The sequence below is a fragment of the Emys orbicularis genome, chromosome 5 (assembly GCF_028017835.1).
Source record: "Emys orbicularis isolate rEmyOrb1 chromosome 5, rEmyOrb1.hap1, whole genome shotgun sequence".
Lineage (NCBI taxonomy): Eukaryota > Metazoa > Chordata > Testudines > Emydidae > Emys > Emys orbicularis.
The window spans coordinates 35,211,249-35,338,669 of NC_088687.1; the positions used below are offsets into that span (position 1 = coordinate 35,211,249).

The 127,421-nt window shown below is 43.8% G+C and overlaps 1 protein-coding gene across 1 annotated transcript; it reads left to right on the forward strand.

Moving 5' to 3' along the window:
* Positions 1 to 14,636: 14,636 nt before the first annotated feature.
* SLC39A8 (solute carrier family 39 member 8) lies at positions 14,637 to 57,550 on the forward strand. The gene is made up of 8 exons (XM_065405367.1): positions 14,637 to 14,888; positions 32,716 to 32,884; positions 46,719 to 46,888; positions 48,761 to 48,883; positions 50,047 to 50,214; positions 51,593 to 51,800; positions 51,974 to 52,158; positions 57,401 to 57,550. The coding sequence occupies exons 1-8, from the start codon at positions 14,637 to 14,639 to the stop codon at positions 57,548 to 57,550; spliced, it is 1,425 nt and encodes a 474-aa protein (XP_065261439.1).
* The last annotated feature ends 69,871 nt before the right edge of the window (positions 57,551 to 127,421 follow it).

The following is a 127,421-nucleotide window of genomic DNA, read 5'->3' on the forward strand; positions in this document are numbered from 1 at the left end:
CTGTTAGCAATTGCTTGCAGATTTCAATTTGTCAGCTCTTTTTATTCACTCCATTTAGACCAGAGGTGGGCAAACTACGGCCCGCGGGTCCCTCCTGCCCAGCTCCTGCCCTGGGAGGCTAGCCCCCGGCCCCTCCCCTGCTGTTCCCCCTCCCCCGCAGCCTCAGCTCGCCCCGCCGCCAGCACAATGCTCTGGAGCCTCTGGGCCATGAACGCTTGCCGGGCAGCGCAGCTGCAGAGCCAGGGCCTGACCTGGTGCTCTGTGCTGCACGGTGGCATGGCTGGCTCCAGCTGGGCGGCGCGGCTGCCTGTCCTGGTGCTCTGGGCGGCGCGTCTGTAGCGCTGCCAGCCACCGGTGCTCCAGGCAGCGCGGTAAGGGAGCAAGAGGGGTTGGATAGAGGGCAGGGAAGTTCGGGGTGGTGGTCAGGAGGCAGGGGTGTGAATGGGGGCGGTGCGGTCAGAGGGCGGGGAACAGGGGGGTTGAATGGGGGCAGGGATCCTGGGGGGCAGTCAGGAAGGAGAGCAGGGGTTGGATGGGGCGGCGGGACGCAGTGAGGGGCAGAGGTTCCGAGGGTGGTCAGGGAACAGGGAGGAAGGGGTGGTTGGATGGGGCAGAGGTCCCGGGGGAGGGCAGTCAGGAAGGAGAGGGGGGTTGGATGGGGTGGCGATGGGCAGTCAGGGGTGGGGGTTTCAGGGGCTGTCAGGGGACAGGGAATGGGGGGGGCGGGTTGGATGGGGCAGGAGTCCCGGGTGGGGCTGTCAGGGGGCAAGAAGCAGGGGGGGGGGTCGAATAGGGGGTGGGGCTGGACCACGCCTGGCTGTTTGGGGAGGCACAGCCTCCCCTAACCATCTCTCCATACAATTTCAGAAATCCGATGCGGCCCTCAGGTCAAAAAGTTTACCCGCCCCTGATTTAGACAGTCTTTGTTCAGTTTCTCTACCAGTTTTATACCTGCCACTGTTGCAAGATGTACGAGCAAGGTGACACAAAATCCACTGTCGGCAATGGTACTGTGGAGACTTTGGCAGAATGAAGCAGTGCATGATTACTGCTGGGAGCTTCATATCAGCAGGTCACATGGCGGTTACCAGCAGGTTTGATTGGACCTGATCAAGTAATGTTATTATCCCAACAGTGGGCATTAATGCAACAAATGCGTTGTTCTCACTGCCCTGAAGATAGCTGTCTCTGAGAAGTCTTCTGATGTTACCACTCTGAGCAAGGTTCTTTTCTTTTTCTGTCCTTTTTAAAGACCATCCGAGCATATTGAAAATTGCTTTGAGCAGTGTAAGGATATTAGTGCTGACTCAGTGCACTATATATTCACAGAGAATGCAGAGAAGTCATTAGGATTCTCCGTATATATTTCCAGAATGTTGACTGAAATTGTAGTTAGACTCAGTGTTAGTGTTGCTTCCAAGCTTCTGTGACATAATCAGATCAACCAGCCTCAACCCCATCTTTGAGCAATTCCATTGGCATTCCATTTATTTCCGGATCCAGAGTAAAGTTGTCCTCCATGTATCTGAAAACCTTGGTGTACTTATTCCAGTCCACCTCACAAACCTTATTTCTTCATACACCATCTCCCTGTTTCCTTTACTTGTCTACCACTAGGCTTGCCTTTGTCCCCTTATATAGTGTCACCTCTGCTGGGATACGGTTTGTAGGTGTCACAGGGTCACCGACTCCAGAATGTGCCTTCATGGCCAGGGTGGCTCTGCAGCAGGCCTATCTCAGTTTCTCTCTGAGGCATCCAGAAATAATCCACACAGGCTTTCTCCTTGCTAATAACACCCCTGCTTGGGGCTGGTTTAATAACATAGGTAGTTCAAAAGAGTCCTCAAAGTCCCAAAATAAAGCACATCACCACAACACAAGAGTTCATACTCAGCTCTGGCATCTTCTGCAAGCCTTGGGGCTTGTCTTAAATCCCAGATGGCTCATCAGATGACAACCATTCCCAGCCCTTTCTAGCCAGAGTTCCCCTCTTCAAGCAGCCACTCCCAGGCCTTCCACCCTAGAGTCCTTTCCTGCAGAAGAGGATTCAAAATTCTCCCTGAGTTATTTTCTCTCTGGCTCAGAGAGGCCAGCAGGTAAACCCCCTCTGCTGCTCTGCTGGCATCTTAGTATCTCCTACAAGAGCCTTACTGCTTTCAGCAACCTTCTCCGAGTCTCAGATGAACTTTCTTTCCCTGTTGGCCTCTCCCTTATTTATCCAGAGGCCTGATTGAATTACATGACATGTCTTCATTTTCCTCACCTGGGTGGGTGAGTTAACTGTGACACAGGTGGGACTGAGACCCATCTCCTTAAAGGACCAGCCATCGTGTGACAGTATTAAGACACTTAACAAAATCAGGGAAAGGATGGTTTGTGGTTAAATGCAGAAGAGGTAGATTCTATTCTTGGTGCCTCACACAGACTTCCCATATGAATTTGGGCAAGTGATTTAACTACTTTGTGCTGCAGTTTCTCCATCTGTAAAACTAGATGAATATTCCCCCAGCTCTCACAGTTGTTGTAAGATTAGTTCATTAATATCTGTAAAGCACTTTGAGGTCTCAGATGGAGGGCACTTTAGAGCTGCTTATTATTATTAAAATTTATTAAGCTACATAGTTACTTTGATTGTCTTTATAACCATCTGTTTTCAGGCATCTGATCAAGCACCTTTCCCAACTGTGTAAGAAATCAGAATTGAGTGGTAGTGGTCATTCAGTCTTTTCTTAGTTCTTTTAGAACCCTTGCTTTGTGTCTGACCCAATGAATTAGAAACTATATACTTCTTATAATGAATCTTTCTTTCAGTTGCTTATTTATCCATTGTTCTTTGTTATATTGTTTTCATTTCCTTTAATCACTAAAATGCCTCAATTTAAAAAAAGGGAAATAGTTGCTCTTCTCTAGTCATTCTTTTAATTCTGCATTCTGAGTTCCCCTCTTCGTTTAACACCATTTGCTCTTCAGTTTTCCCCTGAAATTAAAAAAAAAAGTTATTTCCTTTGAGTCCCTTTGGATGGTGCAGCCTGCTCCTGCCAGTATAGCCGGACAGTTCTACATATCACTCTGAAGGTGGGATGATGGCATGACCCCATCTCCTTTATGCTCCTCTCCACCGTTTTTGCTGTGGATTACATCAGTGGATGTATTTTCGTTAGGTAAGCCCTTCGGGAGAAAGGATGAAGGGAAAGCTCCTTGTGACAGAGCACATAAACTCTGCTTTGTCCACTATCACAGAAGCCATGAATAATCTGGCCCTTGATTTTTTTTTTCTGGTGTGAAGATCCTCTGACTGCTGGGCCTACATGACTCATTGAAGAAGTTTCCTTTAAATTGTGGTCCAAATCATGTTCTCAGTTACATAGAAATCAGTGGAAATTTTAGCCTGGGTTTACACTGTAACTGTTGTGCATAATTTGATCCATACCACTTTTACAGTGTTTCTCATCTTCAAAGAGTTTTACAAACATTAATTAATTCACAGTAAATACTTTATGGCCTTTTAGATTAAAGTGAAAAGGAACCACTGTGTGTGTCTTTAAATAAAGTAACATAATCACCAACGTTTTCTGTAATCACAGTTTCTCTGAGTTTATGGTATTGAATCAGTTTCCTGTCTTTATCCATGTCTTCTTTTGTTTGCATTATTTGTAACATCCTTTAGACATATTAACACCTTCTCTCCCAACAGTGGCTACAAACTTTTATTGAAAGAAATTTGCATTATTAGGAGTCATCTCATCCATTCCCTCCTAGCTTTGTGGTCAACTAGGCAAACTGTGTTTTTGTGTTTTACCTTGTTTTGTTTTTAGCAGATCATGTACTTTATAATGACACTAAGATTTTGTTACTATCTGATCACAGGGTCAGAAAATTCCACTCAAAATGCATTCATATAGGTGATGTTTTTCTTTTAGTATAATTTATTTTGCTCTGGATTCTTCTCATTTAAGGACAGATTTGCAAAAAAAACCTTCCATTTTTTGGTTTGTGTACACTACTGGCATGATTGCACACATGCAAATGCGTGCACACACACACACACACACACACGCCTTGCTAAGGTTAGGCTAAGAAGGTATGGTGAAATCCTGTCCTTACTGAAGCCAATGGCAAAACTCCCATTCACTTCAGTGGAGGTTTGCGCCAGTCATTTCACTCTTGGCAACAGTCATTTCAGAAAAAGTATACATATACATGTGCCCAAGAATCTCACCGTTGAGTTGGCTATTGTTCTGGCTTAATGAACTGAGGTGGGTGTAACCTAAAAGGAACTATAAAATTCCAAATGAAAAAGCAATTGAATACTGATGGAATGGTAGATACGCTGGAGGGTAGGGATAGGGTCCAGAGTGACCTAGACAAATTGGAGGATTGGGCCAAAAGAAATCTGATGAGGTTCAACAAGGACAAGTGCAGAGTCCTGCACTTTAGGATGGAAGAATCCCATGCACTGCTACAGGCTGGAGACCGACTAGCCAAGCGGCAGTTCTGCAGAAAAGGACCTGGGGATTACAGTGGATGAGAAGCTGGATATAAGTCAACAGTGTGCCCTTGTTGCCAAGAAGGCTAACGGCATATTGGTCTGCATTAGCAGAAGCATTGCCAGCAGATCGAGGGACGTGATTATTCCCCTCTATTCGGCACTGGTGAGGTCAGATCTGGAGTATTGTGTCCAGTTTTAGGCCCCCCACTACAGAAAGGATGTGGACAAATTGGAGAGAGTCCAGTGGAGAGCAACAACAATGATTAGGCGGCTGGGGCACATGACTTATGAGGAGAGGCTGAGGGAACTGGGTTTATTTAGTCTGCAGAAGAAAAGAGTGAGAGGGGATTTGATAGCAGCCTTCAACTACTTGAAGGGGAGTTCCAAAGAGGATGGAGCTAGGCTGTTCTCAGTGGTAACAGATGACAGAACAAGAAGCAATGGTCTCAAGTTGCAGTGGGGGAGGTCTAGACTGGATATTAGGAAAAAACTATTTCACTAGGAGGGTGGTGAAGCACTGGAATGGGTTACCTAGGGAGGTGGTGGAATCTCCATCTTTAGAGGTTTTTAAGGCCCGGCCTGACAAAGCCTTGGCTGGGATGATTTAGTTGGTGTTGGTCCTGCGTTGAGCAAGGGATTGGACTAGATGACCTCCTGAGGTCTCTTCCAACCCTAATCTTCTATAATTCTAATTTAGGGTCTGACTGTAAACTCTTTACTCGAGAAAAGGTCACACAAGCAAAGGTACCATTGTAACTGGAGCACCAAGTGAAATTCACAAAACAAATGTGCCCAAATATATATTTTTTGCTGCTATTCTACCATAGCGACAATTCATGGGAAACATGAGTCAAAACAGTAATTTCTCACTAAAATTCCTCATATTTATGCCAATAAAAATATGCACAATTTGAAAATAACTATCCAGCAACTATAGAAATTGTACAATACATAAAGACCTTTCAGTAAGTACCAGAAAAATCATTCCATACTTATTTTTAATAGTCATAAAAGTAGTAAAAGCTAAGTGAAGCAAATTTACATTTCATACCAACAACTGATAGTGCCTCCCAGTTACCATACAAGACAAGTCATTCAAAAAACAATGAAACACCTTGGCACAAGTATGCAGCTTATCATCTATTAAAACTACATTAAATGAGATTTTCAGGGAAGCATAAGAACTTCATATCTCATATTTTCCCTTAGTCTTTGCTGAGAGAGAAATATCTTGTAATACTGAGGCACAATGGGGGTGGGAGAGCACTGCATGATGCAGTGATTGCATCTAATGGTAGAACTTAGATGGGAGGATGAATGTCAGAAAGAAACCACCACCCTAGCTGTGAATATGGCAGTGTACAAACGTGTCTGGAAATATTACTATATTCAACATATTAGGAGCCTGATGACAGTCTTCCCAGTAACTTCAGAGGGCTTTGGATCAGGCCGTTAGTGTACACACACAGCACCCAAAAGGTTAAGTCTTTTACAGTTTCATTGAACTGTACCTGTTTCCCTCTTTCATTAATTTGGAAAGAACCTTGAGAAATTAATAACAAGGTGCTTCACGTGGTGAAAAAGGATATAAGTCAATGAAACTTAAATTCATAAGTTACATTCAGTGGCATTGTAAATGGAATATTCTCTTTAACTTTCTTTACTATTGAAAATAATGGAGTCTTTTCATAGCAGTTTTCAAGAACTGTACATAGCCAATGAATCTACACGTGCATTTGACTGCATATATTAAATAATTTTGTTGTAAATTATTTACAGGTAGAGAAGTATTTAGAGTGCTCTTGTTTTTGCTTGTGCACAAGTGCAAGTGTTTCAGTGAAAAAGAAATGGAAACTTATGCTAGTTCACAATGAGTGAAGCCTATAGTTTTTTTTTTAAAACCAGTTGCGATTTAAATTTAAATAAATCTTACTGGAGGACGGGAATCACCTTACAGGATCACATCAGTGGTCCATTTAGTCCAGTATCGTGTCTTCAACTGTGGGCAGCACTAGATGCTTCAGTGAAAGGTGCAAGAAGCCCCAAAGTGGGAAATTATTGAATCATCTGCCCATAGGCAAGTTTTTGACTAACCCCTGTCATTTAGGCATGAAGGTTCATATCCCTTCCAATTTTATTTTTTAAAATCCCATCTAATATAACTGTATTTTCATTATCCATATAAATGTCCAATCTGGCCTCAAAGACAGTTTGTGGCAGTGAATTCCACAAGCTAATTATGCACTGTGTGGAAAAAGAATTTTTTCTTGTTTTACATGAGAGACAGAGGGAAAGAACAGGAGTACTTGTGGCACCTTAGAGACTAACAAATTTATTTGAGCATAAGCTTTCGTGGGCTACAGCCTACTTCATCGGATGCCGAATACTAGCCAATGGTGCAGTTAGGAAGCCACAAATGTTCAAGTAATGTGAAAGCTCTCATCATGTGCTCACATGGTAATTCTGCATCACATGACCACCTCTCAGATCCATAGGACTCCACAACCATCCCTTAGATCAAATTATCTTATCTCTTGACTCAGGCTGTTTAGCACCCTGCCAGTGATATGAGCAAAATGCTTTGAAAACAAACAAGTGTGCTGTTAAAGTTATTGTGGTGGTTTTAGTGCAGTTTTGCTTTTTTTACTCAGAAAACACCAAAAATGGCTGAATTTTTAAATTGGAAAGTTGGTATGCTGTTAGTACTAACTGAGGAGTTCATACGTGGCTGGATTTTTTCTGGTAATTAGTCTGAAATTAAAATACCAAGTACTGTGTATGTGCAGCAGATATTTGTCTTAAGGCAGACAGTTTGCACTTTTAGGCCTTGGCTACACTTGGGAATTCACAGCGCTGCCGTGGCAGCGCTGTGAAGCGCGAGTGTAGTCGTGCCGCCAGCGCTGCGAGAGAGCTGTATGTACTCCACCTCTCCGAGGGGAGTAGCTTGCAGCGCTGCGAGCGAGCGTGCAGCGCTGCAGGCGCTGATTACACTGGCGCTTTACAGCGCTGCACTCGCTGCGCTCGGGGGGGGGGCGTTTTCACACCCCTGAGCGCAGCAAGTTGCAGCGCTGTACAGCGCCAGTGTAGCCAAGGCCTTAGAGATATAGGATCTGAGTCTCTACTCTACTATACCAGTTTTATGCCAGAGTATCCGAAGGTGATGGAAGTGTAGCTCTGTAACCCTGGTGCAACAAGAATCAGGTCAACAGTCAAAGTCTATAAGTAGCATTTTTCAGAAATACACTCTCCCCCCTCCCCCCATGTATGTAAATTGGCACCAGACACTTAAAATTTAACCTGGGTTCTCCTGTTCCCAGGTTATACCATTATATCACCAATGCAGATTTCCCAGTCCCTCAAGCCCTAGGGTGAACTCCCATTGACTTCAGTGGAGTCAGGATTTCACCCTTGGGGCTCCAGTAGTTAGTGGCTCACTCAAGCATGATTAGCAGGTCATTAAAACAGAAATGTGTCCAAAAAAACAATGTCTCACACAGTGCTGTAATATGAACTGGACACAGTGTTCTCACCAGCCTAACAACCTGTATCACCCAATCCTTTCAGTTTACTCCACCTTACTGAACTGTGAGTAACAAAGCATCATGCCCCCAGCTCTGCTGGTGGGTTAGTATTGCTGTTTCACAACGGTCATCTGCACCTTTACAGAATCAAGCCCATAAAACACAATGCAAACACGTTGTCCATCAAACAAACCTTCTGAGACTAACATACCTAGCTAGTCAGACTAATATTGACGTGTCAGTGCTCCTTTCTTTCTGTTTCTCTCATAACCAACAGATAAATCCAATTTAACAGGAGCTTTTAGTTGTCACAGTCTAGTTACTGCTTCTCAGAACTCTCTCTTCCGCTACATGTTTACACAGTTCCTGCTAACTTAAAGCAGTCACTGAGGGTATGTCTGCAATGTAAGCCCAGGGTTAGTGGGACTCGAGTCAGCTGACCCATGTTAGGGAACCCTGGGCTTGAGCATCTGCATTGAATTTTAACTCTGTTACGAGTTTTCTAACCCATGCTCAAACCTAGGGCTCTGGTGTCCACACTGCAGTGCATAGATCTGTGTCAAAGGAATCATATCCCAGAGTTCCTAGTGCTCCCCCACCCCAAAATGTGGCTGCTCTAGTCCTAGGACGATGGGGCACTGTGGGGAAACTTTGCTGCCCACCCTACACACGTGATAGGAAATTTGAAGCAGCTCACTTTGCAAAAGGCTTGATCAGTTCACTCTCCATTGCAAACCCAGGAGGTTCTCTGATAGTATGCTGGCAGAAGAGAATGGGTTAACACTGAACTGAGCTGCTGCTGTTCTCAAAGGGGGGTGGGGTGTAGCTTCCATTTGCAGTAGAGCAGATTGCAGATTGTTGGGATAGAAAGGACTAAGGAAGTTGTTCCATGGAATTGTGGGATACTTCCAGGTGACTCCTAGGACCCCAGTCAAGCTGGGCAGTATCTACACTGCAAAGCAATAGGGCTCAGACTCTGGGTCCCAGCTTAACTTGAGCTTGGACCCTCCAGCCCTGCAGGGTCCTAGGACCCTGAATCTGAGCCCTGAGTTAGCGCAAATCAGTGCAGAGACAAGAGGGGTTAGGCTTTAGCCCAGGCTCAAACATAGGCTTATGTTGCAGTATGTTGGTCGTTGGGGCACCATCATCGATGAGCAATCAATCGTCTCCACTCCTGACAACTGTGTGACAGTGCTTGAGTCTCCCCGAAGTCCATTCCTATTCACTCTTTTATGTTGTCAATCCATCTCTTCCCCTGTACTATGACAGGTTTCAGAGTAGTACCCGTGTTAGTCTGTATCCGCAAAAAGAATAGGAGTACTTGTGGCACCTTAGAGACTAACAAATTTATTGTAGCATAAGCTTTTTTTAATGCTACAATAAATTTGTTCGTCTCTAAGGTGCCACAAGTACTCCTATTCTTTTCCCCCAGTACTGTCCCTTGGAGGATGATCTTGGATAGGCCAGATGATCTTGTTAAATGGCCACACCACTTCAGCTTGTGCTTCTTCATGGTCATAAGGAGGTCTTCAGATGACCCAGCGCATTGGGTGATGATGTTGCAGACCTCTTCATTAGTGACGTGGTCAAAGTAGGAGATGCCCAGGATTTTACGGAACTTGAACGGAAAATACAGGTAGTAGAGATGAGATGCTTCTGTAAAATCCTGGGCAATAAATTATAGATACCTTTTAAAGCCTTCTGCTTTTTGACTCTTTAGAGTACACTTGGGTCATATTTTCCAGCTTTTCTAGGCAACTATGAGGGCTTCAAACGTACTTTAAAATATAAAAATAAAACCTGGTATTGTCACCTAATTACATGCTCCAAGAGCCAGCGATTTAAGAAAATCACCAAATAATGCAAGATTCAAGATTTGGCAACACTGAATTGAAGTCAATTTACACCAGCTGAGGATCTGGGCTGGTATATTGTTTCTCTCTTTGAATGTTATGATTACCAGGCAGTGGAGCCTAGAACAATCATGAACGTGTTTCCAAAAAATGCCAGAATCCCTCAAAGTAACTTTAAAAAAAAATCTGTGGGAAGTCCAGTAGTAACAACTGAGTAGATCGATTTGGAAAATAAAAATTAAGGGAAGATGCAATAGATGTTTGCCCAATATTTCCACTGCAATATCCAACTGCATTTATATGGGATTGCTTTATTCTTGGGTGGTTAACTACAGGTTATAGTTTTTAAGAGGAAAGTAATTTACACTAACTACCACCTAAATACTTTTTCACATCTCATTTAAGAATAAATTACTTGAATGAAGTATCCTGGAAAAAATGTTGGTGTGAGGGATATATGCATCTTATCCACCAAACTATAGAATGTACAATAATTTTCGTTCAATCAGATTCTTTATTTCATTCATACTAACCTGAATTTGAGATCTAATTAATAATAAAAAACAGTACAAGCCAATCCCCCTTTGGTGTAAGTGGGTGCCAGTAAGATTCACCCACTCACACCAAGGCTGGGTTTGGTGCTCTATGAAGAACTGAATTGCTAGTTACAGGCATGATTTTCCATTATCTTGCCCGATGTGCCCTCACATTGTACAGGTGAAAATAACTCAAGAAGATGCAAGAAAGTGCTGAATCGGACCATGGAATACAAAAGAGTAATGTTGTATGTTGTTCTTTCACCTCAGTGGCTCTACAAGATTTGGTTAGATTCATTGCCAGACTTGACTGCAAGGGAAACTGCTTCCTTGATTCGTTATCTAAGGAACAAAAACTATATTTGGCCTATATTAATTTTACACACACACACACACAATCTTAATTAACCCTTCAGTTCTACAAATAGTTCTAAACATATATGACCTGTTTGATCTTACTTAATACTACTTTCTAGCTCTTTGACGGTCTTTTCATAACATTCAGCTTAGAAGCTCTTTTAACCAAAAGAATAAGAATGTATCACTCCAAGAGGGGAAAAAAAAACTTTGGCTATCCTCCAAGCAGAGGAGGATTTTCATTCTGTAGAGGATTGGTAACAGAAAATAATTCCCACTGGAATTGCCCAGGAATTCCTTGAACTCTGCAGCATTACACAAATATGGGCTGAATCTCTAATGCAAATAAGAGTTTGTTTATTTAATTATACTGTTTTTATTATCATTTACATACAGTTGCTGAGAAAATGGGGGACTTTAAAGTAATCAATTCTGCAATTTAAAACAAAGACAGCACAACTTTGAGAGTGTCTATGTCTCAATCAATGTATGGTTTTGATAAAAATGTACTAATAGTCTGTAGTTATCTAGCACCGTTCATCCACTCATCTGAAAGCATTTGCAAATCTTAAATTCCAAAGCACCTGCAACACCTAACTAGACATTACTACAGCCATCTTACAGATGGATACATTGAAGCAGAAGGCATCTTAGGCCCCAGTTCTGCCTCCTGTTTGCTGCCTCAGCAGTGCATAGCAGATGGCAAGTACCCTAAAGAAAGAGGGAGCCAAGGTTTTCTTCTGCCACAGTAGAAACCTTGTGTTGCAAAAAGCCAGTGTAGTCAGCTCTCTGTCACCTACACCTTTCACTTCAGTGTAGACTGCAGGGAAGAATGGGAAAAGGACATCTAATCACGGGAGTGGCAGGGTAGAGTAGAACTTGTATAAATATAGTTCTCATTGTGTATTTTTATAGAATTTATATTAAGAAGTTTTATTTGTGAATAAAGTGTCTTTGACCACATTTCCATCACAGTTCTATTATCCAGGCTACAAGGCCCTCATAATGTAAAACTTTGGTTTCAAGCCACTGGAAGCTTTGGGCCAAACTTATAGCTAGGGCCAGATTATCAGTTCAGCTAAAGCGACATAGCTCCAGGGAGCTACAATGATTTACTTCTGTTGTTGGTGATGTGCCCCCTTAATACCTACATCTTGTTGATACACAGGTTTTATTGCCACATAGGAATTGTCATACCAAATCAGACCAGTGAACCATCTAGACCCGTATCCTGCCTCTGATTGTGGTAAATACCAAATGATTTAAAGGAATGTGCAGGAAACCTCATAATACACAATTATAGAATAACTTACTTATAGGAGAAATTTCTTCCTAACCTGAGGCACTTAGTGGTTGGTGGATGTCCTGAAGCATGAGAGTTTATATCCTTAAGAGTTTTTTTTTTTTTTTTAAACACCTCTGATCTAAATAATGAATGTGACAGTTTGGGGGAATATATCTGTGTCCAATTATGATTTCCATTTGGTTTTGTGAACACTATTTGTAATTGCACCCATCATTGTGGATTAAATCACCCATGTCGTGGCAGGAACTTGACATGTACTTTGTAGTGGAGAGACTATATCTGGAAAGCTGTGTCAGCAGACTCAAGTGCTATCAACATTGAAGGACTCTCTCCTGCTTGAAAAAGGGGGATGCCACATGGGTTAAGCTAAATAGGAACAAGACACTTTTATTCCAAAATAAGAGTGACCACACATGGAGTTATCCTGCAGTAACTCCATGAGCAGACAAACCCTAATTTACAGTGCTGTGCTACTTAAGAAAAATCTGCTGGGAAATGGCTTCCTTCCCTCGTCCCGCCTCCTCAGACCTCAAGACAGGTATGTGGGGAGTGGACGGAGGGTGGAACAGGGAACAGAGTCAGTTCAGAACCCACAACATGCCAGCCAGCAGAGCTGAGTCAGTATGAAGTGGGGAGGAGGAAGAGGTGTAGTAATTTCTCTTAGCAGAGCCAAGTAGCAAATTATTATCCTCTGGAGCAGTGGCTTTCAACCTTTCCAGACTACTGTACCCCTTTCAGGAGTCTGATTTGTCTTGCATACTCCCAAATTTCACCTCACTTAAAAACTACTTGTTTACAAAATGAGACATAAAAACACAAAAGTGTCACAGCACACTATTAATGAAAAATTGCTTACCTTCTCATTTTTACCATATAATTATAAAATACATCAATTGAATATAAATATTGTATTTACATTTCAGTGTATAATATATAGAGCAGTATAAACAGGTCAGTGTCTGTATGACATTTTAGTTTGTACTGACTTTGCTGGTACTTTTTATGTAGCCTGTTGTAAAACTAGGCAAATATTTAGATGAGTTGATGTACCCTCTGGGAGACCTCTGTGTACCCCAAGGGATACCCGTACCCCTGGTTGAGAACCACTACTCTGGAGCAAGGAAGGGGGAATCAAAGGAGTTGTGGCTCCCTGCATTCCCTATGGCTTCTTGAGTCATATTTTTCCTTGGAGTGTTCCTGTGGTGGCATAACAATCAGACCCCTTTTATGGGTTGAGTGGTTCTGACACAATCTAGCCCTTTGCTATATTGTGAGGATAGCACCTTACAATAATACTGGTTTTTGTCATGAGCTTCACAGCTCCATTAATAAATAAATTACCGCTTAAAGCAAGAGTAATTGAAGGGCAAGGAATTCCCTCGAATTAAAAACCAGCTGTGAAGCGCTGATAGATATTAATACATTAACAACATATTAGAAGGGGAGAATTTTTCGGTAGGGCTAATGCAAGGCAGCTGGCACTCTGTGTACGGAGCACTCGCACAGAATTCATGCCCTGCACAATCATCCCTCAACATTCCATTGGCTTTATCAGCTGTGGTGTTCCCTCTTTTATCTCTAACTTCAACCCTAGCTGGAAAGCGACACAGTCAGTCGTGTGGGAGAGAGACACACCTCTGAGGAGCGAAGGGGAGGGAATTTTTTGGTCTCGGGTGGGAGAACTAGCTCCACTTCTACTTGCCTGCCAAGCCTGACTGATAAATCAGTTATTTCCCAACCGAGGCTAAGGTTCAGCCACATGTTGCTAGGTAGTATGCGGGGCGGCTACATAGGGAACAGAAGTTATTGTCTAACCCAGCTCACCTCGGCGGCTCTCTGGCTGGAGGAAGCAAGAGGCCAAAGCTACTGAGCTGCACGACCGATCTTTAACCCCGGAGCCAGTGCAAGGGCCGGACGACGTACCCGTGCGGGGCGGTGGAATTGCAACACGTGCCCCTCCTCTAGCCTTTATCTGGGCAGAGGCAGGGCAATAAAGGAGGCAGAGAGCAGGTGAGGACGGTGTCACACTGTGTGTGACAGAGGGAATGCAAGACGGGGGAGGGGGGGCTGTGAATGGGGAGCGAGTTTTTAAGGAGGCTAAAAATATTCCTCCTCGGAGCAGTTTTGGGGAGAAGCGGCTTCCCGCTGAGCGCGCTGGACATTCCAGGACGCCGTGCGCTCCTGCTTGGTTTGCAGCGGAGCCTCGCCTGGGTCTGGCTCCTTGGGGCGAAAAACACCGCACGGGGGGTGCCCGCGGGGAACTACGCGCAGGCTGCCCTGGGCTCCGCGCTGCCTTATCGCCCCGTCTCTTGTGCTCTCTTATCAGGCGCGCCGAGGCGTTGCTGGGCTGCAGCATCGCTTCTTCCTTCCCGCGGCGCGGAGGCTGCAGCCGGCCCCTACCCGCCTCCCGCCGGGCCTGAGAGAGACGCCGCGAGGGTGTTGGCGAGCGTGGGGAAGCTGCGGGAGCAGAGCCGGGACGGAGCGCGTGGGAAGCGGCGCGGAGCCCGGGGGCCAGCGCCGAGCAGCTCCCCGCGCTCGGTGCCGGCGGCTGGAGGAGCGCCAGGCGGCGCCGAGATGCCCCGGGTGGCGGTGGCGGCCCTAGCGCTGGCAGCTGCCGCGGCATTCAGCCCGCTGGCCGCGGGTGCGCGGGCCCCGCAGCTGGGCGGTCCCGCGGCAGCGGGGGGCTTCGCCGAGGACGTGCTGAGCCTGTTCGGGGAGAACCGCAGCCTCTCGGCCGCCCAGCTCACTCACCTGCTGCAGACGCTGGGAGCCGCGCGGGGGCAGGGGGCGGCGCTGCCGGGACAGCACCACCTGCACCACAACGAGGTACTGCGCGCCAGCGCCGCGCCAGCGGAACTTCCCCTGGCAGGGCTTCTCCGCCTGCGACCCCCTGGCACAGCCGGGCAGGAGCAAACCCTCCCTCCCATCGCTGCTCTCCAAGTTCAGCCTAGTCGCAGGCGCTGCGGAGAGCTCAGGTTTGCTTCAGGGGGAGCCTAGGCACCACGGTGATGGGGGAGACCTGAAACAGGCCCCGTGAGAATTCACGCTGATGGGGCCGCTGACGCCCGCGGCTGATCTCCCACCCATTTTATTTCTTTGCCATTGCAGGTACATATAGGCAGGTTAGGTGGAAATAAAATAAAACCACATCAAAATCTCGGTTCTGTGATCCGCATAACGGTGCAGTTCTTCTTGCTAGGGGAATTCAAGGCAGGAAAGTTTTAACCATGCGTGGCAAATGGTACTTCTAGCTAAGTGCTGAAAGACAGGTGAGTTAGGGTAAGATACAGATGTAAATATAGAGAGGTGGAAATATTGATGTAAATATCTAGATGGTTTATAAAGTGCTTTGTGAGCAATTAATGGAAAAGTATCCCAAATGTGTACATGTTCCATATCACAGGTGTGCATAAGATGCCATCCAAAAGGATCCATTTAATTTGGAAAATATTTTACTTTTCTTTTTAATTTTTGTAATAAGCTAATAAAAACAGACCCTTAAAATCAACCTGTATAGCTACATCTTTCAAACTAATTGCCACAAGTTCTTCCATAGTAAGTGACATTAAGTTTTATTTGTCTGAAGCTCATTGCAGCTGTATTTTCCCACGACATTGTGTCTGGTTATATCCTCTGCCCAGGTGTGGGGGGTAGACAGACCAAAGGTCTGTTGCAATATTGGACACTTACTTCATGCAGTGTACTTACAAAAGTTATTCATACAGTGGAACCAGATTAAAGTGAAACTGTTTATAGTGAAGGACGGAAACCATGACTATTACCGGTGAATTTTTGTGTGCAAGTTGTGATATTCTGTATATAGGATCAAATCCTGAGATTGCTTACTCGGTCCTGAAGCAGGAAAGTTTCCTGGATAATAGCAGCCGTGCTACAGACAAAAGTCAATGGGCGTTTTTAGGGTCAAATCCTACCAAACTGAGTAAGCAGAACCTTAGGATTTGGCCTACAGTGAAGTTGTCCTGTGTGTGCGGGGGAAATTACTTGATTTTAAAAGATCCACTGTATAGAGATCCTTTTTCAGAATTCGTCATATCTTTTCTTCTTACAGTGTGGAACTTTTGTTTACATCAGATAATAAATCTGTTAATATTCTGGCAAGATGCCATAGGGATATATGTGGTGGTCTAGGAAAATAACTTTTTTCCCCTCTAAGTCCAGCTATACACAACTCAGATCTCTTCCTCCTTAGACTCAGTATTGCCTTTAAAGTCACCTTAGTTTCAGTTTTCTATAAACTTTCATGGTTAATATCTCAGAATAGTATGTTTAATTGAGGTGGTGAAGGGGAATCTTGAGGGCTGGCAAGAACCCCTTGTTATAAAACTGCCACCAATTTGAAGGTTGGGTTACAATAACTTTACTGTATAACCCCTCTCTGGATACAGTTGAGCCATCCCTGCCAGGGATGACTTATAAGTATACTTCTGAAGAGCAGATCTTTTGCTTATTGTATGTACCTGACTGAGTTAAGTGTGTGTGTGTGTAAAAATAAAAATTAAAAAAGCCCCAGGGTGTATACTTCCCATATCTCCTTATAAAGGCTGCAGTTCTGCCATCCGTACTCATGTTGAGTAGATGCTTACTCTGCAATTAGCCTAACTGAAAACAAGGTAGTACTCATCGTAAGAGGGATAGAATTGGGCCCAAGGTCTTCACTTCTCCCAACCTATTTCAAATTTCACAAGGTGAACACTGTACCAGTATGCTTGGTATATTTTTAAAGGAAGAAAGTGTGAATGTTTCCAGTTAAGTGCACTAAATGGAAGTCTGCAGTTTTGGTTATGGTTGTGAAAATGCTTTTCTTTAAAAAAGAAAAGAAATGACTGGATTCCCCATTCCTCCAGCCTTTTCCTCCGCAGGCACAGGGTACTAGGGGAAAAATTTGTGTTGTCCCTTTTTAAAATATCTGCACTCCTGCACATCTATCATAAGTCAAAGCTTAGCTGGAAAGACTAATGCTGCTTCTACCTTCTGTTTGGTGCAAGTCCGTTTTAGTGAGAGGAAGCCATGTTGCATAGGTTGGGTTCTGTATTTGATTTAGATGAGAAAATTCTGGACATACTTTGGAGTGTATTTATTAGTCTGTTGAGCAGTTAGCAGTATCTGTTCTTTGTATTACAGTTTTTCCAATCCAATAGACCCCCTCAGTATATGTGCATTCAGTTGTTGTCTCACACCAGTCTACAGAAGCCTGTTGTCAGGTGTCCTCACAAATATGTACTTATGCTTGACAACTCAGGCATTTGTACAAAGTGTGCTGATTGCATGTATGACTGAAGAACCACGGGATGGCAACTCGCAGAGGTTGCTGGGGTATAGAGGTATCCCCTGGGTTCGCGAAAATAATGTTATGTAACGTCTCTATTGAAAGCCTGTGTCACATTAGACATAATAACCATTGTGAGATGTCTATGGAGAATGTGAGAGGAGTTGTTTTTATTTATTATATATAAACACACAACTCCACACATTCTTCTTACACACACACACACACACACACACACACACACACACACACACACACACACACACACACACACACACACACACACACACACACACACACTCTGCCTGTCATTAAAAAACAGGCACTCAAAGGTACCTAGTCTTGAGTCAAACTCTTCCAGACAGGGGATGGGAGACACTTATCTCTAAGGGGGGTGATAGTGCATTGTATGTCATACAGTAGGAGTTTATTGTATGCAGTGTAGTTGTCGCCACCTGGGTTCCAGGATGTTAAAGAGACAGGTAGGTGAGAATATCTTTTATTGGACCAACTTCTTGGTGAGAGACCATATTTTTCAGACCTGAAGAAAAACTCTGTGTGGTTTGAAAAGTCTCTCTCACCAAAAGAAATTGGTCCAATAAAAGTTATTACCTCATGCAGCTTGTCTCTCTAATAGAAGTCTATTAGCATTCTAAGTAAAATGCTAACAAAGAGCTGATGAGACCTGAGTGTGAAATTAATAGGAAGAGGTAAACAGAGGGGAACCCTATCTTGAGGTGAACATCAGAGGTCTGTTCTTGTATATTTAGGGGTGCAAAGACACCCTGGCATCTTTCTCCTAGGGAGTAAAGGACAGCAAATCCGCTTCAGGAAAAAGGGATCTCAGCCAGGCTTGGTTGAAAACAGTGAAGAGAAGTTTGGGTGAGAAACCCTTTTAGATAGGAGGATAACTTGTGAGTGAAATTTAGACTTTAGAATGCATGTGGTTGTTTTATATGTAATCATTTGTTCCCATCTCTCTCGCTGGCTTTTATTTGAATCTCTATTCTGTCTTAAATGAATTTCTTTTTGTTTTATAATTGAACTCAAGTGCTGTGCATAATACAGGAGCTCTGAGCCGGCCTTAGGGGAAATGGCACCCTGGGCGAACTTGCATTTTGGTGCCCCTAGCCTCCGTGGGTGTGGCACCCCCCCTTTGCCCCTGGTCCTCCATGGGCTCCCCAGGCTCTCCACCCTGTCTTCCCCCCTAACCCCTGCACTGTGCCCCCTTTGCCCCTAATGCCTGCTCCTCCTGCTGTACCCCGAATCCCTACACCCCTTTCACTCTCAACCTCTGCCCCCTTCTGCACCCCAACACCTGCACTCCCCTCCTATGCCCCAATCCCTGTACCCCTTCACTCCTACCCCCTGCACCTCCCTCCTGTGCCCCAACCCCTGCACTTGCATGCCTCCTCACCCCAACACCTGCCCCCTCCTGTGCCCCAACCCCTGCACAGTGCATACCCGTGCACCCCAACACCTGCCCCCTGTACTGTGCCCCCTTCACTCCTACCTCTTGCACCTCCCTCCTGAGCCCCTAACCCCTGCACTGTGCCCCTAACCCTTTCATCCCCCTCCTGGACCCACGTTGGGAAACTGACCTGGATGCATAAAGCAGCTGGCATTGCTGCTTGCTCCCCCACTGGACTGCTGCTCCTCTGCCCCCCGTGAAGCCCTAGGGGGCTGTGAGGGGGGGAGTAAGGAGCGATGTCCGGGCTTCCTGCAGCCAGGTCACTTTCCCTGCGGGCTGTGTAAGGGGAGGGCAGGAGAGCAGCAGCTGCTGATGCCTCAGCACAGCCCAGGTGGGGAAGTGACCTGGCTGCAGGGAGCCCTGGTGTGTGTTGGGGGGACTGTGAAGGGGTGTGTGTGCATGTTGAGGGGAGTGTGTGACCGTGTGTTGTGTTGAGGGGAGTGTGTCTGTGCCTGAGTGAGTGAGTGTGCTGTCTCCTTAAGAAAGCACTCAGGGTCAGGAGCCTGAACTAGGCTTGTTCAGACACTAGCAGTTCTCGGACCCAGAGAGGCAGCTGCACACACAGATTTCCCCCTGTGCTGTAACCCCAGCTTAGTGGAAATCAGGTACATGGGTGGGAGGAGAGGGACACCCCACCATAAGCCCCATGGCTCCCTCCACAGAGCAGACAGGAGGACACTCCCAGTGTGGAGTGGCCAGGGATGAAGGGAGGGTGGGGTGGGGGACAGGAACAGCATTGGTTGCACACGTGGAGCAGGGTGGAGGAGTCACCTGGCTCCGATGGCTAGCTGTCTCTTCCCCTGCCCCACGCTGCTGCTCTCCTGTCTGCCTTGCTGCCTCCATCAGCCCAGCTGGCCTCTCGGTAGGGTGACCAGACGTCCTGATAAAATCGGGACCGTCCCAATTTTTAAGTGTGGTGGTGTGGTTTTTTTTTTTTTTTTTTGCTCCACCCGCGGTCCCCCCCGTGTCCCGATATTTTCTTCCTCTCATCTGGTCAACCTACCTCTTGGCAGCAGGTCAGGTGGGAATCCAAACCCTGCGCATGACGCCCCCTTGGGTGGGCCGCCATGGGCTGGGGCCTGTACGGCCCACCCCAAAAGCTGGCCCTGATAGCGGTTTATGGTGAAATGGGTAAACTGAGACACACTGTTCCTTTGGGAACACATTATGTGGGTATTTCCAATGCATATCCAGTGATCAGGGGTTGGATGCCACAAGAAGACACATTAAAGGGACTTGAAAGCTGGGTTACATCTGTTGTCAATCTGCAACGCACAGACGGGACTGGTATCGCCCAGAGGAGAGTGATTTGAATGGGTCACAGGCTGCTCCTGTTACGGAGTTAACACTCAGCTAGTACAGGCAAGATTCCCTCATGCTGGAGGCAGGTGGTAACAAGGTGACTCTTTTATTTTTTCATTTGACTGATCTTTAGATATTAATACAAAATAACATTTTCAGTATAACATACAAAGTACACGTGCAACTATCTTTTACACTATAACAAAATTAAACCACACCTAATCTTATCTCGTAAGGTTCATAGTAATATGATTGTTCAGATATAAGTGTTGGAGGACTAAAATAAGGCTCTCTTTACAAGCCTTTATAGCAGTGGTCTCCAGCCTTTTTACGCACAAGATCACTTCTTGAATTTAAGTGCAACCCAAATTACCCTGCCCCTTCCCCGAGGCCCCGCCCTGCTCACTCCATCCCCCCTCCCTCTGTAGCTCACTCTCTCCCACCCTCACTCACTTTCACCAGGGTGGGGCAGGGGATTGGGGTGAAGGGGGGGTGAGGGGTGCAAGCTCTGGGAGGGAGTTTGGGTGCAGGAGGGGGGCTCCCAGCTGGGACAGAGTGTTGAGGTGCAGGAGGGGGTATGAGGTGCTGGCTCCAGGAGGGGGCTCAGGGCTGGGGCAGGGAGTTGGGGTGCAGGAGGGGGTTCAGGGTGCTGGCTCTGGGAGGGGGCTGGGGGTTGGGGTGCAGGAGAGGTGCGGGCTCCGGCTGGCACTTACCTCAGGTGGCTCCTGGTCAGCAGCACAGCGGGGCTAAGACAGGCTCTCTGCCTGCCCTGGCCCCATGCCGCTCCTGGAAGCGGCTATCATGCCCCTGTGGCCAGGGCCAGCTTTAGGCCAATTCAGCCGATTTGGCTGAATTGGGCCCCGCGCCTAAGAGGGCCCCGCAGCTGTCCACCCCGCCCCCAGCTCACTTCCTCATCCTCCCCTCCCCTGAACGCTCTGCCCCCCTGCTCCTCCCCCTCCCCTGCTTCCCGCGAATCAGATGTTTGCGGGAAGTCTGAAAAGAAGCAGGGGCAGGCGGGCAGCAGCAGGTAAGCTGGGGCCAGGGGGGGGCGCGAGGAGGGCTCCAGGGAGGCGTGGCGCGGCCCAGTCTGGCCCCGGCCGAGCACCCCCAGCCCCGGCCCGAGCGGCGAGTGGCTCTGGCTCCGGCCCGGCTTGGGTCCCAGGGCACCAGCCCCGGTTCCGCCCAAGCACCCCCGGCCCAGCCCTGCGGCTCCGGCCCCGGCTGAGCACCCCTGGCCCGAGCGGCTCCAGCCCCGGCGGCTCTGGCTCGGGCCCCGGGGCGCTGTCCCCATCCCCGGCCGAGCGACTCTGGCCCGGCCCTGGCTGAGCGGTGCCGGCCAAGCACCCCCGGCCCCGGCCCAGACCCAAACCCCGCGACCCCGGCCGGAGCGGGGCCCGATTCCTGGGGGCGGGGCTTGCCAACAGCAAGCCCCGCCCCCAGGAATCGGGCCCCGCTCTTGCTAAGGCCGGCCCTGCCTGTGGCCCCTGGAGGGGGGGCATGTGACTCTGCGCACTGCCCCTCTCTTCAGGCACTGCCCCTGAAACTCCCATTGGCTGCAGTTCCCCGTTCCCGGCCAATGGGAGCTGCGGGGGCAGTACTTGCAGGCAGGAGCAGCGCGTGGCGGCGACTCTGCCTCAGGGACACGTTGGTCGCTTCCTGGAGTGGCGCGGGGCCAGGGCAGGCAGGGAGCCTACCTTAGCCCTGCTGCACCACCAGACTTCTAGTGCCCAGAGATCGCGATCAACTGTCAGAGGCTCCAGGATCGAGCAGTCGATTGCGAACTACCAGTTGGTGACCACTGCTTTGTATTAACAAGAGTGCTTGCAATGCAAAGAAGTTGGACAGTGGGCGAAGAAAACTTGGTAACATCATCCCTTAAAATTACAGGTGGGAAAATCAGTAGATGTGAGAATTGTATTTCAAATGCTGGGTCTGGTTTTATAGATTGACTCTATCATAGCTAAATGTTTTATAAAGAAAAAGAACATAGTAAAACCAGATGAAGCATTTGAAGATTGTAACAATATGATATGTTCAAAGTCTTTAAATAATAATGTCAGGTTTCTTTAGGAACAAGTAGTTTCTAACTAGAGATGGGCCACAATAGGAACCTACTATTCGGATTCACTCAAATTTCAGTGGTTTGGATTAAAAGGAAGCTGGATATGAACTCATCTAATTTTGGGGGGGGGGCAGGGGTGGTAACACTAAAACCTAATTTTTGTAGTCTGTCTTTACTTGTAAACTTTTGCTTCCTGTAAGATATAGCCAGGGTGAACATCTGTATCCTCTAAGGCAGAACGATGCCTGTTGCCTCAGCCTTCTGACCATCCCTTCAGGTTATCTTGGCAGTGTAGGGAGGGGCAGCATGCATACAACTTAGATATGCAGTTGCATCCTGCATCTTACGGTTCATGTTTTCTGTATGTCTCAGGCCTTGGTGAATGTGGGCACTGATGGGCTCTTCCCCTCTGCAGGCCAGCAATTTACACACCCCACTGTGTTCCACTTAAGCATATAGTGTGTTATGTAGGAGGTCAGACTAGATGATCACAGGCTCTGGCCTTAGAATATAGGAATCTGAGTACTGAATCCCTTGTCTTCTCTACACCTGCAATTTACTCAATCCACAGCCTCTGTAGGAGACGTGTGCCCCAATTTACCACCATCACCTCAGAGCAATGCTCTCCTTAGATGTCTATAGTAAAACCAAATTGAAGTTTATTCAACTAAGCTTGAATTAAAGATTAAATAAAAGCAAGTAAAAGGATTGGAAACACCAGGTTGCAGATATAAGACAAATATAAAAGGCAACCTAGAGGCTATGCTTATTAACAACTTACTTCACTGTCTAGTAAGGTATTTTTCACCCAAAGGTTAGTCCTTACAGCACTTGTCCAGTCCAGAGAGCTGGGATCCACTTTTCATGAGACACTCCTGCTGGCAGACTGTTGCCTCTGTAATGGATGACACTTGTGCACTCTTCCTTTCTCTTATACAGTCCTTGACATTTGTGTTTGTCATCACTCAAGTCTGCAACTACTTCGGACTGTAAACACAGTGCTGGCTGAACTGACAGATGTCAGCTGTTTTCAGTGTTGAGTGAGTCAGGGCTGAGACCAACACCACTTCAAGTGACAAGTTTTACCTCCTCCAGTTCTGGAAACCCATACTTACCATGATGCTCAGCTACGTTTTTAGCTTTTGATAGAGACCAAACGTGACCCTCTGTGGTGAAATATCAAGGAGATGGTTGGACACAGATGTAATATACTTCCAGGACATGCCTGGGCATATCTTGGCATGTCTTTGTCACACCCCACTCCAGCATCCAATTCTCCTTTTTGCATGGGAACTAGGCTGGTTCCACTGTCTGGGGAAAACACTTCACCTATGGAGGAGAAAACTCAATTTATCCCTAAGTTAGTTGCTGGGGAAAAATGTTAATTTGCCTTTGTGTGTTTCTTCTATCCCAAATCTTAGGCGAAGTTAAAAAGGATATCAGATGGCCATGTAGTACATGCGTCCTTTGCAGCCCCTAGTGCACTACCCATTTCTCTGTTCAGCATTCATTTGGGTTGACAGCTGAAGTTAGCATTTCAAGTGAGAACATCTGTAAAGCCCGGTGCTACCACAAGTGATGGTACTACCACTTATTACTACTGCTAAAACACTGACTCAGCTTAGTGATTTACATAGGAGATGCACACCAAACATAACAAAGGTGTAAGAACCAATCTTTGTGGAGGGAGAGGAGCAGAGAGAGAAAGGTGAAAGTTGCTGTTAATATGTTATGAAATGCTGTTAGTCAGAAATGTAGCAACTGTTTTTTTGTTTTGTTTTTTAAATCCTTTTGGAAATATCCACCTAATATTAGACTTATTTTTTTTTTTTTTTTTTTTTTTTACTGGCATGAATGATAGAATGTGGTTAGATGCCATCTTACTTTTAACTTATTAAGATATAAGATCATGATGTAAGGAGAGCCTCTGTAGAAGCATACCAACTTCATTTTGTGTACAAACATTAGGGGTTTTTCCTCTTGAATTTTCATGGTTCATAACCAGGTCCCTGAAACATGGGACGTTCAGGGGGGCCGATTCAGATTTTGGTAGGGAGGGCAACTTTAACCATGATTCCAGGGCTACTTATGCACCTGAAAACTCTAGTTTTATTATCGGGGGGGAGGACCTTAGATATTAGCTGACAGGAGCACGGTGTCTAATTCCTATATAAAGAAAACATTTAAATATTAGACCCATTCAGCTCTAATACTAGCATGTTCTGACATCTTGTGTCAAGTTACTTAAGGGACATTAGTTAGGTTTAAAATTTTAAACCTATATTCTTGCTTTTGAATATAACAATTGTAGAAAAATCCAGATTACTTTCTGTCATTTAGGCTACTTACTTTTTGCAGTTCACCAAGCTTGGAATAGATCATTTAACTTTTGCAAACATCCTACCAAGGCAAGGCCCCATGAGTTTATACTGCACCTAGCTGGGGCTCTAGGGCTGTTGCCATACTACAAATAATTAGGGTTACCATATTTAAAAAATAAAAAAAGAGGACACTCCACGGGCCCTGGCCCCGCCCCTTTCCCACCCCTTCCCCGCCCCAACTCCGCCCCTTCCCCGAAGTCCCCACCCTAACTCCCCCTCCTCCCTCCCAGCCACGCGAAAAGGGCTGCCCGAGCGCTACCGGCTTCACGGTTTGCCGGGCAGCCTCCAGATCCTGCGCCCCCGGCCAGTGCTTCCCCAGCGCAGCTGGAGCCCGGGAGGGGAAGCGCCCAGCCGGGGGTGCAAGGTCTGGAGGCTGCCTGGCAAACCGTGAAGCCGGTAGCGCTCGGGCTTCGGGCAGCCCCCATGCCTCCAGACCCTGCGCCCCCGGCCGGGCACTTCCCCTCCCGGGCGCCAGCTGCTCTGCTCCTCCCTTGACTCTTCGGCTCTGTTTAAGAGCCGAGCTGTCCGAGCGCTACCGGCTTCGGGCAGCCCCCTTGCCTCCGGACCCTGTGCCGCCGGAGCAGAGCAGCTGGAGCCCGGGAGGGGAAGTGCCCGGCCGGCGGCGCAGGGTCCGGAGGCAAGGGGGCTGCCCGAAGCCGGAGCGCTCGGGCAGCTCGGCTCTTAAGCCGAAGAGTCAGGGGAGGAGCAGAGCAGCTAGAGCCCGGGAGGGGAAGTGCCCAGCCGGTATTTTTCCCGGACATGTTCGGCTTTTTCGCAATTCCCCCCGGACGGGGGTTTGATTACCAAAAAGCCAGATGTGTCCAGGAAAAACCGGATGTATGGTAACCCTACAAATAACGGACTAGAAACTGACTTTCAAGTCACTTTCACAGTATTGCCAACCCAAAATGTTCAAAAATCTTGAGTCAGGCTTACCAAAAATCATGAGATTATGTAAAAATAAGAGACTTGGTATTATTTTTATTTGCCTTCTGCTTTTTGAGCCTTTAGGGTGCACTGGGGTCACATTTTGAAGCTTTCGCCGCAGCCACAAGGACTAGAAACTTTTTTTTTTTTTTTTTAAAAGAATGAAGGCTGAAATAGTCACATATCCACTTGACTCTAAGAGCTGGGGCTTTAAGGAAAACTAATTATCATGAGACTCATGACAAAATCATGAGAGTTGGCAACACTGCCCACTTGTGTTTAAAGGCTAGTTACTTTCCAGAAGGCTCTTAAACACAACACTATAGTGATTGAGAGTTGCAGTTCTCACAGGAGAATATTTAAAACCAAACACCAAGAAAATTCCACATTTTAAAGTTGAGGAAAAAAAATTGAGTCTTCTGAGGTATATCAGGGCCACTGCAAGCAGGAAAGAAAAAGAAAGAGGCATAGGAGCTCTTGAAAAAGGGTTGGAGGATCAAATCTTCCAGTCTTTAGTCAAGTAAAACTTCTATTGCCATCAGCGCGTCCACGCATAGAATCATAGAATATCAGGGTTGGAAGGGACCTCAGGAGATCATCTAGTCCAACCCCCTGCTCAAAGCAGGGCAAATCCCCAGACTTTTTTTTTCAATCCTAGTTCCCTAAATGGCCCCCACAAGGATTGAACTCCCAATCCTGGGTTTAGCAGGCCAATGCTCAAACCACTGAGCTATCCCTCAATAACTATATATTTCATACTTAAATATCTGAGCCGTCTTATCCAGGGCTACACATTTTATATGCATTGGCTCAGGGACTACATTTTCTGGCATATTTTGAACAGTGTTGAGCATAGAGATAGTGCCCAGTGAGTAATACAAATCATGATAATAATAGTCAACTTTATGGATTCTGTGGATGCAATTTCTTTTCTTTGTTCTGAAATTGGCCTGGATACAGCTGAAACTCTTCAGAATTTGAGGCATAAACACAACTGATACTCATACAACACTTTCTCATTCCTTCCTATTTTCAAACTCAGGAAAAAAAGACAAAACAAAATGTTTTTCAGTTACAATGTAAAATTGCACAGCAGCCATTGCTCTATAACCCAGCATGGGGTAGAACCTGCCACCCCTTGGGAGTGAAGTGATCTCTCATTCTCTCTTTTTATCCTTCCCGACCTCTGTGCTGCTTTTCATGCTGTCAATTACAAGCTCCTTCCCAATCTCCTGGGACCATTTGCTGGAGTCTCAGAGAACTGGCCTTCTTGGTTTTGCTCCATCTATCAGACTCCTCCTTTTTTGCCACATGCAGCAGTGAGATAGCCTTCAGACACCAGGGACTTCCTGTATTGCCTCAGGCCAGTGCCTTAGGGACAGAGTTTCAAAGGTTTTTAGGCACCCAAAATGCAGCTAGTGGAGTTTACAAAGCACCTAACCTTCTAAGCGCTTTTGAAAAATCTCACTAGGTGCCTGAATACCTTTCAAAATCCAGCCCTTAGTCTCTCTCTGCCTCAGTGCCCCATCTGTACAATGGGGATAACAGCACTGCTCTATCTCACTGAGGGGCTGTGAGGAGAAATAGATTAAACATATTGAGGCAGTCAGATGCAACAGTGATGGGGCTACATACTATCCCTTCCCTTGGTTTTGGCTCCTTCTTTTCACTTATCCCTTTCACATCTCCCTCTTTTCTGAATGTAACCTTGGCTGTACTTGTTCGGAGTCCCCTACATTCTGTCTTCAATCCCCCGCCCACCCCCACAGAGGGATTCCTGTTTTCCAGGCTCATCTAAGGACATCCAGATCCTTATTTTAATTACCATCCCTTTCTTATCTTAATCATCCTGCCTCTGTTTAGAAACAAAATACTGACTCCCTGCCCCAGGGGCATAAGCTGGGAGCAGTGCCTCTCCTCTGCAGAACTCACATTCCACACTCAGGCTGTGCTGCAGTTAAGAGCTTCATCTGGGGGTAGGATGTGTGCCAGGAGCAAACTTCCTGTATGAAACTCGGGGGGCAAAGGGGAGAAGCCCCCCCAACCCCCTAAGTGGTGCCCCTGGGGATGTTCAGTTATTAGTCTTCAGAGCTAACAGCTTATGGAAGTGAATGGGGGCAGTTCTCTTTAGAGCTGTTGTTTCAGCCTGTCTGACAGCAGATTCAGAAAGCCAACACTGCATTTGAAATGTTTTCTTTGCAATCAAAAAGGCTAGATGCTTAGGCCATTTCTCCCCCTCAAAGATGTCTCTTTCTGTTAGCAGAAAAACAGACACGTTACAGTTCCAGGATTAGGTAAAACAGGAACATGTTTATTCAAGTTTAATACACAGGTGTAGGCTTCCTGCTCACAGTACTTTATAGCTGCCCAGAAGGAACTGCTTTAATTTCAAAGTGGGTATGTGGGAAAGTCAGGGAAGGGTCATCCTCGAAGAGACATATGCCCTAAAGAATACACACACTGAGACTTTAATAAGAGTAGGTTAGTAATTTTCCATTTAAGTGAATTTTAATGTTGAACTGAGTTGAAAAGAAACATTTTTGCTTTGGTTCAACAAACCTCAACAAAACACTTTGCTTCAGGAATGTCATTATGTTTCAACATTTAAAAAAAGTTGATTTGGAACTTTCTGTCTTGTGAAAAATGTAAATATATTGACTTTTTAATCCCTATTCGGGACGGAAACAAAATTTCAAAATATCAGAATTTCCTGAAGAATGGAAGTTTTGATTGTTAGCTCAGCTGTAACTCTCATTTCAGTCCCTGCTCTTGGCTGCTCAGTTTAAGAGAACTTGATTTTCAGAGGTGCTGGGTGTACAAGCACCCCCGTCTGACAATTTCTTTAAATGGTATTCTTTTGATCCCATCACCAAGATTTAAGAGTTTGGGAGTTACATCGTTGTTATTTTCACTAGTGGAGAGATATCTTCAGTCCATTGATAAGGCTACGACATCTTTTTAATGACTTACAGAATATCACTAGGGCTGAGACATTTGCTCAGCAAGAAGCATTTGGAATCCTTGATAAATTCTTTCATGTTTTCAAAATTATTGCATTTTATTTATGATGTCCCTGCTTGAATTATTTCTAATTACAATAGAACCTCAGAGTTACGAACACCTTGGGAATGGACGTTGCTTGTAACTCTGAAATGTTTGTAACTCTGAACAAAATGTTATGGTTGTTCTTTCAAAAGTTTACAAGTGAACATTGACTTAATACAGCTTTGAAACTTTACTATGCAGAAGAAAAATGCTTTATTTTTTTAATAGTTTACATTTAACATAGTACAGTACTGTATTTGCTTTTTTGTTTTGTCTCTGCTACTGTCTGATTGCGTACTTCTGGTTCCAAATGAGGTGTGTGGTTGACTGGTCAGTTTGTAACTCTGATGTTCATAATTCTGAGGTTCTACAGTAATAAATAATAATACTTTGCACTTATACGGAGATCTTACCCAAGCCCTTGGAGCAAATCAATGGCAGAATCAAGAACTCTGGTGTCCTGACTCAGTCCCATGCTCCTAGCACTAGACTAAAGTACCCTTTTTTTTTTTTTTTTTTTTTAGAAATCTGTTTTCAAGGATGTTACTCATACAAAATTCAACAGCTTACATTTATGCAATGACTTGGTTGTCTCAGCATATTTATCCACCCAAGACAAATCTGGAGTCTCGCAGTGTGCAAATAAGGGTGGTCCCATTTCAAGGTTTCCAAAAGGTTTAATCCTTTTTTATTATGTAAATGAACTCGTATAAGTTGTGTTAGATCATTGATGTCTGTAGGAATTATTGACAAGAATGAAGTGGATGCATAGGGCACCAAACAGGATGGATGGGGATAGAGCAATCATGAGCAACTATACTGCGTATTTGTTTCTCTCTTTAAAAAAACAAATAAAAACTCTCCTACTTATGTCTCCCCCTTGCATTTAAATTAGCCACTGGCCAAAGGCATTGTTTGCTTTTTTTTAATCACATGTAACCAGAGTTCCAAGCCTTAATCTTACTAACTTATAATGAGGCTTGGCAGAACTTGACTTTTTTTTTTTATGATTTCAACAGATAATATCAATGTTTAATTTTAAAGCATTTTTTTCCATTTTTATCAATTTAAATTTTCATTGTTGTGGGAAATTGTGGAGGAGGGTGAGACAATAATAATTAAATGACAGTAGATGTTGAAATTCAAAAAGTTAGAGCTTTATAACTGATAAAATACAAATTGTCAACATCATGTCAAAATACACAAAGTAAATATTCTTGCATCAAACTTTGAGTTCTTAAGCAATAAGAAAAATGTTGCTTATCTATAAATTTCAATGATCAATGGACATTTTTAAATCTGTTTTTGCGTATGTGGTGAAATCGATGTTTACCAAAAATTTAATCCTTCCTATTTACAGCATCTCCTTAATAATGTCCCTAGGTACTGTGTCACTGTGACAAAAACAGTATGCTTCAATTAGCAACTTTCCCTTGAAGGGAAATCTGAAAGCTTTCATTTCGTTAGGGAAACTTCCTGGTAAAATTCATGACCTCATAATGGATATTAAGTAGTTTAGTTTCACTATTACTATAAGGATGACCTTAAAGCAGTTTGTAGAGCTAGAAAGATTCACCTGTTTCAGTCTTGCTGTTCTAAGTAACATGACATGATGTGCTTTCTGTGGAGATCACTATAATACTTCAAGCCAGTGGTTATCCATCATTTTAGTTCTGTGTTCCTCTTAATGGAACCTACTCTCCCAAACCCGAGTGCTCTCCTGCTTGGTTCTCCAAATGCTCCATGCTGCAGACCTCCAGAAAGGGCTTTGTAGTCCATTGGTGGGCGTAGACCATAGTTTGAGAACCACTACACTTTACACCGAAACTCTCCTCTCTCTGCCACGTTGTAGATACCTGTCATATATTTTGCACTCTTTTAGCCTGCGGAGTGCACACTAGAAACATGGAACCAGTGCAGACTACACAATAGAGAGATTCACTCTAAAAAGATTGAACCATAGGGGACATCTAAACAGCAAGCCTGGTTTTATAGACTTGGGATCATGCTACAGCAGTACAAACAGTTGTATGGACGTTCAGGCTCGGGCTGGAATGTGTGCTCTGAAGCCTGAGGATGGAGATGGGTTTCAAAGCCCAAACTGCAACATCTACCCAGATGTTTTTAGCACTGGAGCAGGAGCCCAAGTCTGTTGACCTAAGCTCTGAGACTCGCTGCTGTGGGCTGTGTAGATGTACTGTGAATGACCACATACAATATTGTCTGATCATGTACAATAATTCCATTGAGATGAGTGAGAACATCAAAAGTAACACCAGGCATTAAAATGCTAAGGCAGAACTCTTTAATGTCACTGAATTGTGGTTATTATAATCATGGGAACTAGGATGTTAACACTGACTGAGAAGAAAACTTGCTGTCCTACAACAACCCAGTCAAACCTGACAAACTTGTTTCCAAGGCTAATTCCCTGACATAATTATGATTAAAACTATGAATAGTTTTAAGTACAGTTTGTGTTTAGTTTATTTTTTTCCATGGGGCAATACTTGATTGATTTATGTTATAATAATGTCTGCACAACCAGCAAACTTTGTTTTACTTTCTTAAAATACAGTCTGTTAAATGCATTGGCAGAAAGTCATTTTAGAAGACTAATTTTAGGCCCCAATTCAAGAAAGTTCTTACGCATGTCCTTAAGTCACCTCCCCCCCCGCCCCCCATCCCATTAAGGAGAACACTTAAAGCATTTGTTTAAGATTGTGCTTCAGCCTCAGTGACTTCAATAAGATTTGTGCTTAAGTGCTGTCCTCAGTAAGGATGCTTTCCTTAACTGGGTTATTAGGTGTGATGGGCAAAAATATTGTGGATGTACTTCTGCTGAAGTATGAGACTTTCACCAGGACTGAATTGGGTCTGAGGGTTTCATTGCTGCAAGTTTAATCAGAAATAGTCACATTCCAGTTGTGTGTACAAGTCTTTCACCTTTTGAATACTATTGGCCAAATGCCTTGCAAGTGTAAATGAATGCAGCATTACTGAAGTAAATGATTAGGATCAGCTCCAATTTACCCCAGCAGAAAATCTGGCCCATTATCTTAAGTTATTCTAGCAATGCCATGTTAACCTGAAGACTCATTATTTCATTCTGTAGTTGTTGTGGTTTGAGCAGAGAATTAAACAAAATTATTTGACAGGAGCAAAGGAATGACCCTTAATATATATTTCCTAAAATGCCCCTAAGCCCCAACACTGAGACATTCTAGGTTGACTATTATTCAAAGCTTGTATGGAAAGAACACTTGACTTCACCTGTTGTCTCACGACTTGTCCTTGGTATGTGAAAAGTTTTTGTTTCATGTGTATACTCAAGTGAAGAACTACTTCCCATATTGGTCATTATAGAAAAATGTGTGAATAAAAAGGGATTATAAATTATTTGTGTACTGTCAAACAATTCATTACACATCTGTGCAACTTAAATCAAGATTTCTGTCTATTAGCTGTATGTTGAAAAGAATTCATGGCTTGACATACTAAAGCAAAATATATGCATGCTAGCACAGGAGCTACTGGCTTGTCCTAAGCTAAGGGGCTAATGAGCAAGAGGTACCTGTCTTAATGGAATTTTTTTTTCTTACAGAACAAATCAGAATACATTTACTTTAACAGTCAGTGCTATGAAATGGATAAAAAACATTGGATACAACATACAGTAGGACCACTTAGGACAGTCTAATTCAAGTTTATCGAAACAAATAAAACAGCATGTGATTGAAATATTTATTTACGTGAATAACAGTTGCTGAAGTAACTATCATTTGTTGATATGTTGTCATTGAGATTTTAATGGTATCCTAAATATTTTTAGATTTAATTATTTAGTTGTTAGACTAGTTTTATATACTGTGAGCCAGTATTTTCAATGTTATTTTAAGCTATGAGCTAACTGGTCATAAATACACAGACGTCAAGATTTTCAAAAGCACCTAGGTGAATTAGAAACAAGTTCCATTGATTTATAATGTGAATTGTGGTCCCAAGTGTCACAGCGTGTGTTTTCATGCACAAATTAGGAATGTGCAAAGTATGCTACTTGGAAAATCCCGCCCTGTATTTCACTGCATAACACTAATGTTTTTAGTGTAGCATTTATTTGTCATCTGTCACCTCTTAATTTCATGTCATCTTAATCATCTTTATTCATTTTTTTTCAGTGCATGTCTGGTGAGGACATCTTTTCACTTCATGGTTTTCCAAACAACAGCCAGATAACAAATTCCAGCTTCTCTGCAATATGTCCGGCTGTCTTACAACAGCTGATTTTTCACCCTTGTGATAGTTCATCAAAGCACAAGAACAAATCTAAACCGACTCCTTCAGAAGGTAGCTAATATTCTTTCATTCATAATGGAACAGGAGTAGGATTTGCTGAGATGAATTGTGTCCATTTGTTTCCGCTTAATTTATGGATACTTTCAGAGGAAACTGCAAGAAACCCTCCTGTAGGCAATTATGAAATAGCCTGCACATAGAGGGAAGTTTCTTCTTCCTAATCATCTCTGTTAGAGAGTGGCTTATGCACTAAAGCATAAGAGCCGCTTCACTGATAATAACTCTCTGAAGCAGAAGATGGCCTTGGTGACTGCAGGGAGAAATCCTACTTTACAGGGTGAATATTAAAATGTGTTGCATTTTAGATGGGCAGCTCCCATTAAGATTTACAGGAGTCGATATTTGAATTGTCATTTGCAGATAGGGGTCAGGGAAACAAAGCTATTTTAGGGGAGTCAGTGGGTATCCTTCCCAGGGAAATTTTCTGTATCTGTCCCTTTCCTATTCCTGCTTTTGTGCCTTCTTCCATGCTGCCCACTGTGCATGGAATGTCTCCTCAAGCCTGTTCTTAAATCCCTCTTTTTCTGATTCTGAAATTAATAATTATAATACATAGAAATGTAAGGGGGAAGGAAATAAGTGCAAAACCAGCTATCATAATGGAATCAACTGTGGCCTCTGATCCTGACATAGCAAAATCAATGTGATGTTTCCAGAATACTTAATGGCCTCTCTTTAAAAAGGGCTGAGCACCTGCAACTCCAAATGAGTGAGCAGGAGCTCTGGGTGTGCATTAGCTTTGAAAAGCAGAACATCTGTGTCTGCAGAATTGAGGCCGAGATGTGTAAATGTCTTACCTAGTAAGGGTGTGATCTTAGTGTTATCCTTATCTTTCCTCTTCCCTTCCTCCTCCTTTTGTGTCTGTTGATAACCCTCATTGTTGTATTCAGACTGTAAGGTCTTCAGGGTAAGAGCCTATATCCTGTTTTGTGAGGCACCTAGCACACTTTCCATCTCTTAAAAATAACCAACACTGATTGAGAGAGAGAAGCCAGAACATTTTCACAATAGTTTCTGTGGCAGCGCCTGTGTTGCACTTCTATGGAAGAAAATTCCATCTTCTCTTAAGCAGCCAATGAACTTACAACTAGTCCTAGGCGTTACCATGATGTTAGTGCAAAATAATGTGTAGTGCTATGCAGTAATTTGTTGTTCTTGTAGGCTTTTGTGCTGTGCTGAACACTAGTATCACTGCTGATGGTAATTTTGATGGCATTAGTAGCTATTTAATAAACAGAATTTAGAATGAGGAGGTTTTCCCAATCAAATCATCATAATTTATGAGTCCAAGGCAGAAGCAGGTATGCTGTTAACCACAGAGCTCATTGTTAGTTTCTTTCTTTGGCTCAGATTGCTTGTGAGTTGAAACAAAAGCCAAACCAACAAAGGTCAATCCTTTTAAAGTTGCATGCCTAAATCCATATGAAAGCACCTAAATGAATTCTCTATTTTTCAGTGGTGCTGATCACCCACAATTCCCGTTACCCTTGTGACCTCTGAAAATCAGGCCACTTATTCTGGTGCTTAAGTGCCGACGTAGGCACCCAAGTTAGAAAGAGTTTACAAAGTGTCCATACTTTGCTTAGATGAGGTCCACACTGACAACTTGCCAGGAGTCCCAAATCTGGTCCTAATTTATATGAGGTAGAATGGATTGCAGCCTTAGGGTAGGAAACTGCATGTCCTAACATGCATGCTGGTCGTCTTGGTTCAAGATGGAGCATTGCATGCTGAGGCCAGCAGATTCCGTGTGCCATGCCTCCATACTAAACCTGAGGTCAGTTATGAGAGACCTATAACAATGGGAGTTTCATTTGGCCCCTGAGTCATGCTTTAGCTAACCCTGGTATATGGATCTTATTGCTGTCACTGTTTGTTTCTAGGTTTTAAAAGAATGAGTAGAAGAGCCCCAACTTTTTTGTTTTTGTTATATTTCTTATTTTGTAACTTTTGTTATTGGCTTACCACAACTGTTGCCATTGGGTGTAACATCCATTACTCTGACCCAATAGAATGCTGCCCATTTTATGAGACGTTTCCATTTGAGTGGCCCTTTAAGGGAGAACCTTCCCTTTACTTCTCTTCTTAAAATCATGTGAACTAACCATACGAGTTCAATTCTGGCCATTCAGACTGCTGTGGCTCGCCATCTTAAAAGCTGCTATTATTCAATGCTGTCTACTAAAACATGGCAGGAACATCTGTGCAGATTTGCAGTAGAACTTGCAAATTTAATGGTGGGAGAATTCAAAAAGACTTTTCCATAAGCATTTGCTAGATTTCAGTCTCTTCTTTCTACCTGTGGGAATATATTTGATTACTTTGCTATTTTTTTTTTTATACCAATGGCTCACGCTGACAGTGTTCCTTTGGGTTCTGTTGCTAACTTTCATCTTACTCTTTTCATTTATTTTTCTTACTGCATGAAATAGTGAACAATAATGCAATGGGATATTTTTGTGCCCACTTAACCTCTTCTAATCTGTCTACACCGAAAACTAATTGCTTTAGAAAGAACATTTACTTTTGCAGAATTGTACACATTTTGAGATTTTCATTACCTTTTGCACAAAATTCTGCATTTTGGCTTTCCTGAAATTCATCAGTTATTTTTTTTTTTTCCAGCTGTTCTTTTGTAAACCCCATATCAAGTCTGTTCTGGCATTCCTTGCATACCCAAAACAACCAGTGAGCTCAATGGGAGTTCTGAGCGTGCAAGTAATGCTGGATCAGGCCAATGATAGTGTTTATCAATAGGCCCATAACAGTATTTATTAATGTTGTTAATATATACTATTAAATATATGTAATTCTGAATTACAGGTGCTTTGTAGGGGTGCTATAAAAGAAAATAAATAAAATGAACATTGACTAATGCTGCTTAGGACTTCATTAAATCCATAATCTCCATTTACCATGACTTTTCGTCTTAGTTATAATGCAATTAACAAAACAAGTTTAATTTTTCATATGGAAAGGATAATAATTTTTTTAACACTTACTTAAAAAGTAAACCCATTGCATCTTATAATCCTAGGCCTGGTCTATACTAGGCGTTTATGTCTAATTTAGCGCCGTTACATCGAATTAACCCTGCACCCGTCCACACCACGAGGCTATTTAGTTCGACATAGAGGTCTCTTAAATTCGAATTCTGTACTCCTCCCCAACGAGGGGAGTAGCGCTAAATTCGACTTGGCCATGTCGAATTAGGCTAGGTGTGGATGGAAATCGACGGTAATAGCTCCGGGCGCTATCCCACAGTGCACCACTCTGTTGACGCTCTGGACAGCAGTCCGAGCTCGGATGCTCTGACCAGCCACACAGGAAAAGCCCCGGGAAAATTTGAATTCCTTTTCCTGTCTGGGCAGTTTGAATCTCATTTCCTGTTTGGACATCGTGGCGAGCTCAGCAGCACTGGCAACGATGCAGAGCTCTCCAGCAGAGATGGCCGTGCAATCTAATAGAAAGAGGGCCCCAGCATGGACTGATTGGGAAGTCTTGGATCTGATCGCTGTGTGGGGCGATGAGTCCGTGCTTTCCGAGCTGCGCTCCAAAAGACGGAATGCAAAGATCTACGAGAAGATCTCTAAAGCCATGGCAGAGAGAGGATACAGCCGGGATGCAACGCAGTGCCGCGTGAAAATCAAGGAGCTGAGACAAGGCTACCAGAAGACGAAAGAGGCAAACGGACGCTCCGGATCCCAGCCCCAGACATCCCGTTTCTACGAGGCACTGCATTCCATCCTAGGTGCGGCCGCCACCACTACCCCACCACTGACCGTGGACTCGGAGGATGGGATATTGTCCACGGCCGGTTCCTCGGACATGTTAGTGGACGGGGAAGATGAGGAAGGAGATGAGGAGGACGAGGCAGTCGACAGCGCTTACAACGCTGATTTCCCCGACAGCCAGGATCTCTTCATCACCCTTACAGAGATCCCCTACCAACCGTCCCCAGCCGTTAACCCGGACACAGAATCAGGGGAAGGATCAGCCAGTAAGTGTTTCAAACATCTAAACATTTATTTTTAACAGAACAGGAATATTAACAATAACAACAATGGGTTTCTCATGATTAGTTTGCCCTAGGCGCTTAACGTTTCAGTCCTGGGCAGTGCAACTATTCAAAAAAAATCTAACAATGTCCGGTTTTGCATGATTGTTCTGCCCAAGCCGCTCTACTGTTTAGTCCCTGCCAGTGCAGCTACAGTAAAATGCGGTCTATATGTCCGGGGATAGAGCAGAAATCCTCCTGGGACATCTCGACGAAGCTCTCCTGGAGGTAATTGGAAAGCCTTTGCATCAGGTTCCTGGGGAGAGCGGCCTTATTGGGTCCTCCGTGGTATGAAACGTTTCCGCGCCAGGAGACAATCAAGTACTCCGGGATCATTGCCCTGCAGAGCATGGCGGCATACGGCCCTGGTCTTTGCAGGCTTTCCCGAAGCATTCTTTCTTTATCACTGTCTGAGATCCTCATGAGGGTGATGTCGCTCATGGTGACCTGCTTTGAATTAGGTAGGGGAATGTTAGTATTGGGACTGCTTGCCCGTTCCTTTACAGAACTGTAACCGCCGGTTTACAGCCACGCGGTGGAGGCGGGAGAGGGGCGGCATACAGGGATCTTTCCCTGGGACAGCCGTGAGGGGGTGGGACAGGGGCAGAGTTCATGCTTGCCGGATTGCTGGCAGCAGGGACTGGCATTGCTTTCAATGTGAAAGGAGGCCATTGCTACTATTAAAGTTTTAAGCAGCCACAAGTCTACGGCTTACCATGTCTGCCTGCTACACAAATTCCGGTGTCCTGCCCCGCTTCTCAGATCTGCAGTGCAAGACCCCAGGCACTGAATGCGAGGGCCGAAAATTCGACCTTGTCCTGAGTGCGCATGTGATAGGTGCTGTGCATGGTCTTGTTCACAGAGAAAGACTATGTTCTTTGTTCACAACTACATTTATCTTTCTGAGGAATTCACTCCCTTTTTCCCATTCCCACAGCCACAGCTGCGACTGTCTCACAACCCAGCCTGGCATCACACTCCCAGAGGCTAGCACAGATTAGGCGTAGGAAGAAGAGGACACGGGAAGACATGTTCTCGGAACTTATGGGCTGCTCCCGAGCCCAGGCAGCACAGCAGACCCAGTGGAGGGAGAACTTGTCCAAAATGCACCGATCACACATGGAACGGGAGGAGAGGTGGCGGCAGGAAGACCAGCAGGCGACTCAAACGCTGCTTGGACTAATGTGGGAGCAAACAGACACGCTCCGGCGCCTTGTGGATGTTCTGCAGGAACGGAGGCAGGAGGACAGAGCCCCGCTGCAGTCTATCTGTAACCGCCCTCCCCCGCCACCAAGTCCCATACCCCCCCTCACCCAAAGTCCAAAGAAGGAGGGGCGGCAGAGTCCGTGAAAACTCTCACTCCACCCCTGCAGACTGCTCTAGTACTAGAAGGCTCTCATTCCCCAAAATTTGACAAGTCCCTTCCTTCCCGCCTCACACAAGCCCCCGTCCAAGTTTCACCCCCCAGTTTCATGTGTAGTTGCTAAAAAATACGTTTCTGTTAATTACTGTTTCCATCATGTTCTTTTGGAGGAGAGTCTGTCTGAAGGGTGGGAAGGGGGTTGGTAATTGGACAGGCTCCGTTGCAACAACCAGTCCACCACTGCAGAGCCTGTCATTCCTGGAGTTTAGAAGCGTCATTTGCATCACTACACTACACCCGCTCCCCACCACAGTCTGCGTCCCAGGTTTAAAACATTCCCGCGAAAACAGTAATAAAGACAACGGTGTTCATTAACAAAATAGAAGTGATTTTATTTTTTTGGAAGGGGGTGAAGGGGGTATGTAACTGGAGAGGATAGTCAACATTAACTGGGTAAAGAAACGGGGGCAGGTTCAGCTTCTCTCTACACAAACTTAAAAGTCACAGGTTACCTTGATCACTCAGGAACCTAGCTTTCAAAGCCTCTCGGATGCACAGCGCGTCCCGCTGGGCTCTTCTAATCGCCCGGCTGTCTGGCTGGGCGTAATCAGAAGCCAGGCTATTTGCCTCAACCTCCCACCCTGCCATAAAGGTCTCCCCCTTGCTCTCACAGAGATTGTGGAGCACACAGCAAGCTGCTATAACAATGGGGATATTGGTTTCGCTGAGATCATAGCGAGTCAGTAAGCTTCTCCATCTCCCCTTGAGACGTCCAAAAGCACACTCCACCACCATTCTGCACTTGCTCAGCCGGTAGTTGAAGAGTTCTTTTTCACTGTCCAGGGCGCCAGTATAGGGCTTCATGAGCCAGGGCATTAGCGGGTAGGCTGGGTCCCCGAGGATGACTATAGGCATCTCCACATCCCCAAGAGTTATTTTGTGGTCCGGGAAGTAAATACCTTCCTGCAGCCGTCTAAACAGACCAGAGTTCCTGAAAACGCGAGCGTCATGAACCTTGCCCGGCCATCCGACGTTGATGTTGGTAAAACGTCCCCTATGGTCCACCAGTGCTTGCAGCACCATTGAAAAGTAGCCCTTTCGGTTGATGTACTGGCTGGCCTGGTGGTCCAGTCCCAGGATAGGGATGTGAGTTCCATCTATAGCCCCACCGCAGTTTGGGAATCCCATCGCGGTGAAGCCATCCATGATGGCCTGCGCGTTTCCCAGGGTCACTACCTTTGAGAGCAGTACCTCAACGATTGCGTTGGCTACTTGCATCACAACAACCCCCACGGTAGATTTGCCCACGCCAAAGTGGTTCGCGACTGACCGGTAGCTGTCTGGCATTGCAAGCTTCCAGAGGGCTATGGCCACTCGCTTCTGGACACTCAGGGCTGCTCGCATCCGGGTGTCCTTGTGCTTCAGGGCAGGGGACAGCAACTCACAAAGTTCAAGGAAAGTCCCCTTCCGCATGTGAAAGTTTCGCAGCCACTGGGATTCATCCCAGACCTGCAGCACTATGCGGTCCCACCAGTCCGTGCTTGTTTCCCGGGCCCAGAATCGCCGTTCCACAACATCCACATGACCCATTGCCACCGTGATGTCCTCGGCGCTGGGTCCCGTGCTTTCAGACAGGTCTGTGCTACTCTCAGACTTCAGGCCCTCACCGCGGTGCCGTAGCCTCCTCGCCTGATTTATCTGCATCTGCCTCTGGGAAAGGTGGATGATAAGCTGCGAGGCATTGACAACGGCCACAACTGCAGCGATGGTCGCAGCGGGCTCCATGCTCGCAGTGCTATGGCGTCCGCGCTGTCACTGACCAGAAAAGTGCGCGAACTGATTTCCCGCCGGCGCTTTCAGGGAGGGAGGGCGGGAGTGACGGACGGATGACGACAGTTACCCAAAAGCACCCTCGACACATTTTTTTACCCAGAAGGCATTGGCGGCTCGACCCGGAATTCCAATGGGCAGCGGGGACTGCGGGAACTGTGGGATAGCTGCCCACAGTGCACCGCTTCCAATGTCGACGCTTTCCCCGTTAGTGTGGACTCACAAAGTCGAATTACTGTCCTTAGTGTGGACACACACGTTCGACTTTGCAATATCGATTCCACATATTCGATTTAAGTGAAATCGAACTACTCTCGTAGTGTAGACATACCCCTAGATTGTGAGCACTGTGAGGCTGTGACTATCTTTGTGATATTTTCCGTACTACGACTAGCACAATGGGGCCCTGATCAGGTCTTCTAGATGCTTCCATAATATAAATAATAATAAACACACACAAAGCTGGAGCAAAGAATAATTCAAATCAACAAAATATTTACATAAAATAGTGGCATTATTGAAATAACCAAATCATTTTTTCTCCTACCGTGACCAAGGGCAGAGGTAAATGTAAATATTTAGTCAAAGTTATATTGGATTTTCTACTTGTCAGAGTCTGAGGACAGGCTTTTTTGTGTACTTGGAAAATGTTGCCTCTTTTTCTGGCTGTTAGACAATGTTACTGAACTGCATTATTTAATAATAATAATAATAATAATAAATAAAAACTATATTCCATACACAGTAGGATCTCAGATATCCTGATAAGGGCCATTAAGTATCTAGACAGACAGCAGAGGAAGTATATTATTTTTCGGTGTGGGTTAAGTAGCCTGTACATTTAAAGCGTGACTCATAATTGACCTCTATGCTGTTGTGACTATCTCGCTCTTTTTTTTTTTTTTGTCTGTCAACTCATCAACAGTGTCCAGTGACAAGATAAGAGAGGCCCCTGAGAACTACAGAAAATCTTCAGGGGCCTCCTACCCTACCCTGTGTTACAGGGGTCTGAAATACAGAACATTTTAGAAGCCCAAATATTTTTTTAAATTCCAAAATTCATTACAAAGCCCGTAACTCAGTAATTACTAAGAATGAAAATGCTGCTTTGGAAACAGAGAAAATGCTAAAAGGCAGCATGTAACACATCTATTTTCCATATGGATTGTATGCTTAATAAATAGTACTGCACATATAGCTATTTGATAATACACTATGGGCAAAATCATGTTCTTGCCTCTTTGAGGAGTAATGGGGGGGGAGAGCTGCAGAACTACAGCAGCCAACTGGTGATGCTCTGAGGCATTCTGCCTGTCCAAGCAGGGCCGGCGCTTCCATTTAGGCGACAGGGCACCAGGATTTGGGGGGGACGCCATTTTGCCACCCTTGGCGGCAATTCGGCGGTGGGGAGGTCCTTCCGCGCTCCGGGTCTTCGGCAGCAATTCTGCAGTGGGTCCTTCACTCGCTCCGGGACCCGCCGCCGAAGTGCCCCGAAGACCGGGAGCGCGGAAGGACCCCCGCCTTGGGCGCCAAAAACCCTGGCGCCGCTCCTGTGTCCAAGGCATCATATGCAGCCCCCTCCCTTGCTTCTTCAGAGCAGATCTGCACACTCTGCACCAGCTGATAACCACAGATAACCATTTGCCTTTTCAGATATGCAGATAGTCCATTAAATACATTCCTAGAATCTGCTTGTTAGAGGGAGAAGAGTCCCTTCTTAACTTACTAAAGTCAGGTGGTGAAGTATAAAAGAGCTAGGGTCCTAAGATTTTAGTTGCTGTCTTCCCTAGCTCAGTGGTTCTCAATCTGTGGTCTGCAGACCCCTGGGAGGCCGCAAAGCATAGCTAAGATTTCCAAAGGGGTCCCCACCAGCATTTGAAATTTTTTAGGGGTGCGCAAATGAAAAAAGGTTGAGAATCACTGCTCTCGCTGACTGGTTGGATCATGTTTTCAGGCAGGGAGCTCAGGATATTCTAGCTGTTGCCCTTTGTCTCCCATGATGCCATTGAGAAGTTTGCAGCCAACAGATGGCATAAACTTCTCTCCTTGACTGACTTCAGTTATACATTGGTTAGCCATGGAGGGAGCCAGGCCTACAGAAGATTAAAAAATTGGTGACTGGAAAAGGCCTAATCCTATCCAGGCTGCCACCCACAATCATATAAGACAGAATCAGAACAACTCATGCACTGTTACTATAACTGGAGTGTTGAAGGACCTGAGAATTGGGAGTTAGAAAATGGGGGAAAGATTATTGTGTGAATTCTCTACCTTTGCCTTCCACAGCATGCTGAAGTTTGGTGCTGTAGGGCTGTTTGTTTGGGGGCTCTCCTGGTAGACTGACTTCCTCTATATAGGATGGCCTACTACAGTATAAAACCAGAACTGGCAATTTTCCAGGGCTTGAGTAGCATAAAAGGCCAAGGATAGTTTAAGCTAGATCAAGTTCTAGTAATAAATATACTTTTACATATATGGCTCTGTAAAATACAATGAAAACAAAATATTTTCAGCAGTGTTGCTAAATCTTGCAATTTTATCATGAGTTTTGTAGTAATTGGTATTCTTCTTGGAAGCACCAGCTCTTGATATCATGTGATTATGTGAGAAACTCAGTTCTTTCTTTCTTTCTTTCCTTCTTTCCCTCCCTCGTAAGTTTCTAGCTCTCATGGTTGTAGAGAAAAACTTGAAAATGTGACACAAGTGAACCCTAAACATCCAGATTACAAAAAGTCAATAAAAACACCCTTTTCTTTTTTTTTTTTTTAAATCTCATGTTTTTTTCAGCTTCTCATGAATGTTTGGCAGTATTTCTTATGTTCATGATGCTTTTATTAAATCAGTGATGGACATAATTTCATCTCCTGTATTAAGTTTCCTAATAAAGAACAATTAACTATCCACTGAACACTCACCTTGTTTGAGCAGAGCAAACATAAGATAATAAATAAAATCATGAAACAATACTTCATTCCAGTATCAAAGGATTAGGCCATAGAAATGCGGGCCCAGAATTTCAAAAAAGGTCATCCCATCTCGTTAAATTCTAGAGAAAAGGTGGGCTTTTATTGGACAAACTTCTGTTGTTGAAAGAGACAAGATTTCAAGCTCTTCCTCTGGGAAACTAACTCAGAGTGTCACAGCTAAATACAAAGTGGAACAGACTGTCTAGTATAAATAATTAACGCATTTCAAGGGACCATTCTCTCTCACCAACAGAGGTTAGTGCAATAAAATATTACCTCGTCCACCTTCTCTTTCTAATACCCTGGGACCAACACGGCTACTACAACAACATTGTTTACACCAATATATTCGGTTATTCTGAGAGAGTATGAGTGCCATTATGAATGCATGATCATTCTTACTAGAGAATCTTCTACAGTCAGCACTGTAGCAATCTGGCATCAACCTAATTCTCTTATCATATTTTCTGACCTCAGTTTTTCTGCTGTCTTTCTACATTGACTTGTAGATATTAATATGTATCCTGTTTTTTGCTGTCAAAATGGATAGTATTAAATTAAAAACAATCATAATTTTAAAATGTTTGTCCTAATTTAATGTGTCTTGATCAGTGTTCTTGACCCAGTTTCTTTGAGACCTGACAATGGGTTTAATTTATTTTTTAAAAATTTGCTTTAAAATATTTGTAGTGCACAGGCTAATGGAGAGGAGCTGACAATATACAAAATAAAAAGGCAGTTTTATAATGATCCTAAATAGTAAAAGCAAAAGTTTTGTGTGGATTGTGGTAATTACAGAACCCAAATGTTTGTTTGTTTGTTTTATTTTTAGTACAGATAAAAATCAAAGCTTTAGTTAATATTGATTTAGGCTTTTAAATTGTTTGCATAAGGTTTCACTTTCCTCTCATAACATCATGTACATTCCTTTCCCTTTGACAATCCGGACCCTGACACCACACAGGCAAAATAAACTCAATTCAGCCTGGTGCAAGTCTAGTGCAGTGAGGGATTTGGCTCCGTATTAGGGCTGACAATTAATCACATTGGCCGGGAACGGCAAACCGCCTGTGGACTGTCAACGTAAACAAAATGTCTCGTGGCCCGCCAGTGGATTACCCTGATGGGCTGAGTGCCGAAGGTCGCCGACCCCTGGCCTACGCTAAGTCATCTTTGCATCACTCCAGCAGTGCAAAGAAGAACTCAAAGCAGCTTTTATACTGTACAGTTTTCTGGATTATCCAGCTGCTCTCATATAGTCCAACATAATGTTGACTGTCATTATTGTTTGTGGATGATTTTATGGTAGAATTAGCAGTTTATATGGAAAACTATCAGGGGGGTAGCCATGTTAGTTGGATCTGTAAAAAGCAAGAGAGAGTCCTGTGGCACCTTATAGACTAACAGATGTATTGGAGCATAAGCTTTCGTGGGTGAATACCCACTTCGTCAGACGTATTCACCCACGAAAGCTTATGCTCCAATACATCTATTAGTCTGTAAGGTGCCACAGGACTCTGTTGCCCTTTATATAGAAAATTGATTGCGGTTATACCGGAGAACTTCTTTAAAGGTGAGGTAAGAGGCAAGTTTGTGTACAGGCAAAACTTTTTGATACGCATGGACAATAAACTTCTTGACAATTTCACATTGCATATAACAAAATCTGCAGTGCAGATTCTGGAACATTTATGGCACTGCTTTTTGTCACCTGAAATTATGCTCATGGGACTAAGCTTTTCCGAGCCTCATTCTACCCTTATCTGTCTTTAAAAGAGGCTCTTCTCACTTTACTCATGCACAATTTTTGCATTATTCAAGAGTCTAGTACTACTTTCTGAACTATTTGAAATTCTCTCTCTCTGTCATTAATGATCCATCTTCTTTTCCACCTGCTAGTGTCACTTTCTTATGTTCTGAGATTTGTCTGGCTTTTCATTTTCACGTGAGTTGTTGCACTTCTGTTTAGGGAGCCCCATTAGCTTTCAGCTACATAGCACTCAGGGTGTCAGAGAAGCAGAATCTCTGTCAGAGAAATCCCTTCCCACAAAATAGCTGATGGGAGGGAGCAAAGTCCACCTGAAAATATCTCGCCTCTTTCTGAATGCACAGATGCCTCTCCACACAAACACTGCATGTTAGAGGCCTCAATGGGTTTCAGGATTGGTATCAGGCCAAAGAGTCGTACTGTGGAGGCAGCTGCTATACGTGGTACTATCTCCTGTTGCTTAGGGTGGTTAGCTCATGGCCATAAGTGTCCTGTGCTATTGTAGAGGAGAAGAGACGGGCTGGCTCTCTGCATGAATTCCTCAGAGATTCATAGATTTCTTCCCTTCTGTAAGTCAAATTGCCTTTTAGGAGGGAATAATGCATTGGAAGCTTCACACCATGAACCACATGGTGTTTTCTATGTAAATTTCCCTCATGGGTGTGGCATAGGTTTATAGGGCCAAAGTGCTTCACACACAGACAATATGTTAATATTTGATTAAACTTATTTTAGGAGTAGTTTAAACCTTCTCTGTGTAAATATGCTGTTCACTAAAACTTGCTCCAGTTGTACAAGGCCTTAGCACAAGATTATTTTTGTAAATTATAAATATTCAATACTTTCAGGGCCAGATTCCCAAAATGGTGTAAATTAGCATAGCTCATTAATTTAAACAAATAATACTGATTTACCCAAGCTGAGAATCTGCACCTTCCTTGATTTATTTCATTATTACACCACTGGATGTCTACAGAGAATGGCATCAACCACAGAGACATGGTTACTCACAAAAATTAAAAAAAAAAAAAAATTGTCCACCTCACTCTCCCTCATGGCCCGGTTCCATTCTCTGTTTGTGGTGGATAGGACAGAGAGATACAAATGTTCATACATATGCTCCATTCTCAGATATTTACATACTACTTCCAGGTAGGACTTGACATGCAGAAACCATTTCAGAGAAGCTTATTGTATCCCTCCCATAGAGGTACTTGGGAGAATCGAGGGAGGAAGGGAGCTGCAAGTCCCCACTACTGGGGATTTCCTACAAATCTTTCCCTCAAAGGGAAAGGATTAGGGGATAAAGAATCAAGCAGTGCAGCCTTCCAACCCTAGAGATCTGTGAGGAAGGGACCTACAAGTGTTCTGGCTGCTGCTCAGCTCTCCAACGGTAAATGATATTCAAATGGAGCCATGGTGGCTAGCAAGATAGTCTTAGTCCTATGTCCTGACTATACTGGCCTCTGGTTTAGCTTTTAAGCATTAGTCCCAGATTAAATATAGCAGGGCTAGAGTCTCTATTTACTTCAGAATAAGCTGATTTGCATCAGCTGACAATCTGGGCCACCAAATCCTGAACTTCAGACCCCAGTGTGTTTTCAATCCTTGATGTGACTGGTTCCAGCATTTTGGTTTCCTTGTTTTTGTGGGTTCAGGTCAGCTCCTTTAAAGTTACACGGTACTTTTTATGATTTCTCTATTTGTAAATTCTAACATCAAATGCAGTTCAAAACTGATTTGTGAACAATTTTTTTTATACTCATGTCAATTCATCTGGTAAAAATACATTGTATATGATATTAAAACTCTTGGTATTTCTGCTGTGCTCTCATTCACAGTTTGGGGGTTTGGGTTCCTTGCCGTGACTATCATCAACCTGGCATCACTCCTTGGATTGGTTTTAACTCCTCTCTTGAAGAAGCCATATTTCCCCAAGATTTTAACCTATTTTGTGGGCTTGGCCATTGGGACACTCTTTTCCAATGCGATTTTCCAGCTAATTCCAGAGGTAAGGAAGGGTATTCATTCTCTGGCTGTGGCACTTATCCATTTCCAAAGTGTTGTCATTTTTGAAGTGCACTATAGCCTGGGTCCTCAACATGTGGGTCATGACCCCTAGGGGAATTGTGAACACATTTCAGGGGGGCCTGACTACCATCTGTCTTTATGGCTAGATGGGTGGGGAACCCCCCGACTTTATTGTAACATGAGGGTGTGGCCTGGAAGAGATTGAGGACCACTGCACTACACTATGCTTCCATCACTGGAGAAAGGGGAAAATACATTACAATACATCTGAAGTTAACAAAATTACAACAGTCATCAATTTGTTCAGGTTCTGTATTGTATTGTGGCTATACTGGTAGAAGGCTTAGGAATGTCTGTTGTAGTTCACTGTGTAGTAATATTGTTGCAAGAAGTAACAATAATGGAACCTTGTCTTACAAACTGTTAATAATGCAATCAGTCCCACAGACAGAAATGGGTCTACTCAAGTTAGTGTTTGCAGGCTCAGATCCAAGAGGTATCCACCAGGAAAACAGGCAACTTTTACTGTCACTTATCAAAGTGCTTGCAGTTCTTATTTCAGTTCATTGAATAAATATTAGTGGAAAGTTAATCTGCATCAGGGGATTTTATACAATAGTTTAAAAAATGCAGTGTCAACCATTGGGTTTTTTAAATATTGGACCTACATTTTCCAATAGATATTTTGCTGACTGTACAGATACTTTTGTGTATGCCTGGTTTAGATATCTACGTGCACATGCCAGCACAGTAAGTTTTGTGCATCTAAATCAGGCACATGGAAAAGTTCATATGCACTTAGGAGTGAAACTCAGACTTTGGGCCTTATTTTCCTAGGCACTTGATTCAATTTTTGACAATAGTAATTTAGGTATTAAAGTCAGCATGGTAATTTTTACTTCATTGCATTTACTTCAGATCCCTTGGGCAAGCTAAAGTGTTATAACTGAATTCGGTCCTCAGAATGCATGCTATTATTACTGGTGGCAATGAGAGCTGCACATGCGTCTTTGAGGGTTAAATTAGGCCCTTATAGCCAAATTCTGCTTATTCTGTCCTTACACAGGTAAAATTCCCCTTCAAGTCTGTATCCTGACAGGTCCTCATGCAAGCAGATTTGTGCCCTCCCCACTCCCCCATTAAAATAACCATTAAAATAACAGAAGTTTCTTCCTGTCTCAGGTTTAGTGGGGATTTTAGCTGTCTGGGAAATACCTGTTTCTTCCTCAAATACTATCATGGGTCAAGAGACTCAACTTAGATCAAATAATGGCAAACCAATATCAAAATTGCACATGTAGAGAAATACATTTAAATTACCTGTTGTGGAAAAAGGTTATAGAAACAGACACGTTTATATATAATTTTCCACACATTTGGATTCATTGTGTTTGGGATTTTTGTTCTTGCAACATTCCACCATCTAGTAATTAAAATGACTTGTCATTATTTCATTTTAACCTATGACTATCGTGTACCTAAATTACTATTTGGAAGGGGAGGATTTATTTTCTATGCATACAGCATCCAAAACAATAGTTGCCAAATATATAATGGTTCTAAGACAGTAAATATTGCTTACTGGGAACAAAGCCTATTGAAGTAAATGGAGAGACTTTTGTGAGTGACTTCTATACTCTGTCTGTAAATTGTACCATTTTAATACGTCAGCCCAACTATTGATGGCCTAACTTAAAAGTTTAGGTTTGAGTAATAACTTAGGACCCATTAAAGCCAATGGGTGGTAGGAGACACTCAGTCCTTCACAGGATCCAGTCCAACTAGTGTATTTTTTTCCCCTGAAAATGTGTTAAGATTGATTAACCTGAATTGCTGTTACATTCTCTTCTAGGCATTTGGATTTGATCCTAAAACTGACAACTATGTAGAGAAAGCAGTAGCTGTGTTCGGTGGATTCTATATTCTCTTCTTTGTGGAAAGGATTCTTAAAATGATACTGAAGACCTATGGCCAGGTAGCTAACTGGACCAATGTATTTTGGTATATTTCAGCAAGTTCTATTACCAGTAGGCTTTTTTATATTACAAAATTGAGCCTTGGTTTTAAACAGCTGTTACATTTTTATTAGATAGTTGGTAGTTTGATGATATACAATATTTTACACGGATCTCAGTCTTACAACACCCCTCTGAGATACTTGGTTAAACAGAGGCTCAGAGAGGCTCAGTAACTGAACCTAGCTCATGCAGAGAATTACAAGCAGAGCTGGGAATAGAACCCAGAAACTGAGTTCCCATCTCCTGTTCTAATCACTAGGTCACACTCTATTCACCCTCAAGGACCAAATCCTGTGAGCAAAGCCTGAATGAATGGGTTTTGCCTGGTGGAAAAACATAAAGGGCATTCTACCCTGGAGCCCTCCCTTGGGCACTTATGCAGATATTGTAGGGTGTAAGGAGGAGAAGTGGATACAGCCAGACACTCCCATCCATGAAGGTTTTGGCCTAGTGATTCCACACTGACTGTGCTTTCACCTCACTGCCAATATCCCCACATCCCCTCCATGTTCCAGTGCAGAAACCTTAACAGGAATTGTGGGTTCTGCACAAGCTTTCAGTTTTGTCCCCCTATCACACTGTATTTGTTGTCTTGTGTGCTCACGTACTGTCTACAGGATGTCTCTCAGAGCAGGGCATCTCAAACTTGTTCAGAGTTTAAATCACACCTCAACTGTCTGGTGTGCCTCCTCTTCTCCCTGGGAGATCCCTCAGCCCCATCTCCCCTGCTGTTGAAGATTACAACAGGGAGATGGTCCATACAATTGCATAACTTCCCTGTGGCAATTTATACTGATTACATACATGGAACAGGAACATTCAGTACTTGCTAATATATTTTTAGTTGTCTTTAGTGCAACTTAACAGCTGGAATTGAGAAGGAAAAATCACCACCTTGTGAAGAGCAAGCTTTCCATTAGTGATCAGCAAATTCTCTGTGGACCACCAGTGGTCCTCTGACCAGTTTGGGAAGTTCTGCCTAACAGTATAATAAACACAAACATATATGTCCATCCAAATGGACAAGCTGATTTTTCTTGCACAGTGTGTTTAGACACATTCCTATTCTGCAGTCTGTATTTTTATGGTTTTTTGTTTTGTTTTTTCTCCCCCCATTTAGACTGGCCACACTCACTTTGAAAAACATGAACAGAATCCTCCTCAGGCTAAGGGTAATCCACCCACACCATTGAAATCTAATAATGGGATGACATGCTACGCAAATCCAGCCGTAATAGAGCCGAATGGAAATCTCAGTTTTGACACAGTCAGTGTGGTCTCTGCTCAGGTATGAACATTGTTTTATTTAATGTATTGTTTGTCAGTTGGTTGTATAAGCTTATCTAGGAAGAAGAGATAACAAGCTTTTATAAACTGCCAGCTCACGACTCACTTGAGCAATATGAAAAAGTTATTTTGGCAAGGTTGCAGAGTCAGTGATGCTCTCTTTGTTAGCTGCCAAGTCAACACTACTGTAGAGCAATGTCAGCACAGGTAAGATCTGAATCCGTATTTTATATTCTCATTTACTAACATCAAATTTTAATTGTTCAGTAGCTTCTATCTTTCACATAGCAACCCCCCCCCCTTTTTTTAATAGTTTATAATTAAACACTTCCTACAACTATTTTTGTAGTTCTCTTGTAATCAGAGGAATATGGTATTACATTGATGTATACAGCGTTTGCTAAAGAGAAAGGGCGCTGTTTCCGTAACTTCAGTATATATTTAACTATCCCTTTCAAGTGCTAGCACTAGTTAATTGATTTCCAAGAGCCGTTATGTACAAATGTTTTTGTATTTACAAATGTAGTAGGACAATTACTGTAAATTGTAGGTGCAAACATCTAGGAAACCACAAATTTTTCAAAGGAGACAGTTCATTTTGTGCTTTATCTGCCTGAAGGGGTTCATTACTACATGGTGCCAGACTTCTGTTTCTACCTCTGGGATACTGAAGTGAGTCCTGAATGTTCATACGCAGCAGCTCTGCACTAAGCTGTGTTTTTTTAAAACTTAGACCCATTCAGCAGCACAGTGAAAATTACTTCCTGGCAATGATATTGAACATACACTCCTTAGAAACTGATTTTAACCCCAGGACGTGACTTGCAGGGCCCAAACTTACAAGTGAAACAATGGATGATGCTCCTGGATGGCTATCTAGGGCTTTATAGAGGTGCCCATCAGCAGGGTATCCGAGTGCTCAAGTAAGAATGACAGGGACTGGTAATATGATAGCCCCCTTTAATTTCTAATTAAGTGGTTGGGGTGGAGGGTGAGTGATGGCTTTTTAGTACCCTATGTTTGTATTCTGTCTAATTTTTCATGGATTAGCGTGTGAATTGTAAAATCCACTACCCCAGTTCTCACCCTTGGTGTTTGTCTCAGCAGATGAACCAAGGGCTAAATGGGCATTGAGATGCCATTTCACAGTCAGAGTGGTGATCCCTCCACATTTGGGCCAAAGTATATTCACTCAGTGATGTGGGAAAGTGTGTGCAGCACCTACCTCTTCAGTGTCACCTCTGGGGACAAAGAACTTTGGTCTTCATAACAATTAGTACTTTACCTTTTAGCAGCTCTACATTAAAAAAAGGAAATAAATCCATTGGCTTCTTTGCAGCTGTTTAATGCTTCACATAATTGCTATGTTCTTTCTGCAGGAAGAGAAAACCCAAAGCTGCTTATGTAAATGTTTAAAGGGACCCACATTGTCAGAGATTGGAACAATTGCCTGGATGATCACGCTGAGTGATGCCTTGCACAACTTCATTGATGGTCTGGCTATTGGTGCGTCCTTCACCCTGTCTCTGCTGCAGGGACTTAGTACATCTATAGCAATCTTATGTGAGGAGTTTCCTCATGAACTGGGTAAGATGTTTCCATTAACTCACCTGTCAGTCATGTTAATGCTGACTGAAAATGTTCTTCAGTATTTATACAAAAGAGGGCTGGGTTATAACTTTCATACAAGTTATAAATCTCCTTTCAAACCTTCAGAAAATAATCACTTAACGTCCTCTCCCACCCTTTTTTTTCCGCAGGGGATTTTGTCATTTTGCTAAATGCAGGAATGAGCACCTACCAGGCTCTGTTTTTCAACTTTATTTCGGCATGTTCCTGCTACATTGGTCTGGCTTTTGGTATATTAGTGGGCAGCAACTTTGCTCCTAACATTATCTTTGCAATAGCTGGCGGTATGTTCCTGTACATTTCTCTGGCAGATATGGTGAGATACAATTTCATTTTATTTATTTATGCATGCATAGGAATATAGGCATTTCCACAGGGGAACTGAATAATGGTTCATTCACTACACTTTGGTATTCTCCCCTCTGATCCCGATAGGGGATGTGACTGACTTCCCTGGGGTGCAACCGGGAAGTGGGGTACTGCTGAGCTCTGTCTCACTAACCTGGCCCCCCTCTCAAGCTGTGAGGTTGTTACAAGCTGCAGTTCTCTCCAGGTCTTGCACTTACACAGCCCTAGACAAGCAGAGACATACCCAGCTGCAGTTATATGAATGCTTCTCCTAGCCCCTCATGAACTAACAATAGAGAGGCTTCGACCAGTCCCTCCCCCGCCCCCGCAAGCGTAGGAGCCCAGAGCTGTACTGTCTTGCCCTGGTCAAAAGCCTGACCAGTATAAGTTTATTTCCCAGTCCACCCCTCCCTCAACGTGGAGAGGACAATGCACCAGCCCCCGTTCCTGAGCAGATTTCCCCTTACATGTCAAACACATTGTTTTTAGGTAAAAAAATATAAAACAGATTTATTAAGTACAGAAAGATTGATTTCAAGGGATTATAAGTAAGAATGTACAGATCAAAGTTTGTTACCCAAGAAATAAAACAAAATCACAGTCTAAGCTCTATCCACTAGACAGGATTTGAATCAAGCAGTGTCTCACCCTGATGGTGCAAACAGTTCACGAATCTTCCATACACAGGCTAGAAATCCCTTCAGCCTGGGACGATATCCCTGGTTTAGTCTTTGTTCCTAAGGGGTTTCCAGGTGTTCAGTTGTAAGGGGAGTGAGGCCAAGTGATGTCACTTCCTCCTTTTATAGCTTCCTTCATGTGGAGGGAACTTTTGTTCCAAGCAAAGTCCCCAGCCCACTTTATGGAAAAGTACAAGCATAAGATGGAGTCCCTTGCATGCTTCAATGACTCATAGAAGCCATTACCCCCATACTGGCTGAAGCATCCACATGAAAGCCCATCAGGTGAAGATAAGCTTTTTTTATGGCCTATTGTGTTTCTTAATGGGCAATTACCTTGGATGGTTCATCCACCATGTGCTGGCTACTCTGGATATAAACTGCCTTATGGGTGTCATTCCAGGAGCAAACACATTTGAAATATTGGTACATAGTCAATATTAATAGCTTCAGATACAATGACAGCACATACAATCCAACAGGATATTAATGTTTAACAGATCAAGACTTTTAGAATGATACCTTACAAGGCATACTTTGCACAAAACATATCAATTATATCACCATGGTAAAAATATGGGGGTGTCAGGATATTGCTTTGGGGTGCAGAATGTCACAGCCAATATATCAAAGTGAAAACCTTCTTAGTGCACCTAGCCAACTGTGCAACACTATATGACTGGAGAAAAATTCTCTTACCCCAGCAGCAATCTGTATTAAGAAAAAATCCTCTTGTAAGGTTGGAAACAGTCACAAATCCACCCAAATTTATACATATTCAGACAGAATTATTGTCACTTGTAATTTGATCAAATTTATGCCAGACAAACAACAGATAAGGTGGAATAGGTAGGGGCCCAAGTTACTGAGTTCCAGGGTACTGGGAGGCTCTTCTGCATTTCATGATGGTTGTCTCAAGCCTCTGGTCTGGTATTTCTGAGCCTTGAGCCTTGATCACTTGGTACCTTTTCACATTACATATTCATTAGCTTTCCTTCACTCAACATTAAGCATTGTCTTATGTAACTTTTACAATATGCACATGCAAGCTTCAATTTACATAACTTTTGCTCTCTATACTGTTTTCATATCTTCGTTATCTTACTCATGTTTTTCCAATATAGGGACTTAGCATTATATTGTGTGTATCAGAGAAGAGGAAGTTAATTAGCATAAGTCCTCCAACACAACACCATCTTTGTCATTATATTTAGAGTAGCTCAACTTAAAACAATTGTTATTAAACACATTATATGGAGAACACCCTGTCTCCATATCCATTGCTCTTCTGTTTTTAGGTTATCCATTACAATTGTATCTGAAAAAAAATTATTCGAGTGCTCTATACAGAGGTCTGATTTTCCACTTCTCTCCTGATTTTCACACTCCTCTGTCTAGAAGCAGGTAGGATTAATTAGAACTTCATTTCTCTTCTTGTTCTTCTCTCCCCTGTTCTGAGAGCAGGCAGAGCAGAGCTTTTGTTAATGACTTGCACATGTGGGTGAGAGAGAGAGAGAGAGAGTGTGTGTGTGGGGAAGGACTTGCACAGTGATGGGCTTACTTCTGAGAAGACTGTCTTCTGCTCCCACTAGTCTTAACCTGTTTGAGGGGATTGCACATGCCTTGGGAGGTCATGAAGGGAGAGGCAGTTTGAGCTGACTTAATATCACCCCACTGAGAGCTTTGCAGAAAACAAACTAACAACACAACCAACCAAGACTAGAACTTTAAACTTGATTCAACAGTCGACAGTAGCCAGTTCCATGATTTGAGGATGGGGATGAGAAGCAGCAGCTGCTGGGCTGTCTTTGTCAGCAAGTGAACTGCATTCTGCACCACTGAAGTTTAGTGGTTTTGGATTTATTCCCAACTACCCAGGTTACAATAAGTGAGCCTGGTGGTCACAAATGAATGGATCACTGCATTTTAGAGGTTTGTGTCTGATAGAAGGTCATCTGGACACACAGGATAGGGCATCGTCTCCTGGCATATTGCAGGTTGAAATAAGCTTCTCAGTTATTTTGTATCAATTCCATGCGGAGTTCTAGGTTGCACGCTTTTGTCCATGGTGGGGTAGGCACCATGTATTGATGGTGTTGTCTAGTTCTGAGAAGTCTCTCTCTCTGTACCCCACTAGCATTAGTCCTGGGTTTTTCCCTGGGTTCAGCTTCAGCCAGCTGCTCCTCATCTAAGATCTGATGTTGTTCAGGTGCAGGATAGCTGGAGGTGGTATAGTTTATAGGGGAGGGGAAAGGGATAAATAGCCCAGTGTCATCCACATACTCCTGGCAATTAAAGCAATAGCATCTGATAATCTTCCCCATGGGATTTAATGTAGACATTCCATAAGGTTGAAAGGAGCATGGTGGAACTTTAGAGACTAGGCCCTTGGTTGCAGAAGTGCTGTTAATGATTGCTGTCCTCTGGGTGTGGTCTGTTAGGAAGGATGAAAACATTTGGGGGGTACTGCCACTAAGTCAGTCCAGCAGTATCTCATGATGTAGCTTTCAATTGCTGCAGAGAGAGAGAGAGAGAGAGAAAGTTTGACTGGCAGTGCCAGGAGAGAGACATTCATTGGGACAGCCAGTATCATTTCCATGTCATACCCTCAGCTGAAGCCTGATTGGGAAATTGGCTCTTGTTAGGTGATATGAGGCTGCCTTTGATCAGCTTATAAATAATCCATCCCAAGGAAAGGGAAGTTAGAGATTATTTGCCTGTAGTTTGCCAGGTCAGTGCATTTGGGAGTGGTTCTAGAACAACATTTTTCAAGGTAGGTGGTAGCCTACTTTTCAAAGAGGGAGTTAATAGCCTGTGTTATTAGAGAGCCTAAATGTTCACTGCTGTGAAGTATGATTCAGAATTATAGGGAGTGGCTCATAGGGAAGGAACTATGTCCAGGATCTCCTGCTGTTTGAATGGTCCTTACGGGAGGCATGGCATTATCTGGAGCAGCGAACCGCGGCCACTGGGAGCCGCGATTGGCCGAACCTGCAGACGCCGAAGGTACACAAACCGGCCTGGCCCGCCAGGGGCTTTCCCTGCACAAGCGGCGGAACAAGTTTGGGAACCACTGATCTATTCCATGCTTGTTTGTTTCTTCCTTCCACACAAGTGCAACTTGGTCAGAGAAGGCGGATCATTCTTCAACAGTTTGTGGAGGAGCTGGGGGAATACACTACAGGTTTAATTAAGCAATATACACTCCAGCTCAGCTGGACATAGACTTTGCATTAACTATGGCTGATGAGAAAGTGGCTGTCTCTATAGGACACTGGAGCAAGTCTGAAGGAATTTCTTGTTCCAGAGACCTTGATCTTCAGGTGTGTTTTAGCTAGTGGCTGCTTGGTCTCATTCCTTCAACAGTTCCTGTATTATTTGGCCTAAGAACCTGGGAGATCAGTAGAGGCAGTGTGCTGGAAGGGAGGTGCTGATTAGAAGCCAATATCACTAGCAGTGGATATTTTGTGATTATAGCATCTCATTAGGTCATCAGTGCCTTGACTATCTGGCCGCGTAAGAGTGCAGTGGAAACGTACTAAGAAAGCTTGGCCTTGTTACGTAAGAGGAAGTGTTTTGATAACCATTAGCAATAAATGGTGGTCCATCCATGGTAGCAATATAATTTTGTGCTGGCTTTATACATATCCACATTGAATATAAGGTTCCATGTGTGGCTACAGTTGGGTGGAACCTGAGAGCAGCCTATAGTTGATAACGTGGATGTGAGGAGCTCTAGGTTAAAGGGAGTGTTGACATGGGTGTTAAGGTCTCCTGTCACCTTTGATGACTGTCTTCATTGACTGCTAGGAAACTCAACTAATTCTATAGTATGTTGCTTCAGTCTTCTGGTCCAGTGTGTTGAATTATCATACTTCCTTATTGTTACATGAAACTGTTTGATTAAAAATACATCAATCTTCCTTTATTAGAGCCTGTCCCTTTAGTGCATTTGTACCTTAGGTGAAGGGATATATCTCACCACAGAGTCATTGCCCTTTCTGCCCTGATTTACCATCAGCTCATCAACGCACCTAAGAGCTCACTTAGGTGTTCCAGTTCTGACTGGATGTATGCATTTTCAGTTCCACTGTGTTAGTTTGTAGTTGTGCCCCAGAATCCTTATTTTGCATTCCCCGAAAGAGCCTAGAGAGGTCTGACTGCAGCAGTGCTTCAAATGACAGACCACAACATCCTTTTTATTATAATTGTGTAACTTGGCAAGATGGCAGCAGCTGCTTGTATTAACATCTGGCCTAGTAGATGGACCCCCATCGATTCCTGATGTCATATGGTTCAGATCTGGATGACATCTCTAGATTACAGTACAGGAGAATAGACCACTATTTCAGTTTTCCCATCATTGGTGAAATGGGCCCTTTGACCTATCCCTACCACTACCTCTCCTTTCTATTAGGTTTAAGATCGAAACACAGCTATAAAGTACAAAATAAAAATCACCATCAAGATGCTAAATTACATATTCTACCACAAGATGGCAACAGTTACCTAAAAAATAAACCTCTCTTCTAGTTCCCAGAGTTGAGCGACATGCTGAGAGAGGAAGTGACTGGAAGGAGAACAGATTTAACCTTCTTCCTCATTCAGAACGCTGGTTTACTAACAGGATTTGCTGCTATTCTGCTGATTACCGTGTATGCAGGAGACATTGAGTTGGAATAATGAGATTCTGAAGATGGCACTGATAATGAAGGATATTAGTAAATTAGAAATGGAAGAACTCTTGAAATCCATAAAGGGACTTTAAATTAATCTACCTGGTTTAAAACAATGAACCTGTTTTCTTCTGCAAATCACAGAAAGCTAGCCTCTTCTTTTAGGACTCCCAAGTCAGTCCTAAAAAATGGGCCATCAACTTCTGAGTATTACAAGCAATGGCTTCAAACACTTGTGAAGGTGTCAGACATACCTGCACAATGGTAAAAAGAGGATGTTATATTCAGTGGAATTAAGCAGACGGCAGCTATATGTATTCCATATGACTTGGACTTAAACAAACAAAAAAAAAAAAGTTCGCCAGGATGGAACTTAGTACAAAAGAAAATGGTAAGGTTCATACTCTTAATTTAACGGTGATGAAAACTAATCAGCTTGGAAACTGCCTGCTTTCATGACTTGTTGCAGGGTTTCCCTATAAGCATATAAAAAACCCCAAACGATTTCAGAATAGATATAAATGATTCTAAATTCTAATTAACACTGGAAGGAAAGATAGCAGTTAATGCTTTTGATCTTTTCTCTTTAAGTGCACTAAGAGATTGTGGATTTATTTGGAGAACAATTTTTTAAAAGTAAAAACTTTGTATTAAATTTGACAATTTATAAATTCTGTAATGTTTTAAAAGGATTGTGTATTTTAAGTTTTACAAATACTTTGCCTTGAAATGTTTGTTTTATATTCAGATATATATCAAGTTCCATAGATATTACTCTGGGGGGGGGAAATCAATTTTTGGTTTAGCTTTTGTAAGGTCTCAATGCCAACATTGACAAATGGCACTAAGAAAAAAAAAGTTATGTCAGCAATCAAAGGGTTTCTGTAATGAGTAGTTTCCTTGTACAAAAGTTCAGTGTTTCAAGGAAAATATGCATTTTTGAAGGACCAATCCTGCATTCCTTGGACTCACAATAAAAATTAATGTTTTGAATCAGTTTTCCAAAATCATGCTTGCAAGAGCCCATTTTTAAAAAACAAACAACACAACTGGCCTGGTGTTGTGGGTTGGAGATTTTCCCACCTCACTTCCTACCTGTAGAGATTGGATTTTTCCCCATTTGTTAAAATATATCTTCGAGGCAATAAAATTGATTTGAATATTTTAATTGTATCTTGGTTTATGATAACATTATATAAATGTTATATTTCAAGGTTGCTAAAAGATGGAACAAGTTTAAAGCAAACTGCATGGGAACGCTAAATGTTATTGGTTAGGTTTGATTTTAAAAATATGTATACAATATAAATATTTTGTACAGTTTGCTATATAGAAACTGTATTTATCAGCCATCCAAATTTCAGGCGTCTGGAAGGAAAGGTATCCTGACATCACCCAATATTCTCTCTCTCTCCCCCCCCCCCTTTTTTTTTTAAATCATTGTTTATTGGCTCCTTTGGTTTTATTTCCTTGAGAACAAGACCGAGCGAGCCTTTATAGTGATCAGTCCGTGCAACAGCTACAGTTTTTATGCAGGTGATCACTCCCCATTGATCAAATTATATGCTTATGTAGCACTTTTCATCCATAGAGCCAAAGACGCTTTGCAAAGGAGATTAAGTATTGTCTCCATGTTACCAGTGAGGTAACTGAAGGGCAGACTTCAGATGACTTGCGCACGGTCACACAGCAGGTCAATGGCAGAGCCAGGAAGAGAGCTCAGGTCTAACTTATGGCCTAGATTGATAAATTCCAAGGCCAGAAGGGGCCACTGATCATCTAGTCTGATCTCCTGTATAACACAAGCTATAGAACGTCTGTAAAATTCTTGGACCATATCTTTTAGAAAAAATCTGATCTTGATTTAGAAGTTTTCATTGATAGAGAGAATTCACCACAACCCTTAGTTGTTCCAATGGTTAGTTACTCTCACTGTTAAATTTACACTCTATTTCCACTCTGAATTTGTCTGGCTTCTGCTTCCAGCCATTGAATCATGTTATATTTTTCTCTCCTAGATTGAAGATGCTATTATTAAACATTTGTTCCCCATGTAGATACTTAGACTGTAATCAAATCACCCCTTAGCATTCTCTTTCTTGGGCCCAAAGAGCTCAAGCTTTTTTAGCATATCACTGTAAGGCATGTTTTCTAATCCTATAATCATTCTCTCTGTTACCAACATCCTTCTTGAACTGTTGACACCAGAACTGGACACAGTATTCCAGCAGTGGTTGCACCAGTGTCAAACAAGAGGTAAACAAAACCTTTACTTCAACTCTCGATTCCCCTGTTTAAGCATCCAAGGATTACATTAGGCCTCATGTTTGCAACACTGCACTGGGAGCTCATGTTCAGCTGGTTATCCACCAAGACCCCAAAATCTTTTTCAATCATTGCTTTCTAGGATAGGGTCCCCCTTCCTCTAAGTATGGCCTATATACTGAACCACACTGCTGCCTACAGCTGGAATATAACAACAAAGGCCTGGTCCCCACTAAGCCCCCACTTCGGACTAAGGTACGCAAATTCAGCTACGTTAATAAAAAAGGGGTATGTATTTGGATTCCAGGAGTGTCTGAAATGTGCTAGACTTTGTCCATACACGGAGGAAGATATAGTCTCTGCCCCATACAAGTCCTTCACTTCCATGTGGAATATCAGGTACATGTTAACAAACAAAAGCTGACAATTTAAGACTGTGGGTGGACACTCCCCATTAACCCTCATGTTGGAAACATGGAAATAAATCAAGGGAAGAGACTTGTACATTCCTTTCCACTTTGATATACTGCCTACAACACTGTCAATAACACACTCCAATGCTCCTTAAAGCTTTCACTTGGTCCAACAGATACCCAAAACCAATATGTATCTCAGCTTCAAACCTGACCTCTAATGCAAAGCCTTAACAGTGACCTTGTATGTTTTTATATCACATGTCAACAGATCAGTACATCTGTCACACAATCCATGCACCTAAGATGTTCCACCTTGACAGTGGCCTCAGCCATGTTTCTCTCATAATGTGTTTGCACTACCCCAGATATGTGGATCCAGCTTGCTGCCATGGTCACAATTATGGCTAAAAAGCTATAAGAGACAGACAAACACTACCAATTGGCATAGGAGAAGCAACAATATGGACAAAAGACAGGTCCCACATTTCTTCCAATAGGAGTACAAAGAAAAAGTGTGACAAGCCAGTGAAAACAGTCCGAGATTTTTGAATTTATTTTTTCTGTACCAATTCATTTAATGCACCTGTTAAGGTGGAGTCAAAAGTTCCGTTTAACTATGGAATCATGACCAGTGCTGCCACAATTTGGGCAATGAATGGTCACCTGTCTACTCAGTGTTCTCTCACTCAGGTAGTGGAGGATTAAGCATGTGTATGTTAATAGCTCATTCTTACATACCACTTATACGAATACAAAAGTACATTTCAGACAGCAAAGCTTTTCCTATTGAAACTGCTGGTGTCGTCATCTTTAGATCTACTAATAGGTTTACATATTTAGAGGTCTTACACACTATTAAAAGTTTCTAGTTTTGCCTGATCATGAATTTTGAGCTGTGTGAATTATCATAAATCTAGGCCTTAGCAGGGACAAAAGGTTTAGAAAAGGGACAAGTTTCTCACCTGTGCAATCCCAATGAAGTGAAAATTCAGTGAAGTCAGCAGGGTTGCACTAGTGTATTTTGGCCCCAGATATGCTACTGTAATTTAATTTGGTATTATATGATTGTGTACATGTTTGCTAGAGCTGGCCATTAACTTGGCATTTAAAACATCCAACAGACATTTTGAATTCAAATTGTACCTTACAATGGTCAAACAGCTTTTTAAACAATCCAAGAATTGCCTTGGAATCCAGTTTGTCTGCAAAGCAGACAATAAGCAATTTATAACATGAATGAGAGAGGCAAAGGAGCCCCCTGTACAGCTGAGTGGTAATCTGGTCTAGGATGATTACTAAATGTGGCAGATCAACCTCAGATGTTTGGGCTGAACAAACAACCACCACTTACACCAAAACACTCGTGTCGTGACAGGACAACATGTTAATTGGTCACTTGCTAAGGATTCTACTCAGAATTCTTTACTTAGGCCTGCTACCATTGACTTCACTGGAGTCTTGCCTGAGTGAGGACCGAATAAAGATGGAAAGATTTGGCCCTAGATAAGCATGTTATTTACAGAAACAAGTTTGAGAAGAGAGACTAACTTTGATTGTCAGTGTACAAACTGCTACCAATCTACACTGTATGAGAAGACCCAATCTAGCTCTTTGTTACATTAATACCCCTGCCCCCCCACACCCCTGTTGATTCCAATGGGAGATGTGTACATTTATACCTAATGGCAGATTGTGGCTCCATTATAATGGAGCCACAAGATTCACAGAATAGCATAGCTGCCTTATCAACTCCTGCAGTACCTGATGCTCATTCTCTCTGTAGAGTTTAGAGGAAACTCCCTCCACTATCTCACAATTCAGTATATATTGGTTTGACAAGTTAAATGAGCATGGCTAAAATCAAAAGCAGACCGAAGGCCTCATGGCAGCTAGAGATAGATACAACAAATGAAGCATCTGCCCACACTTCGGTTACATAATGTGTTTGGGATTTCATTCCCAATACATTCACCTTCTTATACCTATACAGTATCTTTACACTTTTTATTGTGTAAATTTAACTGAGCAACCACGTGGCTGAGGTAATATCTTTTATTAGACCAACTTCTGTTGGTGAGAGACAAGCTTTTGAGCTTACACAGAGCTCTTCTTCGGGTCTGGAAAATGTACTCAGAATTTAAACTAGTGATTGTTAGTAACTAGTTGGATAATGGCATCTGTATCCAGTTCTTTATCTTGTGATCAAGTCTTGTATGGGGAAAAGGATATTTGCCAATATCCTTGCTTGATTTTGAAGTAACAACCCATTCAAGTTACAAATCTCCAGATTGGGTTCCTTCCTGTGCTTCACATGTAAAATATTTCTGTTTGGATTGTCCTTTTGAAATTCACTATGAACAAAATTCTGGTACCATAATTTGTATAATGACAATATGCAGCTCTTTTATATATAGTTCTTTTCATCAATAGATCTTAAAAGCTTTTTTTTCTTAAATACATAGAGGAGGGTGAGTACCTCTAATCCCATTTTACAGGCAGGGGAATGGCAACAGAAAGCTGAAATGACTTTCCCTAGGTGACAGGCCAGCAGCAGAACTGGAAACAGAATGCTGGTTTCTTGACTGCACTCAATTGCTCTACCCACTAGACCATCTATGAAGATGAACAGCCCCAAAAGTAATATTAGTCAAATACTCTTTCCCTTTCTCTAGTGTCAGTCATCTTACTCACTCAAAGCACTCCCCGCCACCCCCTGGAATCAGAAACAATACAGCAATAAGACATGTCAGCCATAGGACCCATGCAACTGTCACTGATGGCAGTGGGAGCCACACATCTATGAAATACCATTGCTTTACAGGATTGAAAGATGCCATTCTCCAATGATAAAATCCAGTCCTTCCATACATGGGAAAGCTTATAATTTCTGAATGACTCCTGGTTTAGGTTGGAAACTCCTTAAATCTACAACTTCTCAGTGCTGCTGTCTCTTTTGTTGGCATTTCACCCAGTCACTCATGGCTGAGCAGCAGCCACACATTCCATTCTGACTTGCTACTCACGCTGTTAGCAAGTGTTGGGGAGGAGGAAAGGAATATCAGATGCCCGGATAGCATTCCTTAGCAATGCTCGGAGAACACTGCCAGCAGAGGAGCAATCACATAATACTATCGATGTTCGATAATCCCATCTCATTTTATGAAACTGGCTTTGGGAAGACATGAGTATTCTATAAATTCATTAAAAAAAAAAAAAAAAAAAAAAAAAGACCACCACCCCAGATGTTTCACTTTGCTGAACACAGAGTAGGCAGCTATGTCATGGTGCCTCAGACTTTGGAAACAGAATTATATGCAGCCAGTCATTTAAAGCATAGACATCCTCTGCCATCTCCACCTGGACTGGTTCTTTGGAGGAAGCTATGCAATAGTGACGTTCTTCCATGAGAAAAATATCCAATAATAAGAATCCTGGGGATATCTGAAATTAATCAGGCATAGGGAAGTTTTTATGCAATTTTATAAAATAGGCTTTATGCAAAGGCTACAGAAGCTACACATTAAATTCACTCCTCTTATTTCAATCCACTGGTCAAAACTACTGCAGTTCCCATTTCACAGTAGGTGCAACAATTTAAAAAAACAAAATAGAGAGTTAATCTGTACACAGAACATTTTCCTAAATAAGACATTGAAAACAATGGCCTGGTCTACATTAACCCCCCAATTCGAACTAAGGTACGCAACTTCAGCTACGTGAATAACGTAGCTGAAGTCGACGTACCTTAGTTCGAACTTACCGCGGTCCAGACGCGGTAGGCAGGCTCCCCCGTCGACTCCACGTACTCCTCGCGCCGAGCAGGATTACCGGAGTCGACGGCAAGCACTTTTGGGTTCGATTTATCGCGTCCAGACAAGACGCGATAAATCGAACCCAGAAGTTTGATTGCCTGCCGCCGAACCAGCGCGTAAGTATAGACAAGCCCTTTAACGTCCGTGCTGACCCACTGACTTGTGTGTTTTTCTTCTCAGTACCACTATCACTGTAAACTGGAGTTATTTTTTTATTGTAACCCAGCTCTGTAGTTGGTTGAAATGCAGGGGGTGGGAAAATTGTGAATATTGTCAATTTTTCCAAATATTTAAAATATTTTTGAAATCTCAATTTCAAAATCTGAAAATGTTAATCAACTGTTAGAATAGGCCAAGTTCAGCTTTAGTTTAACGCCAGTTACAGATATCCAAGAACTATTTATTCATTGCCCTATTTAATGCACAGCTTGTGTATAGTTCAGACTCCACATGGACGCTGCTGGTGCAAACAGCACTGTGCTAATGCAAACTAGGTACCTTTTCATTTATGCCCACAGTATCCACACACAGGAGTTATAGCGCATGCTGCAATTCACACTGCTGTAGTTTGAGTTGCTGGTGTAGACATAACCTCAGTGTAACTACCACATTGCTAACAATCTCTCAGGTTTGTCAGACAGATTCCTATTTTCTGTACACTATTGAGCCCTGAGGATTTGCACCTCCCAGTCTTCATGCCAGACTTCAAATTAATTTGAATCTAATCTTCTGGGTTTACCTGACCTAGGGGATGAACACCCATGAAAAGTAAGTTTATTTTCTTTCCTAGTGCTTTTATTTTTTATTTTTATGCAATCCAGAATGGGTATTTTTCTGTGTGGAATGTACAGAAGAGAACGAAAGGAACAGTTCCACTTCCCTCTTAACCCCAAGTGTAGGTAGGTGTTGAGCACAATAGCAGCAACAGTTTTGTCAAGATTGGTGTGGAGACCCAGTCTGGAAAAGGGGCTGGATTGTGGCAGATGGGACCATACATGGGTAGATAGGGTGCTGGGGTGAGTAAGAGGCCATGTCCCTCAGCACAAGATTGTACAAGGGCCTGTCACAATTGCAGTCTCTGCACTCAAGGAGCTCAGAAACTGCACCCCCTGTAATGCCAGCAGTGCAACATCTCCCAATGATCCCATGTCCTTTTGTACCAACCTGTGTAAGAGGCAAGGTGTGGGGCAGGGAACAAGCTATGTACCCTAGAGTATAGTGTAACGTCACAGTTCCCTTGCTCATGACATCACTCGGGCCAGTCTCTCCCAGGCATCGCATCAGTGGCTAAATGCCACAATTAAGTCCTATGTGAACAAAGCCCAAGCAAAACCGCTGTGCCTGGGGGAACTGTAAGATGACATGAGCAATGAGGTGGAGTCTTCAACTGCAAAGTAGCGCTAAGGCCCTGCGTGGTTCCGACACTAATTCTGGGCTATGTAGGCCCAATGACTATATGCTATTTGTGGATGTGAAGTCCACTTGTCTGCATTGAACATGCCCCTGACTCACAGGCAGACCCCTTACTGCTGTCCTCTGCAGAGGCAGGCCAGGGAGAGGATACAGCAGAACCACTGCTTCCTCCCCAAGTCTGCTGCTTTGGCTCCTCTGTTAGCAGGACCAAAGGGAACCTCAGTTCTATTTGTGTTTGTATTTTGGAATCTTAGTTTTATAGTTGTCATGTTTGAAGAGGATCCTGAGCTGAAACGAATGGCATATACCACTAGACCACATTTGTTTTTGTGCTGCAGAATGTCTGAGATGCAAATGCAATTTGTAGACTCCCTGACCTGTGGTTTAAAAATGATAGATATTAAGCTCAGAGATGTGCCATTCACTGGTTCAATGTTTTCATTCTGCCTGCAGAATTGCTCTTTTGAGGTAATGAGTCCTGAAATCAAAAGGCCTGTGATTATCCATATTTTAGTTTATATTATCATCAGGTTCCAGATCACAGTTGCTAGCATCAGGCTTTTTTCCCTTCTAATTTTCCCCCCCACAACATTTGAAAGAAGAATTCCCTGGAATAGGGTGAGCAAATCTGTTTAGTGGAACTGGGGCTAAAACTGATTATTTAACAATCCCTGATGCACAATGGTTTGTATCAGGCAACAGGCCCATCTGATTTAATATATACTAGGGAGACTACTGAAGTTAACAAGTTGGGAAAACATGCTTGTTTAGTGCAATAAATGCTCAATGTACATTCCGATTACATACTGCAGGAGCAGATATTTGAACAGTTGATTCACAGATTCCAAGGCCAGAAATGACCATTATGATCATTAGTCTGATTTCCTGTGTAGCACAGGGCATAAAATGTCTGCAAAATAATTCCTAGAGCAGATCTTTTAGAAAAAGAGCCAGTGTTGATTTAAAAATTGCCAGTGATGGAGAATTTACCACAACCCTGGGTAAATTGTTCCAATGGTTAATTACTCTCACTTATAAGTTTGCCTTATTTCCACTCTGAATTTTTCTAGCTTCAACTGCCAACCATTGGAGCGTGTTCTACCTTTCTCTGCTAGATTGAGAAGCCCATTATTCAATATTTGTTCCCCATGTAGGTACTTAGACTGATCGACTCACCCCTTAACCTAAACAGACTCAAAGTGCTCTATCATAAGGCATGTTTTCTAAGGCTGTCTACACTAGCACTTTTGTCGGTAAAACTTTTGTCAGTCAGGGGTGTGAAAAAAACCCACCCCTCTAACGGACATAAATTACACCAACAGAAGCGGCGGTGTGGACAGTGCTATGTCGGCAGGAGATGCTCTCCTGCTGACATAGCTACCGCTGCTCATTGGGGGGTGCTCCCATCAGTATAGAGCGGCTACACAGGAGACGGTACAGCGGTGCAACTGTGTTGCTACAGTGTCGAGTGTAGGCATAGCCTAATTCTTTAAACATTCTTGTAGCTCTAATCTGAACCCTCTCCAATTTATCAACGTCCTTCTGGAATTGTTGACACCAGAACTGGACACAGAATTCCATTAGTAGTTGCACCAGTGTCAAATAAGAGAGAAAATAACCTCTCTACTATTACTTGAGATTCCCCTATTTATGCATTCAAGGATTGCATTAGCCCTTTTGGCCACCGTGTTGCACTGGGAGCTTATGTTAAGCTGATAGTCTCCCACCACCACCAATCTTCTTTAGTCGCTGCTTCTTAGATAGGGTCCCCCACCCTGTAAGTATGGCCTATTATCGTTCCTAGATTTATACATTTAGCCATATTAAACAATATGCATTTGCTTGTGCCTAGTTTACCAAATGATCCAGATTACTATGAATCAGTGACTGCTCCTCTTCATTGTTTACCACTCCCTAATTTGTGTGTCATGCGCAAGCTTTATCCAATGATGATTTTGTCCCCTTCCAGGTCATTAATAAAGGTGTTAAATAGCATAGGGCCCTGATCCAATCCCTCCAGGACACCACTAGAAACACTGCTTGACAATGATTCCTTGTTCATACTTACACTGAGACCTATCAGTTAGCCAGTTTTTAATCCATTCAATGTGTAGCATGTTAATTTTATACCATTGTAGGTTTTTTGTTTTTTGTTGTTGTTTTTTTTTGTTTTTTAAGAACAACTTCATTCTGCATGACAACTTAAGTGCCTTACAGAAGTATTAGCTCAGCTGGAATTGTCTTGTTAGTCGAGCCAGGACTCTAATGCTCCCCACTTCTCAGCTGTCATCGCTCTTGGGTGAAGACCTCTCTCCTTCCCTCCTGGCCAGGGTCTTCCCCACAGGCTTTTCTCCCTGTCCCAGCAAGCCAGACTGCCTAAACACGCTAGTACCTGCACTTTGCTCTCTTTGAAGGCTATAAACAATGTGATTGCCCACAGTTAAAATCACCACTTAGCTCTTTAAGCAAGCACATTTATTCTTGAGGGTTATAGAGAAAACATTAAAAATAATAAAAGCCTACGTAGATGCTAATAAGCTTATGAGAGATCATACCTCTGCCCGTACCTTCCCCAACTCCAGCAGGGGCTTTGGTAGGAGTCAGTCCTTCAAACACCACAAACAGGTTTTTCAGTGGTTCTAATTTCATAAAAGCTTTAGCTCAGAACAAGCACATCATGAACCAGTCTTTCCTTTATACAGCTTGGGCCTTAGATCTTCAGATTCTGGGAACAGGTAATCAGGAGATAACAGTGTCGCAAGGCTGGGTTTTTGCATAAACAGAGGTAGGAATTTGCATTTACCTCCCACTAGAGATACCCAATTGACACTGTTTGTCAAAGTCCATTCTTGTCTGTCACATTGTTCAATACAGTCCTTTGATTATCCAGGCCCACAATAATACATTAGCCATTCACTTAATACAAAGGATCCTAGAGATAGGTAAGGTTAATTCAATATACTTTTTAAGTGATATTACAGGTAACTGCAATATCCGTCATCTTTCTCTTTCATGTTTGTTAAGTTACCCATAAAGAATTAGTAGTGAAATAAATGTAGTTATCTGGTTTGTGTGAAGCAGATTTAAAGATATGTATTACTCCTTTTTCAGGTTACTTATTGAAATCAGTTCCTTTGATTAATGTAAACAATCTGAGCATGAGCCAACTAGCTCCCGGTCTCTTTCTACCCCCTCAGCCCCCAGTTTTCTAAATACTTCTTTCAATTTAATGGACTAGCTACTCTGGACCATTTTAATGAGCTATTGTAGGATAACACAGCTGCCCAGCCTTTTGGTTGTAAAATGCTTGTAACACTTTACAATAACTAAGCATTAATTAAAGCTAAATTATGTAGTGCCATTTGTCTGAAACTCCTTACTACATGCATCAGACCAGATGCAGAGAAAGAATCCATCACGATTAATGTTTACATGATGATATTTAATCAGTGCCAAAAGAGTAATCACCCTATGTTCACCAGAGCTTTTCTAATTTTTCACCTTGCTTGTGTTAATGAAATCAAAGCTAGGGCTGCTATGGAATTGCCCAGTAAGTGAGGTGTACATTCTTCGCTGGGACTTTGTTTTTATCAAATTAATCTGAAAGAGTACAAGTCTGTGGAAGTTCTTTTGTTTGCAGTCCCATTGTGACACTTACTCTTTCAGTGATTACTAAATCTATGCTTGTTTGTCTTACCATATTTTACCATCACCTAGCAGCCCATATATGCTGGCAGAAAGGAGCTTTTCCATATATTGCCAACAGTGAAGGGCCTAAGTCTGCAATTTTACTTCAGCGAAACTATTCTTCAGCGGGAGTTCTGAGGGTGCAGGGAAATGCAGGATTGGTCCCTAAAGATATATGTGCTCATCATCTAAGGGCAGGTCTACACTACCCGCCTGAATCGGCGGGTAGAAATCGACCTCTCGGGGATCGATTTATCGCGTCCCATCGGGACGCGACAATTGATCCCTGAATCGACGCTCTTACTCCACCAGCAAAGGTGGGAGTAAGCGCCATCGACTGGAAGCCGCAGAGGTCGATTTTGCCGCCGTCCCTACAGCGGGGTAAGTCGGCTGCGATACGTCAAATTCAGCTACGCGAGGCGTATCTTAAATCGACCCCCCGCTGTAGTGAAGACGTAGCCTTAGAATCATAGAATATCAGAGTTGGAAGGTTCCTCAGGAGGTCATCTAGTCCAACCCCCCTGCTCAAAGCAGGACCAATTCCCAACTAAATCATCCCAGCCAGAGCTTTGTCAAGCCTGACCTGAAAAATCTCTAAGGAAGAAGATTCCACCACCTCCCTATGTAACCCATTCCAGTGCTTCACCACCCTCCTAGTGAAATAGTTTTTCCTAATATCCAACCTAAACCTCCCCCACTGCAACTTGAGACCATTACTCCTTGTTCTGTCATCTGGTACCACTGAGAACAGTCTAGATCCATCCTCTGTGGAATCTTCACATCTGAAAAAACCATGTGCCTTTCATAAAGCCCGCTGCAAGATAAGGCACATCAGTATAATGTGGTACTGGTTTAATATAGACTTTGTAATACCACCAATTGAGCCATCACTTCTCACAGAATGTTTCTTACCAGCTGGACTACAGCCTCAGCTATGCTTAGCTTGTCACACATCACGTTAGGGTCACAGGTGGGAAGGTACTCATCTCTCGACTACAAGCCTAGTGCCCTCTCCCCTGAGCCACACAGCCATAGCCTGAGGAAGAAACTCATGGGGAACAACAGTCTTCTTCACTATGTCCATTAATATTAAACATAGCTATCTTGCTGTCTATAAGCCTGCAATGTTTGTGTCCTGAACAGACAGCCTAGCAAGTCTATGCTAACATTCCAGTTTTTATATACTTAGTAGATCCAAGATGACAATTTTGCTATTGGCGGATGGCAATAGGCTGTGAAACACTGTTTAAGGAATGCTGATTAAGACTAAAGTAATTGAACTTTATTTTTCTTCTCCCCTCTGAGCAAAAAGACATATAGGGACAGACAACAACATCAGAAGCGAAAGTCAGGACAATTCATTATTTCCCAGGACACAATTACCAATATAATTGCACCACAGTAACTGTAATTATTGTAATTACTTCTATTTACATAAATTCTGCGCTAAATACTGTAATTAACATTTTGGACACACTGTGATTTGTAGCTTGTGAAAAGAAAGATGATTCAAGCAGAGCGTTCCCTAGCACTGAGAACAGTTACTCCTCTCCTCACATGGCTAAGGAATTACTTCTATACTTTCACACCTGAAATAATGATGGAAAAACACCATCTTTCAGCTGCAGAAGGAAGGACAGAAGTGCAGTGAGAATGCACTGCTGGTGCAATCAGGCGTACTGTCTGATTTTCCTGGGGTTGTCTTTTTCTTCCCCAAGTTGTTACTTATTATGTTTGGGTGCCCAAAGGAGTGGTAGGTGCTAAACAGAAAAAGCTAAAGACAAGATCCTGCTCCAGATCTTACAATTACACCACAAATTAATGTGCAGGTGTACATAGGGAGGCATAGCTGCATTTCCTTTAATCTAGCTAGCATGGGTGGCAATAGTTGTGAAGATGTGGCAGCATGAGATAGCTGCCCCACTAGGTGTCTGCTGGGGACCCTGGATATGTATGTGAGTTGCTAGCCCACAGTGAAGAGGAGAGAAAGCAGGAAAGTAGCATCCCATTCTTTTGCATGGATTACCTAGATGGATGCTGTGAGCACAGAAGGAAGAGTGGGTTTGGAGGGGCCTTTGTTTCTCCTCTCCTGTATAGGTGGGCATGGAAAAGAGCTGACCCAGACCACTTCCCCTTGGAACAAGGGGGGAACCCAAGAAAGGAATCATGACAGGGCTTTCAGGGAACCAGAAGTCCTGAGGGGATGGGTGTTAGGGAAACCCACAGGTAACAGAATAATTGATGGGAGACCAGGGCACTTAGGGGGAGAGGCAAGGCTGTTGCTGGGAGGAGAGAATCTGGAAGAGGGAGGAAAGGATAGAGCTCAAAGGTTTTGGGGGAGCCTGAGAGGGCTGTTGTGGGCATGACAGATCAGAGCCATACTGCTCCATTCTCCTTCAGTCCCTTTTCAGGCCATGACCCCCATTCTCTTTACTTTCCCAGCCCCCTTCCAAACTGCCTCTCTCACTGGCCTTTCCCCTCCCACAAGCCAATGGAGATATAGGAGCCAGAGATGTGGCTGAAGCAGCCCCTGGTGACTGGTCTGGGAACTGTGCCTCATGCTCACATCCGGGTAGATGAATAATGACTAAATGTCACATAAAATGCATGATGCTTGGCAGCCTGGAACAGATCTGCAAGAGACAATCGGAAGGAGTTCTCCTTCTTAAAGGATTACCACTCCTGCATGAGGAGCAGAAAAGGTGTTTTTCCTCTTGATAAGTATGGTCTAAAGCTCTAATGTTTTTTTCCAGTTTGTGCTCTGTGAATAAATAAATAGTCCTGAAAATAGCATCCCTGCAATTCCTTTTGTACATGGCTCTACACAGGAGCCATGCAAGTGTGGAACTAGGCAGTGGGAGCATTGTAAAGGCTGACTGATGTGCTGTGGTTGTAGGTTGGGATAATGGGGAGGCACCCACTATGGTGCGTCTACAGTGAAATTCTCCAGCCAACAAATAATACAAAAGTGAAGCCAGTGGTGGGGCAAGCAGCTAGAATCACTCTAGGCTCCGGAGGATGAGTTCTCCCCAAACTATCAAAGCTTGCTTTCAATAGTTAAAGTGAGGATCACACCGCTGCTTCTGACACTGCCCAAATCAGTTCCTATACTGGGCCACTGATGTGCCCAGCCAAAGAGTTCTCACTTGACTGTTAGTAAAATGCCCATTCTTGACAAACAGCACTAGGAACAATAAGTGAACTGCAAACAAGGAATACAGGAGCTGTCCCTTAGCCCAGGCCCTCATTTTGAAGCACCAAAGTTATGGCTACGCTGGAAACAAAACAAAACAAAACAAAGTTCTGCAGCAATGAATCTTAGAGCCCAGGTCAACTGACTTGGACTCATGCTGTGGGTCTAAAATAGTGTAAATGGCCAGGTTTTAAGATTCTCCCACCTCACCAGGTTCCAGAGCCCAGGCTTCAGCCTGAATGGAAACATCTACACTGATATTTTTAGCCCTGTAATTGGAGCTCAAGTCAGTTGACCTGGGTTCACATGTGCTGCTGCCTTATTTTTTAATTAAAAAAACAACAACGCCACACAGTGTAGATGTACCCCAAGAAACAAAACTCCGAAAGACAGTCTGCTGTTCACAGAATCAGAAATAAAGAATGGTGAGAATAGAACTATGTTTCCTACTTCTGAGACTCCAAATGGACAGTGGTTTGAGCATTGGCCTGCTAAACCCAGGGTTGTGAGTTCAATCCTTGAGGGGGCCACTTAGGGATCTGGGGCAAAATCAGTACTTGGTCCTGCTAGTGAAGGCAGGGGACTGGACTCGATGACCTTTCGGGGTCCCTTCCAGTGCTATGAGATGGATAAAAGATCCTTCTTCTTATCCTATCTATCTATCTAAATAAAGAAAAAGAAATCCTGTTAATATTAGGGTTTATTTCTCAATAGGGATGGTAAATTTGTCAGTAACAATGCAGAAAAGGCAGGAGTGTTCAATAAATATTTGTTATATATGTGGAAAGAAGCTGTAGGACATATTCACAGCTTAAAGTGATCATGACATACTTTCATAGATAAGACCAGAAGGACCACTGTGATCATCTAGTCTGACCTCCTGCATTACATGGACCATAGAACTTCACTGAATTCATTCCTGTTTGGAGTAAAGCATCTTTTAGAAAAACATCCAATCTTGATTTTTAAATTGCTAGTGACGGAGGATCTACCACAAGCCTTGTTAAGTTATTCCACTAATTAAATTACCTTCACTGTTCAAAGTTTGCACCTTATTTCCAGACTGAAGTAGAGCTTCTACTCATTGGAACTTGTTTCATCTTTGTCTGCTAGGGCAATGAGTCCATTATCAAATTTTTGTTCCCCATGTAGGTACATTTAAAAAAAAACAAAAAAACAAGTTACCCCTTAACCTTCTCTTTGTTAAGCTAAATAAATGAGCTTCCTGGGTATCACTACAAGGCATGTTTTCCAATCCTTTAATCCTTTTGCAATCCTTTAAAGTTAGACATATTATCTTAGTGACAGGCTTTTAAAATGCTTTAACACTGAAGTAAACAGTAGCATTGTCTAGTGATCTGAGCACAGCACTAGGGACAGCTGAGTTTCTAGCTCAGCCCAGGCTGCTGCAGTGGTTTTGAGTTAAATCGCTTAACCGCTTTCATTTTCTCCTCTGCAAAATGGGAACAACACCCTTCCTTATCTATCTCCCCACAGTGCTGTCAAGCATAACCAGTTAATGTTCGTGAAGCACTTTGAAAACAGAAAAGCAGTATCAGCAATGTCATTCTCACCACTTAAAGATAATTGCACATCAGTGTCAGTCTGCTTAAAGATCCATTTGTGACCCGAGGCACCGCAACTAGATCCATATCTGAGGAGGCTTTTTTATTTTTTACCCAGATGACAGCAACTGAACTATTTGCAGTCTCTTTTCCAAAAAAAAAAAAAATAGATCAGGGAAGAATAGTGGTTGGGGACTTCAGAGTTAAAACACTGGTGACCCAGCCCACTTCCATGCTCTCGCTGCAGGCAAATCACTGTGAGGTTTGCCAGCATAAGGAGCATGGCATGGAGCCCTTGCAGAGAAGAAACTTGGGAGTGGTAAAACTGAGATACCAAAAGACCAACAGAAAACAAAATGGGCTGAGGGAAACAGAGAGAAGAGGATATACCAGCTCATCAGGTTACTGACTGTTACAGCCCTGCTCCTTTTGTACAGTGGCTTTCAACCTTTCCAGACTACTGTACCCCTTTCAGGAGTCCATTTTATCTTACATACCCTCAAGTTTTACCTCACTTAAACTCGTTTACAAAATCAGACATAAAAATACAAAAGTGTCACAGTGTACTATTACTGAAAAATTGCTTATATTCTCATTTTTGCCATATAATTACAAAATAAATCAATTGAATATAAATATTGTACTTACATTTCAGTGTATACTATACAGAGCAGTATAAACAAGTTACTGCCTGTATGAAGTTTTAGTTTGTATGGATTTCGCAAGTGCTTTTTATGGAGCCTGTTGTAAAACTAGACAAATACTAGATGAGTTGATGTACTCCCTGGAAGACCTCTGTGTACCCTCAGGTATCTGCGTACCTCTGGTTGAGAACCATTGCTTTAGTGCACATAGCAATATGGATTTAAATGGGCTGTGCTTGAAACCCAGGGATCTGATTTCACATCCACAGCTGTCCCTCAGATACAGTGACAGCAAAGTTACCAGCAAAGTTGCCATTTCACACGCAAAAGTACAGTAGTGCCAGCAGAGTACAGTCCATGATGGGCTAAATCCTGCTCTCCTTACTCTTGTGAGCTCTCCCACTGACTTCACCGGGACTACTCCCAGGAGTAAGAGGAGCAGCATTTACTAGGATAGCAGCAGCCAGTCAGCAGTCTCTCTCCAGGCTGGCTTAACAGGAAATAGCACTTGGGGCTAGCGGTTGACAAGATGGTAAATAATCAATTTACAAGATTATGTAAATTAATTACCTGGTTTAGTCTAAGGCAACCCAGGTTAGGCAATTCCTGTGTTCTTTTTACTTAATATAAAATGTTTATTTCATTTTAAAGGACTGAACATAAAACTAAATAAATGTGGCTAAATAAGATATATAATTAACTCAGTGAATTCCAGAGGATGTGCAGTCCATTTGTATTAAATTCTATGTCCTATGTATGTTACAAGAGATCTGACTAGCTGTTCTAACAGTTTTCTGGCATTACAACCTAGGACTCTCACTGAAGCAATTAGAACTGTATATTCATGGTGGGGAAATTTTCAAAAGGCCCAAACTGAACTGACTGTCAGTAGGAACTGGACACCTAACTGCACTTTGTGCCTTTGACAGTTTCCCCATCCTTTTAACTCATTCCTATGACAGCAGTTCATTAACTTAATCCTGGAAAGTGAACAGTTACAGTAGTTAGTTATAAAGAGCCAATTTTCCAAATCAGAATAGGCTCCAAAAATCCATATTTAGACCCCAACAAGAGTGGCCTGATTTCTTCAATCTGACATTGAAGACATGCTTGTGAAGAGACTCTATGGAACGGCACTTTCATATAGCCAATATAGTTTCCCCCAGAGGCAAACTGCACAAAAAACCTTTTCATCGGCTCTTTACCTGTTAGTTTGAATCTATGTGGTTAGTGTGAATAGGCCAAACAATCTTGGTGTAAATAAGTCCTCCCCTGAAGTCAATAGAGCTGTACCTGCTTACCCTATAGCTGAATTTAATGCAGTATGTTGGAGTTTCTGATGAAGAGGAAGTCTGATGAAAAAAAAATTCAACATTTAAACCATAACCAGACAAAAATGTTTGGTCTTGATTGCTCAAATACTTGCATACCCCCTTAGCTTTAAGCACAAGAGTGGTACCACTCACGTCAAGCCTGTGACACCAGCGAAACCATGGGTGGATGTGACTGAAAATAATTGGTTAGTCTGAGACGAAATCAATGCGGATGGTGCGTCTTGGAACAAATGTGTGCACGTGCACGCACACACAAGCATAAAAAGAAAAGAACGTCCTGGGCTAGCAGATGGGCAGTTGTCATCAGTGACAAAAAGACACAGCATTCAGCATTAAAAAGGACAACAGCATCCCATCAATTTGTTTCTGTAAATGAGCGAGAGGAATGGGGTGCATAATGGGGAAAGAGAACGAGGAGACAAGAGTTGAAGATAAAGCACCTTGGGAGGAGGAGGAGGAGCAGCAGCAGGGACAGTGCTGAACAGAGGCCTGGAGAGGGGGATAAACAGGCTTCACTACGTCTGCCACCTCTCTTTCCTCTCCCAATACATATACTTCCTAGTGACTGAAGTGGGGAGGGAAAGAAGAAAACCCACTGCCTAAGATTTCTACTAAAAAATGGCTCCTGGAGGACTATACAGAGGCCAGGTTGGTAGTGAACGTTAAAAGGTAAATTTGAAATTACTTAGGGATGGGGGACTAGGCACTCAGATTCCCTACACTCTTTCCCGGTAAGCTATACATTGGTTCCATCAAAGAGCAAGAGATTTCCCCACCCCCTAGAATCTCAACCTGATGAAGCGAAGTGTGGAGATAATGCCACCTCATGGTAAGATAGAAATAAACAGAATGATAAAAAATATTTAGGTACTTGTAGTTTGCAAGGAAGGTCAAGGAGGAAGCAAGTTGTGTCACAAAGTTTGCCATGGATTTCCCATATGGGTCTCTCAACTTTTGCTATCTGTGGATCATAGGGCAGATTTTCAGCTGGGGTAAGTCACTAGAACTCCAATTCAGTTGATTTATTCCAACAGAGGATTTGAACCAATAATTTTTAGGTGTCTGTTACTTGGTTGCTTGGTCCGATGGTAAACAATTAACTTAAAAATTTCCCCACCCAAGAGCTTTCTATTTTTCAGTGTTTTTATAATTGTATTGCATGTGCAAGTTTTAAAAATCAAATTGGTCTAAAGTGATTCAGTACCTTGAATTCTGGTTACCATCTTATCCATACTATTAACATCCTAAAGACATACCATCATAATGCTCCTTCTTCTAGATTTTAGAGTTTATAACCTTCAGCATTTTCTTTACTTATCGTAGCAGAGACAAATGTTAGGCTACTAGGATCAGATTCATCAACATTGTACAACCAGAACTAGAAGATTTTCATCCATTCCCCACCCCTATAGACACTCTAGATTTTCCTCTAATTTAGTCTTGGGGACTCAGTGGTTCTAACCTAGAATCACATCTCTGCTCCATAGCATCAATGGCCATCTTGACCATGTTTGACATAGTATCTGAAGATGCATATGCTCATAAAGAATTTCCTCAAAATAATGCAACCGAGCATATGGGGGAATTTCCATAAGATATTCCCTCCCCTGCTACAACCGGACTTTGCCTTTACAAAGATTCTAATTATTTACTCATAATTTTGGAACCATTATAGCAAAATAGAATTAAACCAACTCAACAAATAAAATCTAATAACCATCCTGTAAAAAGAACAAAAGCTATATTTGCCTCCTCGCCCACCCGAAAGCTGTTATCAGCCAGGGCCATAGTAGTGGAGGTGATATTTGCTTCTGGGAGGGAGATTGCAATAGGGGCCTCCTCTCCACCTTTGGGGATGACAGCATTTGGGACTGCAATGGTCGGGAACAGACAACAGCCCAGTTACATGAAGCTCCTTCCTCTTGAACTGATGCCCTTTGAGGGAATAGTAACTGGGCAGACTGGAGAGCAACGGTGGTTGGATGGGAGCCCAGCTTTGAAGGCAGAGCCACCACCAGCAGCAGCACAGACGTAAGGATGGCATGGTAAGGTATTGCCACTCTTACTTCTGCGCTGCTGCCTGCAGAGCCGAGCCCTCAGTCAGCAGCCCCCACTCTCTGGCTGCCCAGCTCTGAAGGCAGCAGTGCAGAAGTCAGGGTGGCACGGTATGGTATTGCCACCCTTATTTCTGCACTGCTCCTACTGGGGCGTAGCCTTCAGAGCTGTGCGCCCGGCCTACAGCCGCCGCTCTCCGGCCACCCAGCTCTGAAGGCAGTGCAGAAGTAAGGGTGGCAATACCCTAAAATAACCTTGCAACTCCCTGCAACTCCCTTTTGGGTCAGGACCCACAATTTGAGAAATGCTGGTCTCCCCTGTGAAATCTGTATAGTATAGGGCCGGGGTCGGCAACGTTTGGCACGCGGCTCGCCAGGGTAAGCACCCTAGCGGGCCGGGCCAGTTTATTTACCTGCTGACACGGCAGGTTCGGCCAATCGCGGCCCCCACTGGCCGCGGTTCGCCATCCCAGGCCAATGGGGGCGGCGGGAAGCGGTACGGGCGAGGGATGTGCTGGCCGCGGCTTCTCGCTGCCCCCATTGGCCCGGGATGGCGAACCGCGGCCAGTGGGGGCCACGATCGGCCGAACCTGCCGCGTCAGCAGGTAAATAAACTGGCCCGGCCCGACAGGGTGCTTACCCTGGCGAGCCGCGTGCCAAACATTGCCGACCACTGGTATAGGGTAAGCACACAAAAGACCAGATTTCACGGTCCATGATGCGTTTTTCATGGACGTGAATTTGGTAGGCCGTAGTCATGAACCTAACTGTGTGTCTGTCATAAACCAAGGCTGAGAAGTTTGGCTAGTTCACATTGGCACTATCCATCACTTTTCTTGTACTGCTGTCTCTAGAGCACCATTGCCTGAAGTAAAGGCTAGTTCATCCTTCTCATTGGCAAATGTATGACCAAATTTATCTCTTTACATTACATGCAGAAAGAGGAATTTCGTTGTGATCACATACAGCGACTCCTTTTGCTTAAACTCTGCTGAAATTCACACTTTAGAGATCCATGAAAATGAATTATCCCCCATAATTTGCTCTGGTCCATGAAATTTGCCTGTTGCAACGTTTCAGCAAATTGTTAGCAAATGAAATCATGGCTAGATTTGTGGGGAAAACAGCTTCTGAGTTGGTAAAGTACCAGCATTCAGCACTCCACACCAAATAAATCAGATCCCTTTCATACTGGGAGAAAACACTACTCTTCAATGTCGGAGAACTCAAGGTTAAAAAACTGACACTAATTACAGGACTGAGAGGCATTTTAGCTTCTTCTCAAGGCAAAAATAAAGACTTGAGCTATCATACATTTATCACAATCAACAAAGTCATCTCCTAGCCCACCATAGCTTCCCTGCTGAGGCTGGGATCTCCCTACAGAACAAGTTACATTTGTTTATAGCAGGGTATGATTCAAAAGACATTAAAAAAATGTAATGAATATGGTATACTGATTGCTAGTGACTAACCACTTTCCTCACCAAACCCCAACTGAGAATGGAATTAAGACACTGAAATAACTGTACAATATCTGATCATTGTAGGATGTCGTCTCCATTGAATAGAAATCCTGAGATGTTCTAGGCTACAAATATGGTCATCTGGCCAGGAGCCCCATTCTCCAAAGTCATGCATGCTCTCTGGATCCTACTTAGAGATCAACTGTAATTTAAGAAATTGTTCTTGGTTTGTTTCTAATACCAACAATTATGCAGGTATTAAATGATTATGAAGGACGTGGCCATCCTTTCCTCATGTGGGTGTACAAGCTATCCCATTAAGTGAATGGGACTACTCACATAACTGAATGAGTACCAACATGAGTAAGGATACACAATCTAGCCAGGTAAGAGGATAACTCCTGTACATTACAACTTGTGTACCTGATTCTCCACTGCCTGGACACTTGTGCAGTTAACACCCATGCAAATTGTTATTTACACTGGAAAATGAGCTTTAAAACTTTACAGTGCTGAAGTAGTTTTCTCCTGGTGATATGAGAAGGGAATCACAGTTTGTGTTTAAAATGAAGTGGTGTTTGTTTAAAGTACAGAAAAACAGCAGCAGCATTCAGAAGGAGAAACTGACAAGAACCTAAGTTCTACTGGCAATACAAAGCAAGATTCTTAAGTACTGGATACAATGGGGTATCTGTTTCTGGCCATCCATTCCCCTTAACTTTATCCCTTTAGATCCTACACGCTACAAAAGTTTTCATGGGGGAATAAACATTGTGGCTTTGACTTCATTTTGTATCATGTGGCTAAACTTGAAAGTTTAGCAGATGGTGTCTGGAAAAGTTTTGATCTAATTAAAATCTACAATTTCAGTGCCTTACTTGGAAGTGCACAGGGTAAGAAAGAAGAGGAGTAGATGGAGTACGTCTCTCTGCATTTGAGAAGACAAGAGCTTAAGCAAGAATAGCACCGTACTAAGAAGACATACCTACACATTTCCCTCTCAGTCCTTTCTCCTGCTACTAATCAAGAGTAACTTAGTGTCCCTGCAGTGGCACTCATTGATATTGGATCACGGTCTGTGCTCCTGGCCCTGCTCACCCGTTTTTGCCTTGTGCCGATAGGCACTACACTTGACATCAGCACTGTACAGGATCAAGCCCTCTAAGTTTACATGAAGCACAAGCTGTGACTCAAAAGAAATTAAAGATGTCACCCCTAACTTTGCACTATTGCCAACACCAAGCATTCAGACAGCATGAGTCTCACCCCACAAAAAATACATTGTGTTTTTTGCCTTTTGGCATATGAACCTTTGCAGCATACTTGGGTCATGTTTTCAAACTTCTCTACAGCAATGAAGGCTAGAAACTTACTTGTTTTAAAATGAAAGCTGAGTTACATGATCACATGAATCCAGTAGCAGGGGCTTTAAGAAAAACACTTAACGTTGTGAGACACTAAAAACCAGAAGAGTCAGCAACACTGCATTTCATTGTAATCATGCATACGAATTGCAATGACAGGTGAATCTGAGCCATTACATTCAGAGTATGTAACTCTGTTATTGTAGTCTGGATCTCTCTGAATGCAATACATATTATACTTAACATTCTGCACTCAGACAACACCAGTGGCTATACACAAAGGGGTGGCAATGAAAGACTGTTGAGCAAGATATCACTTTTTAATATGCAATAACCATGTATTTTCCTATTAGCTGTAATGGTTCTGCAGGAACTGTTCCACAATAATGAGTAAATATACTATTTTAGAAAGGTCTTAAAGCCAAAGCATTGCTCAAGAGAGACTTGTATTCACATTAATGGGAGATCAGCACCCAAAATGATAAGGGACTAGAACTGAATTGCATTCAGGCCATTTATTATGCCATTTCCTTACACAAACAAAACAGACAAACAAACCAAAACCTATGTTAAAAGAACATTAAGAGACAGTCAGTCAAAAGTTAGGAAATGCGAGAACTAATTTTGCCTATGCAACCTCAATCCATTGAACATATGCACGATGATAGTCTTATGACATGATCACATACTATTTTTTTCCCATATGACTCCTGCCTCTTTCAGTGCACAGGATGGAATAATCAGCTGTTCAGTATTTTGTTTTATCCTCATTGTTCAGCGTGTGTCTCTAGGCTTTATTTACTGCACATTATCTAAACTCTGGTTTTAATATGGAATTATTAACTTTGTCATGGGCTTTTCAGTTAATGCAGTTAAAAATTTGACAAAGTTATAAGCAACTGAAAACAGGGTCTTATAATCAGGAGTGTCAGGCAAACCTAAGTGTATGGGGCATTACCACCTCTGCCTATAATTTGAAACCTTCTTACAGTTTTATCCATTTTCTTCCCCCCCCCCCACCCACTTTTCTTCTTTTAAAAGAATAAATTAAAATTGTATAATAGTATAAGGTGAAATAAAGTAACATAGATCTGGTGGAAGATTTTGATCAGCAAACTTAGTTCACACAAAGAATGTAACTTGCTTCTTTTTATTTCATTGTGTTCAGATACAATGAATTTGCAATTAAGCCCCATAGCAAGTCTGCAGGATTTTAATTATGATGTTTGGTAGTCCTCCCTTAGAAGGCAGTAAAAGCAATAGTAATCACAGGTTTACTAAGTACCGTATAAACTATCATAAATCACCTAACAAAATAGTTTGTATAATACTATCTTCTCGACCCATGCTTTAAATATTGTATCTATATTAAAGGAGCTCAGCAACCACTGAGAATGTGTCTATACAAGGGGAGGAGAACTTATTCCTGGATATTTATAGAACAAGTGTCTACATGGCACACAAGAGAAATAATTTAGGGCCTGATTTGGTTCTCACTGACATGAATGGAAGTTTTGGTCGTGACTGCAATGGAGATGGAAAGGTTGCCTGAAGCTGAGCCTGGTTTAGGTGTGATTTTATCAGTGCTACTAAATTAAGCAGTCAGTGCTAGGATTAGCTATCTACTAGAAAAATCCAGGGTGCTGCAGGAATGGTGATTTAGTAGGTGGCGGCATATTTTCTGAAGGACTGATTCTGCTACTCTGTGCACGTGTCTAAACTGCAAAGCTCATTGCTACAGGAAGTTGTTCAGCCCATAAATTTACACGATTCAAGAAAGGATTGGACATTTATACAGATATCAAGAGAATCCAGGATTATCATAATGAATTAAAACAACTTCAGAGAGGCATGCTAAACCTTGTGCTTCAGGGGTTAAGCCAATCTCTAACTGTTAGAGACCAGGATGAGACCTGTTGGGGGTAGTGTGAAGGGATTTGCTCCCCACATGTACTGCCTAGTGGTCAGGGTAGGGTAGGGTATGACCAGCACACTCTGTCTTAGCACCCTCTATTGATAACCACTCCAACCCATAGGTGCTTGAAGTAGGGGTGCTGAAGGTGCTGCAGCACCCCGTGCTTGAACTGGTTTCCATTAGATACCAGGTTTGCAGTTTGGTTCAATGGCTCTCAGCACCCCCACTATACAAATTGTTCCAGCGCCCCATCTCCAACCCTGCAGTAGCCTGTCCCCTTCTGTAACTCAGCCCTCTGGCAGGTCACGGATTGTGTTCAACCCTTCTAGGGTGCATAAAGAGTCTAACAAAGGCTAGTTCCACTGCCCAATGAGGGGCTTCATGCTTCAGAGTCCCAGAGGCAGAACTCTCTGGGATGTGGGGTCCTCCTAGTCCTGAGTGTCTAGTATTAGGTACAGGCTTTTTTTTTTTTTTTTTTTTTTTAAAAACCTCCAACCCCATCAGGGGCTGAATACAGGAATCCAGGTCTACTCTCTCCCTCCACCAGACTCAAATCCAGAGCCCGAAGGTAGGCAGTTGCATCCTGGAGTGCTATGCAGCTGCCTCCTACTAGCCTTCCCACAAAAGAGAAAAAAAGCAAAGACATACAAACTAGGGTTACCATACGTCCGGATTTTCCCGGACATGTCCGGCTTTTTGGGACTCAAATCCCCGTCCGGGAGGAAATCCCCAAAAGCCGGACATGTCCGGGAAAATCCGGCGCCGCTGGGCCGGGGGCTGGCCCGGGGCCAGGGGTGCTGGGTGGCCGGGGGCCAGGCCGCCGGGGGCCGGCGGTGCTGGGCGGCCGGGGACCGGGGGTGCTGGGCCGCCGGGGGGGTGCGCCGGGCTGCCGCCGGTGCTGGGCGGCCGGGGGGTGCGCCGGGCCGCCGCCGGGCCGCCGGTGGTGCTGGGCGGCCGGGGGGGGGGGGTGCGCCGGGCCGGGGGCCGGGGCCGCGCCGGGCCAGCGGTGCTGGGCGGCCGGGGGGTGCGCCGGGCCAGCGGTGCTGGGCGGCCGGGGGGTGCGCCGGGCCGCCGGGGGCCGGCGGTGCTGGGCGGCCGGGGGGTGCGCCGGGCCGGGGGCCGGGGCCGCACCGGGCCGGCGGTGCTGGGCGGCCGGGCCACCGGGCAGCCGGCGGTGCTGGGCGGCCGGGGGGTGCGCTGGGCCGGGGGCCGGGAGGTGTGCTGGGCCGGGGGCCAGCGGTGCTGGGCCGGGGGTGCTGGGCCGCGGGCTGAGGCCGGGCCGGGCCGGGCGCCGGCGGTGCTGGCCCGGGGGTGCTTGGCCGGGGGCTGGCCCGGGGCCGGCACCTCAGGGCCCGAGCCGAGCCAGGCTGGAGAGGCCGGCGCCGGGGCCAGAGTGGGCCGCGCCTCCTCCCCCGCAGCTTGCCTGCTTCAGGCTTCCCGCGAATCAAATGTTCGCGGGAAGCAGGGGAGGGGGCGGAGACTTTGGGGGAAGGGGTGGAGTTGGGGCGGGGCCGTGGGCGGGCTGGGGGTGGGGCCGGGGCCCCGTGGAGTGTCCTCTTTTTGGACACTCAAAATATGGTAACCCTATACAAACAAAATAAATCAAAGACATTTCCAACCTGGCAGAGCTTCAGAGTCCTTTTCCCTCAGTAGGATAGAGTAGATCAACAATAGTCAGGGCCCAGTCCCACCATTAGGGCACTTACAGCGCTCCCTCTGCAGAGCTTCAGCACAGAAATCCACCTTCACTGACTGTCTACCAAAAAGCTACTCTGCTCCCCTGGTAAGCCCCTTCCCCAGCCTATGCATGCATTGCAGGTGTGGCAGAGTGGAGCTGCCTGGGCCGAAAGCAGCTCCTATCCCCCTTCTCTCTATTGTAGAGTTTGCACACCCAATCACAGACAGATTATCACACAGCTGCCTACTGCAGACCTCTTAAAACTTCATCGGAAACACCTGGCACTGGCTAGTATCTGAAACAGGATACTGGAGTAGGTGGGGCTGGGGTCTGATCCAATATGGTAATTCTTTTTCCCTATTACAGCATACATTCTTCCTAGCCTGAGGCTTTCGGAGCCTCAGACCCTTAGGACTGCCTCTAATGTCTCAGGACTATCTATCTATGGTGCTACAACCATGAACGTGATATTGAACAGAACAGCGAAAGCATGAAGAGAATGGTTCTTTTTCAGACAGGCTGAAACACTGTTCTGTCAGAAATTTTCTGATCAGCTGTTTTCCAGTTTCCCTTTGTAAAAGGACTTCATATTGAAGAGTTGCTCTGAGAAGTGGCTAGGGGGCAATGGGCTGTTGGAGATTTTACCATTCTTTATGTGGATGAGATATGATCCTGACCACTTGCACAAGCTGGTCAGAAAACTGGAAGCCAAATTTCAGTGAAAACGCTTGTGAAAAATGTCACATGCCAAATGGTCAGAAAATGGTAAACAAGCATTTTTTTTATTGTAAAAATTATAATGAGAAGTTATTTCTGTTTTGTGACTGACTGTGCCAATTATGGAAGCGATACCACAGCACTTTTTGAAGTCAGGAAACATCCCTCAGTCCGTATTTTAATTTGGGAAATTACATTCTGCCTGTCTAAATGTCTTTATACTCTCAAGTGGTTATTATATTCTTTTTCCGTTTGTAGTATTTGCTATGCGCTCTGAAACCATTGCTACATTTCTTATCAGAAAGGGCTACATTTCCACAGTGATAGCTGAAGTGATGCAGTTCATATTTGTAATGCAGTTTGGGATGAATGGAACTATAGAAATGTGATTATTATTATTGTTCTCTCAACTCCACGTCTGCTGAAATCCTCATTCTCACCATCATCTTCTCTACTCTTGATCACTGCAATGCCCTTGTCTATTCCCTCCCCTGGTCTCAACTCTCTAGTTTCCAGAATGTGGGGAATGCTTTTTCTGACTTTACACCTAAAAAGAAGAGTCACTACAGTGTTAATAAGCGATGGTCACATAAACACCACCCTATACCGGAAACCTACTGACCGCTATACTTACCTACATGCCTCCAGCTTTCATCCAGACCACTTCACACGATCCACTGTCTACAGCCAAGCTCTAAGATACAACCGCATTTGCTCAGATCCCTCAGACAGAGGCAAACACCTACAGAATCTCTATCAAGCGTTTTTAAAACTGCAATACCCACCTGGTGAAGTGAAGAAACAGATTGACAGAGCAAGAAGGGTACCGAGAAGTCAACTATTAAAAGACAGGCCCAACAAAGAAAGTAACAGAATGCCACTAGCCATCACCTACAGTCCCCAACTAAAACCTCTCCAGCGCATCATCAAGGATCTACAACCTATCCTGAAGGACGATCCCTCACTCTCACAGAGTGGGAGACAGTCCAGTCCTCACTTACAGACAGCCCCCCAACCTGATGCAAATACTCACCAGCAATTACGCACCACACAACAAAAACACCAACCCAGGAACCAAATCCTCCTACCAACTCCGGTGCCAACTCTGTCCACATATCTATTCAAGGGACACCATCATAGGAACTAACTACATCAGCCACACCATCCGGGGCTGGTTCACCTGCACATCTACCAATGTGATATATGCCATCATGTGCCAGCAATGCCCCTCTGCCATGTACATTGGCCAAACCGGACAGTCTCTACGCAAAAGAATAAATGGACACAAATCTGACATCAGGAATCATAACATTCAAAAACCAGTAGGAGAACACTTCAATCAAACGTGAAGCTGCAGAACTGGAATTAATTTGCAAACTGGATACCATCAGATTAGGCCTGAATAAAGACTGGGAGTGGTTGGGTCATTACAAAACCTAAACTTAATTTCCCCAATACTAATTTCTCCCTACTGTTACACACAGCTTCTTGTCAACTGTCTGTAATGGGCCACTCTCTTACCACTTCAAAAGTTAATTTTCCTCCTTTGCTATCCTGCTGTTAATTGATGTATCTCATTGGACTGACCTCACACTTGGTAAAGCAACCCCCATCCTTTCATGTATTTATATCTGCTCCTGTATTTTTCACTCCATGCATCTGATGAAGTGGGTTCTAGCCCACAAAAGCTTATGCCCAAATAAATTTGTTAGTCTCTAAGGTGCCACAAGGACTCCTCGTTGTTGTTGTTTTTTTTTTTTTTTTGCTGATACAGACTAACACGGCTACCACTCTGAAACTTGTCACTATATAAACCATCAGCCCTAATTAACTTCACTGACTCTTCTCTTCCAGGCTCCGGTTTTAAACGGACTTTGTTTATAAAACCTTCCCTAGACTGTCCCATAGACTCTGCCTTCTTTTCCCTGCTGCTTTTTTCCCTAATCCAATGAAGCACTTAAGCACATGCTTAATTTAGAGCATGTATGTAGTCCTATTGAAGTTTTGTTTATGTCAGTGGGAGCAGGATTGAACCCCAATGCAAATACTGTAGAATAAGCCATGACCTTGGTCCACAGGAAGCTGAAGTTCTTGTGGGAAGTGTTTGTAGGAGAACCTGAAAGCTAGTGAAACTTGATTGGGTTTAGGTTTAGAAGTGTTACAAACTGGAAAGTTTGTGAACCTTGTCATGAGTGCAAATAGCACTTGGTCCAATCTCACTATAAGCTATGTGAATCTGAGTCTGTTTGTGGTTTCAGGTAGAACAAACCAATTTCTGGGTTTGTTTGAATGTGGGGCTCTCACCCACTTAACTCTCTCTGGTGTTGAGGATTTGTTAATGATTGCAAAGCACTTTGAACAGACAGCCCACTCATTATCAAAACAAAGCTCAAGGGACCACATTTTCTGCTGTGGTTAATAGGCCTAAGGCCACTGATTTCTATTCTCCCTGAATGGTCTGAACAATTTGCTGCAGGGAACAATCTTGCATTGGCAGAGGATGGCCTTTGTAAGAGACACATGCACTGTAGATAAGATACAATTACTGTATCATACAGACACCAGAAACCATGTCTAGAACGCTGGTTCTTTCAGCTCCAAAATCACAAGCTTCTCCCACTAATGATAAAGAAAAACTCCTTTAGAGGCTAGTAGTAGCAGGTCACTTAGAGTCTCTCAAGGCAGTCACTAGTGGGTGACATTACTCACTCACGCATATTACAACTACTGTAGATAATCTAATAGACTTTTGGCTTCTCTAATGCAAATCTATTATCGAATCAGGCAAATGAAGAGAGTGATTGTTTCAGTCTCTGAAACAAGTCTCTTGTCAAGTTTGTCTTACAGTGAGTGCAGTGCTGCATTCAGAAATGATCTGTCAGACACTGGCAGCTGCAGCAGGCAGGACATCGCACTAAATGGACCAATGATCTTACTTGTTACTATACATCTTTTGTTCTCTAGTGCCTAAAGTTGTAATTAAGTGGGACAACTTGGGGGAGAGATAAAAATGAAAGAGATGGGAGTGCAGAAGAAAAGGAAAGTAGAAAACTTTGTAATTTATTACTCTTAAGAAAACCACTTACAGGAGTGATACACTTATTACTAATTACACAATTACTTGTATGTCTTGGTAAAAAATCACTCAAAGTCCAAACCAAGTCTAGTAATAAAATTACTTAATCATTTTGACTTGATGATTTATTTAAAGTTAGAGTTTGCTGAAGAGCATTTTAAGGTGTTAGCAATTAAATAATTACCAGTCATGTAAAGGAGTAATTTTTTTTTTAGAAAATTCTATTGCTTCTTTTTTTTTTTTTAAGAAAGAGTTTACAGTTGCCTCTAGAGATGGGGCTGAGCTAGCACTTTAAATCGGAATGCTCCAAAACTTTGATCTGGATCTGAATTTTGTAGCTTGTGACCCACCTCCAGTTGGAAAAAAAGGGAAAGCCACACCTGCAACCATTAAAAAAAATAAAAATATGTGGTCGTTTATATTCTTGTTGACTTTGGAACATTACTTAACAACTGAGATTATACTGACAGCCAAGAATTCTGGAATAAGAATGCTCAGAAGGAGTAGGTATTGTTAGAGGTTGTGGATTCAGTGGCATTACATCAAGGATGAATTTGGACCAGCAAGATTAAAACAGAGCAGATGGCATTTCCAGTCACAAATTTGTGACTCCTATAGAAACCTTCCAATTATGAGATGGGCTAGTTAATAGGCTTGTACAGGAACTAAAAAGGGAAAACCTTAAATCCACCAATTAGCTACCATAATATCTACAGAGAGAAGTTACATAATTGACTAATAAACATTGAACAACAGCAGTACCACCAATCCCAATGCGCTCTAACAACATCAGGGCCATGAGCCCTTGGTGACACAAAGGCATTAGGGCCAAATGCTCTCATGTGCAAAGTCTGAGTAAATAGGCTCTGGGCAGGGGATCAAAGAGGGATTGCTGGGAAAGGAAGCTTTCCCACCTAACCTTACAGCTTGGTGTGCAGCAGTTACACATTGTTGCATCAACTACAATTGATAGCCTGTAGTAGCAACTGGGGTCTCTGCAAACCTCAACTGAAGAGGCATTTAGGCTTTTTGAACCATGTAGCAATAGATCCAATAGGCACTTTCCTATCCCTCTCTGGACTACCCCCATTATGTCTCCAGATCCACTTTGCTCAGTCATGAAGAGAGGCAACATGAAACAGAGATCCACAGTACTGGATTTAATACCTTCTACACCAATGAGAAAATTGATGGGGGGTTTTCAACCTTTGGCCCTTAAAGACTTCATTGACATTATTTTACACCTCTCTTGTTTTTTATTTGGTTCAATGGAGATGCTGGATTTTATGTTCAATGAGATCATGGTATATAAATATAGACTCTGTACCAATCGCATCCTCAGTACGTACTAAGTGTTCAATTTTTCCTCATTGGATATTTTTCAATATGCTTTCCATTCTTTACTCTTACTGTAATATTTTATTTCTTGCTGACAAACAATACAAAGTATTATAAAATAAAAATAAAAATGATTATTTGCAAAACAAAATTTATGTAGAAAATAAAACTAACCCCTCAAACAGTAAACCATGTAGAGTATTAACTGTATACAAATATGACCACAAGCTTCCAGACAGAGTGATTGCGACAGATTGTGATCTCAGTTACACTGGTGTGACTCTGTTAAAGCTGGTGGATTTACATTGGTCTGGCTCCATATCTGTTCAGAAGAAGATTAGTTTTTATATGAGAGAAAACACTTGTATTCTTTTGTGTTGGCTTTTAGACACTACAATGCCTTTTTATCATATGTTCCAGGTCCCTGAGACCAGTATGTATTAAAATAGATATTTTGCTTCAGTACAAAGGATTGTTGAAGCTTTTTTCTCCATGCTGTTTAATACAAATTGTATACAAAATAACTGTAAATTACACATGAAGGCCAGCTTGAGCTCATTTTTGAAGAACATTTAGGCTGTCAGCATCCATAATATGTAGCTTGAAAATTTATTGGGGAGTAAGACCCAGATCTACAAAGGGTCTTAGTGTCCACATCCCATTTTTAGGCTCCACTGTGATTCACAAAATGCCCCCTAAGCAAACATCTTGTCCAGTAGGTGCCTAAACTCACTTGGTGCCTACGTTTTTGCAGTAAAAAGATCCCATGTTTCTGCCTCTGGGCATGCATGCTGCTCAAGAAGTGGGAAGATGGGCACTCCTCTGTCTAACTTGCATATGAGGCCCAAGCCAGTAGGCGTGCTCAGATACCTCCTAACTGCACACAAAAAAGTGGGAGGGGAGAGGGCTATAGAGAGTGAGTGTCACTCTTTGGCCCAATTAATATTTAATTATGCAATTGAAGTGGAACAATTTGAATAGGAGAGATTGGGAGCCCAAGCTCAGAATATCCAACAGTCTGGTGGTGAGGAAACATGCCTCAGAGGTGGTGAAATACCTTCTCCTCATCAGGCAGAGGTGTGACTTGAATCAGTGGTCTCCTACATCCCAAGGGAGTACCCTAACCACTGGGCTGAAGGTTATAAGGGAGCTCCTCCTTGCTGCCCCACCCCCCAGGTATTTTGCATACAGTTAAGCGTGCTCTGAGCACACTTACCAGCTCAGGCCCCACACACGAGTTAGCCAAAGGAGCGCTATCTTCCCCCAGTTCATGGATCACAAGCAGAGATAGCACCTCCCTGCAGCCTGGACTTAATGCCTATCTCTGTGAAAGGGGCAGGGTTTAGCACACACTATTTTTGTCAGGATCTCCCATTGGCTAGCTTAGGTGGCTCCTACCCTGCATGATGGCTCTTGTGGACTGCATTCTAAGGTGCTTAACTCTCCCCATTCATTGTATAGGGAGCCTGGCTACCTCATTCAGGCTTTGTGGACTTGTTGTCCTGTGATTTTATAAGTGTCTAAAAATTAGCCATTGTGACATTGAGTGTTGCAACGCATAAGTCCCTTTGGGGATCCAGGCCTTACTCCTTTAGAATCCAAGTAGCTAGAATTATAGCTTGATCATTTTGTTCAGTCTCCCCACAACACTGGTAAGGGCAGGTTTAACTGAACCAGAAAGAATTGGTTACACGCACGACTTCAGCAAAGATTAAACAGCTTTGGTTTGATTAGAACTTTACTGCAATTGCTCAGGTATAAAATGGGGGTAACAATACTCCCTTTCTCCCATGCTCCCTGTCTTGTCTGGTGGTACTGTAAGCTTTGGGGCAGGCACTGTCTCTTGCTATGTGTAAGTACGGTGCTTAGCACAATGGAGCCTTGATCTTGATTGGGGGCTCTAGGCCCTTCTGTAATACAAATAAAAATAACTTATTTTTCAAACATTTAGGTCATTTGTAGAATGGCATCACAACGACTTCGATAGTTCACTTAGGGCATAAACCAACCTGTAATTAATTCAGGGGTTAGGAAGAAATTATTCCATAACTGCCCACTAGAGAGATTTTTGCCCTTTATTGTGAAGCAGCTGGTGTTGGCCACTGTCAGAGACAGGATACAGGACTAGATGGTCCATGGGTCTGATCCAGTCTGGCAACTGTTATGTTCAGATTGTGCCTTTAAGGCACAGACTCATGATGGGGGCTACGGGCAGCTACATCTCCACAACAGGAGCTCTAGAAGGGATTGTGTTTCAGACCATGATCCTCCCTCCCTCCCTCCGCGCCTTCTGCTTTCTGGTCGTGACTTGCTCAGGAAAGGCATGCGAGGAAGGGAAAGCTCCTTGTGCTTTCACATACACACATGCAAGGGCCAGGGTGAATCTGACTCTGTACAGGAATCCTGAAGACCTCTACAGGGATAACATGATCCCGAACAGGTCTTACAGCACATGCAATGTTGCAGCAGTCACATAATTTTACTACAAACTATAAAAACTAAACAAAAGCAAACAAAGTCCAACTCAAATGTCAAACATGGTCTGGTTCTTTTCTTCTAACATAATTAACATTTCATAGACCTTGGGGCCTCTCCAGTTCCCTGCACTAGGGAAAGGAAGCTCACTAATATGATGCATAGGCACGGGAACTGGGGGTGCACCCCCAGGTTTTACACGAGGTCCCGGCTGCCGGTCCTGCGCCCAGGGCTCTGCACCTGCCCCCAGCTGTGGCGCCAGCCTCAGCCTCCTTACCTGTCTGCATCCTCCCCCCAAAGCCACTGCCCTGCTCCTGGCCCCAGCTTTAGGGAGTGATGGGGGGCATGGACAGAGGTAGGGGGTGGTGTAGCACCCCCACTCTAAAAAGTGTTCCAGCACCACTGACATGAGGAAGTGAAGGAAGAGAAAGAATGAATAAAGAAGACACATTCTCAGTACCTCTGTGATCCTGAGTGGCGCACATTTATGTCCCTACTTCCACCCTATCATAAGTCATCCAAAGAGTGATTGCCAGAAACAGAAATGTTGATGTACGGGACAGGGTACTAGAGTGTACATAGTTAGGGCTCCAGTTCTGAACACTTAATTCAGTATGGAATATTGTCCATATTCCATCCCATCCTCACCCTGTACCCTGTTCTCTGTCTCCTCACCACAGGTCCGATTCTTATTCTCAGTGAAGAGTATCTTATTCTATGACCAGTCCAAATGATTTTAACTACATCAGTGAGACTACTCATAAAATAAGGTGCAACTCATCTTGAGTCAGGGTAGCAGAATCCAACCTTGTATTATTATAAGTGGAAGGCCTCTATCCAATTAGTGGTTCACTTTAATAGTATTAAATAAGTCTTTGCACAGCAAAATTTATCTGGTGTAAAAGGATGTTCTTCATTGGAAGGTGAAACATTTCATACACTGTCAAAGATTAATAAGCAGCTTAGTATACATCACACCAAGCAGCAAAATTAGTATGCACATCTCATGGCCACAGCGAAAAGCTTAATTGAAACCAAAAAACTTTACAAACACATGAATATAGAAATAGTTATAATATAATGACATGCTGCCAAAAACTACTCCAGGAAAAATGATTGATGGCCTCTCTGTAATTAAACACATTCTAGCATTCCATGACCACCAAGACAATTACTCAAACTTTGTAACAATGTATAAAGAAAAAAACCCTTAGGTAATGGGCCATGACTACCCATATACACCCATTATTCAATTTTATCCTCTTCAACCTGAATAAAGACGGTAAAAACATTAAAAAAATTGAAAGACCCCCAAGAACAAAACAAGAGCTTAGGAATTTAAAACTGCACTAAAAGCAAGGCCTAATCCTGTGTTTAAAGTCCTACCTGCCCCGTCACCCTACCCCAGTGTAGCTTCTTAGAGGTCTCTGATTCTACTGGTTAAAGCACTAGAGGTTTATGATTAGCCACTGTTCAAATCCGGAAGTCCAAACATTCAGGAATTTTGAATCACAAAAATACACAAACCCTCCAAATCTCACAGTCTAATGTACAGGTCTGGGACACAAGCCATCCGTCCAAAATTTTTCTCTTCCCTCATGACAGTCTTCAAGGGCTGGCTGGTTGGCCCACTCTTCTCATTCTGTTTGTTTGAGGGTATCAGCTAGTAGGATTATGCCCCATTTCAACATCCTAGGTTTTGACATCTTCTAGAGAGAGAGAGAGAGAGCGCGAGCGCAAGCGCAGCCTGTCTCTCTCTCTGTACTTCAGTGGCAGTAGGAATGGAGTGCTGACACATACACTGGGCCCTTATGTCTGCCTCTGAGACATCAAGACTGCAGTGGGCTAAGGAGAACTCTACTTTCAGGTGATATCAGGGGGTTCCTTTAGCCCGTTACACTCTGGAATCTTCAGAGAACATAATATTTGACCTGTTTGGTAAATTCACCACTCAGTTCATCCACCTTCGATGCAATCTGTGCCTTCCTCAAGGAAGGCACTTAGCCTCCATTCTCCAATGCCTTTCCTGCTACACAATGGCCACTTACAAGAGTTAAGAAAAAAAAACTTATTGCACAGTATATGAAAAAAGCTGAATAACATAGTGCTAAAGTGATAATTGTGTTGGGAACAACAATTTGGTTGCTAACTGAAAATAATTTACTTGAGAGAATTTAATTATTTTCTCCCCTTTTCAACGTGTTTTCAATTTTATTCCTGAAAAGGAACTGAGAAAAACTTACAGATAAACATGGATTGCATTCTGGGCCAGACTTTGTAAAGAGAGTGGATGACAAAAGATGATTACAAAGCTTCAACTCATAAGTGAGATCCCATGAAACAAAGGAAGATGTGACTAGATGTTATGTTTGTCAGGGAGAGGAACGTGGTCCCTCTACATTCAGATCAAAACCAAACCATTTATAGAACAGGAGGCAAATATGGGGAACTAGAAATCATGAACCATGATCAGAAGAAATATTATGATTCCCATTTCCCTCTTCTGATGATTAAAGTGGGTTGGATTTCCAGCTTATTGGTCAAATATGCAACATTTTAACCTCCACGGCATTTCCGGTTTATATAGTTCCACAGATTCCTCTTTCTGATGCTTCAACCTGACTTCCCTACACAGCGCAACATTATGATGTATTGTAAAACTTGTAATTGATGTTCAAACCAGACAAAATCCCTATTTTGTCTTGATCTGAAAAGTAAGGGCCTGGATTATCCACTGCCTTGGGTTGGACATTCACACCTGTGCAAAGGGGATATAAAATGCTACGTAATCAGAAGCCTCCTCTCATTTACATGGGTGGTAGCATTTTACACCCACACATTTTGCACAGGTTTGAATGACTACACAAAGTGCCAGGCAAGGAGATTCTGGCCCTAAGGCTGCAATTACACATTTTCCTATTTGTACCAGCTAATGACTGACAGACCCATCTATAATGGACTTGTGCTGGTAATGTGCCTTTTAGGGAGTTCTGTTCTTCTAACTCAAGATACAAATAATGAAATACATGTATCCTTGGGAGGAGAAGGGGGGAGAGAGAGAGAGAGAGAGAGCAGGATTAAGGCCCAAGAGATTCACTTAGGGTTGCCAACTTTCTAATCCCACAGAACCGAACATCCTAGCCCCACCCCTTCCCCAAGGCCTGCCCCTGGTTCGCTACATTCCCCCTCCCTCAGTGGCTTGCTCTCCCCCTCCCTCCCTTTCACTGCACTGGGGCAGGGGGTTGGGGTGCAGGATGGGGGTAGGGCTCTAATGGGGGTGCAGGGCTCTGGGGTGGGACCAGAAATGAGGGGTTCAGGGTGCAGGAGGGGTCAGGGCTCCAGGGGTTGAGGCAGGGGGTTGGGGTACGGGGGGTGAGGGCTCCATCTGGGGGTGTGGGCTCTGGGGTGGGGCTGGGAATGAGGGGTTTGGGGTGTAGGAGGGGGCTCCAGGCTGGGGGGTGGGGCAGAGGGGTTCAGAGTGTGGGAGGGGGCTCTGGGCTGGCACGTAGGAGGGGGTGAGGGCTCTGGGTTGGGGATGAGGTGTTCAGGGTGTGGTAGGGGGCTTTGGGCTGGGGCAGAGGGCTCCATCTGGGGATGCAGGCTCTGGGGTGGGGCTGGGAATGAGGGGTTTGGGGTGTAGGAGGGGGCTCCAGGCTGGGGGGTGGGGCAGAGGGGTTCAGAGTGTGGGAGGGGGCTCTGGGCTGGAGGTTGGCACGTGGGAGGGCTCTGGGTTGGGGATGAGGTGTTCAGGGTGTGGTAGGGGGCTTTGGGCTGGGGCAGAGGGCTCCATCTGGGGATGCAGGCTCTGGGGTGGGGCCAGGGATGAGGGGTTTGGGGTGCAGGAGGGGGCTCTGGGTTTGGGGGGGCGCTCAGGGCTGGGCAGGGCCATGGGCTTACCTCTGGCAGCTCCCGGTCGGAAGCGGCCAGCAGCAAGTCCTGCTCCCATGTGGAGTCGCAGCAGGCAGCTCTGCACACTGCTCTTGCCTGCAGGCATCACCCCCACAGCTCCTATTGGCCACGGTTCCCGGCCAATGGGAGTGCAGAGCCACTGATTGGGGCGGGGGCAGTGCATGGAGCCCTGTGGCCCCCCTGCCTAGGAGCCGGACCTGCTGGCCACTTCCGGGGCGCAGCGCAGAGCCAGGACAGGTAGGGAATAGCCTGCCTTAGCTCTGCAGCACCACCGACTGGACTTTTAATGGCCCGGTCAGCGGTGCTGACCGGAGTCACCAGGGTCCCTTTTTGAGCGGGTGTTCCGGTTGGAAACTGGACACCTGGTCACCCTAGATTCACTGAGAAGATTACAGATACTAAGGGAACATGTACACTGGGTACAGTGGATGTGTAATTGTAGCATATCTAGATATACCTGAGCTAGCTGTAATCAAGCTAGCTCACAGACCAATAACAATGAAACCAACTATGGCAGCATGAACTTCAGTATGGGCTATCCACTGGGCTACCCAGGGTCCCATGGTGCCATACTTCACTGCTATCGACACGAGCTAGCTAGAGGACAGCTAGCATGGGTATATCTAAGTGTTGCAATTACAGACCCCTCCTGTTTGCCGTGTAGACATACCCTAAGATTACAAGGCAATTACACAATATAGGAAACATTAAAAATCAGGGAATCTACAGAAAAAGCATTAGTGAAAACTAATTGAAAGATATGGGCACTAATTCTGTATTTTTTAAATTATAATCAGGCCCAATCTAGAAATACATTATTTATAATGTTTAAGAAATGAAGATTTGTCTCCAGCTAAGCTTTTGTTGTTATTGACCACTTTATCTCTTTCCACTTCGTCAAAAGATGCATGATAGGTGGATGTCTTTTACCTCTCAAATGACCATCATATATACACTCTTTTGACTGATTTTATATAATAAGATAGGTCTAATAGCAGTCAAGAAAAAACAAGTTACAGTTAGAATCAGCCTTAAACACAAATGAAGCAACAGTTTTGGAGCCCAGAACACCAAACGGGGTCTGCTACTTTTAGGGTGTTTGTATCACTTTCTGAAGAAGCAGAGGACAAGGAAGCAACTCATAGCTTGTGTTTGCTCCCTGTTTCCAGCTGTCTGGAAACCTATAAGTCCTCTAAGGTCAGCCCTTGCACCAAAGTAAACAGAACATTCATTAGGCATCTACTGCAAGTCGAGCAAGTATCATAACTATATCCAGCCATAGTACATGTTAAATCTCTTGCCCCAAGTTGCCTCGCATTGTATTTAATTAAGACACAGCAGGAAGGTGGCTCATTGAGATAACTCACCTTTGGGGAAAAGGACCGAGGTTAACAGGACACCATTTACAGGATGTAGAAAATAAAGACAAAAAGAAGCTGAACCTTAATAGTTAACAGGAACTCTGTTGCAACTCTCTACAAAATAGCCTAACTGCATTATCCTGTAAATAGTTAGTGTGAGATCATAAATTGGCTTAACTTGCCTTTGGGACAAAACCCAAAAAGTTATATAGCAAATAATCACAATGTTAACATCTTCCAAACTATAAAACAGTCAGTGTAGGAGGCAAACAGCTCTTCAACTCTGCAGTTTGCTTTGAATGGGAGCTGCTTGAGTGCCTCTGCTCAGTCTTTTCTTAGCTTACCTATCAGCTGTTTGATTTTATCTAGAGGTTCAGTAGCCGATTTGCTCTTTCAAAGTACAGCAGTCTTATCAACATAGGTGAGTCACAGCTTAGCTGGGTGCAATGCTGCAGCTGTATGCTCTTCCTCTGCAAAAAGCTTTTTCCAAAGAAGTAGTTTCCCACCACAGCCTGTGCCCAGCAGGGCTGATACCAATGAAAGAAAGCCCCTTGGTGATTATAACCTGCTTTCCCTGGTTGGTCTCAAAATGTTATTCCTGTCGTTAAGGCCTGACAACAAAGCAGTGCTGTATCTCCTGCTTTCAGATAGATTTCCGAGGGGCACTGAAAAGCACCTTACTGGCTATCATGGCTTGCAGTGTTGTTTTTGAATTGTTTAATTGAATGTACAATATGAATCAAGCGCTCTTTTCTCCCTGCTTTTAAGCAATTCAATGCAAAACACAATAGAATTTAAACAGAATCAGGATTCTCTATTCCCAAGTGCATTCAGAGATGTATCAGGTCTCAGGACATAGGAAGGACTGGGTGCAGGCAGTGCTAGTGGGACCAATAGCTGTCTCTATCCAGTCTGGTTTTATTTCTTTGAATCTGACCAGTACCAGATGCTTAAGGGGAAGGTTTAAAACCTCTGTAATGGACAACTATGCAGCAACCTGCCCTCATTTGAAGCTTCTTCCTAACCCCCTGCAGCTAGAAGCGCCCATTATATTCATCTTATGTATCTGTAGATGATATTCTTAATATTCATACATATGTCTAATACATTCTTTAAATTCTACTAAGCTCTTGGCCTCAGTAACATCTTGTGGCAATGAGTTCCTCATGATAAGTATTTAACTTTAATAATTTTTAAATTTCTTGCCTTTGATTTTCATGGGAGACCCCCTTGTTGTATTATGAGGGCAAGGATGTAAATAATTTACATTCTCTATAGTGTTCATTATTCTGGTATAATCATGTCCCCGCTAACATTCCCTGTCTTTTCAATTTCTTCCCCAATAGAGTCTTTCCATCCTTCCAATCATTTTTGTTGTCCTTCTCTAGACCTTTTCTATTTCTGCTATATCCTTTTGAAGACTGGTGTGTTTGGGTGAGTGAATGGGTGCATGTGTAAAACAGCACATTATATAAGGTGAGGGTGAACCGTCGATTTATATAAGGACATTATAATATTTTCAGTTTTATTCTCTATTGCTTTCTTAATACAGCCTAACATTCTGTTTGCTGCTTGGGCCACAACAGCACACTGAGCAGAAGCTTTCAGCGAGCTATTCACAATGACACCCAGGTCTTCCTCCTCAGTGGTTACAGTCAATTTAGAATCCATCAGACTGTGTGGATAGCCCAATTGTTCTCTCTGACATGCATTACCACGTGCATGTCAGCACTGACTTTAATCTGCTATCAGGCTGCCCACTCATCCGCCTTGGTTAAATCCTTTTGGAGATCCTCACAACCCTCTCTAGACTGTACTAATTAAGGAATTTTGCATCATCCACTAAGATTTTGAATAATATCAGAGGCTACTTGGCCACTGCCTGAAGATCCATGAAGGAGGAGCAAGTAATCTATTTGCCTCAACAAAAAATGTCAAAAGGAGGAGATAGTGGGGCTTACTGTGCAGTCACCACCCCTTTGAAGTTCACTCTAGGTAAGGGGAGGCCACTTCTAGAGACCAAGAATGATTTGCTCAAACTAATCCGCAAGTGATTTTGAACAACTGATACAGTCAAGAAAATTATATACAGCTCATGGACAATTACTGAACAGAAGACGACAAAATTTGACAGATAAAATTTCAATACTAATTATTTTCTCAGCTTTAATATTGATGAGTAGCCAGGGCAGATTTTGAAATGAACCCAGATATTACTGCATGGAATCCTGTGTTAGGATGACCAGATGTCCCGATATTATCAGGACCACCCTGGTATTAGGGGCTTTGTTTTATATATGCAACTACAACCTCCCTCCCCAAAAGAAAGTGTCATGATTTTTTACACCTGTTACCTCATCACCCTACCCTCTGTACTGCTTTATAACGGAATATTCACTAGACTTTACATTATAGAAGTTAATGATGGAGAAGGCCACTTAAGTCATCTTGTCCATTCTGTTGCCCCCACCAATTGAGTATTGTTCCATACACTACACTTGTATTATATAATAAGCCTGAATGCTCTTTAAATGAAATACAGTGTCTGAGTTAAGTACAGTCATTAAAATGGCTTTCAACACTGAAGTATTCGCCAATTAAATTAACTAAGATTTGCAGAACTGCAGGCTGGTGTCTGAACATGGGAGGGAGGGACACAACTGGGGTTCCTGACAATATGATTAGATTATAAAATAATTTGCTAGCACAGCTGCTGATTTACTCAATTAATTCACACTTGGCAGCATTTGCAATGAGAAGGTCCCTGGTTTAAGGCAAGATAAGTCAAAGCTTGTCCTCCTTGAGTTGTGGACATCTGGAGAAACAAACACATTTACGTCACACCTGCAGAGAATCCTGTACCTAAAGTAGTTTATGAAATCTCAGCTTAGAAATATGAACAAACCCAGTGAAGGTTAATGTAATTTTCCTCTGTATGCCCAAAAGCCAGAGAACAACACAAGTCCGGGATTTTAGAGTTTGTTAATCGATTGCAGCAGTGGGTTCACAATAAATGGCTTTTAAGCCTCCTCATTTCTTTAACCACCTTTACACAACTGAAAAGCACTTTCCTTCCAATTACTTTCTTCCCCTGCTGCTGCTGCTCAAAATATAATGTCTCACATTCACATAGTGCCTTTCATAAAGACAAACTGGACTCCAAGAGGCTGTACTAGACATAGATAATATAATCCATTATCCACCACTGGAATGCAGCCATCTCTAGGGTGGAATGCAGCTCATGCACTCCAGCAACATCCAATCAAATTAGGTCAAAAATGAATGATCCAAATGAAGTGAAAAAGGATCCTTCCCCTATTTCCCCCTCAGTACTCCTCAGCTTTCAAACTCTACATTGCAGCCCACTGTCCTGGCCAAGGACATTGGGAAGAAACTTTAGAACCTGCCAACATTATGCCATAATGTCTCTTCAGATCCCATGCATGAAAATGCATGTGTTTTCCTTACTACAGTTTAATGATGCTCTGCTTAGGCTACTGGAACAGCCTAAGTTCTTTACTGAAGGCCAGATTCTATCACCCTTACTCACAAGGAATAGCACCTTATCTTGCAAATAATCCCCCTGATTTCAAGGGGGTATCTGTAATGTAAAGTACTACTCAATGTGTTTAAAGATGGCCCTTAATAACCCAGGATGAATAGTACCTTACCAGTCGTGAATGTTACTACCTAATGCTAAAAAGTAACATATGATAAATACCATACTTGAAACCAAGTTAGAAACTAAGGCCATATCTACATTACCACTTATGTCAGCAAAACTTATGTTGCCCAGGGATGTGGAAAACCCCTCACAAAAAACCCCACATCCCTGAGCAACGTAAATTTTGCCTGCATAAGCACTCGTGTGCACAGCTTCTCCTGCCGACATAGCTACTGCTGCTCGTTCAGGTATGTTTATTATGTCGATGGGAGAGCTCTCTCCCATTGGCATAGAGCAGCTACATGAGTGATCCTACACCTTCTGATAATGAAACAGCCAAGTACATAACTGGTTACAATTGTATACTAAGAATCAAATTTTCAACCATTGCATTCAATTCTGCATCTGCAAGTGTTTCACAAGAATCAAATCAGAGGCCCTAGCTGTGACTGGCTAAAAGATGGGCCCAAAGTACCTTTAATCAGAATGAAAATAACTCTAGTATTTGCATCATCATTTTCCCCAGCCCATTAGATGCAGGAATTAATTTATTTTTAAATTAATAAAAACTCAGTCACTGGTGACAGACTTGTGCCTTCTTGGTTGCTTTTCATTTTGTTTACTGCATGCTGAGATGACGTAGGAACACAAGCATGTGCTCTGTTGAAGGAATCGCATTGCCCAAATAATTGCAGAGGTAGGCCAGAACTAAACCCTTAGAACCAAACAATCCTGAACCTTGGCAGAGGGAAGGTCAAAATCCAGATCCAGATTTGAGTTTTGTAGTTAGGGCCCATCTTGGATTACAAGCCAACACAGAGAAAATCTCCCTCTGCGATCATTTTGTGAACTTGCTTCTTGAAACCAATATACACAGACATGGAACTTTTGGCAGTAGTAAAGAAGAAGAAGAAGACACAAATAAAAAAAGCCAGTACAGATGACTGAGTTGAAACCTGAACAACTAGTTCACCAACTCCCCAATGGAGAAGTGCCTAAGGAATTCTGAGTAAGCAAAGAGTCAGGAACTGGAGTAAAATTGTCTCTTGGCACAAGATCCAGTGGGATTGTCTCAGGAGACAGACATACTGCTATTACTTTATTCATTTCTATTTTAATAGCACCGAGAGGCCTCAGCTGAGATCATGGGCCATTGTTGGAACCTCTGTACAAATACATAAGGAAAATCCCCACCCCAAACAGTTTACAATCTAAATAGACAAGAGACAAAAGGAGGGAGAAAATAAATGTTACTGTCTAAATTTTATAGATTGGGACTGAGGCATAGAGATTAAGTGACTTGCCCCAAGTCATACAGGAAGCCTGTGGCAGAGCCAGAAATTGAACCCACATCTGCTGAGTTTCAGGATCATGCTTTGACCAATAAGGCCATTCTTTCTCCCAGAGTTTTATGTATGAGAGCTCTATTATTATAGACAGCTAAGTAGTAGTCAGCATCTTTGAAATCAGACCACTTATTTAGGTGCCTAAACATGGATTTAGGAGTCTAACTTTAGGCATCCAAGTTTGAAAACTTGGCCTTGTTTTTTTTTTCTTTAATACTCTGTCATCTGTCACTATGCATTTTGATGTTTATTGTGGTTATCTGGCATGGTCACAATCCTGTCTCTATTAGAGTGGCGGACAGTGATGCATGGAAATTCTACACCTAGTAAAGAAAGAGAAATAGATTAAAACGTCAGTTTAATTTTGTAATAGCAAGTGCTGACACTGAATGGTAGCTTGAGAATTTACTGTGGATCTGAACATTATGTCTCTGATCAGCAGAGCATATCAACTGATAAGAGATTATGAGTATCTTTCTAAAAATATGTGAACTGTCAAATAGTGTAGCTACATTAAGAAATTATGCCATTCTTGATGTTATATGCAATATCTGTATGTCATTCCCCCCTTGCATTTGTATATAACAAGTCATGTTAGACCCAGTTCTGATAAGAGAAGACAGGCTTAGGAGAGCCTAAAATATATGGCTGACATTTTAACCAGCATAAAGACCACTACTGTACTGTGGTTGCACCAAATGAAGGCTACATTACAAAGAAGTACCTCTCATTGAAAAAAAAAAATCTTACTAATTCACTGTAGCTCCAGGCAGGCAAAAACCTCCTGTCTCAATATCTGTCCTGCTCTGCACCCAGGGAGAAGAGAAGCTAATAGAAAAGGGTATAGAAGAGAGACATGGCTTGAATCTGTCACACAGTCGGATGGATTCACCCCAATGTATGATTTTCAAATAACTATGAAACCAGTGAAGTTACGTTTTCCCCAATAATTTTAAGATTTAATTGTTTCAATAATTTGCTTATATAATGCCGATCACTGAGGCCTGAGCCCTTCATGAATGGAGGATGGGACCCTCCTTTAGTACTCAGTAAAGAAGACTCTCCTGTTAAATTTAAGGCACTGATCTGAGTGAAGGTCTTAGCTGGGAGAGGATGGATAATGTGGCATGGGAGATGTTAGTCAATTACCCTCACAGATATTTCCCTTTAATTTTCATCTGTCTGGGCCTGAGGTGATACAGATGTCAGTGCACAACGGAGGCAGCTAAGAGCCTTTCGAGATTTGGTTTATCACCTAAGCAAAGAGGCCAGCAGCCTTTTCCAGTGAGATACTGGAGTTAGCAGTATAGCGGAGGGTAGAGCATCTCTCTCAGTGCAGCATCTGATAGTTGTTTGGGAGGAGTTGAGGCCATAACCTCACAATACCAGCTTGCATCCCTGGGAGCAGACTGGGCTGCTGGAAAAGATGGTGCAGCCTGCACAGTCCCACTGCACACCAGACCTCGAAGGAAGGGAAAGTGCCTTGACACTGAAATGTGGAAGGTAAATAGTATTGGGCATTTTCTGTTTTAGTTGAACTGAGGCTGGGATTTTCAAAGGGACCTAAGGGATTTAGGCACCTCACTCCCACTGAATTTCAATTAGACATTTTAGTCCCTTCAACCCTTTTTAAAATCGCAGCTTCAGTGTTTGGTTACTATTGTTACTGCTTTCTGATCTAAATTCAGAAGCACTAGGTTTTGCAACAAACTTACACCGTTGGGGCTGTTGCTGAGGAACAAGCGTGGAACTCCCTAAAAGGCCTCACATGCCTAATGCTCGAACACTGCACATATGTAATCTGAACTCGTAACAGAGAGTATTGTATGGTCTTTAGAAATTAATAGGTCATCATCGCCCTTCCTTTTTTAAAATACCAAGTTAAATCGCAAAAGCAGTTACTGTAATTCCTAACACTTGTGCTGCTGGGCTGTCAGCAAGGAATGTGTGGGTGAGGGACTGAGGGAGAATGAATGAATGATTGAACAGAAGTGAACACAGTAGGGGTTGTGGGTGGAAAGAAGAGGCTCACTATTGGCTCACCCACGCCCTCAATATTCTTGAAATTGACATGTACAAAGTGGGGCGGGAGAAGAGGATGAAATAATTTTACCCTCCCCCCCTTTCCTCTTTGCCTTGGGGATATTTTTGTTTCTATGCTCTCTTTTAGGTACAGAGAACATACCTTGGATGTGAATGCGGTGAATATTTTTAGGAACATGCTTGCCTTTCCTGAATGCATAAACTGCAGCTAGTGGGTATGGAGCTCTCACACACTGCCTTGTTCTGCTGGGTAAACTGCTCTGTAATAACAGCTGGTCACATAAGATTGGCTGAATAATTCAGTGTGTGGATTTTGTGACATTCTAAAAATTCCATAGTCAACAAATATTTTGTCTGTTGTTTGCTTGGTTGATCCATCTGTCCATCCATTCATTTCACTGGTCTGTTGATCATATAATTTATTTGGTGAATTTTAGGTCTTTTTCAAGGAAATATGTAATGAGAATTCTTTTCCAACATTCAGCCAGCTCTTTGTCTGGGCTATGTTGTAACAGAGCCTATGTGGCCTTGCTGGGCAGTAAGGGGATGTAAAGGCCACCAATCCCGTGTGCCTGCAGAGGGTTACCCAGGGTAGGGAAAGCAGTCTTCAGGCAGCCATTAATAAGCAACGGGGTGCGATGGGGTGGGGTCTGGGTGCTACTTTAAGGAATTTGAGCCAACTGGAAACCAACACAGCTGAGCCAGTACAGGTTGGAAGGAGTGAGTGGGGGGCATGGTAAAACATACTCCTGATAGAGATGCAATAAATTATTTCTTCATGGGAACAAGGAAGTTATTGGATTCTCTGAGTAACAATTCCTTCCTGTGGCAACTCATGGGGCACTGCACCTGTACACTGTCCCATACTCAGGGTTGAGGGTAATTTCTCAGTCTAGTCCTGTCTAATCTAATCTAACCACTGCCTTGATTTTCATGTAATCAAACTTGGTATATTGAAGAAAGTACTAACTCACTTCATAGATGCCCTGTCAACTCCTTTTTTAAAAATATACTCTTGATTTTATTATTGCTCTCTAGTCTTTGAAATATTAGCTTGGAAACCTAAACTAAGATTGTCTTCTTTCCTTATACTGTCTCCTCCGGTTGCAAAAGCAATTTTTTGTTGTGTCATGTTTTCAGTGCTGCAGGAATAAACACAAATTCTTCTTTGCTTAATTCACTTCACTCACCTCAGGGATGTCAGCAGGCTCCTTAGCTAAGTTCTGCTGCAAAACAACAGGAAAGGGGGATTGCTTATAAACTGGAGTTGGAGAAGTGGAGTCTGTCAGATTGATGACTGTCTACTAATTTGCCAAACTGCCCTGATTTCAGTGGAGTTGCACCGAGGGTACCTGTGAGTTAAGATATTCCTTGTTAATAAAGTGATTATTTTAAAAATCTAGCACTTGGGTTATTTGCATTTACAAATATACTTATTAATGTAATGGTGGCCTAGTGCAAGACAAGTACTTTGAATTCCTTGTCAGATTATAAAACTAGTCAGCCTCTGGAATTCACTGTTACAGAAGTTATGCGGTCCATTACCAGAGCTGGATTTAAAAGATTATGGAGCATGTTATGATAAAATAGGAGTAATCAAATCTCATGTTTCATGGTATGAGCTGATCAGTGCAAGGGTCAGGAAGGATTCCACCTCTTCCACAGCAGACAAGATATGTTATGGCGTTTTTTCACCTTCCTCTCATAAATGCATGTGCACCATGAGTCTCAACGACACCACAAATTCACTGAACTGGACTAGCTGTAAGGGAGAACCCAGGGGGTCTATCATACTGCAAGCGTAGGGATGGCTTTCCATACAGTTGAGAGGCTAATCCTCTGATCCCTAACCCTTTCCCTTGGACGTGCAAATAGTTTATACATATTGAGTTTGTCATTTAACTTGGCCAAAAGAAGGTGATGTGCCTCAGTCCATACACCCTGGCAAAACTCCCATTTAAAATCAATGTGAGCTTTGCCTGACTGAGAACTACAGCAGTGAGGCACCAAAACTGTAAATGTTTATTTTCAAAGTAGTCGCTACTTTATGGCTTGTAGATATTACAGATTGGAAGTGTGGCTTTATTTAAGATTGTATTGGGAGTGCAACACAAGCTCTGAAGAGCTCATTCACTTACTGTATGAAAAATAAAAGCAAGATGTGCTTCTACTGTGAAATGCTCAACAGTGTTGGGTGTTACTTCTTTATGTTTAGTTCACTCATTTTACATTTCTTTTATAGGATTTATGATTAGACATGAATTTGACAGCTAAAATGTATAATACGCAAAAAATATAGAACTTGTATTAAGGTCAGCAATCAGCTGTAATATATGATTCTATTACTGACCTTTGTGGGGAAAAAAAATAGTGTGGCAAATGGCTGACGCTATTATACTGGGTCCCACGCTTTTCCTTAGTGTGGTGTGTCAGGGTGCCACCCTTTGCCCCTATTCTTGGGCAACGAGGGCTCCGCTAGTGCCCCAGTGGGGGAGAATCAGGGAGTGGGGCAGGGACCCAGGTCCGCCCCCTTACTCCAGGTCCCTGCACCTTCAGCTTCATGGGCTTCTTACCCTCTTTCCCCTTGGGCAGGGTTTCCCTTTCTCTGGTCCTCTGATTAACCATAATACTCCTCCAAACTCTATTCAACTCTCCTTCCCTCCTCTTGTCTTACTGAAGCAGGGTTTTTTATTAGGTCTTGGGCAGGGCCTTAATTGGCTCCAGGTGCTCCAATTACCCTGTAGTAACCTTTCCCTAGTCCACAGGGAATAAGGCCTTGATCATCCTAGGGCTTATGCCCGCCCACTTCTCTGGAATTTCAATAGGACCACTCTCCTGCTCTGTCTGGGGTTCTCTGCTTAGTGTCCCCTTCAGGTTCTCTCTTTTTGACTCTTCAACCTGCACACCTGCCCTTGTTTTCTTTGTTGTTGTCCCTTGTAATCAATTGAGTTCCCTGGCTCACTGGATCCTCCCCAAAGGCTGGGGGAGGGTCCTTTAGGCCTGGGCGGGTTTACGCCTGCCCATTTCCCTGGAATTTCAATATGACCACTCTCCTGCTGCTCTCTGGCCCTGCTGTGTCACAATAGATTTAAACAAAGCATAGCTAATGTGTACAGTACTATAGTATATGAATTAAGATATCCTCACCGTACAGCATATCATTAAGAAAACTTCTAAGTATAAACAGCAAAAGTTGTAAGGTTTATAACATTTCTGAGGGCAGAAAAATGTAATACGCTCAAACCTAGTTAATTTCAACTTCCATTTGTCACAGCTTTCCCTTCTACCAATCAGGAATAACCAATACATTATCTGACTTTTTTCAAACTGGCAATGAAATAATATAAACAAAGGCATTTTCACCCTCTGTTCTTTAATGCAGAAAAAAATCATTCTTCCTAAATCAACTGGATTTTGTCTGCAAGAGGCAGATCATATTTTTGTTTGGGCTCCTTTTTGTTTGCTAGGGAAGTTAAAGCAAGCATTATATAGGGCATAGATTATTTGAAATCTTCTAAATGGAACAAGTAGAGAACTCTGTGTAGCCCATGAGCCTGTGGCAAGGGGATGGAAGAAATGAGGCTGTCAAATGAGAGAACCCTCCACAAAATATAAAACCACGTGATGCAAAGTTGTGTATATTAGTTTGTGGTGGGGGAGCTTGCCTGCTATTGACCCTAAATAAAACTATGGTGCTGATATAGCCTCCGTTACTACCATAGTTGATAACCTCAATCTTTATTGTATTTATCTTCACAATACCCCTGTGATGCAAGGCAGTGCTATTCTCCCCATTTTACAGAGGGGAACTGAGGCACAAAGAGGCTAAGTGACTTCTCCAGTATCACACAGGAAATCTGTGGTGGAGCAGGGATCTGGAGAACCCAAGTTTCAAGTCCTAAGCTAGTGCCCTAGCCACCAGTAAGCAATGTGCCAAAATTCAGGTCTCCCACACTGGCCCTTGTTTCCCCAAAGCTTTATGGTAAAAGAAATTTTACCAGGAGTGCCAGAAAAGCCCTTTGCACAGCTGACTTACACCCCCACCATCCCTTTTTAAATACAAATAAACCATAGGCACTTTTGTTCTTTTAGTGTCTTTTTTTCTTCTTCAGAGTTCTCTGACATACTGCTAACTAAAGCCTGGCAAGAGACTAATGAAATCCACCCTGCTGTTTTAAAAGTATACACCATACTTATCTATAGCTCCTCTCACTCTTAATCAAGACATGGACATCTCCATAAGGATGTTGCTTATTATGCTATCCACTGTCACCTTGTCTTCTGCCATTTGTTGTATGCACCTATTGTCTCTCATATGTTTGGACAGTAGACTTTGGAACAGGCTATTTTTGTACTCTGTGCGCGCACAGTCTTATTCCCAATTGGGCCCTCTAAATATTTCTACACTACAAACAACAACAACTCAGAAGGATGCAAATATGGAGTGGTGTGTCTTGTAAGTGGAATTGTTCTACTGCAGGGGTAGGGAACCTATGGCACAGGTGCAGGGACGGATTAACAAATTTGCCGCCCCTAGGCCGTCAAAAAATTGCCGCCGCCCCCCCCCCCCCCGCCAGCTCAACTCCGCTCCCCCGCAGCAAGCCGGGGAGGGGGGGGGGGAGAAGGGGAGTTGTGGCACGCTAGGGGGATGGCGGTAGTGGAGCAGGAGTGAGCTGGGGCAGGGAGTGGTTCCTTGCCCCCCCCCCCAAGAGTTACTCCCCGTGCCCGCCGGCCCCAGCTCACCTCCGCTATCCCCCGAATGCACCGCTACTCGCTTCTCCTCTCTCCCAGCGCTTTCGCACGGCAAGCCTGGGAGGGAGGGGGGAGAAGGGGAGTTGCGGCGCTCGGGGGATGGCGGCGGCGGTGGAGCGGAGGTGAGCTGGGGCGGGCCGGGGAGCGGTTCCCGGCCCCCCGTTACTCCCCGCGCCCGCGGGCCCTAGCTCACCTCTGCTCTGCCTCCTCCGAGCGCGCTGCAACTCGCTTCTCCCTCCCTCCCAGCGCGGCAAGCCTGGGAGAGAGGTGGAAGGAGGGAAGCGCGGCGCACCTGGGGGAGGAGGCAGGCCGGGGAGTTGGGGAGGGGGCAAGAGCAAATTTGCCGCCCCGGCAAATTTGCCGCCGTCGGCCTAGGCCTTGTTGGCCTAGGCGATAATACGCCGCTGCACAGTGCCAAAGGCGGCACGCGAGCTGATTTTCAGTGGCACTCACACTGCCCGGGTCCTGGCCAGCGGTCCGGAGGGATCTGCATTTTAATTTAATTTTAAATGAAGCTTCTTAAACATTTTAAAAACCGTATTTACTTTACATACAACAATAGTTTAGTTATATATTATAGACTTATAGAAAGAGACCTTCTAAAAAGATTAAAATGTATTACTGGCACGCAAAACCTTAAATTAGAGTCAATAAATGAAGACTCGGCACACCACTTCTGAAAGGTTGCCGACCCCTGTTCTACTGTATCTTTTTATACTACAGTAAACTTCACAATAATTAGGAAAACTGGGATGTGTTTGTCATCCCAATTAAACAGCTGTCCCAATTAAGTTTTTTTAAAAAGTGCAATGACTTTGATCATAAACATCTACATGGATAGGGGGAAGTTTTCTGGTAGCAGAGGGTTCTTTAATCTAACAGAAGAAGTCATAACAAGGTCCAATGGATGAAAGTTGGAGCTAGACAAATTCAAGCTAGAAGTGCAAAAAATTAACAGAAAGGGTAATTAACCATTTCAACAATTTATCTAGTGATGTGGTAGATTCTCCATCACTTGAAGTCTTTAAAATAAAGATTAGATGTCTTTCTAAAAAGCTATACTATATCTCATCCAGAAGTTATGGGCATGATGCAGGAATCACTGGGTAAAATGTTATGGCCTGTGTTAGGCAGGAGGTCAGACTATATATCATAATGGACCCTCCAGGCCTTAAAGTCTATATGAATCTATTAATTGAAATACCATGCTGTCTAAAAATGATACCTGGTGTATTTCATCTTTATTTGATCTGATTTTCATAAGCTTTTATGGTTTGGGTTATAATGGGGCTCTCTTTGCCCTTGTAATTTTTCCGTTCTGTACCTGTAATTTTCAGGTTCCAAAAAAATAAAAAAACCAAAAAAGTCTGTGGGAGCAATTAATGAGATGCAGACATCTCAGAAGCTGATTTCTGTGTGCAACATCGGATATCAGTTGCACCTTCATACCATTGCAGTGCAAACATTTAAAAAATAATGTCAACACTTGGCACAGGCTGGATTTGCACCTTTAAGTGGGATTTATGGAAATACCACACCAATGAAGTGGCCATAATTGGCACTCTCTATTAGAATCATGATGACACTTCACACATATCTAGCACATTCCTCCTAAGGCTCCCAAAGAGCTTTACACATGTTTGATTAATTTAGTCTGAGGGCTAGGTGCTTTTACCCAGCTGGGAAAACCAAGGAACAGAGAGATTAAGTGACTCATCCTGGGTCACGTGACAAGTCTTTTGCAGGGCTGGAAATGGAGCCTGGAGCACAAAACCATTGTTCCTTGCCTTAGACCACTTTCCCTTCCCATTAAACTAATGCTGCTTTCCTGATATAGTTCTTGTTTTAGAGTCTCAGTAACTGCAGTCTGCAGCTAGAAAAGGCAAGACTACCTGCTACCCAAATTATCTGCAGGAGTGGGTGGAGAAAAAGTTTTCCTCTTTCCTAGCCTACTTCTGGATCTATTCAGTGAAGCTCTATTGAAAAGTAACTTTGAAGTCTGTCAAAATGAGTTTTGGTCACAATATATTAAATGGGCAGTCAGTCAGTCTGTGTGACCACGGTTCTCCCACTCATTCTTAGTGCCCCTCCATGAGGACTGTTAGTAAAATTCTCATCATCTGGATATTACTCCTGTAATGATAGAGATTTCCTATTTGAAATCAATCTTCAGCAGCACTGACATTTTATACCCTGGGTCCCAGCCCCACTAATAAAATAAATCTGGCACATTATACACACAGTACAGGGATAATGAATGGAATATGTCCATGTGATTCATGGTTGGTAGAGCCATTCGACAATATAACCCTTCCTAACTAGTGAAGATACATTGGCTAGGCCAACTCCCTTCAGGTCTGCTACATGTACTAAATTTATGTTGGAATCTGAACAAATAGTCAACAAATGGATTGAATTGATTCATTGCTGTTGGACAGCTATAAAGTTGAAAGTCAGAATACTGAAAAGGATATAAAGCTAACCACTGTCAAGTTGAAAAAAAAAGACAACAGGTGAATGAAAAAGTGAGCCTAAAATCTGAACCATTGCTTATTTTGGGAGGTTGAAGTTCATTTAGGTTTGAAATTGGATTTGAACTGCCTGGTGGATTTGGCTCCAAGTGAGAGCCAGAACTGGAAAGGGCATGTTTCCTCACAAGATTTCATCACTGTTCAATCCAAACTCTACCCCCGATTCTCCCTCAAATCTGAACACTGAATTGTAGCCTGAAGCTAAACCAGATCCACATCCAAACACAGAGTCTCTTCTGTTCAGTTCTACAAAAGATGCACCACTGACCAGCATGAAAAAAAAAAAAAAAGACAACCTGGAAACCAACAGGGAAATAGGAGTTCAATAGCTGCTACTGGACTTCATAGTTTGGACCTCCAGCATTGGCACTCTTCACCTTAAAGGACTGAGAGTTATATCTGAGATTGGAGAAGGCTTTTTAAATGGAAAAATTCCAGAGCACCTGCAATGCAGTGAAAATGATAGGCTATGCAGATGGTGTGGGAGACTGATTGGAAGGTCTCATGTGAGGTGTTTGAGAATTTTAGAAATGTTGCAAAAGGAACTCTGTGAGTCAGAGTTACAGAGAGCAGCAATTATAGCAGAACCACCTCAGAGGGTGGCATCCCAGTCTGGTGAGCTTTGGTTATTGGTAAATACAGAATAAAACCAGGATCACTTCCACTATTATATTTTATCCTGTATGTTACTGTCTTCAGTATTTTGTTATTTTTTAATCCAGTTTTAATGTCGTACACTTTAGTGTATGGAAGGATAGAACTGGTATTTTCAGTGCTCTTTGCTTGCCAGGTGTGCTTTCATAGGTGTGTTTTTCACTCTGTCTTACTATGTGCTCTGTGTTTGTACAGTGCATAGAACAATGGAGCTCTGATCTTAATTGGACCTCTATGTGATACTGTAAATAAGTTAATTGTTGTTCGTAGTATTATTTTTACTTAATTCATTTATTTTTTTCTCATTTTTTAATGAAAGACACTTAGCCAACAGAAATTGAAAGCCTTATTTTCTAATACCTTATTTGTTTATAGCTTTATACAAGAATTAGTGGCACACGCTGGAGGTGCCCATGGAAATGCTGCAGCAGACTGTAATGCAAGAGGATTACCGTTGCAGTGCACATGACAGATGAGAAAGACACACTTTTGCTTTTGTTGACAGCAGAAAGGAGAATGATTTCACTGCTAACTCACACATACATCATGTGCTGAAGTACAGAGACTTCTAGGAATACCCACTGAAGACTGTATAAACCATTGTGCTGACCAAAAAAAAAAAAAAAAAGGGTACTTTGGCTATTGGCTTCACAGATCATGTCAAATATAAACAAGATAGAGGTTCCTGTTCTCAGCTTGTTGACAGAGCACTGTAAGATTCCATTCCACAAAGTCTACATTATTAAGGACTATGTATGGCTGATAAGATATGAATTTTGGCACTCACAAAAGTGCGCTGGGACGTTAGAGATGAGCTGGGACAAAAAAAGTGTGCATGACATTGATAGGACATGTCATTCCAGATTAGAGCACAGGGGAGCATGGAGAGAATATTGGACAGTTCAAGTCAAATCCTGCTTCAGTGGAAGTTTTCGATGAAAAAAGGCAAGCAGGGTTTGGCTGCACATGGTAACACCGGAGAGTTTCTGTGGACAGGCAGTGCAAGTTGCTCATTAAGTCATTAAAAATGGGAGTGATTCCTCTGGAGACAATTATTTTGTAGGACAGCACAGTGTCAGTGACAGTGGGAAAAATATCAGTGTTCTTCTGGCAGAAAAATCAGAACATTGTTTTGCTTTTGCCATATCACTCGCGACAAGGCTTTTGTTTAAAGCTATTTCAGTGACAGTTACAGCAGTTTAAAATATTTACTTTTACTTTATGTCTTCCATTATGTAACAGTGAGACACTATCCGTCAAGCACAATGGGTTTTCTATATGAAAGCAACAGATGCAAGATCTAAGAATTCTGTGGATAAGCTGGGTTTATTAGATGGTTCGATCAGCATCTTTCAAAGGCTTTAGTCGCCAAATCCTGCTTGTGAGTAGACCGAATTAAGTCAATTATATTAGTTACATAAAGTACACAAAATTTGGCTCCATGGTTATCTTCTCTTTGTTGCATTCCTGAATTAGAATGATTATGTCCTAGGGTTTGTGCCTACAAATTCCATTGACTTCACTGGGAGTTGTACACAACTATATGCGAGCTGAATTTGACTGAGTTTTTAGTGCTGCTTTTCTTGCTGACATGTCTACATTATAGCAATGATGTCATATCTCTTCCTTCTTTTCTCAGAAGTCTCTCTCTCTGTGTTTTGCCTTGCAGCAAATGGGGATTCAGTATTTCTCCTTATAAGAAACAAAATTAGAGTCTGATGCAGAGCCCACTGAAGTCAATAGAAAGACTGCCATTGACTTTAGTAGGCTTTAGACCAAGCCCATTGGCCATGTGGTAAAGAGCAAAGCACTGATGAACACCTGGTCTGGATACCCCAAAATCCATGGGGCTGGGAGTAGGAGTCCTCGCAGATCCTCAGGTGCTATGTGTTTATGAGGCCACACCCCTTCCCATACCCCATGGACACTAATGAGTACCCCTGCCCTCCGAAGAGAATAATCCCTCAGGTTTTTGGTGGCTTCTAAGCTACAGCTATTTGGATCTAATTCAGGACTGTGGAAAAGAGAAGATAACCATAAGGCCAAAAGCAAAAATGTCCGCCTTTCTCCTCTTTTGTGTGCAATGCAGTATCATAATCCTCTCGTTTTACTGTCTGCTGCAGCATTTCCATATGCACCTCTAGGGTATGCCATTAATTCTCATATCAGCTATAAAGAAATAAGTTATTAGAGAATAAGGCTTTCAATTTGTTTTGGCTGTGTCATTAAAAGGATATGTAAGAAAATAATAGTTGTTATTAGTATTGTTATTTAATTCAATAATTTAGAAGTTCAACTAAGGACCATTGTTCTAGGCACTGTACAAACACATAGCATGTAATAAGAGTGTACAAAACACATCCATGAAGGTGCTGCAAGATTTACTGATAAGCAAAGAGCAATGAAAACACCAAATTTATCTTTCCATACACTAAACTGTACTCATTTAAAACTGGATTGAAAAAAATCAATTGAAAAATAACAAAATACTGAAGATAGTAACATCCAGAAAATATGTAATGGTGGAAGCAATTCTGGTTGCATTTTATAGTTACCAATAACCAAAGCTCATCAAATTGGAATGCCATCCTTTGGAGTGGTTTTCTTGCTATAATTGCCTCTTGCTGTTCTTCTGACTTGTGGTGTTCCTTTTGCAAAAATTTCTAAAATTCTTAAATACTGCACATGGGACTCCTTAGTCTAGCTAGTATACATACACACCCCTTCCCCCTTAGCAATATGGGAATGGCAGGGTGGTTGTGACCTCCTGTCACTTGTTGGGGGTTTCAACATCCGTGCTGAGAACCCAAGATCTATATATTCACAAAAACCAACCAATAGTCTGAGCAGACTGAAGGAAACTAGCGAAAATATTCTATTAACACCAGAGAATTGTCATCTGATTTGCACCATCTCAATTTATACTGTAAGCCCCTCGGAGCAAACACTATGTCATATAGCACTTACCTAATAATCAATAGCAAATTGATGCTCATTTGTATGAGTCTGGTGCCTATGTTAAGATTGAAGAATTAATGCCTATATTTTTACAAAATTTGGCCAGTCAGAGACAATGTCAAGCTAAATCTGTGCCCTCATGATACTTTTGTCATCAAAAGTAACAGCCTCACATAAATCATGGAAGAATGGAAGAGACATGTAATAGCAAGTTGAACAGAGGAAAAGCAAAAACGGTGACTAAGATATATTATTTTCAATAATTTTACCTGATCATTGTCAAACACTGTTCTCCGAGAACAAATAGGTTCCTCTTGAGCTCAGTGTGCCTATTAAAGCTTAGTCTTTCCCCAGTGCCCTCTTAGGACATGACTGGGTGCTGTACTCACGCAGCGCCTCATCATCCAGGTGGTCTACTGTACAGGTCTGGCGAAGGAAAGTCAGCCTTCTGGCTCAGGTCCACTGGAGGTCACCCATTTTGGGGTTCAGGAGAAAAGAAACACAGGCCCAAACATGCCACAGGCCTCTCTTCCTTCAGGGAGACTCTGGCAATCCACACAGTCTGGCTTAATGTCACCAGGCAAGCAAATGACTTGAGGTAACCATTGGTGTGTGTGTGTGTGTGGGGGGGGGGTATTAAGAAGGGTAGCAGCAGATTAAGAGTAAGAGCAGAACTAGAAACAGGCCGGAATCAAAACCTTCAGTCCAAACTAGAGCAGGTGGGGAAATGTTAGGGTTACCATACGTCCGGATTTCCCCGGACATGTCCGGCTTTTTGGTACTCAAATCCCCGTCCGGGGGGAATTGCCAAAAAGCCGGACATGTCCGGGGAAATAGGGAGGCAGCATAAGCCAGGGTCCGCCTGGCCCCAGCACGACCCGCCGGGTCCACAGTGCAGCCCAGCCGCCCGGCTACATTGTAGCGAGCTCGGGCGGGGGAAGGGGGGGGCGCAGCCGCAGAAGGCGGCGAAGGGGCCACTGCTGCCCCCAGAGGCCGGGCGGACCGTGCGCCCCAGCCGAGCCCGCAGGACCACGGGGAGGCCGGGCCCAGCCAACGGCTCGGGCTTCCCTCACGGGCGGGGACTCCCCGGCCACTGGGGGACCCTTCCTGCGGCCCCATCACCCTGCGCGGCAGGAAGGAGGCTGCGGCGCGGGACAGGGAGTGCGGCGTGTGCCGGGGCTGCAGGGACCCGCGCTGCCCCGGTCGCCGCTGAGCATCCGAAGCCCCCGCCAGGCAGAGGCTGCCGGGGGAGCTGGGCAGGCGGGGGGGTGCAGAGGCTGCAGGGTGAGGAGGAGCAGGGCAGGCAGGGGCATAGAGGCGGCAGGGGGGCACAGGGGCAGGGCAGATGGGGGCACAGAGGCTGCAGGGGCGGGGGGGTGCAGGGTGAGTGGGGAGCAGGGGGCACAGGGGCTGCAGGGCGAGGAGGAGCGGGGCAGGGGGGCGTAGGGGCAGGGCAGGTGGTGGGGTGCAGAGGCTGCAGGGCGAGGAGGAGCAGGGCAGGCAGGGGCATAGAGGCTGCAGGGGCAGGGGGGCGCAGGGGAAGGGCAGGTGGGGGGCGCAGAGGCTGCAGGGGCAGGGGGGATGCAGGGGATGCAGGGCGAGTGGGGAGCAGGGAAGCACTTAGCAACCCCCAACCAAGATCAGAGCGGGAGGGAGGACGGGGAATGTGGGGTGCTCAGAGGAGGGGGCAGAGTTGGGGCAGGGACTTTGGGGAAAGGGTTTGAATGGGGGTGGGGAAGGGGCGGAGCCGGGGGTGGGGCCGGGGGTGGGGAAGGGGCGGAGTTGGGGCAGGGCTGGGGGCAGGACCAGGGCCCCGTGGAGTGTCCTCTTTTTTAAATGTTTGAATATGGTAACCCTAGGAAATGTTTTTTTTTTTCCCGGAGGGAAAAAAAATTGTTTTGTCTTTATTTGTCACAGAACATTCTGATTTTTCCTAGTAAAACCAAACATTTCCAGCCAAAACCAATAGTTTTTAGGTTTTGGATTTTAATGAAAATGAGAAATTTGCTACAGAAAGCAGACACTTTTCACAAAAAAATGACATTTATTCAAAAACCCAATTTTCTATGGTGAAACAGTTTCAACAGAAAATTTTCAACCAGCCCTAATCATCTTAAAATTATACACAGGTGTGGGAGACAACTTCATGAAAATACCTCGCAAGATTTTGTTGGTGTCAAATCCAGACCCTGAACTCTACTTTAAATCTAAACCAGATCCAAACACTGGCTCTTCAGATCATCTCTCTTTGTAATAGTTCTCTTTCTTGTCACAAATAACTCTTTGCTAAATCAGGGCAAATAGCAGGAAAAAGTCTTAGTGAACATGTTCACTCACCTGAATCGTTCCTCAATCTGACCATGTTCAGAGCCTTTTCTTTTCCATAGACATTGGTATTTTGTTCAGGGAGGAACTTTTATTCAAATACATTCAGGTGCTTGTGCATTAACAAGAATATTCATACTGGAGATGCTTACATTAGATCATCCAGTCAGGGAACAGAAACCATATCAGGTGACTTAGTTGCCTAATTACACAGCTGAAAGGGCAGACTGGAATTTTGAATGTCTGATATGACACTGTGAACAGTGTATGAACAATGCACAGGCCTAAATGTGTTGAGGAAAATTATTTGCCAATCAATAATGAATAACCAAAAAAATCAGTAAAATTCATGACCTGTAAAAATTGTTCTCAGATAGAAAAACCAATAACTAAATTGCTGGCAACAAACACTTCAATCAGTTCTAGCATTGTGTGAGTGCTATCTCTAGGATACAGTACTGGCTAGAGTGTAACTTGCATATACATACCAGTACATTTCCCTTGTGTGGATAAGAAGGGTCATTTCTTCAAATCTTGTAAGTTTTCCTGCACAACTGAGGGTGCTCATTTCAATCTCAGAGTATGTTGCTATGTGAATGCAGACCACAATTGGAGTCAAATTCTGCTCGGTTATGCCAATCACTGCATGTGTTTTACTGGGATTGCATGGGTTTACCAGAGGTTAGAGCCTGGTTCTGTGTTTCTAGTTTACCCTAGGCACACTATTAAACATACATACACAAACACAAACCTGCCTTGTAAACATTATTTTTTGTAATCATGCTTATAGCTGCAGATAACTCGTGCTGATTTACTTCCAAACTTAATATACAAAGATATGGCTGTTAGAAAGTAGCTCTAATTAGAATACAGTCATTCCTCCTGGCAAAAGAGGCAAGTTTCCTGTATAAACAGACATTACAAATTTGTATAAAAATGTTTTTAAACAACAGAAAGGAAAACATACAACTTCTCTGTATTTATAACTTCACCAGTTGTGTGCATGTGAGTCCATTTAAATCAAGCATCTTATTCAGCTTTTTAGTGGCACTTTTTAGCTGCACTTCTCTAACAGTTTTGTAGCAGTTGAAATGAGTATAAAATACGATACACAAAACAAGGCACAGTTTTTTTCTTAACCTCTCATTTAGAGAATCAACTGAAATAAACAGCAAGGAAAGAGTGTAAAATTTAGTGCTGACTTGACAAGAAATTTTTATTACTACTTTCTTCAGCAGTGCTGGACTTTTGCCAGGATTGCCCAAACCATATGATTCCAAGGTGCAGAAACTGCAGTGATGAGAGCATGGTCATTTTCTTAGCAATATGTGCAGTAGATTGAGCGTAAGTCAAGATGTAGATGGGATACGTGTGTGGGATGCTGAACAGAGGCAGCTGATGCAAGACAGAATGAAGAGGTGCACTGCAGGGAATAACAAAAATGCATATTATTGAATAAACTTTTAGCAATGGGTGGGTACATGATCAAATACAACATTTCTTGAAGGTTTAGATAAAGCATCAAGAGCATTAATTCTGCTTTCAGATCCACATCCAGGATTTCAACTCTGCTCTTTCTACATGCATAGAACTCAATTTGATAAAGGAGTGAACACCACGTGAAAGTTGCAGTGCTGAAGGCAGAAGAGAATTTGGCCAGAGAAGCTTACTTTTGAATGTTTATTTGTGCGAGGAGCCTTGCTAATTTGCATTTCACTAATGCATGTATTTTATGATTCACACTCAAATGTCTTCCTTTCCATGCCCCAGCAAAAATGCAATAGCAGAATGTCAGTGTAAAATTATGAAGACATGTTTTCACACACTTGTCTTGCAAGACAACATTCTAAAAAGGCTCAAATCCTCAGCTAGTTTAAATAGGAATGGATCCACTGACTTCAGAGTAGCTACGCACATTTGCTCCAGCTGAGGATCTGCTTCAAAATTCATAGCAAAATGCTGGGAAGAATGTCATGGTATAAGGAATTATTTACATCTCTTTTAGGATTGTCCCACTTTGAAGGCTGCTGGTCTGATGTTAGAAAAAGTAGCAAGAGTTATTTCAGGGATGAAGGGGATGAGCCTACCCTTGAAGACAGTAATAAATATCTATTGACTTAAGTGGTACAGGCCTATATCCCCCAATTCCTTTTACTATGCTGTTGCATTAGTGGTCTAATTTGTCAAAGTTAAACAAAAAACACACAATCTGATTTAGGATTCGTCTGACTGCTATCAGTAAATGTATTTCATCACTTTGGTTTCAGGTCAGACATGCATAAAGGGAATGGCTGAAAGCCTGTTAAAAAAAAATAGGAATCTTTCCATTGACTTCAATAGGTTTTAAATCAGGAACAAAAAGCTCAGCCACCCAGTTTTTATAAAGGATTTGAGAATTTCACCCCGTAAATGCATTTTCTCTTCAGTGGTGCATGTAAAATATATTCCATTTCCAACACTGTTTCTATCTTGCTGTTAACTTGGCAGGGCCAGATGTGATGTAAAAGGAAGAAGTTGTAGCACACTCCTCTGTCATTCTTGTTAGTGCCATTTCACTTTTGTACAACAGGTAGCAGTACTCTATTTTATGCAGCAGGCATATGTGCCTCTCGATGAGCATGTCCTGCTTTTCAAAAACACAGGCCAATACCAGTGTGGTATTGTTTTCCTTTGAGCTAGGTCTCCAACTCAAATTTTGTCACAGACGAGACCAGAAGGGTTCCGACTCAATCATTTTTTTGAAGGAGAGGGACAATCTATTTTGTCCATGACAATCTATTCTGTCATAAACAAGAACATTGGCACAATTTGCTGAATAAATTTTAGCTTGCAAGTTATTCTCCCACATGTAATTCTCTCTCCCCCTATCCTTTCCTCTCTTACTGGTGTAGCAATTTTCTAAAAGTGACAGAGATCACCACTTGCTAATCCAGAGTTCTCACGCTGCATGATTCATCTCATGTTAGCAATCTTCAGTTTACCTACTGTTTTAACAAACTTTTTCGTCTTAATGGTTTTCTCCAGCTGTAGTTCCTTCAGTAGAGATGAGGGTCCGGATCCTTAGTTGATATAAGTTGGCATAGCTCCACTGAAATCAGTGGAGCTATGCCCATTCACACCAGCTGAGGATCTGGCCTGAAATGTTGAAAAGAGAGGCAAGGTATTTAATGCAGTAGTTTGAATTTGTTCACTTTTAGGTCATGCTGAGTCCTATGTAACAGCCACTTGGAGTTTGCCAGCTTCTGGAGCTCCACTCTGAGCCTTTAGGGGGCCCTACCAAAAGGGCCTACAACTAAAATAGCTGCACCAGTCCTCTGACCTCATTCCCAGCACCCTTCGAGTCAGGGGTAGGGACAGATGGAACTAGAAACCCCTGCTGAGGCCGATAGGGAGGCGTCTGCATGGGGCAATCTGTACAAGCAATCCAAGGGACCAGAGACAAGCGGCTTAACAGCTCCCAATGAGGGAACAGCCTGATAGACACAGGGAGAGCATGTCGTTTCACTTTTGAGTTTGGAAGCTGGAGGAGGGACAGTACAGTTCACCGAGTCCCTGCTAAACTCCTACTTCCCCTGAAGTGAGTTTCGCGCTGCTTTGAGGCTCTAGCTGCATAAACCAGGCAGTTTCGGCACTGCAGCAACCCACATCCAGAGGGAGAGATCTGATCCAGCACTGGCTACTGAGAGCCAGCTGAAACCCCAGGAGGATTCCAGACCCAGGAACCAGTGATCCCAGTTGGAGTCAGGAGAGGACCCTGTCCTACCCAGGGGTGAAGAAAAAGTAAGGTGACTTTTATTTAAGCCAGTCAATGCCACAGAGCTGCAACACTCCATCTCAGGACATTTAACCTCAGCTATACCATCTGCCTCAGGGAGGTGCCAGGGAAGAACTGGGGTTTGCAAGTGTTGGGAGGTGGGGAATTCCTTTATTTTTAATATTCATTAATAATTAATTAACCGTAACCCTTCCATTCTCCAGATCCTACTTTCCCATTCCCAGCAAAGTCCCCCTTTGTTATGCTGTTATTTCTGGTGTGTCATTCCTTTCCAGGGATTTTTTTATTTACTTTATTGTTCCTTGCGTAATGGGCTTTACAGTCCTTGCAAGCTAGCAGTATTATAATTGATTTTCTCAAGGGTTCGCAGGCCTGGGTATATGGGAAAGTGAGGAGTCACTTTGAGTGGAGGCACCAGATGCCAGAAAAGAACCCAGGTCCCAGACAACATGGGGACAGGGCAGAAAATGCTCCAAAGACTGGTGATTGCAAGCACCACGGAGAGAAAAGGGAGGAGTAAGCCACACCTCAGGGGTGGGACTATAACTGTCTGTATCAGAGAGTTTGGGGAAGGAGCGTAATAAGTGTGTTAGAAGGTTGGGAGGGAATCTTTGTCTAACCTAAAAGCTGACTACTATCCAGAGATGCTGTGAGGAGCAATGAATCCTGAAGCCTGATTATCCTTTCATACAAGCATAAATCAGGACTGGAGTCAGCGGTGTAAAACTGGTATAGGTGAGAGAGGAATGAGGCCTATAGTATCTATTCTAGGAGAGAACTTTTTGCTCAGGATTTTTCTGTAATTTGTTTTAATGTCACAGACTATGGCTAGAAATGGACCTACTGTGACCAAATGAACCCTATATTCACACCCGATACACCACTGTAATAATATTTATACAAAATATGTCTTGTAAGGTATCATTTGAAAACTAATAACTTGCTGGTCAATAGTATCATGATGAAATGTAGGTAGCAACATTATATGTAGGGCCCTACCAAATTCACAGTCCATTTTGGTCAATTTCAGGGTCACAGGATTTTAATCATCATAAATTTCATGATTTCAGCTATATAAATCTGAAATTTTACAGTGTTGTAATTGTAGGGGTCCTGACCCAAAAAGGAGTTGTGTGTGTAGGGGGGCGTCACAAGGTTTTTCTAGGGGTGGTTGCGGTACTGCTACCCTTACTTCTGTGCTGCTGCTGGCAACGGCACTGCCTTCAGAGCTGGGCAGCTGAAGAGCGGCGGCTTCTGGCTGGGAGCCCAGCTCTGAAGGCAGAGCCATTGCCAGCAGCAGCGCATAGTAAGGATGCCATGGTATGGTATTGCCACCCTTATTTCTGTGCTGTTGCCTGCTGCGCTGCGCCCTCCATCAGCAGCTGTCGCTCTTCAGCCACTCAGCTCTAAAGGGAGCAATGCAGAAGTAAGGGTGGCATGGTATGGTATTGCCACCATTGCTTCTGTGCTGCTGTGGGCGGGGTGCTGCCTTCAGAGCTGGGCACCCGGCCAACAGCCACCGCTCTCTGACCAGCCAGCGCTGAAAGCAGCGCAGAAACAAGGGTAGCAATACTACGACCCCCCTAAAATAACCTTGCGACTCCCCTGCAACTCCCTTTTGGGTCAGGACACCCAATTTGAGAAACACTGGTCTCTCCCATGAAATCTGTATAATATAGGGAAAAAGCACACAAAAGACCTGATTTCACAGGGGGAGACCAGATTTCACGGTCCGTGACGTATTTTTCATGGCCGTGAATTTGTTAGGGCCCTAATTATATGTAGTTTTTAACAGAAGCTGAAATTACGACTGAAATGTGTTTTCCAAACAAGTCCTGGAAGGGGATCAACCTGTTCCTCAAAGACAGAAGACAAGCTGATGCCTCTATCCAGGTGTCAAAGTTGATGGGCAATCACTGCTCAAGTGGCCAGTCTTTGTCAGTGAAGGGGGGCAGGAACAGATCGATTTTCATTTTAACAAACAACAACATGGAAAGGACAGTTACCTGTTCCGTAACTGGCGTTCTTCGAGATGTGTTGCTCAGGTGTATTTCACTACAGGTGTGCGTGCTCGCCACGTGCACCGGTGCCGGAAGTTTTTCCCTTAGCAGTACCCGTAGTGGGGGAGCACCGCTGCGACCCCTGGAGTGGTGCTGTCATATCGCGCCATAAAGGGGGCTGCGTGCTCCCGCCACCCTCAGTTCCTTCTTGCCAGACAACTCCGACAGTGGGGAAGGAGGGTGGGACGTGGAATACACCTGAGCAACACATCTCGAAGAACGCCAGTTACAGAACAGGTAACTGTCCTTTCTTCTTCGAGTGATTGCTCATGTGTATTCCACTATAGGTGACTCCAAGCTACCCCTGATGGCGGCGGGTAGGAGTTAAAGGTAAATTCTTAAGGGTTACCCGGGCGGAGCACCGCCCTACCAAACCTGGCGTCATCCCTTGCTTGGGAGACGATTGCATAGTGCGATGAGAAAGTGTGGACAGAGGACCATGTAACAGCCCTACAGATGTCCTGAATAGGGACATGAGCCACATAGGCCGCAGATGAGGCCTGGGCTCTCGTCGAATGCGCCTTCACAATAGGAGGCGGGGGAACCCCTGCTAGGTCACAACAGGTGCGAATGCACGAGGTGATCCAGCAGGAGATCCGCTGGGTAGACACTGGGCGTCCCCTCATGCGCTCAGCCGAAGCAATAAAAAGCTGGGGGGACTTCCTGAAAGGCCTGGTCCTGTCTAGGTAAAAGGCCAGCGCTCTGCACACATCTAACATGTGCAGGAGACGTTCCTCATTGGAGGAATGGGGCTTAGGACAGAGGATCAGGAGGAAAATATCCTGATCCATGTGGAAAGCCGAGACTACCTTCGGCAAAAAGGCAGGGTGAGGGCGGAGCTGAACCTTGTCCTTATGGAATACCATATACGGCGGTTCAGAAGTCAACGCCCTAAGCTCGGAGACCCGGCGGGCTGAGGTGATAGCCACCAGGAACGCCACATTCCAGGAGAAGTGGGACCACGAATATGTGGCTAATGGCTCAAAGGGAGACCCCGTGAGGCATGACAGCACCAGGTTCAGATCCCAAGGCGGAACAGGGGGTCTAGCGTAAGGGAACACCCTGTCCAAACCCCTCAAAAACCTGGAAGTCATGTGGTGGGAGAACACGGACTGTCCCGTCACCGGAGGGTGGAAGGCCGAGATGGCCGCCAGGTGCACCCTGATGGAGGAGGGCGCCAGCCCTTGAGTCCTAAGGGACAGGAGGTAATCAAGGACAAGCTGGATAGACACGGAAGAGGGAGAGGAACCTCTTTCCCTCGCCCACATAGAGAACCTATACCATTTAGCGAGGTAGGTTCGACGCATGGAGGGCTTCCTACTCTCCAGCAGGACCAATCTTACCTCCACAGAACACCTGCGTTCCTCCTCGGTCAGTCACGGAGCAGCCACGCTGTCAGGTGAAGCGCGGCTAGGTTGGGATGGAGGAGACGACCCTCCTCCTGGGAGAGGAGGTCCGGGCGGAGGGGCAGCCTGCGAGGCGGGGCCGCTAAGAGTTGCAGTAGGGTCCCGTACCAATGCTGACGGGCCCAATCTGGGGCTATGAGGATAACCCTCGCCCCGTCTGATTTCACCTTCTGGAGGACCCTGCCTATTAGGGGAAAGGGCGGGAAGGCGTACAACAGGGCCCCCGACCATGGGAGCAGGAACGCATCCGATATTTCCCCGTCGCCCACTCCCGCTCTGGAGCGGAACCGAGGACACTGCCGATTCTGGGCGGTGGAGAACAAGTCTACATGGGGAGTACCCCACTGTAGGAAGATCCCCCTGGCTACCTCCCTGTGCAGGGACCACTCGTGCTGCTGGGAGAACACCCTGCTCAGGCGGTCCGCGAGCGTGTTGCTCTTGCCGGGCAGGTAGAAGGCCCACAGGAGTATGTTGTGGGCTATACAGAACTCCCACAGGAGCTGGGCTTCCTGGCATAAGATCTGGGAGCGCGTGCTTCCCTGCTTGTTGATGTAATACATGACGGTCGTGTTGTCCATGAGGGCTCTGACTACCTTCCTGTGCACGTGCTAGCAAAAGACCCCGCACGCTAGGCGTACGGCCCTGAGCTCCCTGACATTTATGTGCAGGGTCAGCTCCTCGGGAGACCACATACCCTGGGTCCTGAAAATCCCCACGTGGGCTCCCCAGCCCAGGTCCGAGGCGTCTGACACCAGATCTAGAGAGGGGGGTGGCTCTCGGAAGGGAATACCCTGGAACATGTTGCTCGGGTGGGTCCACCATTGAAGGTCTGCCACCACCCTGGGTGGCACCGTGACAACCTTGTCCAGACCGTCCCTGGCCTGGGAGTACCAGGAGGCCAGCCAAAGCTGGAGGGGCCTCATTCGGAGCCTGGCATGTCGCACCACATAGATGCATGCTGCCATGTGGCCTAGGATTTGCAGGCACACCCGTGCCGTGGTTACCGGAAAGGCTGTGACCCCTGCGATGAGTGCTGTGAGCGTCTCGAATCTGTCCCATGGGAGGGAGGCCGTGGCCCCCTGGGAATCTAGCAGTGCCCCTATAAAGGTTATGCGCTGAACCGGGATCAACGTGGATTTCTCCTCATTTACCAGAAGACCTAGAGCCCCGCAGGTGCCTAGCAGGAAACTCGTCTGCTGCTGCACCAGAGACCGAGACCAGCCCTTGAGCAGCCAGTCGTCAAGGTAGGGGAAGATCTGCAGTCCACTAAGGCTAGAAGAGCTGCAGCTAAGCTGGAGCAAGTTCCGACTACCTTCACTGGCGGCAAGAAGGAACTGAGGGTGGGGGGAGCACGCAGCCCCCTTTATGGCGCGATATGTCGGCGCCACTCCAGGGGTCGCAGCGGTGCTCCCCCACTACGGGTACTGCTAAGGGAAAAACTTCCGGCACCGGTGCACGTGGCGAGCACGCACACCTATAGTGGAATACACATGAGCAATTACTCGAAGAAGAACCTCTTTTACAGAGAAACTTCATACCTCCATCCTTGCAGTGGAAGGTAGTTTATCTATGGGTAACTTTCAGGAAAATGCACTTCAAAGGTTGACTGGACTATAAAAGTCAGGGGCAAAAACTCCTCTCTTTCATCCAAGAAGACAAAGGAACCAGCCTTTGGACTTTGTGAGAGATCCTGACTTGAAAATTTGATCAGAAATGATGATGGGAGCCTGTGGTAAGGATTTTACCTTGAACCAAGTCTAGTTTCTTAAGTCTTAGCTACTAGGAAGTGTTCTATCTTTATTTCTCTTGTAACCAGTTCTCACTTTAATACCTTATACTTGTATTCACTTAAAATCTCTCTCATTGTTGATAAATAAACTTGGTTTATTCTTTAATCAAAACTAATCCAGTATTGTGTTTAAACTGAATTGTTTGGTAATGCCAATTAAAGTAGCAAGCAGTCATACATTGACCCATTTATAGGGGCAATGGACCTCTAATATCTGAACTGTCCAGGAGAGGACTGGACAGTGGAGAATACATGTTTTTAGGGAAAATCCTGGGTTGGGAATTTGGTGGGGCCACCCAGGCAGTAGTAACCACGGTTGCTGGAAACCAGACTGTGGCTGGTGTGTTGCTGACATGCTGCTGGGGTCAGAGTGGCTGGACCAGGACTGCAGCTATACACAGACACTCAGGGTGTGACCTGCATGCTGTTCGGCTGTTGTGAGAGGCCCAGGTTGGGAGCCATAATAGCAAGGCATTGTGAGGCACCCAAGTTGCAGGCCAGGTGGTGAAACTACCCTGACTGATTGGGATTGCACCCCACAATGTGATAGCTACATAGGGGATGGTGCTTTAATTTGTTTCTGTCACTGCTTTTTACAGCTGAATGATTTAACCTTGGCCCTTTAACTTTGCACAAACCTGTTAAATACTAATGTTTTATCAGCTCTAAAGATTGAGTGAATTTAATATTGATTCCATAGGCCAAGCTCTGCACTCAGAGCAAACACTTGTGGACCCACTGACCTGCCCAAGAGCTGGGGACAAAGGGAGGTAGAGAATAGCATATTCAGCACCCATCTTTAAAGTTTCAGAGTAGCAGCTGTGTTAGTCTGTATCCGCAAAAAGAACAGGAGTACTTGTGGCACCTTAGAGACTAACAATTTTATTAGAGCA

Coding starts and splice junctions, on each gene's coding strand:
- SLC39A8 (XM_065405367.1), top strand. CDS start 14,637: ATGCCCCGGGTGGCGGTGGCGGCCCTAGCGCTGGCAGCTGCCGCGGCA. Junction 14,889..32,715: donor ACCACCTGCACCACAACGAG/GTACTGCGCGCC, acceptor ATTTTTTTTCAG/TGCATGTCTGGTGAGGACAT. Junction 48,884..50,046: donor TACTGAAGACCTATGGCCAG/GTAGCTAACTGG, acceptor CCCCCCATTTAG/ACTGGCCACACTCACTTTGA.